The 131600-nt window shown below is 41.5% G+C and overlaps 4 protein-coding genes across 5 annotated transcripts in view; 2 read left to right on the top strand and 2 right to left on the bottom strand.

Annotated features, from left to right (window-relative positions):
- The first annotated feature begins 2756 nt into the window (after nucleotides 1-2756).
- On the top strand, nucleotides 2757-39799 carry WIPF3 (WAS/WASL interacting protein family member 3). Its single transcript, XM_050891163.1, has 8 exons — nucleotides 2757-2803; nucleotides 17895-18033; nucleotides 32348-32480; nucleotides 33129-33257; nucleotides 34843-35634; nucleotides 37223-37369; nucleotides 38033-38134; nucleotides 39030-39799. The coding sequence occupies exons 2-8, from the start codon at nucleotides 17950-17952 to the stop codon at nucleotides 39068-39070; spliced, it is 1428 nt and encodes a 475-aa protein (XP_050747120.1). The 5' UTR covers nucleotides 2757-2803; nucleotides 17895-17949; the 3' UTR covers nucleotides 39071-39799.
- A 4781-nt stretch (nucleotides 39800-44580) lies between these two features.
- On the bottom strand, nucleotides 44581-85060 carry SCRN1 (secernin 1). 2 transcript variants are annotated; one of them, XM_050891160.1, is made up of 9 exons: nucleotides 85002-85060; nucleotides 73831-73990; nucleotides 60514-60695; nucleotides 54406-54608; nucleotides 51254-51448; nucleotides 49465-49630; nucleotides 47352-47532; nucleotides 45156-45315; nucleotides 44581-44886 (listed from the first exon to the last, which is right to left on the bottom strand). In XM_050891160.1, the coding sequence occupies exons 2-8, from the start codon at nucleotides 73987-73989 to the stop codon at nucleotides 45157-45159; spliced, it is 1245 nt and encodes a 414-aa protein (XP_050747117.1). In that variant the 5' UTR covers nucleotide 73990; nucleotides 85002-85060; the 3' UTR covers nucleotides 44581-44886; nucleotide 45156. The 2 variants fall into 2 exon arrangements, with proteins under 2 accessions (XP_050747117.1, XP_050747118.1); XM_050891161.1 differs by lacking the exons at nucleotides 60514-60695; nucleotides 85002-85060 and having other exon boundaries at nucleotides 73831-73978.
- A 12012-nt stretch (nucleotides 85061-97072) lies between these two features.
- FKBP14 (FKBP prolyl isomerase 14) lies at nucleotides 97073-105023 on the bottom strand. Its single transcript, XM_050892664.1, has 4 exons — nucleotides 104679-105023; nucleotides 102678-102829; nucleotides 99798-99925; nucleotides 97073-97946 (listed from the first exon to the last, which is right to left on the bottom strand). Exons 1-4 carry the CDS (start codon nucleotides 104873-104875, stop codon nucleotides 97788-97790), a joined length of 636 nt encoding a protein of 211 aa, XP_050748621.1. The 5' UTR covers nucleotides 104876-105023; the 3' UTR covers nucleotides 97073-97787.
- A 9825-nt stretch (nucleotides 105024-114848) lies between these two features.
- The window catches only part of PLEKHA8 (pleckstrin homology domain containing A8), a 23329-nt gene continuing 6577 nt past the window's right edge, over nucleotides 114849-131600 (top strand). The window contains exons 1-13 of the mRNA XM_050890918.1: nucleotides 114849-114903; nucleotides 116592-116708; nucleotides 117379-117534; nucleotides 119512-119636; nucleotides 121086-121244; nucleotides 122185-122225; nucleotides 122931-123088; nucleotides 125677-125836; nucleotides 126244-126329; nucleotides 126972-127030; nucleotides 128346-128476; nucleotides 128971-129041; nucleotides 131291-131352. Coding sequence (XP_050746875.1) covers nucleotides 114849-114903; nucleotides 116592-116708; nucleotides 117379-117534; nucleotides 119512-119636; nucleotides 121086-121244; nucleotides 122185-122225; nucleotides 122931-123088; nucleotides 125677-125836; nucleotides 126244-126329; nucleotides 126972-127030; nucleotides 128346-128476; nucleotides 128971-129041; nucleotides 131291-131352 — 1380 coding nt within the window. The remainder of the gene's footprint in view (nucleotides 114904-116591; nucleotides 116709-117378; nucleotides 117535-119511; nucleotides 119637-121085; nucleotides 121245-122184; nucleotides 122226-122930; nucleotides 123089-125676; nucleotides 125837-126243; nucleotides 126330-126971; nucleotides 127031-128345; nucleotides 128477-128970; nucleotides 129042-131290; nucleotides 131353-131600) is intronic.

Here is a 131600-nt window from a genome sequence, read left to right as displayed (position 1 = left end):
AGGTATAGCAGCTGTCTGTGCTGGAATAAAAAGATGACAAACTGGGGCTGTTATGTTGCTCAGCACAGCCACTCAGAAAGTACTCCCCAGATTGACCCGAGAGACATGTTCCCAATCTGTGGTGAAACCCAAAATAAGCCTTGCAGTTGCTTGAAAGATGGTACCAAGGAACCGCAAAGAATGTCGCACCAGTAGCCTGAGTCTAGGACAGATGCAGAGGTTCTCCTTTTCTGGAGAAATGGATATATTGTTTGATCCATGTTAAAATCTATTTGTCAAGAGTAAAAATATAATTTCAGTATACAATGTAATTTTTTAACAGTTATGCAGATGGACTGTATGGAAAACAAACTTGTATTTATGGCTATGTTTTGTAAAACATATCAGTGTTAGCTACAAATATGTTTGAGGCAAGTTTTCTGTATTTGAAACACTTCGAATAATCTCAAATTGGTAGATAATAAAACCCAGGAAAGGCACGCCCTCTATAATAATTTTGGGTCAGTTTTGTCCCTGCTGCGTTGCCCTTTCTGTGATCTTGGATGCAGCTGTGAGGAGGAGGAGGATGAGGATTTCATGTGGGGAAACAGAAAAAAAGGGGGTTTCAGCGCACTAGCCTTCACAAAGCTCCTTGCAGTTTGTACAGAAGTCTTTGGCCTCTTCCACTACCACCGTGTGCTCCAGAAGTGCCTTCATTCCGATTCAGCATTGGAAAGGGAGCACTTCCTTCCTTTTCACCTATGCCTCTCAAAGACAAAACAGAAAAGAGGAGACTTTTATAATTCCTAGGCATGCAGCCCTGTAGGACTCTTTTAATGAAATCTAATGCACAACAGGTTTCTGTAACCAGCTACCACTAGCCAAGAGGCAAGTATTACATACTTCAGTGTATTAAATGTATGCAAACTATGTACCGCGGGTAAAGTTGATTGTTTCAGACTAGACCAGTGCATAAACTTCAGACCAGGTCAGTCCAGCTGCATAGGTGGAAATGGTCACTGTTGCACTGCACAAATTCTGCTGTCATTATGTGGACCTCGTTGGGAAGTGAAAGAAAGTAAGTGAAAGAAAAGTCATAGGAACAGGACGAAACCATTTTTTCCTGCACTCTTGCGGCTTGCTCCTCTGAAGTTCCTTTTTGATGGAAACCAAAAGGTGGACGAAGTCCATTTCAGCATTAGCAATCTAAAATCAAATCTCAGCTGAGATTAATTTGCATGAATAATGAAAGCTATTTTCAAGTGTGGCATTATATATATTTTTTAAAGTTAATGCTTACATTTTTATTTTTCTGAGGCACTACCTATGGTACTCTTGGCTTTGTTTTGTGCTTTGAAGTTCAAATTAGTGACCAGCTGGAAATGGGTTTAGAGCTCCCTGATCGCTGTGGAAGCAACTGGGGCAGATACTTAGGACGAGAATTATTTAGTCTGACAAGCAATCAGGCGGATATTTTCAGAATAACAACTCAAACTCACACCTCTGGACAGACAGGACAGACAGGACTAGAGCACGGATTTTTGTGCCCCTGCCCTGATGAGCAGAGGTGCCACAGCCCATCGGTGACTTTCCACCAGTCTCAGAGGCTGATATTGCCATCGTCTGGATCCAAGCAACATTGATTTCTCTGGACTGCTTTGCTTTATAATCAAGCAGGGCAATGAAAAACACGATTTTACATTTCTACAACGAAACAGGTTTTCCAGAGAAATCCGGAGAAGATGGGCCTGCCTCTCAGCCACCTCCAAAGCACCGTCCGAAGGCCACCAGGCAGACAAGAACCCACACTACAATTTTTAAGTTATTCAGCGGCATCCTCATTCCTGAGGCGTTCGCTGCATGACAAAACGGGGGTGCCTCATTCCTCCAGCTGGCTGGGAGGCCGCTCGGCCGCAACTCCCTCACCCTGACAGAAACAAGGAAGGCTCACTAGGGCAAGGCCGTAACGTTTCCATCTGCAAACTGCCTTGAAAACAATCCAGAAGAAAACAAGTTGGTTTTTTTTTTTTTTGGCAGATGCTTCTAGTGCACAATCTGGGGCACAAGAAACGAGGGCACCCAGCCGGCTCCAAGTGCAGGCCCTCACAAGGCTGCTGGGCAGAAGCGGTTCAGCAGGTGGACGGCTTTTGGCAGGGGGACAGGGCAGTGGCATCTTTTCTCCGTGCCATGGGGCAGCATTTTGGCTTCCACATGGGCTTTTAGAAATAACCGGCTCCGCCAAGGCACCTGCTTGTGGGAGGGTGCGCCAGGCTGCAGCTGGACGTCACCCTCACGCGAAAGCTGCCGCGCTTCAAGGGTGGGGAGGGAAAACGGGACCCACGGGTGAACGCCCGTTCAGGGCCTCCTCCCTGCGGAACAGCCCCGCGCAGGCAGGCGCCAGGCCCGGGGCCAAGGGCAGCTCTGCCGCCCGGGGCCGGTATCGGGCGGTGGCGGCACCAGCCAGCGCTGTGGGGCCGTGGCGCCAGAACCGGCCGGATCCAGCCGGCGCTCACCTGCCCCCCGCGCTGCCCCCCTTCCAGTTCGTGTCCCGCTCGGGGCGGCGTGTGTTAAATTACTACTTTAAAAAAAACCCTACATATATTTTTATTCCCCTCTGAGGACTGGGACGGGCTTTTTTCCCCTCAAGATCTTAAGATCTCTCCCCCTGCTCCTTCCCCCCGCCTCCCAGCCAACTCCCACCTCCACTGAGGGGAGGCGGGCGGCCGCCCGCCCGCCCGCCCGCCGTACCTGGCGCCCTCTGCCCGGGGAGGAGCGCGCCGCCCCGGCCCCAAAGGCACCGACACCGGCACCGGCCGCCGAGCAGGTGGGCGCGGAGGGGGCGCAGCGCGGCGGCTGCTGGGGTTGGGGGGGTGCCCGGTGCCTCCGACCCGCTTCGCCGCCCCAGTCAGCCGGAGGCGCCCGGGTAGGGGGCGAGGCGGCCGCCTGCCCTCGCCGCAGGGGCGGGGGGCCGCGGTGGGCGAGGCGGCCCGAAGGCCGGAGCTCCCACCCGCGCCGCGGGGGCCGAGACAACTCGGCGGACAAACTTGCTGCCGCGGCTCGTTAACCGGCCCCGCAGCAGCGGCCGGGCATCGCCGCGCCCCCGCCCCGCGGGGGGTTCCGCCGCCCCTCCGGGCAGGGCCGGGCCCCGGTCAGCGTCCCGCCGCCGGGCCAGGGCGGGCACGGAGGTGACGGGAATACCCAAGCCTTTGGGATGTGGTTACTCACAGCCGTGGAGGAAGCGTGGCTGCGTGTTGGGTACAGGTTTTGTGTAGTGCTGCTCTCCTGTTTTTCCAAGTAAAGGAAAACGGGCTGTTTTCAGGCGGCGGTGGATAGGAAGAACTTTTTTCCTAGTTTTTGCCCTTGAAATAGATGTGCTGGAATAGGTCAGCTGAGAAAAGGGGGGTTGAGTACTTGTAAAAGCTACAGTGTAGTAAATGTTTATGTACCTATTGCAGGGGGGATGCTGGAGAAGTGTTGGAAAGAAGCTCTTAAAGGTTTAATAATAATTAGCATGGGTAAAAATGAGACTAAAATCTTGCCACTTACGCATCAGCCTGTTTGCGCTAACACAGAGTAACAGGGAATGTGTTGGTAGAGAGTAGCAAGAGGGTTTTTTGTTACTATTCTTAGGATATGCTTGGAGTTTGCAAAGGCGTAGCAGCGGTAGGCTGTGTGAGAGACAGCCCGTGTCTCTGCCCGTGCAGGGAGGAGTGGAGGAAGGGTGTGTTTGTGTCACTTGCGAAGTTCAGGAGTTCTAAGAATAGGAAGGACACATTAGGCCAGCATGCCTTTTTTTCATTTGTTACTGAAAGTGGAATATTACTAAGGGAGATTTCTGAAAGGTAGCAAAATAAATCTGATTTAGAAGAGAAGACACTGAGATATAAGATAAAGTTTGATTTCAACACAGAACAGTCTTGGGACAGTCTGGATTTATGGGCTAAAATTTGCAAGTGCTTCTGCTGATTCAGACAGTAAAATATTGCTGAAATTGTGATGACAGCAATACCTATTATTGTGCATGCTGCATGAATAAAATTGTCGAACTGCTTCCTGATACATTCAGTATTTTCAGTTTCTCCATCCGTATATCCAGCACAAACTCCTGTTTATTTAACAATGTGTGAGCATTTGTATAGTCATTTTTAAAGTCTTCAGTTCGCATCCTTTGTATGGCAAGACAAGCCACAGGGAAGATGATCAAGGAAATGAATACAACTTTATTCCGTGGTGGCAGTCCGAGCTGGGACACTTGTTAGGTATGTGTGTGTGAGGATGGTTCCCGTTCACCGCAGGGACCTGTGACCCAAAACAGTGTCCCGGCTGGAATGTGCAGGCGGTGCAGACACTGCTGCCACCCACAGCTCGTAAGAGACGTTGCCCAACGTGAGGTGGAAAGATTGAGTCTGCTTTGCTGTCAGTTACTAGCTTCCATGTACAAGGTAACCTAGAAGCAGCTCAGTGTGGGACCCTTAAAGAGGATTGCGTAAGTGTGTTTTGTTTCACTGATAGAATGCTTCGGATGTTTTGCTGTAGGTGATGATGGCAAATTGTGGGTTAGACTCATAACCAGAAAGAAATTTTGTGGGAGTTGATTCTTTTCCTGTAGAAGATCCTGGTCAAGGAATGGGGCTTAGCAACCAACATGCAACCCCTCTTGATGTTACAGTGATGTTGTTACTAAACATTTTTAAGTGTTATCTACAACATCTTATTAAGATTGGGGCTCCAGTAGGCTAAGTGGCATACGAAATTGCACAAAAGTGCAGGTGCCTGTACCAGCTTGCAATATAAGTACGAAACTTGATTTAAAAAAAAAAATCAAGGATATACATTCTGTGAAGACAGGGTTGTATAAATAGTTTGATCAGCTTTGCATACAGACTTTGCTTGCTTAGGGGCAGATGCAAAGCTTAATTCATTAGCTGCAGTGCTCAAGTCATTGCTGGTTTGGATCTGTTCCTGAAAATGATTGAGATGCACTTGAGATTCTGATTCTGTGATTGTACTGCACTGGAAAGAGCAACATAAGACTGTATTTATCAAATCATAGAGTATAATACAAAACAACTCCCTCCTTTTTCTCTCTCTCCATCGGCACCTCCAAAAGGAAATATAAATAAAGATCCTGTAACACCTCAGTTTCTGTTACTGCAGTACATCAGGAAGGGCCATGCTAGGATTGTGTGCATAATGACTACTAAGTCTGTATTTGCAGAAAGTATTTAGATAATTTTTTTTTTTAAACAGTAAATCAAAACATAGCAGTGTCACATCTCAGTAATCACACCATAAAAGTCAGCAGTGTTTGTTGAATGTCGTAACAGAACATAGCGTAGATCCTAATAGATGCTCTTTATACTTAAAAAGAATAATTTTATTGGTTGATGAGGTCAGTATTTTGGGAAATTCATTGTCCTCTGAAAAGAAGACCTTGAACTGAAAACAATATCTTAGTCATAACAAATAGAAAAATATTTGCACATTTTGAGAGAGATATTAAAAGCTTCAAAGTTGAATAACATGATTTACTATTTTATATTATGTCTAAAATAAATATTAACTTATATTAAATATTAAATAGTTTAATATTAATATTTAAAAATATTGTAGCTCCAAAGAGAAGCAGAGCAGTGAAAGAATTGGCCTCCAATTTCTTTGTATGTTTGTCAGTCATAACTCACCTATAAGAACTACATGATTTTTCAGAAGCATCTGCTTCTGTGGAAGCTTTTCTTGTCTGTGCTCAGTGACTGGGACAAGTTCTCTTCAGTTATCAAAAGGAGGTGAGACTGGACTAGCTCAGTTCAGCTCTCTTACCTTTGACTTCCATAAGTTACTGATCCTGGATGTGTATGAGTGTCTGCTGCATTATTATGTGGGTATTTTATGCCATTCATTTTAAGGTCTAATAAATGAGATCACAGATGAAAAGTTGAAGCAGATGATTGCTTTGGGAAAATGAGACTAGGCTCTGTTGTGCCAGAATAAAGATTTCTAGCTTCTTCAGAGCATACGTAAAATTAATATCTAAATAAACATAATAATCAACTCTAATATCCAGTAAATTCTTTTATCTAAAAGTCTTCAGTACTCACCTTACACTGAGTTACTACTGACTGCTATGCAGTTTTGAGGTATAGCTTTCTGGAATGCCTTTACCGCCATTCTTATAGATCTTCCTCAATTAGTCTGTGCTCTTACACAAAGTAGTTACCCTCTTTGACAGACCAAAGCTTTCTGAAAGTTGGCTTATATTAGTGTCGTGGTTTAACCCCAGCCAGCAGCTAAGCACCATGCGGCTGCTCGCTCACTGCTCCCCCCATCCCAGCCAGATGGGGAGGAGGATCGGGGAAAAAAGGTAAAACTTGTGGGTTGAGATAAGAACGGTTTAATAACTAAAGTAAAATATAATACAATAATAATAATGAAATATTATAATAATAATTGTAATGAAAAGGAATATAACCAAAACAAGGAAAAAAAAAAGGAAAAAAAAGAAATAAAACTCAAGGAAAAAAAACCAGTGATGCACAATGGAGTTGCTCACCACACGCTGACCAATGCCTGAGCAGCGATCCGCCCCTCCTGGCCAACTCCCCCACAGTTTATATAGTGAGCATGACGTTCTATGGTATGGAATATCCCTTTGGCTAGTTCAGGTCAGCTGCCCTGGCTATGCTCCCTCCCAGCTTCTTGCACACCTGCTTGCTGGCAGAGCATGGGAAACTGAAAAATCCTTAACTTAAGATAAGCGCTACTTGGCAACAGCTAAAACATCAGTGTGTTATCAACATTATTCTCATGCTAAATCCAAAACACAGCACTGTACCAGCTACTAAGATGAAAATTAACTCTATCCCAGCTGAAACCAGGACAGGTAGCAAAACCTTAATGGGACTTCACGGTTGCTTTTTCATCTGTGGTCATTCTGCATCAGGGTTGTCGAGTGGCTTTGTAGCCAGGATGAACAGTGATGTAAACAGTGCTATATTTGCAAAGAGAAAAAAAGTCCTTGGGGCTTCCAAATTGGAGAGAAAAAGAGTGTATTTTTAGACAAAATTATATTCTTTTGAATATGCCAGCCTTAATTTGACTTCTGAGTATTGTCGAGTGGACTCATTCAGTATTACATACATGACAGCTGTAAAGCTGCCTTTGGATTGCTTTGAAAGTATGTGAAACAACTAAAGAATTTTCATGAGGTGTGAAAAGTGTGTTTTCATGCCTTGGTAATTCAAACAACAGCTGAAATGGATTTCCTTTAGACTACCAGAAATATCTCTTTCAAATAAGATCATGCATGGGGAGCCTGATTCTTCTTTGCATTGACCTTGTGTCATCTTTCACCACTGTTACACATAGATATATAACCGTCTGTGATGAGAATGGTATCATTTTGTAGCCAGCCCAGGCAGAGGAGAGCAATGTAACAGCTGTACTATAGCTACAGTATAAGTGATAATACAAAGTGAAAAGCAGAGGAAAACTGGACCAAAGGTCCCTGCAAGATAAAGTTCACTAAACATAAGAATAGAAAATTCAGCATGAAAGCACTTGCTCAATTTTGACACTGCTCTTACAAATGTCTAAGAAAACTACCTCCTGTGTCTGCTCTGCAGCTTCTATGTAATGGATATGCTATATCCTTCGTTTACACTGTTGGCAACTGCAGTGTCTGCCTTGATAAATTAAAGCGTTGGCTAGAAATTACAGTGCTTCTGCTTGATTCATAAGATAGGGGTAAAATGCTTCCTTCTAGATGAACAAAGTGAATGAACGGGTTTAGAGATAGTAACGCCTTTGTGTTGGTCCCTTTCACGAGCTATACACAGGTCTGTAAATGACTGCTGTACCATTTAACTTTTTCTAGTTGCTATATCATGTTTTACTCTCTTCATTATAAGTAACAAAAAAGGAAAAAAGAGGACAGCAGAATATGGTACTGGATAGCAAGGGAGGTCTTGGGATCTTTTGTTCCTCCTTCGTATCCACTTGTTTGAAAGGTATTATGTTATTGCTTTCCTAACTGGCATAGTTTTGTGTAGTGAAAAATGTACATGCACCAGCACTACTAACTGCATATAAAATAGTCCTGGCAGGTTTTGGGCTTTTGTTCAAGTCAGTCTGCTAAAGAAGAAAAGAAATAACACTATATCTGTACAATATCTATAGATCTGCTGTGTTAGTTGAGTAGACACATAAAGAAAATCGTGAGGCGCAGAAAAGGCAAGCCAGGCTTACATATCAGGAAAACAGAGCGGTTTTTTAGCAACTTATTTTCAGAGGGAATATTTGCTCCTCTTGGGGATGCGTGAATCACTGCAAAAATATCTGTCAAATTCTGCCTAGGATTTGAACAAAAAGTTGCTTCAGTTGATCAGTGGTGCAAGTGCAAACAGCTTAACACACGTTAGTGATGTTACTTGTGTTACTGCAGCTTGTATTTGCTTGAGTATTTTCAGAATTAAACCTTAAAGAACTGACCTCACTTCTACTGAAAACAAAGGAAAATTTAGCATAAAAATTAATAAGAGATGGATTAGTCCCTAAATTAGTAAATTGAGAGAGGGAGTGGAGACTATCTCTGTATTGTGCTGTGTGAGTGACAGATGTGGGGCCCAACAGGGCATTTAATGCAGAATGAAAGCCTTTTTTAGCCTTGAAATTACTAAGTAGCAAGGAAATTATGCAAAAGCCGATTGTACAAAATATTCTTGGATCAAGTGATCATGAGTTTACATTGACTTAACAGTAGGATAAATGATGCAGTGCCATATTGGGATACTTGAGCTTGCTCTGAAGAAGTTGTACCAGGAGCTGCAAGGGCCAGCATAGCTGCAGAATGCGTATATTGTGATTGCTTTGCTACTTTCCTCTGCTCAGACTGTTTTACCTGGTTGTTTTTCTCCAAAATTTTAGTCTTGTATCCAGTCTGTCATGTGAGGCTTTGTATGTTGGCACTAATACTTACGAGCTCTAGTCAGGATATATCTCCTGGTACCTCCTAGAATCACATTTCCTTTTTTTCAGAGCCGAATCAGCCTAGTTCTGCATTTCCTTTGTTTTGCTCAGTACTAGCAACCTGTGCTGAACCTCTAGTATCATCATGCAGAGTTATTTACTTTTGCACCATGTGCAGCGTTTCTTTCCCCAGGGCAGACAACTCTACCTTTTAAATGAATTGGCTCCGTTTGTCTTGCCTTGCGTCAGCAGCAGGCAACAGGTGAGGTGAATGGTGAAAGAGCAAAGACAAAGAAGAAAGTGGAGAGGGGGAATGGAGAGATTGGTAAACCACTAGAAAAGAAGAGAAATTTCACAGAGGGAAGTAAAGAAAGAGAAGGGCCAGATCCAGACTGGTAAAAGTGAAAGCTGGAGTCCAGAACCAGCATAAAACTTGACACCAGAGTTGGTAGAAATGAGTGAGTCCTCATCTTTCCCCTGCTTGGTCTGGTGGTAGCAGATACTGGCTGCACTGGAGGTATTCTTGGGAGCTGATTCTGGCAGCTGATTCTGATCTACTTGTTCAAAGAATGAAAATTGTAGAAAACCACTTTGCCTCTTTGTGTCTGTGATAGACACAACTTCAAAAAAATCTATTGCCAGTTAATCCCTAGAATTGCTTTCCTTCTTCAGCAGGCAGCAAAGTTAGTTGACTGTTTTTGGATTCCTAGTGTTCATTGCTTATTCCGTGTGTACGGGTAGGTGTCAGTCACATTGTCCTCTCTGAATATAATGACTTTCACGAAGAATTGCAACTGAAGTCCTTTAATAAGTCAAAGGGCTGAATCTTCAATTTAATAGAACTCAAATGGTTTCTTCTGAGAACTTTGTTTTACTAGCAATTCAGAACTAAGCCTACAAATCAAAACATCTTTTGTCAGGGATTTTTTTTTTGTTGCAGTTGAAAATGTCTTTGCGATTTGTTGTTCATTATACAAAGTGAAATCATTGTCCTGAGTAAATGGATGTAAGTTTGGGCTAGATATTTTGTCCATTGCCTTTAAAAACAGCTAACAATTTTCTGTACAAGAAAGCATATTTACACTTTCATTCACATAGGAACTTTTATAAGTATATCAGCTATGACACTTAAGGGGCAATAAGAACACTTCACGTTTTATTTTTTCAGAACAATGAATTAGTTAAAATACTAAAAATGCAATATTATGGTAGTGCAGCGAGGCTTCCTTAATAACATAAGGTTTTATATACCTTTTACTTGTAAGTATGGAAGCTTTACGCTGGTGTAAAGAACATCTAAGATGAAGTTATCAACTAAGTTATTGAAATGGAGCAGCAGTTTCAACAGGATTGACAGATAAGAGCATGAAAGTAGGAATGTATAAGTCTGTTCAGAAGCTGTAGTTTAATTTGTCAGGACATTAGGGCTAGCATTTTTACCATTGGAAATGGATTTGTAAGGGAAATTAAGTAATCACAACTTCACTGAAAACCAGGATCAAAGCTTCCTGTTCTTTCTTTGAGGTGAGGATTTCCCTGGCAACTTATTCCTGCAGGTGACCAGATCATGACATTTTACATCCCTTATGAAAGACAATTCTCCTTACAGCATACAGCGACCACAACCCGTGCTGGGGCATGATGCTGATACTGTATTGTAGGGAAGCATGGCTCATGTTGGATTGCCAGATTTATTTTCCTTGCATTGCCAGTGTTAGACTGTGTTTCTTAAGCTGGTAGATATCAGCCTGACGTGGCACGCGTACACGTTTCTATAAATTTACATTTTCAAGATGGAAAGCTGCAAAAATAGGATCTCTGATGAAACATCATGTGCTTGAAAGTGAAAATTTTAGAATTATTTGAGACATGGATTTTGAAAGTCCTGTAGTCTTCTGATACCCACGTTTGCAAATTCTTTTCACTTGACTGGCATTTGAAAACAGACATTTGTTGAGCTGTGTATAGCAAATATAAAAAAGCAAGATGCTGAATACTGCCTTGCTTGGGTTTTCTGTTTTGATGCTAGCTACTTAATTGGAAAGCAAAACTTTCTTCTGTTAGGGGAATTGATTAAACAACTTTCGGAATTTCTTTGATGGAAACCATTCTGTGTACAGGTATATTTTTCAAATAGCTCTCTTTATATTATATGAATGATAGTTAATAAATGTATGAATAACTATAAAGAAATAATTAATAATAATATATGTGAAAACATACAATTTACTTCTCTGCAGAGACTGCAAAACTTGCGTTAACTTGGAACATCAGATTGCCTCTACTAAGAGCTCGAGTGCTGTTCACACTGAAACTCTTGAGGAGTATAAAAGTAAACAGTCATTTTCAGAATGTGGCAGTGACCTTGAACTTCCACTGAGCTGCACTTTATTTAGCTTAGGCCAATGATTAACTTTGCTAATGACTGTATATCGAATTTGCCATTGCTTATATATCTGGCAGTGAAACAGGCCATGTTTGTCTTTGTGTAGATGATACAGTATATTTCAAGGAAACCCTTTGTATAAATTGTTTCCTTTGCAAAGTTACGTCTTTGGGCAAGTCCTAATTGCTTCTAATGTACCTCATTTGTCTTTGGACTCTTTAACTTCAGGTTAACACTACAGTAGGCATAATATATTTCTTCTTCTTATGTGTCGTTCTTTTCTCTTAGTCCTTATTTAAAAGAGGATGATAAATTCTCTTATTCTGCTCCCTTACAGCAATTAGTCTTCTATGGTGGATCCCCATGGAGCAGAGGAAGCTACACCCTGAAATAGTCATGTATAGGGATGTGAAGTCATCTGTGCAGCTTTGCCTCTGAAGGGAGGTTTGTCAAGACATAGCACTTTAATTTCTAACCTCAGCACTGTAGGGAACCCAGCAGAGATCTGCCCACAGTACACATGGAAGCAAGACGTCTTCAAATTCCTGTAATCTGTGCTAGGTCAGCCCTGGCCAGTTTGTTGCAGTGTTATCAGGCTCCTGACAGAATAAGAGTCATGCTGTTTTTTCAGGCAGAAAGGGGATGCAGCCCTTAGCTGTATCAAGCCTTGTGGAAATAGTCCAAGCTGAGGAGAACTTATGTTCCTTGGCTTAAATGCAGGATACTGTTATGTGCTGTGAGGCAATCCCACAGACCCTGTGTAGACGAGTGCTGCTTAAGAGTGTTTCATCAGATATTAAATGGAAGAAGAGCCCTCAAGGTTTGTACATTTCAATGGAATTGAAAAAGCCAGATTTTGCCTTTAGTTGCAGTGATGTAAATGGTGACTGAGAGCAGAAATTTCTCTCTTTAAGTTGTATACAATCCAGGTACCGTCTGTTAGGAAATGATGAAAGGCTAGAGTTTTCTTAGTCAGCTGTAGGAATGTACCTGTGAATGTCTTAAAATATATGTAGTAAGATGGGTATGTGTATGAGTGTTTGCCTTTCTTCTGTAAAAGAAGGTTGTAACAGTTTGACACTTCTGCACTGCTCTTAAATCTCTCAAATACAGCAGAGACTATCAAATTTTTTGTGGACGGGGTTATTTTTGCAGAGGAGAAAGAGACTGTGAGGATATTCAGCGGCTCTGCCTTGGTTCTTCCTTGTTCTGTTCTTTAAACACAAGAAGTCATTCACACGCTAAACAGTAGGAAGAAGTGTAGCATCTGATGCTTAAAAATTACATGGTTTGATTCTGTTATAATTAAAAACTGGTTCATTCCAAACAGAAACTTTTTCCAAGTCATTTCCAGTTGTGTGATAGTGACAGCAGAAAAACTGATCTATGTAACACACATCTACTCTTCTATGTTTTTTCTCTTCTCTGCCTCTACATGTGTTGTACTGTCTTTAAAAGATCTGTGGTGTGTTTGTAGCAGTGATTTCAGCTGTTCTTCAGTGATGTTTGACAGGAGCAAATGGGGGCACGATTAGGCTCATTGTCTGCTTTTCAGATCATGAAAGTTGAGCAGATGCTTATTGATGCTGTTTCTCCTGTGTAATTTTGAAATTCTTTTAGTTTTCTGTTAAAATACAAGGACTTAAAACTTATAACTCAGAACAGTATAGTTAATGGGGAAATCATATTTGATAATATAAAAGCTGATTAAAAGTTAAAAACACAGTTTGTGGTCTACTTTTTTCTTCAGTTTTTAATCAAGAAAATAAGACAAGTATTTTAGATAAGCTTTCCTGCACACCTTTGAAATATCTACCCCAGCCTTCACTTTGAAGAAAAAAAATCTGTAAATTTCCCCAAAGCTGAATTACCTACCTTGGAGTGCACAGTTGCAGTGATTGCAAATCTAGTAATAAGGAATCAGTTATTTTGCAGTCCTTTCTCCAAATTGATTAAAAGGGTTGCATTTTCAATTCCAATCATGTTGTTTCATATTAATGACTATACCACCGAAAGCCCTAAGGACTATAGCCATTAAAAAAAAAATGCTACTAGTTAAGAAATATTTTTGTGTATAAATACATATTATGTGCATTTAAATAATTGTGATTTTTTTCCTCTGTCTTTTCCTCTTCTGGACGTTGTTCTAAATTGAAGGTACAGCTGTTTCATGCCTTCCCTTTCCATGACGGGTGAAGGTATTTTAGCATAGCCTTTGCAGACAGACCTGTGGTGGTTCTGCTGAGTGTCAGTGTGGCAGGAGATGTGTCAGCTGCTGTCCAGAAACTGCGTTGTTTCTTAGTGTGGCTCTGTGCTCCCTGCAAGGCTTTGTCTTAGTGTGAGCCCAGCACTGTGGCAGGGCCACTTTAGAAGGAGACCTTTGGGAAGCACTTGGATCAGAGCTTGTGTACCATCTGGTAGCTGGGCAAGGTGAGACCAAATCTACATAAAAGCTTAGGCAAAGGTATTGAGTTTCTCACAGCTGAATCCAGCACAGGACTAAGAGAGCAGTCCATGAAGAAGAAAGATCTGCACCTACTCTGTCTTGTCTGATACTTCAAAATGAAAGTCTGGGTGAAGACTTTATTTGGGCCTTCAAAAATTTGGAGCTTGAGTTCTACATTGAGGACTGCACTGTGGTTCTTAAACCCAGCTGCTGTTCAAGCAAGCACTGTGAGAAGCAGCAAGGAACAATCTGTGACACCTGAAATTACCAGTTTTAGAATTACCCTTACCAAGAGAACAAAAAGAGACCAATTGTTTTGAGATCAGAGAACAGTAATAATGTTCACTGACTGATGGGATGATTTGTGAGAAGTAAAACAGCTCAAAAAGTATAACTCGTCCTTGTAAATGTACTTCTGAATTATAATTCTTCTATTTCACAAAGCCGATGCTGAGGGGTAGGAGAAACTATTTTACTTGGTACAAGGTAGAGTCATCTGCAGTGGAGTGCAAATGGGATCAAACTAAGAAAAGGAGAAATTAGGCTGTGTGTCAGGCAATCTGAACTATGAGAGTTATTTGACTGTGAAAGAGCTTCCCAAGGGAGATAATACAAGCCACATTATTTGGGACACCTAAAATTAGACTTCAGAAAGCACTAAAAAAAATGTACAACCTTGCTTTGGTAGGGAGGTGGACTAGAAAAGGCAGGGTTTGGGATTTTCCTTTTTTTGCAATAAATTCTGCAATTGTTGGGCCTGATTCTGTTCTGTGATGTGGAAGTCAAGGGAAGATTTACATTACTTTTTGCCTGAGAAAACTGAGGCTAAACACACAGGCTTCTCCCCTCCACCTATTGCCAACTTTTTAAACCGAATCTTTTTATTTCTGTCCCTCAAGGATAGTTCAGACCCCTCTCTTCCAATTATCAATATGTATATTTAGAGGAGAGGAGAAAGGACGCATGTACCTTAAGGACCCTTCGTGGCATTTCCCTCTTGTCTGGCTTTTAACGGACACTAGAACTGATCAACGTGATACTCCTTTTTTGTTTTAAACTCAGAATTTATTTAGCTTATAATGAGCAAATCCATAACCACAGCATGTTCTGAAGCTATTGTCTGAAATTGCCAGCCATATTTTAACTAGCAACTTAAGGCGGGGGGGGGGGCGGGGGGGGGGAGAGGCAAATGAAACACAGCCTTTAAGCAAGGAATAGAGGCCTCCAAATAATGTGTGTTGATATATTGAAAGTGTTGCAGTCTTCTCCATAATTTTCTTTAAATACAAAACATGTGAGATAGGTGCAATAATACCAAAGAGGTTCTCATAGCCAGTCCTACATATTAAAATGTGTAGATCGTGCAGTTATGACTAAACTTTAAGAGCCATTTTTTTTGATTGTAAGTTAGTTTGAAGATGCCTACCTTTATCTACACACAATCCTTCTTTGCTATCAGTGTCTGCTTGTGTGAATGACAGTACTTCTTCCAAAGCCCGCTTGAACAGATAGAACCCATATATGGAAAATGGTTCTTCATTGTGTAGTTATTAGATGTGATCACCTTCACGCTGTAATAGTACTGGTATAAAAAAGTATGAATTTGTGTGCACAAAAGCACACCAAGGTCAGGACATCGAGCCTCTGAATTTGTGATAAGAGTCAAAGGAAGGCACATACGCAGAATTTTCTGAAAGATAGTTCGTTTGTAGAGAATTTGAAACAGCATGGGAGGAAAGCTATAGGGCATCTCCAATATTTCATTCAAGGGTTGTCGGTTATAGCCTTCCGAAATGCATTCATCTGCTCTGTCACTGGACAAGAGGATTTAGGATAGGGGAGTGGGATACATGGTGAAGTGAACAGTTCCTCTGCACTGAATTTTGGGTTGTAGATGGCCACACAGATTCTGGTCCTGGAACTTAGGCTGCGTCACTTGGAGGAATGGGTGCTGGGGCAGGGACTGGTGAGAGAGGCAGCTGGAAAAGTCATCTGATTGCATTTCAGATTGTGACTTCTAAATACCAAGAGCCGATTCCCATTTCCTTTCTCCCACTGCTGCTCGCCTCCAGTGTGCTTTACCTCCTGCTGCCATGCACATGGTCTGCCACAAAAGCGTGGGTTGTATTTTTTTTCTAATTTGACTAAGAGCATATTTCCCAATCTAAATCCTTAATGAAGACAAAAGGCTTCTATTGCAGGGTAGGAAGATACTAACCCAAAACATATTATTAGCAGGGAAGACTCATTCTCCTTATGTCCGTGTTTTTGAATGACTTAATTGAGGAAAAGAGATATCTTCTGATGATAGCTTTTTGCATAGGGCAACAATGAGGGTGGAATGGTGGAGATGCTGCGATGCCGGCTTTCTTGGAAAGCTTCATTAAGCCATTATTAAAGTGATTGTAACCAATTCTGTTACAGATCCAGAGGGCTTTGATATGCTAGTCCTTTGCATCGCAATCTCTCAAGGGAGAAAGCAAGTGTTGCAGAGGCTCTGCATATTTAATTTTTGATTGATCTCCCATAAAGTATTTTACAAGATAGAGCAGAAGGAAAATACTCAGATATTGTCTGGATATTGTTCACATACACTGAGTAGGAAGTGGACAAGGCTGCATGTACGTTTTAACTTCATTGCCTCTTCTAATCTATCCCTCTCTAACAAAACAGCCAAGTATTCCCCTAAAGATTGCAAATTGCCTCATTTCTGTCTTGTCTTCCCTCCTGAAGTTCTCCAGATTTAACTGTCTCGTGCCTCCTGCTTACACAGGTGATTCTTAAATTACTTGACCAAAAGGTTTCAGACAGCTGGAAAAGCATAAAGTGCCTGCTTTTAAAAAAGAAGGGAGGGATGAGGGGAATAGGGCCTGGGAATTGTGGTCCTTTCAACTTAACATCAATTTCTAGGAAAACATCAAAATGAGTAAAATGTTTCTAAATGCTTGGAGGAGACAGGAAAACAAATTATCATCTTCAGAGATGTATAAGGAGCGAATGTTTCAAATCAATGTCATTTCCTGCTAAGATAAAGCCTTACAGAAAGGAAGGAAAGAGTGGATGTCATATTTTGCATTATTGTAGGGCTTTTGACACTGTTTCACATGACATTGTGAAGAGTCTCAGAACACAGTCAGGACATGATGGACATAAAACTAGATGTAAAACCATGTTCAGAGCATTTATCCAAGAGTCACTATCAAAATAAAAGAAGTTATCAAGTATGGCTTGCAGAGGGCTCTCTTTGGCACTGCCTAGTACTTTCATTTGCAATTTTACGGATGAAATACAGGGGTCACTTGTTAACTTTACAGATGACTTCATACTGAGAGGGGATGCAGTCATGCCAGGGGCTGGGTTAGAAATGAAAATCAGTGAGTGATGCGCTGTCATTCTACAGGAGATTAAAAAAAAAAAAACCAAACATATAGCTTTTGTTGTAAGATATGTATCTTTTTCATCAGTGTATTACTGAAGAATTGTGAAAAGTTAACATTTAAAAATGGCAGAAAAACCACATGTGACTAATACTTGAAATGTCTGGTCCTTATATGCTGTCATTTGGTAATAGAAGCTTTAATTTGTAAAATTATTTCTTCATTTATTATTCAGTCATATTTTTTCTTTTTTTTTTTCTTTTTTCTTTCTTTTTAACATTGGAGCAAGTCCAGTGAACCTTACAAAGTTCCTACTTTGTCCTTAGAGCAGCAAACCTCTAGCTTAACGTCAACGGAGTTTTTGTCCCAGCAGGAGTGTCTACATGTGGTTGACTGTGATTTGTTCTGTGCAGAATTGCATTTCAGGGCTATGGGCTAGATTAAGGCAAGGCGTAATAGTTAAAGCTGGACAGGCTGGCATCTATGTGTTTGGTATTCATGGCACTTGTCCAGATCTGTGAGCTTGCTCTTTAGATGAATGTTGTCATCAGATAAATATAATGAGGCTGTTCGTACTGTAGTTTTGAAAGCAGTGCAGTATAAAATTCTTCAGTCTGCTGAGAGCTAGAAATTTGGCTGATCTTCAGCTTACAGTGTATAAACACCTTCCTCTTCTTCTTTTTTTTTTTTTTTTTTTTTTATTTTTCCCACCTTTCTTTCTCCTCCCTTCCTTCCCTTCAAGGACATAGACTTTGGCTATATTTTTCATAACTGCGTGAAGCTAGAAATCTTAACGGATGCCTGTGCCACCGCCACCACCACCACCACCTCCTCCACCTCCTCCACCGCCTTCTGGAGGGCCCCCTCCACCACCGCCTCTGGTAAGATTGACTTTTCATCTCTATTAGCAAAAGCTTAGCTATAGTAGCCAGCTCAGAGCCCCCAGAATTTTGGCATGGATATTCATAGCAAATATCTGGGGCATATGCTTGTTTTGCTGGCTTTTGTTCTTCTGTTTGTTAGAGCAGTGGTCTCCAAAGTGGGGTGTGTGAGATGAATCCATTGGGGTTTGGGAAGGAAATATTAGAACTTCAGTCGTACATGTGTATAATTTATAAATAAATAAATATATGTATATTGGGGTGCATGCTCAAAAATTTTTTTACTGCTAGGGGTGTGGGATCAAAAAGTTTGGAGACAATTGCATTAGAGTGCATGTGGTGAGAATTTAGCGTTTGTGAATACTTCTCCAGCCACAGGGAACTCATTTTTGTATTGGTAATGTGTGGGTGGTAAGTGTTAATTTCTTCATCCCCTTTCTTACAGCTTCTACTAAGACTCATGGTGTTCAGCTGTAGGTGTTGCTCTTTCTAGCACATGCTGTCTTCCTAGGGATACAGCACAATATGCTTTTATACATGTGCAGGAACAATTACCGCTTGTAACAGATCGTTACTCTGTGTGTCATGAAGTAGAACATGTGCCCTGCCAGCATGTTTGCAATAAGAGGATGCTCTGAGTGGAGTTTCAGGGTATTACATTTTCATACCTTCACAATCAATTATTGTACCTATGGTAAAACATGTTTAAGTCATTCCTTGTGTTCTGCAATCATTTGTTCATAGCCTGTTTCTCCACTGAAATTCTTAGACCGTTTCTGAAATAGTGAAACCTGGCATGATTGTGTTCAAGACAAAAAATCTCTCCTGACTTTTTTTCATATATTTTTCTATCACTGCTGTACTTATTTGCAGTGTATGTTGGTCCCTGTAGCAAAACAGTATGTGGTACTTCAAATGTACTTCCAATTATTTTTTTTTTTTTTTTGGAGAACTTTATTTCTCCCTTGCATTCTCTGGCATCTCTGCCTGTTTTGCTCCCATGAAGGTCTGTTGATTTTGTTTGATAATGTTCTTATGTTATCTTCTTTCAGAAGGAAGTTTCCTTGCATGTTTCTCTCTGCTACTTTGCAGGCTGAACCATTTTGTAAAACTCTCCATGAACTGTGGAGATGAAGAGGAGGAAGATAAAGACAGCACATGAAATAAGCAGGGCTTGATTCCTTTTATCATTCTGTTTTAACTTTGGGCACCATGAGCAGTGTTTTCAATTAGCAGCTCTTCTGGGTTGGTACACAACCTATAGTTAGATACTGAAATAAGTGGGCTGAATTTTGTGAGCAACTTAATGCTCACAACTGCAATTAAAGTCAACAGAAGCTGCAAGTGTTCTTATCCTAATAAATTTAGCTCAGTTAAGTATCTAGAGACATTTTTAGACTCTTCTAACATATGCCAATTGTAAATGACTTGAGAAAGCTAAGAGGACCCCTAAGGACCAGTATGAACAAGTTTGGGTTTTTTTGTTTCCCCTCCTTTTCTGATGACTAAAACCATTACTATGATAGGATTTTGATACAAGAAGGCTTATACTGTATTTTCATATTTTAGTTATTCTATTTCAATTGTGATCTTCTGTGCGTAAGACATACAGAATTTAGGGTCAATTTTATCTTGGTGGTATGATACGAACTAAACATATTTCTAATTAATGTCTGATATTAAAGCCTTCCTTTTAATAAGTGTTGACACTAAAAAGAGCACATGAGCCAACATAAAGAATTAGTAAAATAACGTGGCAGAACATTGTTTTTTCTGTAACAGCAAAAGGATTTTTCCCAGTCAAAACTGAATTGAGAGAGGGCTAACTTTGAGAGGATCTGTAGTCTGCCTGGTGAGTTCAGCAGAAGCGCAGTGTAAAAGTCAGCTCTCCAGTTGGTGCCAAGTTGCAGAGTAAAATCTTATAACTGGAGAATCCATGAAAACTTGCTACAGACCCTGTTTTCTTTTACTAGGAAGCTATTTTCTAGAAATTGGCATCTATCTTTTACAGCTTCTAAACTGCCCAGCTGTTGTTACAGCTGCTAAATCTACAGTTGGAGAATGGAAGAAGAAAAAATTCTAACAGGCACGTAGCTTTAAAGAAAACCTTCAAAACAAATAAGTTTTATTTGGCCAATGCCTGGAAACATTCCAAAGTAAACAGCACTGTGATTTTTATTATACAGATATAATTAAACCAGAGTAACATCTACATGTTAGCAATTAAAAGTTAGGTTTTAATTTCGCTATTGATATGTGGGCGAGCCACTAGTTCAACTTACTTGATTTATGTTAAAAGGGAAACATCTGTGCATAGGTTGAGGTTTTAGAATCCTGTCGTTTTGCATGATGCCATTGCATGGGTACCATAGACTTGTCTTGCTTTTCTCATTATATGGATAATAGCTGTACTTTCCTCTTGCTTTCATTACTAAGAGATTTTTAGCAGAAGTAGTCAACACATTATCTTTTTTTCTGCGCATTTTCTTAGTGAATATTATGAGCCATGGTCCCAAATGATTTTGCAGTCCTTACTTCATTGAAATCCTAAGCACTGTTGGCACTGTCTTTTTTGTACTGTTAACTCCCTCTTAAGGCAGAAGAAAGTTAGGTTCTTTCCTACTGTTTTCAAAGATTTTGGACTTGCAGATATTCTGTAAGTACTCATACTGAATTCTGCTCACAAAAGTTATTGCAAGGCAATACTAAAGTGATTTGGAGATGGTATTTAAGACATGCTAGGAGCCAGCCACCTGTGCCCAACAGCTGAAAAGCTACTGGCTGTTAGAGCGTACTTAAAAGGAAACGAAGTGGATTTTTTGGGAGGGAATGGTAGGGTATCTGCAGTAGCAGATGTAGGTGACTGAGTCAAAATGTAAATATAGCTAATTGGATTAATTGAGCATGTCTTCAAATGCCTGCTTTCTGGGGGTCATAGATAAAGATGAGAGGGATGAGTAGGCAGAATAAAACTGTGCCCCGATATATTTTCTGGCACTGGCTTACAGAATTCAGATCTTTTCTCTTTCCCTTTTCCCCTTCACCCTAATAAAGGAAACTTAGAAAGGAGGCATTAGGATGTTTGTTCTAAAGCTCTTTCAATTTTATAGACATATGTGTGTCACGTAAGGTGTTTTTTCATAGGTTTTTGTTGTTTTTTGGGGGGAGGGTGTTATTTTTGGGGTTTTTTTAAAGCTTTCTGCTCCTGAAAAACTACTTTTTGTTCCCCCTCTATTTCTTTTACCCCTTTTGCCTTTTAGTTTGGCATATGAGGTATTCTGGTTAGTTTTGGTTTGTCATATTGCCTGGAGTAGATACCACCACGGAGACTGATTAAAAATTTTCTCTGCTTAATCTCCCAAGAGAGGATCAAGAGTGAATTTTGCTTTGATAAACCATGTTCGCTTTTTACGTGCAGTGGAGGCTGCTCACTGCTGTGCAGCCTTTGTCTGTACATTTGAATTCCTAATGTTATGATCAGTCATCACCTATTAAAATGTTAATATTGAAGTGTGGATGTGTAGCAGCCCTGCTGGGTTGTGCCTTATTCAGAGAAGATGTTTGTTTAATGATTCATATGTTTGTGGAGTTTAAGAAAATACTTCTATTCTCTTTAGAATTGTTATTATTAAAGTCTTAGCGTAGAAATTAACCCCAAAAATCACAATGGATCAGATGATGAAAGCCAGTAAAGTAGCACCAGGAGTTTATTTGCCTTATTGGCATACTGAAAACTAGGAGAGCAGGAGAAGAAAGGAATATGCTTACATATTGGTGAGAGAAATGTGAAACTTGAAATAATGCTGAATGCTAGACTGGCATGTAGATTAATCTTAATGATTACCTCACTCTTATTTAGTGAGAAAAAGAAAAAAAATAGGATTTCTGCTGTAGATAAACATATGTCAGTTTTTACCAAGTTTGTTATTCTGACCTTATTTTCTACTCTTGTAATAAAAAACTCAGAAAAGCAATTCCTCATGATATAACACTGTGATAAATGCATAATTTACAGAGGTAGAATTTCCAAGGTTAAGAAAAACATCAGCTGATAGTTTTCCTTGGGGGGATGGTTTTTTTCCATCCTTCATGCAGTTGTCAGAGTGCAAACCTTGTTGAGCTGTTTTCTTCAACCTTCCCAAGAAATTCAGAGAGCTACAGTGCTTATCTGAAGTTGTGTGGGAGTTGATTTTGCTCCTATGACATTTAGCACTACTGTTCTTTGGAAGGAGAAAAAAAAAAGTATGTAAAACAGCTTGGCTGAAGATAATGATGATTTATGGTATTTTGATTTGGTCTTACCAAATATAGCATGAGAGAATGTGCGCATGTAAGTTGTGTATGCATAAATGTGTGTGCATGCTTGCTAATTATTTATTGTAAAAATTAAGGTAATTTCTCAACTTTTCATTCAGACCCCTAGATGTGCAAGCGTAACACTGAAAGAACAGAATCATGCGTAGTGCCAATTACGAAATATGTAGGAATGTGTTTATTAAGATTTTATGCGAGCTGTGAGTAAGATGATATTTAGTACTTTGTCATGAAGTCCCTAGGTCAGGAGATACTAAATCATAATATTTATTACTGGTAGGTAAAACATACTGGAGCGAGAGAGAATGCAGGCTTGGTAATCTTGTTGATGACTGGCCATCATACAGACTGTGCTAAGGGCTGAGCAAAGTGCAGCTGAAATTTTTGAAAATGCTTTGTTCCAGCCAAAATAAAGGAAACTGATTTATAGTGTTTTAATAATGAATCACATCTCACACCAGTCTGCTTTCATAAAGAAGTGAGAGGCAATTATGTAGAAAAAATGCTGTGTCTTTGTGTGGTTTATTTGACTTAATTTTCAGATAGTGGAAAATGTGGGATTGCGTAGCTATGGTATCTCGAAGTGTTGCTACTCTTTTGTAGCCAACAAATACAGAAAGGGTAAGTGGGAGCTATGAAAGGTGGGGAAGATGTAAAGAAAACATAAATACTAGGATAAGTGGGAGCTATGAAAGGTGGGGAAGATGTAAAGAAAACATAAATACTAGGTTGGCATTGCTCCATGTATTTCATCTGGACAGGTACAGGGGCATGTACTGCATATATTCATATGTGCTAATCTTCTCGAATGCTTTACTTGAGATCTCGTAGGTCACCACTTTTAATGTATTTAGGTGGTGAGTTCTGTTTTGCAGGTTTCTTCGTAATGTCGCGTGTTGTACATGTTGTCTGAATGGAAAGGAAAGCATTTAAATATATTTTTCTTGTTCTTGCTGTCTGTTTTTCATCTGTATAATTTTCCATATAAAGGTATGGAAATTGCAGCGTGTCACAGAGGTACCAGCTGTAAATGATCAAGCCCAGGTACTAGAAGCAGCCTAGCTGCAGAGAGCTAATAGGTTAATTTACCATTCTAATCACAAGGTAATATTGCCCGGCAAAATCAGTGCCCCATCTGTAGTGTATGCAGTAGCTACATAGTAAATTCCATCTGTCAATTAATATTACACTTGTAGCCTTTTAATTAAAAGAGAACTCAGAATTATAGCAATACTTGAGTTGGACTTCTCTGCGTGGCTGGAAGGTGACATTGCAAGAAATGTTAGTTTCTCCCTATTCTCCTATCTTGGGCTGACCGTAATTTTGTATGGATGCTAAAAGGCATTTCAGAACGATCAGTAGCTTCTACACAGGTAACTGGGTAGGAGAAATGGCTTAGCGTTCTTAGAACAGAGTGAGATTAAATTGTGATACGTGTAGGTTGTCACATGTTGAATGTTTTGTTATCACTACTGATAGTAGCCCTTGTCGTTCTGGGGACCCTGCTATGGTAGACAGAGAGAAGAAACAGCAGTAGTGTCACCAGCTCCCACAGCAGTATTTTCAGCCTTGTGCTGTTTGACATTTTCATTGCAATGCCAGGGCTTCGGGTTTTCTTGTTTATGTAAGAATTTTCACTTCTGTTTTCATTGATACAGAGGAAATCTTGGAAATTTGAATCCCAAAAATTTAGAAATCAGAAGGTGAAGTTCAAAATTATTTGTTGAAGCCAGTCTCAGGATATTTTTGGTATCTGACTTGCGATCTTTCTGAACTGCTGGGAAACACTTTTAGAGTAGTTTTGATTTTATACTGCCTCCATTTTTGGTGGCTTCTGTTACTGTATATTTTCTTTCAGTGAAAGAACAGACAGAATTTATGTTTAAAATGTGGGTGTCAGAAAGTTAAATACCCACAGAAAAGCTAAATGGCTCAGCAGGTATAAATCATCATATTGATTCTGTTGCATTTTTGTATTCAGGTACAGAAATTTAGCAACCCACACTGGAAAACTTTAAGTACACCCTTGTTAATAAGCCCACTGCCCGTCTGTAGCAGGAGCAATTGAACCTTTAAGAATACAAGATTTTACATTGTCTGATGGAGTGGTGCTAACATAAAATGAAGAGGGGTTTTTTTGGGTGCAGTGGCGTTGATTACTGGTGGTGTTTGAAATGAGCACTGGAACATAGATGTAGAAGAGAGTAACTCCTGCTATGCTATTTCTTTTTTTATCTTTTGTTCATTGCCATTGTGTCTGCTGGTACACTTCAAGCAGGTAGATGCTAGCGCAGAGCAAGCACTGGGCTCTGCTAACACTGAAACGCCTCATTATTTGGGACTAATGCCAGGACTAGGCGGTGGCTAAAACGCCTGGAAGAGATCTGTACAACTTTTGCACGGTAACTTCCCTTGCTAGAAGCTGAGGAACACGGCTGGTGTAGACACAGCCTATCTAAGTACACACATTGCTCGATGACCTTTTCAACCTGGCAGGTTCAGATTGCAGAACTTTGTGCGATGGAGACTGAGATCATGGTTAATCATTATTGAGCTGGGTGTAGATGGAATCGTGAAATGCTGGTCCTGTCATTCTCTTGAAACAATGACTTCATTAGCTGCCAGGAAGCTATTTGGCAGGTCCCCTCGTGTGGGTTCCCTCAGAAAAGTTGGCTGGAGGGTGACCCCTCGCATTGGAAGCATTTGAAGCTCAGCTTGCTTAGAAGGCTGAGAGATTGCCGTGTTTACCCAGGTAGACCAAGTGCCAAGAATTAATTAGTTTCGTCCTATGCTACACGGCAGAAACACAAGAAGCGGCTCTGATCTTGCGATTGACTGTGCAGGTGGAGTCTTGCACTGTGGCGAGGTTTCCCATAATTAAAAAGCTTTAAATCAGAGGTCGGGGCTCTATTGTGAATAACTGAACCAAAACTCGCACATACCAGATCTTGCAAGCTTCTTTATAAACAAACAGTTTAAAATATTTAAAATAAAAGAAGTCATATGCTTTGTTGTTGCGACTTGTTCGCTTTTTTCTTAAGCTGGAAGGGGAGATTGTTTTGCTTATTTTATTTTGCATTTGACAGTGCATGAGTGAAACCACACCTGATGCATATTTAAAGTAAATGCAAGAAGGATGACAATGTTTTTCTCTGTTGTACTTCTGTTTGTGACTTGCTGGAAACTGGGTTTATTTTATTATTTTAATAAGCCCCTGGTTTTTGTTGCAATTGCATTTCTCGGCACATTCCTGAGGGAGACTTCAGCTGCCGGTTTGAGAATTCTTTGTAAAAGCAAAGCCTTTTCCTGCTGGGCAAACTGCTTCTGCTGCAAATATAAAATCATGAATTCTTGGCATAATTCTAATCTAGTACTAGTGGATTGATCTTGGGAAAACAGGTTCCTCTGGCGTTTCAGATTTCATGTTGGGCTACAAATGCATAGATGACTTTTATAATCCTATGCTATGTCAAGGAAGACATACCGGCTAGCTTACACTGAGATTTCTGGTCATCTTCCATATTCTACCTTGTTCCAAAGCAACCTCATTCTTTTAATAAAATGTTATGACATTGTAGTTTGTTAGAATGTTCTGGCATCTTACTGTCAATATCTTTTTTTCTGTCAGTTCTCTTTTTGAAAAGGATGCAGTCTTTTAAGAGTTGAATTAATTTAAATACACTAGTCCTGATGGTTACAGGGATCTCCTTATGGAACACGTGGTCAGCAGCTTGTGGTTAAGTGGAAGGAAGTTATGGAGTAAGTTGCTCCCAAGCAGGTCTCCCGTGTTCTTAGTCCACTCTTTTTCATCATCAGTGTTCCCAGAAGGGTATTTTAGCAGGATTTTGCCCCTTAAGGACCCTCACTCTATGTCTGTGCCCTTCAAGACTGTTGTGAGCACCAACCCTGTGCCTGGCTTTCCTCCAAAGGAGCAGAAGCTTTATGGCTGGATGGGGACCCAATCATCATCTCTCCCTCCATTCTCTCCTACTCAGAGAGCCTTGCTATGCCATATGGGTGGTGAGAACACTCATCATCCTTCCTCAGATGATTTACCAACCCCAAACAAGCTGTGTTTTCCTCTTGATATTCTTAGCCATCTCTGACGTGATGCACATACAGTGTTACACAGCTAGCTTCACCTTTATTGTCCTCTTTCCTAAACAATCCGTATTTGTCTATACCAGAATTCCAGTTATTGTTAATATAGGAATAATATTTTGGGGGGTTTTGTTATATTTCAAGTTTTTCAGGCTCTTCCTTGATGCTTTGCAGGTCCTTGAATTAAGGTTTAGATGTTTCAGTTGCCTCTCACTGTTGATGCACAGTTTCTTTGGCCAGACTTGGCACTGTCACATTACTGACTGCATTGCCTACACAGCTGGTTTTGCCATCTGCTGTTCTACATGCTGGTTTTAATTGTCCATTGCCACGTTTGTAGACTTTTTCTTTTGCATTTCTTAGTTCGGTCTCTGAATCGTGTCAGATTGGATGCCAGAGAAGGCCAGGACGGGCCCAGGAACTCTTGTTTTCAGGAATGTGTGTGTCTATGATCAAGTATCCCTTATCCTAGAGCTTTCTGTTCATCGTGCTTTGTCTTGCTGCAACATCTTTCCCTTCCTTAAAAGCCAAACCTGAGGTGTTGCATGCTGCATTGGTGAAGTTCCCTTGCCTCAGCCCATACCTGTGCAGGTTTGGCTGAGCGTGGCAGAGAAAAATAATAAGAAAGCAAGGGTTTGTTAAGGGGTGTCCTCAAACCCTTCTTTTACTAAAATATACGCTGCGTATGCCTTCTGCCAGTATCTGTGCTTGATCTCTGCATTGAATCCTTTTTCTTGTCTAGGGGGAAAAAATCGGGCATGGGAGAGAGGAAGGGTGATTGACACCAGATTCATAGAAATAAATAAAATTGTCAGCAAAAGAGAGAGCTATCTTTCTGCCCATAATAAAATACTACATGTCAAATTGATTGATTTTTTATTTTATCGTTATACATCTCACCAAACAGATAGTTAGGGATAAGCTAAACGTATTTTGACTTCTCTTTTGTTTTAGTTTTTTTATCTAGTTCAGATAAATAAATTTTCTACACAGCTGTATTTCCAATATTTCCTATAAAAAGTGACCGGGAACGGGAATCTACTGTGATGATACAATTAATCACATGTTGGGAGTATAAATACTCAATACTATAATTTCTCTGAAATAAAAGAGAAGGTAGTGCCTTTGGATGGAATCGTGCTTTATTTTATCTTACTTATGGCTCCTACCTCTTATAGAGCTGGAGTACTGGATCCTCTTTTCCCATAAGCTGATGGGTTTATTCTGAAACAGAGGTCCACGACTGCCTGGCTACTGGATTGTCCAGAAGGCTGGAGGTACATTTTTGCTGCAACTGTCGTGTTTATGAAGATTTATGCTATCCTGAAGTATTTTGCCAATTCAGTAAAGAGCATATTTAACAATCAGAGTAAATATAACCCATTTATGGGACAGCGTATGCATCCACTGTGACCTGAACTACCTGCCTGGAGTCCAGAGGATTTCCCCCTTTCTGTATGCAGGGGTGCTCTTTAAAATCTGAAAGATAATAATTAGTACTGCTATAAACTTTTTCAAATGCCTGGTGCCTTCTGCATTTACATCGTTTTAGTATCTGAGCACGTATACCTCTTAAATATTTTAAGTATCATAGGAGCCCAGAGGGTAGGTCGATGCTCCCATCTGTCTTGCAAGATGTGAAGTGACTTTCCGAAGGTGATGCAAGTATCACAGCAGTAATGTGCCCAGAAATGGAGCTCATTGCCATGGATTTCAGTCCTTTTTCCTTAAAAAAGTCTCTCAGCTGTTAATTTGTCTGATACAACCCAGTTTAGGGTGTCAAGATTGTGATTATTCAGGGCGGAACCTTGCGTGGTCCATATATACGGTGTAAACAGGGTTGTTCTCCTAAACAAAATGATTCACTGTCACAGAACTCGTAACTGGAAGAAACTGTTACAAACCACTGGCTACCTCCCCACTGCAAGGTATTGCACGTCAGCAAGTAGCTCTGTATGGGGCCCGATGACTTGTGCTTCACAAAAAGCACTTCTGCCAGAGAGGATCCGGCCTTGATCTGAAAACCAAGAAATCAATAGTCTGCTGCCGTCCGCAGCCCTTTGCTGCGGGGAATGGTCAGTCTCGCTGCTTCCATACTTGCTGCTTTCTAATTGAAGCTTGTCTGGCTGTGTCTTACATTAATTCACCAAATACCTGTGTCTGCTGCCTGAGTCCTCACCATCATTTCCTTGTAAAGCTTTGTGTGTTGTGCAGGCAGACCACCCTTCAGATAGACTTCAGGGCTGACGGACCAGACCGAGCTGCTGAAGTCTGAACTCTTTCCTCCAGCTTTTTGAATACCGCTTTGGCTCTTTCCTGTGCATCTTCAGGTTTTCAACATAATTTTAAAGATCTGGAGACCAGAACTAAACTTTTAATTCCATTTTTGCTCACATTATTTTTTTCTGAAAGGATAAAATATATCAGAGGAGTGTGCTATCCCTCCTTGCCACAGCACTGTGCTAGGAGGTCAGGCACACTCGCTCATGCAGGCTCACTGCTGGAGCCCGCTGCGAGGTTCAGGCTTGTGGCACTCTGGATGCAGGCTTTCATTTCAGAGGTATGGCCAGAACTTTTCATCCGGTCATTTTCAGTTTTACATTTGACATTCATATATTATGCACCTTCTTTTTTTTCTTTTTTTTTTTCCCTTCCTCCCCCGCGCCTCCCCCCCCCCCCCCCCCCCCAGCAGTAGGGGAGCATGTTTTGGTTTCTTGCTCTTTTCAAATGGCCTCAAGTTGCAGTGATTTGGATCTCTCTGTATAACCGTGCTGTCGTCATTAATTTCTCTGCCAGTCTAAGTTATCACCTGCAAATTTTGAAATGTTTATTTCCATCATTGATAATTTACACACTGGAACATCACTCTAAATATTGTGATTCAATGGTATTTTCCTGTTCACAGGTACTTTGGAGACCTGTCAGGTAGCCCAAACATTGATCCTATACCTTACTGAGTGGCATAGCTGAGGGTGTAATTTAGGATACTGAAGACAGAAGTACTGGAATTTGGTGAGATGAAGAGGGAATAGTTCTCTTATATTCAGGCTATTTACACGTGTGGTTTGTTCCGTTCTGTTTCCAAGTATGTATTGAATGTGCCATTCTTTGTGTCTGAAATAGTAGCAGAATAACCTAGTTGTTACTAAGGTAATGAGAACCCACCGTTCCCTTACCAATTCATGTAAATAAAGTATGGAATTTAATTTCACTCTGTGTTACCTGAGGCAGCTCTGGCATCTGATAAAACAAATGATCTTCACGTTCTTCTCCGCTTCCCTTCTGATTTTCATTGAAAGATTGAGATGTTTCTCTTTTTGTAAATAAATGAGGCTGCCCTGCAGATGGCGGGGTAGAAAGTAGCCTAAGAATTACATCTTCTGTCTTGCAGCTGTTTTTCCTCTGTGACTCAAAATATATTTGTCTTCCTGCTGAAATGCTTCTATTGCATGTGATCGGGATTGAAGATTTGACACCTATAAGAGTTCTTCTTTTTATTTTTCTCTTGATACACAACTTACACATTTAGTATCTGTTCTTGTGCTATGGATTGCAGGCATAGCATGCGTGTGAATCCCAGATTAATTTCTTAATCAAAGGAAGGAAGGTTACTTTCTGATTGTGTGTCAAAAAGCAATATGGTAAAAACACGAATTTGCAAACGCAGGACACCAGTAGATGAGCGGGTGAGATACTTACCTGGTGAAATGATTCTTGACAAGCATTGTCACCGGCCTTGGGAGTGCAGGCAGCAAACAAGAAATCCAGAGGAGCTCTGACCGCTGTGCGACCAGGCAACACTACACCCCAGACCATCTTGACTTTGTAATGGAAAAAGAGAATCCGTATCAAGCTACTCCACAGCTAAACAATCACCCGAGTCCACCAGGCTGGGCATGGAAGATTGTATCTCTTATGTACATGAGGAGGAAGAAGAAACAGCTGGGGCATGGGATGGAGTTGTGCTTGAAGTAAGGGGATCTATTGTAAGAGAAAGGCAGCTTGTTACGCTGCATTATGGGCCTGCAGAGGAGTGTTCCTCCTTTTTTATGCTACAAATTGTGAACAAATTAATATCTTAGCCATGTTAAAGTGATACCAAGTCATGGGTCACTTGCAAATGTAAGTTGCCACAAGTGGGGTATTTTAGCCTAATAGTTATTTGGATATCAAGACTTTATATTCCAATAGCCTACCTGCTCAGAGAAGTAGATCGGGGAGATGAAGTGGACAGCTGGCATAATATACGGACACTTGAACCCGGAAACAAAAAGACAGCTGCTGGATCTAATTTTAAACATAGGTCTTGATCAGATCCCTCTAGATCCTGGTTGTCCTGCTACAGCAAAGTCATTAGTGGGAGTAGAGAGGCGTGAAGTAGAAGATACTGGTAAAAAGCTTTTGTGAGAAGGGGAATCACCCTTGTTCCAGTTATGGTATTTCCATTTTTCACAGTAAGTATTGTCAGCTTATAGAAAATGTGAGTGGAAATAGTTTCTGGCTTGTGCATGGTCTAACGCTGCTTACACAGGCAGCTTTTCTGGATTGTCTTAATGGGCAGTGGGACTCGCTGTCCTGAAAGCACAAGAGCAGGCAGCGCTGTTTCAAATTAGGAAACGATGTAACAGAGTGGGTTTTTTCCTAATATTTTAAAATAATATATGGTTACAGTATCAGTCACAAGATTATAATTCTGCCTTTTTACATCAGGTGTCAGGAATGCAGCGGGCATTAGCAGCGATCTGGAGTGCCATCTAGTGGGGCTCTGCAAATCTAGCTTGCTTTTTCTTTTAGCAAGTACAAAAATCACCAGTAACGTAGTACCAGTATAATTCTTCATTTTGGATTAGCAAGTTAGACGTTTTATTAATTCAGCAGCTGGTTAAGTATTTTCAAGTTTCTGGTTTGCTTTCAGAATGCTATTACCAAGTTGTTTTTTTTGTTTTAAAGTGTGACAGTATTGTTCTTCTTTATTATTACTATGATGCTAAAATTAAAGGCTATGGAAACATTTCTGGTATTCGTTCTCTTTAGGAAGTTAGCTAACCTACGGGAATTTGCAGTAGCTGTGGATACATGCGGCACATTGCTCCTCTGACGTGAAGATTCCCCTCTGTTAGACCACTCTGTTAACCACATGATAGGTTTAGAAATAACAGCTTTTGCTGGTTTATATCTGCTTCCGGAAAGCAAAATGTCCAAACTTCTTACAGATTTTTTTTTTTCTTTTAAATAGCAGGAAACTTGATGAAATAAGAATAAAGAATAAAAATATTTTTTTGTTTTATTACAAAACTTTAAACTACAACCTGACTTTACATTTACGGACCTTGATTAGGCTAGAAAAGTTACTAAAATACAATTACATTCTTCTAAAGACAGTCTACTTAAACTGGTGTAAATCTCCAGTACAGTCTAAATTAGTTAATATGATCACATTCAAATATAAGTGCAGTATGCATTTATCCATCTTTTTTCCTAAGGCAAAGTGGATAAAACATAAAAAGATGTTTATTCTAAGGTGGCATATAAAATCTTTGTTGTAAAGCATTGTAAATAGCATGAAAAGAGCTAACGAGAGAGGCAGTCAGAGCTGGAGTTGTGGGGCAGAGACCATAAATGGCCAAGCAAGAGGTCACATTTCATTTAAGCATGCCCCCTAATTTCCTTTCAACAGTATTAGCACAACTAGTATTAGATTTGTGTTATATTTAAACTTTCAGCTTTCCTGCCTCCTATACAACTGAATGCTGTTCTTGTTGATTCGACTCAAAGGCTTTGAAATGACAGCTGCCGAGGATGGTTTATTGCAAATCTTCTATCCCATGTTTGCTTATGTGTCCTTTCTAAGCATGTATTTTTTTCTGTACCTCCCATCTAATGCTCTTATTGTCAACAGGCAAGTTCAGAGATACCAAAATTGCGAAAGGAAGACCAAAAAGCACGAAATGCGCTCTTAGCTGATATCCAGCAGGGAACTCGCTTAAGAAAAGTGACTCAAATCAATGACCGCAGTGCACCACAGATTGAAAGTAAGTACGTGCTCCTGAGTAAGGTCCCTGGGGGAGCTTTGCTGAAGCCTCGGTTGTGGAGGTCAGCTGGACAGTTTTCAAATTGAAGGGCAGGTTTGAAGTTCAGCAAAGGTCTGCATCTTCATATGGCTTTAGGGTGCGGAGAGAGGACACTTTCTAAACGTGCATCCTGCTCTAAGATTAATAGCTATTAACAGTTCATAGTAAGTCTGTAACTGGATATCACCTTAATAGGCATTCCTTGTCCAAAAAAAATCACGAATGATGAAACCCTTGAGAGTTTCTCAATAAAACAATTGTTTAAGTGGGAATTGTTGGCTCTGGCAGAAGAATCGTTCTTTACCAGATAAAAAGAACAAAAAATGCCAAAAAATTCTGGAAGCATAAATTTAATGTTGTCTAACACAACTTCTTGTTGGTGTCATTATTGATGTGAGATTCAGAAGCACCAGAGGGTGCTGTGCTCCAAGATATGGGTCAGAGAGTAATGGTAGTTTACTGTATTGGCAGTAACTTTCCTTGTTAAGCCTGCTTAAAGAGGGAAAAGTCTGGCCTTGGCTGTGTTTGTTGGTGCCAAGTCTTAGCAGTCTGAGGGCAAGGATGAAATGACTTTCTGATATACCCTGGTTTTTTGGTTCTTTTTAACAGAACCCAAAGGAACTAACAGAGATGGAGTTAATCCAGCCGTTAATAAAGGCGGCTCTCAGCAGCCTCTGGGAGGCTTATTTGCTGGTGGCTTTCCTGTTCTCAGACCAGCAGGCCAGAGGGACGTGCCAGGTAAGGGCTTCATTTGTATGAAAGAATAGCTGGGGGGAACTGTGATTTGAGATAAAAGTACTTTGGGGTTAGCTTTTGTGATTGATTTTGATTGGGTTTTTTCTGAACCCTTAGTTTGTCACGTGACCCCGGCGGGCTCAATTAATAATGTGCTTGAAATCATCTTTCTAGATCTCAGGTGCCTTATTCCTTAAAATGTAAATAATTGGCGCTCTCGCCACTGGGTAGGGAAGAGATTGAATAGATTGTACAGTTTTAATGGAAACTTTTTACATGAGTTTAATGAAAACTTTTAATTGTGCCTTGAATAGTATTGAAATCTGAGCTTGTCCACTTCAGCAGAAATGGCAAAGAAGTCGTATTTCCTTCCCTCCATTAGCATGTATTTCTGTGGTATTACAGGCTTAATGTGTGTTACTTTAAAGATTCATATTTAAGATTTTTGCCCTCCGGATTTTATAAAGTACAGCTTTGATCCAGCAAGGTAATTTATTGACCTGAAAAAGGAGGTTATTGTTGCTTCACAAAGACAGGAGGAAGGCATGTGTGGGAGGCCTGCTGCTGCTTTCAGCTCAAGGAGTGCCAGCATCAATGAGGAGTGACTTTTAGAGTCACAGCAACGACCTCTGGTGCTGTTGGGCAGCTGGTGCCTGCTCAGGCAGCACAGAGCAAAGTAGGCATTTGCAGGGAGAGACAGAACTTGGCTCTACCTGCAGGTTTGGTTTTCTTCCTGGAGGGCAAGCCCAACATGCGCGGCACTGCTTGTGACTGGGCTTCCTCACATAGCTTCAGCGGCAGTAGCTACTTTGAGTTGTCCTTAAAACTATGACCATGCCTATCAGACTATGTGAATATAGACTGAGATGTCTTTTTTTGACATCTTGCTTTGTGAAAAATCCTTGACATTTACTCAGGAAAATACATTTTGTAAGGTCAAGAGTCTTTGGGCATTTGCTGTTGAAAAGGAAACATTTGAACCCATGCCTTCTAGAAAGCCTTTGAGGCACTACTTTTAAGAACTTGGCTTTTATCCATGGGATAGAGATTTATGTTACGTTTGTGTGAATTTTTTAATCTTAAGAAAGTACTTAACTTCAAGGATGCACGCTGATGCATGTCAATCTACTTGTGTTCTTTGAGGCCTTTTCACTAGGACTCTCAATTCCTCCAAACAGATGGCTCATCCATGTCCAGCGAGCTGTACTAGGCAGACGAAGCTGGCATGAAGGACCCCAGGCCTCTGCAGAAAAGCACCTTCTCCTTAAACTGTTTCATTTTGCAGAAACTGAGGAACAGGGAGGGGAGCAGGGTCCCTCAGCAGGTCATCATATAACTAAGCAGAGTCCCTGGTGCCCACTGGAATACATCACCTCCTTAAGCAGAGTCCCTGGTGCCCACAGGAATACATCACCTCCTAAGCCCCGTTATAGCAGGGGCAGCCTGTTGGATACGAGATGTTTTGGCAGAGTTTATCACTCAGAGTAACCACTGTGGAGGGGAAGATGAAGAGCTCACTCTTTGCACTGTTTCGTCTGATGAGTGGGAACGAAATCCTGATGTGTAACGTGTGATACCTGTTTTTCAGCTGGGAGGCCTGGGCAGCTTCCTGGAGTCCGAGCCGCAGCTCCCAAGACCTCCGCCCCACCGAACAGCAGCACTGCCAAGGCGAGCAGTAACTCCTCGCATCCAGCCGAAGGCCCAAGGGCAGCTGTCCCACCAGAGCCTCCCAGCACCTCCCGAGCCGGAGCTGGAGCCGGAGCAGGAGCCGGAGCAGGCCCGGGGCGACCCAGCCTGCCCGCCCCTCCTCCACCGCCTCCTGCTTCCAGCAAACCTTCCCTCACTTTCCCTCCTCCTCCCGCTCTCCCCCCTCCAGCCGAGCGCCCTCCCAAGGGGGTGTCCCCCAGCGCTGCTCCTCCGCCCTTGCTCCCTCCTCTTCAGGCTGACAAACCCACAAAGTTTCAAGCAGGCGCTTCACACGCGCCCCCACCGCCCCCTCCTCCTCCTCCTCCTCCTCCCCCCCTGCCCCTGGTTCCCCCTTGCGGGTTTCCGGGCAGGACAACAGATGTCTCTGCTGCTGCTTCCTCCCCATCTGAAGGAAGGGATTGTCCACCTCCCACACCGCCCCCCCCACCTCCTCCTCCGCCACACACCCACTCCGTGACCTCAAACAGGCTCTCCTTGCCACCCTCCCCAGCCTTTAACAGTGCTGTCAGCAGTGCTGACGTGCCCCCTCCGCTGCCCCCCAAGTCTCCCCACCTGCTGTCGCAGTTCCATAAGCCCAGCAGTATTCAGTCGCTGCCGCTTCCTCCCACCCCCGGCCTCCCTCAGCCCGTGGCGGTGGCGGAGACCAGGAAGAAGAGACCCGGCCGAGGCGCAGGTGAGAGCGGCACGTTCGAAGGAAGGAGGCTTTTTTCTCCCTTTGCCTAGCGGGGGAAATTGCACTGGTGGCTGGAGAGCTTGGAGGGTGGGGATGAAGAGCACACGTAGCAGGAGGGTGAGGTCCATCGCGTGGGAGGAATACCTGTAGGTTGCACGGCGTGTAATGAGCATGCGAGACGTCAGGCTCTTCTTAGCACTGGGCATGCATGCCATATAGTTTAATCTGTGATTCCTGGATGCAACAGGCTGATCAGTGAAAGCAGCGTTTTAGGACCGCTGGGCTGCTTCTTGCTTTTGTGTTGGCATTGGTGGGGTCTCCAGCAGTGCAATGACTGGGCTCAGGAGTGGTCTCCTAACAGCCTCAGGTAGGGCAGTAGAGTATACACCACCGTGTCTGCCAGATCTGCAGCTGCTCAAGTGCCAGCCTACCCATGACATCCCTCTACTGCTGTACCCATGCAGTCTGGAGCGATATTGGCGATGGCTGGGAAACGTTACAGGAGAGAATAAAACAAAGATGGGGCAGCTACAGCCATAGATAAGCAAAGGCAAACATGGATGCAGCCCTCTGCTTTTCAACAAAGAGGGGCAGCCAGTGCCTCCCGTGATCAAGGTGGTAGGGCCAAAGGTTTCTCTGACTACTTGGGAAGCGGGGATATTGGCTAGTGTTCCCTTGAGCAGATGGCAGAAGGACCAAAAGTCTGATAAAATCAGACTTCTCTGATATGATGAAGATAAAAAAAATTAGCCTAGATCTGTGTGGGTTTGAGAAATGGAGACAGCTACTTAATAAGGAACATCTGAAGAGAATGTTCTGTACCCTGTATTTTAGCAGCCACATGTCGAGAGAAAGATTACTGGTTCCCTTTGACAGCCATGGGAAAGGCCGTGTAAGTACCACAGATCAGGTGCTTCGTGATGGTGATTAATGCTGCTCAGGAACTGTCGGATGAACTGTTATTTTTTTGAGATGCCTGTTTCTCATGGTGGTTCAACTTTTGAGGTTTCCATAGAATTAGCCTGCCTTTCTCTTGATTATCTAGGGGGAGAAGCAGTTTTAAGAGGCTGCTAACTTGGAGGCCTTGGGCTCCCTCCCCCTTACACCGTTCCTGTGGTAGGTCTGCCCAGATGTAAACTTTGATGGCTCTTGCAACTCCTCAGTGAAACGCACAAGAATAATGCTAATTCCACTGCATAGCTGCCAAAGTGTCAGGAAATTATTTCCTCATAGAGACACCATCCAGTGTGGTTGGTTTTTTATTTTTTTTCTTAAAGACACTGCTTGTTCTTGTGAAAGTGGACGGATAGTCTTCCCCTCCAGACTGGGACAAAACCATACTACAGTATGTCAGACCTTCCCTAGAACTAGAAATAGCAAGCCCCAGCCAACTCCACTAGTGACTTAAATTTAATACTTAATGCTATAAATCCATGGTCAGGCCTGACAAACAGCAGCTATGAAGCTGGGTAAGTTTGCCCCAACTATTGCATTCCTTCAACACTCCCTCCACTTTTGTGCAAAGCTTACTGTCGGGTTTGTTAAGTCATGATGATGTTTGTGTGCTGGTCTGCTGCTTCTTTTTAAGGAACCGGTGCTGGGAAGCTAGTCACACCTCCACAGCCACCAGCAAGATCACCAACAACTGAACTTACGAGCAAGTCTGGAGTCTCAGCCTGGGCTACAGCTCATGACCCCTACCCACCACTTAGAAATGGAAATATGCACATCATTGGTAATATCATCTAAATTAGATCTCTTCGCCTTAGTTAATCATTTTAGTACAAAAGCCTGTGTGTGTCTCAGACCTCAAAAACTCATTCGAGACTTTCTCATGGCATTAACAGAGTAGTATAACTAGACCCATTAGAAACATTTTTGTACAATGTTATACAATGAGAGAAAATTAAGGCTTTTTCACAAAGGTTTTGAATCATCCAGTAGACAAGAAAAGCATGCACTACCTGCAAAATTATTTACGATTGTGAAAAGTTGCTGTACTGTGCTTGTATTACTATTCTTAAAACCACTTCATGGACATCTAGTAGCTTCAATCCTATAGAGCAAAGACTGCTAAGAATTATTTTTGTGGTGTCTGATGAATTGGCCATTCATTCTTGCTTATAGCTAAATGGCTTGAAAACCACCTAGGAATACCTCTATTACCACAATATCATCAATGCAGAAAACTGGAACGGCAGCCAAAAGCTTAACTTCAGTTAGTAGCAGGCAGTGTTTGCAATTAAGCCAGAAAACTTGGATGGCTCACAGAAGTACTCATCAAGATTGTTTATATGGAAAACGAGTCAGCATTTTTAATTGAAATTACTTGTGGCAATTTTTTATTTTAAGTATCTCTCCAACAGTAACTAATGTTTATTTCCCTGAAACTTCCCAGATGACTTTGAATCTAAATTTACTTTTCATTCTGTGGAAGATTTCCCCCCACCTGATGAATTCAAGCCATTTCAGAAAATATATCCCAGCAAGATAGCTAGAGGTAAGTGTGTAATCATGAGAAGGTCGATAATTATCCAATAGCATTAATAACAGGGAGTGAAAATAAAGAACAGAAACCATCATTAATGTGAAGAGCTGGGCAGCTGGCATAGGCACAGAGAGGAATGGAATTTGTTACAGTGGTAACAGGGACCAAAGATATAATGAAAAGCACTTAATTAATTACTTTAAAGTCTCAGTAGCTAAAAATAAAATGATGTGGCTTGACATGCAGTCTGTGTTCTTTAGATCGTTGAATTTGCAGAGCCCTTGATGTTAAAAACAGTGGTGTCACATAAACAGACTTAGGCAGCTACTGAGTTGGGTTTTTTGTTCATGAACTTGTGAAATCACAAAAGAAAGGTGACTTGATCCATGTCTTCCATCATGTGTTTTGATTTAAATCCTATGCATGGTGTTCTACACACCTGAATAACAAAGGGACTTAGTACCTGAACCTTGCTTTTCCCCACCCCACCCTTAACTTAGAACATTGGTATCAGGTCACTGTCCTAAGAGCAGAAGTTCACTGAAAACTGATAGTTGAAGGTGCTGAAAGATCTCATGCCCATATTCTGTTTTTCATAAACCCCAGTCTTTTCTGTATTATTAGATCAACTATTTATCTCCAACTTTACTTTTTTTGTTTGTTTGTTTGTTTGCATGCCAAGGTACTTTGCATGACTTTTCATAGCAGCCTCAGTCAGTCTAAATTGTCTGCTGTATGATCTGATCAAAGACATTTTACTGAAGGGCTACAGAGCATGAGCAATATATATGTATCTGTTCAAGGGTAGGAGATAAATGCAGCATCCCTGCTGTAGAACTGCGTCCAAAATACATCTCCAAAAAATGTATCTATCTCCTCTGATTAAACCTGTCCTATCTATTTACAGATCCCTCTAAAAATCCTCCATTAAGAACACATGTGAGATGAGAAGAGTCTTCTGATGCTCTCTGGATTAGTATTAAAAAAGGAAAACATCAAGACAATATATAAAACAAAAGGGGTCCCCATTACAGTGATAGAAATTATATTTGAATTGCAAGTGCTGCAATGTTAACATTTCTATAAACTGGAAAAGCGATGTAAATGATACTTTTTGAACTGGCCTGCATACTAGAGGAATGTTAGTACAGGCTTTTAAATTATTGTATATAGGTGGATATTTTTTAAGCAAAGCAGCATAAAATTTAAATTCTTTGTAGTTTTGAAACAGTTCTCATTCTTATCATGCTGACAGATGTTACCTCGGAATACTTTTTGCATTACATGCCTGTAGTTCATTTTTCCCCTTCCATCATAATTTTTAAGTATTTGGGAAATTCTCCAGTTATTATTCAGACATTTTTCAATGAACTATCAGAAACTAACGTGCTACCTTTAGTCTCTCTGTATGTTTCTTCACTTCTTCTATTCTGCCTATCCTCAGATTGCAGCAGAATGTCACTTTCATGAACAGATGGGCCCACAATCCTTTTCTCATCAAGCATGAAGAGGAAAGAGATGACAAGGAGCTGTGGCTGCTGTTGAGCCTACCTCCTATTGATTACAGATCCTTATAGGATAGTGTCTGAAGAAGCCCAGCTGGGTAGGGTGGTCATGGACTTGACAAAGAAGACAGAACTTTTCCAAACTGGAGGAAAAGAAAGGTGTTCTACTGTAAGCAAAAAAAAAAAAAAAAAAAAAGGTGTATGTGAATACACATGCCATAAAGTATGTATGTAAGGGCACGTGTCCTATTCCTGCTGGCAAAGTGGATATTTACCATTTGTGTGACAGACTGTCTTTACCCAGCAATGAGGAGGCCTTTGGATGAGAGGTCCAACATCTACATTTTAAACAAGCAACTAGAGCTACTATTGTTCACCCATAGCAGCAGTGAGGATTCATTGTCCAAAATACACCACATGGAACAAGCAGTCCCCAAAGTGGTTGTTTCCTTGAATAGAGCTGGCTGAAAAAAGTAACAACCTAGCAGCAGACAAGACTTGAGCTTCTGCTTTTAATATGCAGCCTGGGGTAAGGTCTTTGCATCACAGATGTTCAGCTCTGGTCATAAGATGTCTATTTCCAGCAAGAATTACCCTTACTTTTGTGCATTTCATTGCATTAATAGGAGTGTTGCCAGCAGGGTGAGGGAGGTGATCCTTCCCCTCTGCTCAGCACTGGTGAGGCCACACCTGGAGTACTGTGTCCAGTTCTAGGCTCCCAGTACAAGGGAGACATGGACATACTGGAGAGAGTCCTACAAAGGTCCACTAAGATGATGAAGAGACTGGAGCATCTCTCCTGTGAGGAAAGGGTGAGAGAGCTGGGACTGTTCAGCATAGAAAAGAGAAGGCTCAGAGGGGATCTTATCAATGTGTATAAATAGCTGAAGGGAGGGTACAAAGGTGGAGCCAGGCTCTTTTCAGTGGTACCCAGTGGCAGGACCAGAGGCAATGGGCACCAACTGAAACACAGGAGGCTCTGTCTGAACGTCAAGAAACACTTTTTGACTGTGGGGGTGACTGAGCACTGGCACAGGTTGCCCAGGGATGTTGTGGAGTTTCACTCCTTAGAGGTATTAAAAAGCCATCTGGACATGGTCCTGGGCAACTGGCTTGAGGTGGCCCTGCTTGAGCAGGGGGGTTGGACCAGATGGCCTCCAGCCATCCCTTCCAACCTCAACCACTCTTTGATTCCCCTTCTTACAGCTTTCCTGGGTTCCTGCACTTGGGTCACAACCACCCCGTGCAACGCTGCAGGCTTGGGGAAGAGTGGCTGGAAAGCTGCCTGGCAGAAAAGGACCTGGGGGTGTTGGTTGACAGCCAGCTGGATATGAGCCAGGAGTGTGCCCAGGTGGCCAAGAAGGCCAATAGCATCCTGGCTTGTATCAGAAATAGTGTGGCCAGCAGGACTAGGGAAGTGATCGTCCCCCTGTACTCAGCACCAGTGAGACTGCACCTCGAATAACGTGTTCAGTTGTGGGCCCCTCACTACAAGAAAGAGATTGCGGTGCTGGAGTGTGTCCAAAGGGCAACGAAGCTGGTGAAGGGTCTAGAGAACAAGTCCCATGAGGAGCGGCTGAGGGAACTGGGGTTGTTTAGCCTGGAGAAAAGGAGGCTGAGGGGAGACCTTGCCACTCTCTACAACTACCTGTAAGGAGGTTGTAGCGAGGTGGGTGTTGGTCTCTTTTCCCAAGTAACAAGCGATAGGACAAGAGGAAACGGCCTCAAATTGCACCAGGGGAGGTTTAGATTGGATATTGGGAAAAATTTCTTCACCGAAAGGGTTGTCAAGCATTGGCACAGGCTGCTCAGGGAAGTGGCTGAGTCACCATGCCTGAAGGTATTTAAAAGATGTGTAGACATGGCACTTAGGGACATGGTTTAGTGGCGGACTTGGCTGTGTTAGGTTTACGGTTGGACTCAATGATCTTAAAGGTCTTTCCCAACCTAAATGATTCTATGATTCACCAGCTTGAAAAAAGGCACTGCTGTTCCAGGGTGAGCCTGGTGCTAACAGCCAGGCTATTTACAGTTATGGCATTAATTTATATAATTGCCAGAAATTCCCCTCAGCTGCAGCTGTAATAACATTATAGATCACAGGTGAAGATCGTTCCCCATGGCCATGCCTTTGAGCAAAACTAACTGGAAAAGACAGGTAACTGCATCTTTACCCATCTCTGCTTTTCTCTTAGTTCTTGCAACAGCTCAGTTACACTGTAACTCCTGCTCCCACATGCATGCTCATGGTGTGGAGATGGTGTAAGGGTAAGAAGCTCTTCACCTGTAGGACTCCAAGAAAGCATCATTAGTCTTTTTCTAGCCTAATATGATACCTTGCTGTACGTCATGTGAGAATAACAAAAATTAGCGATGCTTTGACCAATACTTACTGTCACTGTCATTATTATAGTTACTTGATAAATATGCATGAATATAGTAATAAGCAGGGGTCAGCATACACATTGCTTTTCAAACAACTGGAAAAGTTTAATACTGCTTTGAATAATATTTTGTTACAGTACTATTAAAGGTGACTTATTGTTGGTTCTCATTTGTTCTGGAACTTGTGTACTGCTCTGTAATAAGTACCTTCATAAGGATTTTAAAACTACTTAATGCTAGACTACCTACCAGAAGGTATCTAAAAGAGAAAAAAATTTACTCCTGTTTTTATTATGATTAGGGGTATTTTAGAAGGAAACAACATCTTTTGGGGATTAAACTGGAAAGCCTGTGCATATCTGCAAGCGTTGGTGAAGTGTTATTTCCATATATACTGGATTGTTGTTCCAAGATCCGTTGAAGCTTTTGAAGTTGCTATTACCTGGAGACACAGAGAGTCACACTGGCTGTCACCCAGTGGCAGTTGGTCTCACTGGTCCCATTGTGTCCTTCCACTGAGCCACAGCTGTGCTCAAGACCACTGGAAGTTTTAAGGCCATGGGGGTGCTCTGGTTTCTCAAACTTGTAGGGCTAGTGACTGCACTCAAGCATGTTGCTGCAGCACTGTATTATTTTTTTTAAATGCACTACACAGCTGAAGCAAAAGCAACATACTATTAGAAAATTACTACCTGGATCACTGTGCTCAAAACAATTTATTAGTTCTGTCATATAAGCAGTTCCAAATAAGGACATAAATTCCCACAAGATAATTGCAAATGTTGGTTTCTTCTTTCTTAAGAAACAGGCAAATAAGATATATTATGTTTTTAGCAGGAACACCCTCTTCTTTCATCTTGCCTCCCTCCCAACGGTTAGAGATCTGAGTTGTACAAAAGAGCTGTGTGAAGTGGTATATCCTAATTTTGACCCTCTGGATGGGGCAATCATTTTATCCCTGTTCCCCCCTGTTCACAAATATCCAGCTACTCCTATCAGTATGCAAAGTACACACAAGCAACAGCTTATAGAAGCAGCTTTAAAGTTCAACATGGTATGTGTTAAGTGTATTCTGATTAGGAGTATTTTCATTCGAAGTACCCTTTCATTCCAAAAGTGGATTTCATGGGAAATCCATTTACTTCACTTGTGGGCAGTTGACAAAAGCACACTGCTCTTTCAGCTGGCTTCATCCAGCACAATACCCTCTGAAATGAAGCGTGCTCCTTGCAGTCCCTATTCTGGCTAGGTACACAGAAGCTAAGTTTTAGGGTTTAGTCGCTTATTTTCCCCTTCCCTTGTCTCCATTTGCAGAATACCTAGGCACAGGAGCCGTTCCTGTAATAGAGAACATGGGAGGAGTATATTGTGAATGGGAAGATTATTAGGTAGGCCATAAGAGAAAATACCTTCATGCTTGTTTTCTCCAAGTAAAAAGGCCCAGTGTTTTCTTGTCCAATTGCCAGTTGTCATATAAGGCAACACCAAAGTAATGAGTCCGAATGGAACAATTTCATAAAAAAAATTCTGAGAATGCAGTGTGCCAATATGGCAATGACTATTTCCCTAATGCACAACTCGTACAGTTTCAAGTTGAGGTGTTGCTGCCTTCTAAGGCGCTTTTACTTCCTCAATACAAAAGTCTGTGGTTCTTCACCATCCCCTTCCCTGAACAGTGAAGGATTTTAACTCCATATGCTAATTTCCACTTGTTAAAGACATGGACTTCTTGTCTGAACCTCCTGTTAAAAAAAAACCCCAACCATCTTTGCATGACACAGGAAGCAGTATTTACTGGTTTAATTCTTAAAGTGTTTGCCCTATCTCACTTCTACAAGAAGAAAATACATGAAAAGCAGGTCCGTCTGTAAGACTGTCAAGGAAGGGAAGCATGCTGCAGAACTGCACTTAATATAAGGAAGCATAAGACAGCCATTTCTAAGCCTAACCAGTTGGATTGCCACACCCACCAGTAACTCACTGGTACTTAATGGATTCATCAGCCATGTATGCTCACCACAGAGATTACTAGGAACTGTTCAGCAGTACAAAGGCAGAAAGATGGAGAATAGTCAGGTATTGATCAATGTCCAGCATCTATTCCCTCAAAAAATTCCAAATTTGTAGCTTGTATATAAATACGACACCATATTAATTGCATCTTAAGAGCCAACAGGTTATGTATAGATGTCTTAGGCATCCAGGCTGGCTCTGCGCTTTAGTACTCAGTACTAGAGCGGCAGCCAGGTGCATTACAAACACAAGCTTCCCTAAGTTGGGTGCAGGTGAAGGCAAAACTTAACCTGGGGGACCTAATTCTGATAATTTGTAGAGGCATAATGTCAGATGCTGCGTTACTGTAACCAGATATGGCCATATGAGGCCAGTACAGCAAGGTCCAGAACCAGGACTTACCTTCCTGCCCCCTCAAAACTGGGATTTCAACTCTACCATTCTTTGTATGAATTAGCAAGAAGAGAAAAACGCAAGTCAGCTTTGCTGCAAGCCTAGTCCTGAGCAATAGAGGAAAAAAGATTGCTTTCAGTGACGATATGATAGGTAGCCTGATGAAGTTAATCTTTGCTTTAATTGGTTGCCCAACATACATATTTAAACATTCTGTACTAAATTAGCCAGCATGCACACAGTAATTGGACCAGTCAGTGACTTTCTCCTTTCACTATATACATATACAAACAGGAACACCACAAGATTGGACAAAGGAAAGCAATTTGTTAACCAGAGACAGCTAGCAAGTAACATTTTTTCCTCTAGAAATGTTTTTCCCGCAAATTCACAAGTGTGAAGACTTTCTTTCAAGGCTTGAAGAACTTTGCAGTCTTCCAGTGAAAAGGCTAACAATAGCCACCGTAGCTGAAATGAGATAAAATTTGTTTAAAATCCATTCCAAGCAAGAGTGAAATTGAAAAAAAATTGCCTGCAATGTAGCATAGGGAGAAGGGACTTGGGAGACAATCCGAGCAGATGCACTGAGGTACAAAGGTGGCTTTCGACCCGATTCTGAACACCCTTAGCTTACTGTAAAAGAGAAGGAGGAGGATCAGAATCGGATCCAACATTTCACATTCACTGATACCTGGTACCAGAAAGTCAGTATCTAAAGAACTGAAGTGTTTGCTTACTTTATTTGAAGAACTTTAGTTCTGTGTCAACACAGTCATAGAAAAGATCCACTACTTCAGCAGGATCCAGAACCTCTGTACGAGTGAGGATATCTTCCATTGCTTCTAAGCCTTGTTTTTCAAGGTCTAACATAATCCTCATCAGTTTCTGGCCTTTATCCTAAAGGCATGAAACAACCAAACTCAATTAGCCAGCAAACAGGCTCATTAAAGCATTTTACTGTTCTCTTCTGTTACGGAGATCTTTTCAAGTATTTTTAAAAATGAGAAAGCTTTTTTAAGTACAAACTATTTTTGTTAATAGTTTTTTGGCTGGTCAAAGGCTAAAAGGAACAGTGCTGGACACTTTATGCATTAAGAAAAACAGCCAAGAAGGAGTTGCTAAGTTTAAAGCCGAGAAGGAAGATGGAGTGAAAGATGGGTAGAGGAAAACAGTATAAGGCTTGTACACCTGATAAAGAGGTAAAGCAACTTCTTAAGCCTGTAAACCCACAAACAGAACTCTATGAGAAGACTAGAAGCCCCAAGGATTGTACAGATCATGGTATGTACATGTGTATCCCTCAGATCATCACCTGCAAGATGATGATTAGATCTGAAGTGATGTGTAGTGTAGCAGCATTAAGACTCCAGATCCCAGGAAAGGCTTTGTGTGCCGTTCTGACTTACTGCTTTTCATGTTTCTGAGCAGGAAATTCACTCCTGAAGGTGTCGTTTGGTTTTATCCAGATGTTAAAGTCTAATTTTTATTTATTTTTTTTTAAATGGAGAAGTGCTGTTTGTTTTGCTTGCAGCTTTCAAAATTGAATTCCAGAAAAAAGGTATTTAGAATGAGTGATGGTTCTGAGCTTTCCAGGATTTATACCAGCATTTGTGCAGAAAGAGTAGAGCACCTAAGCTAAGGTTTAGGCTCTCAGGCGGGCAGTTTTCATAGCATGAAGCCTGACTAAAAGCTACCTTTCCTTTTCTACCACAACTTCTGGTGTCACACTGTGGGACTTTAATAGGGAAGAGTTCACAAGATGCTAACATGCCTCTTCTAGGTCTTCCCTAAACCAGCATCTCACATAATGCTATGGGAGCCAGCTGCACACTGAATCAACGTTACCACAGAGGCCACAGATTTTAAATTGAGCCATTCCAAGAGATTAAAACCCACATCTAGCCAGAACTGCATTTAAATAAAGTTTGTACTAGCAAAGGTTACCGTGTTTTCCTCAATCACTAATAGATAAGTCTGATTGCTGTTATGATCTTAGCAAGACTGTGACCTACGCAAATACGGACAGAGGAAAATTGCAGAAAAGCAAGTCCTCTGTGGAAGTTCAACATGACTATGTGGGTCTTCCACAAATTCCCCGAAATACCGATACCAGCATGACTGGCATACTCTGGTGATCTCTCCCTCTGTTTTACTTCCTTATAACCAGTTATCCAGTTTACTGCTGTAGTTGTAATTGCAAATGTCAAAGAACAGTTGTTGAACTACTTGCACTATGACAGCAAAAGTTGTATCTCAACTAAAAAAAGTTGTATCTCAATATCAGTTGGAAAAGCTGTACAGAATAATCCCCCTCCTGCCTTTATTTATTCCAAAATTTATTCCCGTAAGTGATCTTCAACACTTTAGGTTTTTACACTGGAAGGTCTTCATCCCTCGGGTACCTGTTGCCTGGCATTTGGAAGTGTCCTTTCTTCTCACATGGCACTTCCAGTTAATTCTTACAAATTAACAGAAATGCATTAAATTGAGACTTGCAAAACTGTGACATGCAAATTATTCCTTCAAGGAAAAAAAAAAACCCTCAAACTATGTAGTTCTTAATCCAACGTATAATTTAAATTACAACATCCCTGCCATCATCCTATCATATAATTCTGATACCATGTTGCACTAGCATCCAGTCTTCAATAATCACTTAAAAAGACTATATACACAATGGGGACTGAAGAAGCTAATCAGCTTGGCAGTTTGACTTTTCACTTTGTGAAAGTAATGGAGCAGAGCAACTCTCTCAGGATAACCAAAAAACCTACGCAGAATAGTTTGTCCTTCAGAGGGTGTCATTATTCAGGCTAAACTTGCAAGGATTCTAAGAATATTCAGAGAATCTTTTTCAGTGAGTGACTTTGAAATAAATTATGGAGTTAGGAATCTACATTTACTTCTTTAATTCCAGGTCCCACAGCTCTTACCTGATCATTCTCAAGGAGAGATCGGGCCCATTCATGTGCCTTGTACAATTCATGCCTGCGATCAGGTTTCTCCTGGAATCGAGGTATCTTTTTAGCAGGATCATCATTGCCAAAAGAAGGAGACTGTACTTTTGGTACTAATTTTACATCATCAACAAAAATAAAGGGTTTAAATACGGACCTGAAAGAAATAAGAATTACTGCTTGCAGTAATAAGAGAGATTTTATATATGTTATTGAAATGTTCACCAGGCTATTTTAAAACAACAGATACAGAACAGCATAGGTAATTCATCTACACTAGGCACAGACTAGGTTAGAGAGTTGGTACTGGTCACAAGCAAAATAAATCTATGTGCTTTAAAAGAATTGGGTTTGCCAACTACTGTAAAACTTTATTACCCCTTTTTACCTATAAGCTTCTTTGGTCTCCTTCATGCCAGTTCTGCCACTGCTTTAGAAAAGTAACACTGTATTTTCCTCTCCAAGTTTTTTTTAACAAATCTCAGCATTCGGCCTCGCATCAGTTGTTCTCCTCTGTTCACACTGCCATCTCTCCTCCTCCTCCCAGATTTAATTTCCATTAAAATCACAAATACACTCTTGTGTGGAGCAGGGAAGATTACATACCTTGCTCAATATCAGAGGATTTGGCATATAACCAGCAGCACTTTAGAATTTTATGTCAAGGTGGGGAAAAAAAAAGACACAGCTACCAATATTGTGACACTTCTCAAACAACTTCAACACTGAGTTTGGACCTAAACTCCAGAGAGAGAGAGAGACAGACAACAAAACCCCAGCAATCCAGGATCTTAATTCCTGAGAATCTGAGAGTAGGTATTGACAAGTGCATGGAGAAACTGCCTTCCTTCCCTTTAGATACACAACAAAAAACCACCCTGCATTCTGCAGTAAAGAAGCTGCCAGAAGTGCAAGACTTCTGCAAAACGTGATTAATAACCACTGCCTGCATACAGTCAGCAGGTTCATTGCTGCTACCCCTTCCATCACTGTCATGAAGTCTTGCTAAGAGTTTATGTGACTCACTAGCTGCACTTAAAGTAATGTTTTTTTAATGCATTAGAGTGTAAAATAAAGCAAGAAAGGCCTCTAAACAAGGTTTTTTACAGCTAGACTCTCCGCCTTTAAAAAGGACAGAAATCCCACCAAAACAATTTGAAGCCTTGCTCCTTTTTATTTCAAAGGATTTGCATCAAGTCAAAGAACAGTTTTGCTAAGGAAGCTCAAACTTCATACTTAACCCTGGAAGTCTGAGTTGCATAATGCAAGCTGAGTGGAAAGGCCCTCTGGCATGGATGACTTCTGTAGCCCCTGGTCAAACCTAATGTTTACTACCACTCTTCTTATAGGAACGACTGTCAGCTGTTCAAGGGCACCATTTTCTTCTCCCCATAACCTCTTTACCTCAATGCAAGTGGCAGATCTGCTGAATAACTGCAAGTGGTTTAGTTTAATTTCTGTGAATCCCAGGTGGATTCTGTTTAAAACACAAGATAATTCATTAGTTCTTTGGTGATCTGGCCCATGAGTTCCCTTATCTCCTCTGCTGCTTTCAACTAGAGAAGACATCATTTAAACCAACTGGAAATTGTCCCTCCAATAAAAAACATACTTGGGATACCTGGGAGTTGCAGATGTTTTGCTCTATTAACATTTTGATGTCATACAAAGCTACCTATAGTACATGCCCCCTCTTTGCTATGTAGACACTTTGTTTCAGGTTTACACCCGCCTGTGCAAAAGAAGTGACTAAAATGGTCCACAACCTCATAATCTCAACAACAACCCACTGGAAAGCAACTATGCTGGAGTAGTAGTTCCTGGGTCCTCCCTAAACTGCATTTACTCTAGAAGCTCTGAATTTAGGCAAAGTTCCAGATCTGGCCTTTCAGCCCAGTGGTGTCCACTTAGAACTGCAGCAAGATGCAGTTCAGTAACACAGGACTGTCAGATTGCACACCAACAACTACTGATTGCATTTCCGGTTAGAACACACTCTTGAAGCATGTTCCAATTCAGGTAGCAGGGTTCAATATCTTTCAACCCATCATCTGCTCTGCACCTAGGGAACCCCAATGCTGCAGCTTACCTTGAAGGGTCTGGCGTGCCAGTGAAGTAATGAACACAGGGAAAACTAGGGTCCTGAGGCAGAACAGACACTATGCTAGCTGTAGTAAGGAAGGATTCAGAGTCCACACAGACACCACTATCCTTGTCACGCAGGACATCAATCATAGCTTGTGCAGAAACGTCACCTATATGAAGGGGGGAAAAAATTCCTGAGTGTTCAATGGCTTGGACCCCAGGTAAGGATTTTAGCTTGAACAGGCTTTGGCCTAATATGACCAGTGACGCTCGACATAGGCATGTCACAAATCCCAGTTAATAGTTTCTATTTAAACAATGTAAACCCAGAATGAACTTCCCTAGCTAGTAAAAGAGAAGAGTAACAAGTAACTAAGTTAGGCATTACAATCGCTAGGTAGTGAGAAATGTCATTTAAAAGGTATTTTTCAGGAAGAAGGCCATCATGTCTGTAATATTGCTTTAGCAATCACTACGAACAGACTACTTAAATAAAACACCCATTTTCCTCTAAGAAGCTACTTCTACCCAAGCCTGGGCAGAATGGGAGTGCCCTGATCTCCCACTTCTCATCTATTTCCATTAGCTCTCCGTCAAAATTTTGAAACACCATCTTGCATTCATGGGGTGTTACAGCAACAGACCTAGATATTGAGATTTTTCTCCAAACCACTATCTGCAATTCCAGCTTTCTCCCCACGGCACCTCCGTATTTTCTTGCATTACCCCTTTGGCAAGTAGGGCTCCTTCCCCAGCAACTTCTCAAACCCTGCACTGATTCACCCTTCCATGCACAGGTACCTCAGTACACCAGGAGACATGGAATGACCCAGCAGTCGGCAAGATTTGCAGCCATAGCCATCTGTCTGTAGGGGCCCTGAGGCTTGTTAGTGCTATAATCCAGGTTTATTAAGATGTTTCACCTATGGTCCTTCACAATTACTGTATCTGCCTCTCAGATACAAACCACGCTCCATGTAATTCTATACCCTTAGCAGGAACTCTGAATTGCAATAAATATTTCACCACTACACTCTTCTTGGCATTTGCCAACATGTGAGAACGCTAACAATCTAGTAAATTCACATCTGTAGTAAAGGGCTTTTTATAAAAAGGTAATTTGTACCATTTTTCACACATGAAAGAGCAGATACATGTCAGCCATGCGCTGCTGCAGGCTGGTCATTTCAGAGCTATTTTGGCCAGCTGCAGTGAACTTAGGTCATTAATAAATTTTGGTCTAGAAATAAACCCTTGCCTTGACTGAAGGCAACTGCCGCATTGTCTGTTCTGGTAACTTTGTTCTGCTCGACAATGAAAAAGGGACTTCAGTTTGCAACTGACTAGCATTGCTCTTCCTTAAACCATGATCTTCATTCCTTCCCAAAAGCCTAAGCAAACCTCCCAAAATGTAGAATCCATTGAGCTCAAACTTTCATACGTGAGGCCTTTTTTTTTTCTTTTAATACTATAATTTTAGTATTAGGTAGGGCCACTATAATTACACTAAAGCGCAAATGTAGTGGCACATCATGCACATCAGAACAACAGTGAAGAAAGTTATATTATAACTGCAATCCTATTTTAAAACCTTAAACTTGAGGGGGACATTAAGGGCTTCATCCTAAATTGTAGCAAGTTTAGCGACAGTCCAGTTCTGGTCTTCCTTTCCACATGGTTTACATGTGGAGGTATTCTCCTCAGTCACATGGAGTTCTGGACAGAATGCCTGAAAGGAGGCAGTAGCGACTAAAAATTCTGCTGCACACACAGAAAAATGGTTCAACACTTACCACCTTGTTTTTCTAGGCTCTCCCTGCCAGAACAGCAGGCTAAATGGTCATCAGCAAGAGAGAACACTTCAGAAAAATTGAAGTCTGAGTCTCCATTCCACCAGCCTTGACTTCTCACGTAATTCCTTAGTTCAGGATGCTCAGCATCAATTTTTGTAGTTAATGAAAGCTGATTGCAAATGCATTTCACCCCCTCTGTAGAAAGAGCCACATATTAAGAGAGCACATTAATACAGTTTTTCTGGGAGAAGCTGGAAGGACAATGTAATTTCAATTAGGAAACAAATTAAACCATTGGTTAGAATGTACATTTGGCAAGACTGCGTAACTACACGTACACAGAATTACCAGTCACTGCAGGTTGCAGAGCTCAATTCTCTGTGCCCTACTTAGGTATTTACACTGCCTTGTGATTAATAGTGCTATTTAGTCAGAATACCAGTTTCGCAGTCCATACCTCATACATTCTGACCATGAAGTAACAGTGGTCTCCAAATGCCAAAGGCACCTGCCTAATCTTTTCTCCAATGGTGTATTCCACTGCCACAACAAGGCTTGAGGTCTGACTTGATTTCAAAATATATTTCAGCAAAGCTACATTTAGTTTAATGACCCTTCTTTACCCCTCAAAACTGAAAATTTAATTTGGAAAATGTTTTTAAAAGCTTACCAATTGCTTTAAGCTTCCCCGTTGAAAAACAATTTTATTATAAGCAGCAAGATAGGCTTAAATTAAACTTCATTTTTAATCTTAAATTTTAAAATGGCATGAAGGAAAAAGAAAGCATTAAGTAACCTTCAAAGAATATTAAAGGGGTTTTTAATTTGCTTTTCTCAAAAATACCGCAGTGCTTATATCCACAGATCTACAGCATGACTAACAGTGGCTGCTGCAGATACTCCTCAGAGAGAATAAAGCAAATGCATTGGAAGCCCAGGAAAGAGCTGATAAAGTAAATCTGTAAACTAAAATAAAACCAGATTCTGGAATTTGGCACAAACTTTTTCTTAAACAGAAACCAAAGCAGTATTTGTGAAAGTTATTAATATTGCCTTCCACAAAAGTAAGCTTGCTTTTGTAATGCCTTATGCATGCAATTTAAATGAGTAAGAACTTATGGTAGGAAGTTCTGTGCATCAGTCTGCAAAAAAGTCACTGTCATTCAGTTCTGACTTATACCAAGTTACTGACAGTTTATTCTGATTCACACTTTCAAACAGCATACCTTTCAGGGAATTTTCTTGACGTGAGTGATAGGAGTATTTATGTTCGTATCAAGCTAGGCAAGCCACTCCTTAAGAGCTCTTTAAATATTACATTTAGTAACTTGTGTAAAATAGTATTTCATGATTTTGATCCCCCTCAAAAAAATGAAAATTTATCAAGAAAATAGTTTTTTCCAAGCAGACTGAAGAACAGTAATAGGAAGGATTTTAAAGCGTTTATCCTTAAATTACTGTCAAAGAGTTGCTTGATAAACATTCACTATAAGCTTTACAGAACTGCAGCAGTAATATTAGAAACAGAACAATTCTGAGGACAGAGTCAGAAAAAAAAATGCCTTCACACTGGGGAATGACACATTTTCCCTGTTTTAGCAGCATTTGTGCATTCATTTGAAAGCTTAAGAGGCACGCTTACGGTTGCAAAAAAGAACCCCCTGAACAAAGTATGAAATATAGAGTTCTTACATAGCCAGCAGCCTTTCCTCCTGGCAGCCTCGGCAGGCTGCAGGAGATGGAAACTACTCTATCTGCAGCTCACAGGGACCTCCTGAAGAGAAATGCGCTGGTAAAAATCAGAAGAGAGCTGCAGTATCATTTCAAAAAGCTGCAAGCAGCAGATGAAGGCAATGGTTTATTTGCTGGGAAGAAGGACGTGAAGGTTATGCATTGCTGATGCAGCTAAAAAGGCTAAGTAAAAAACACTGTTCTTCAAATATATGCCAGGTAGGTCAACAGAAGACGGCAGGCTGTCACTGCATAATCCTAGGAACCTCAGGAGCCAGCGGCTTTCCAGAATTTGGATTTTATCAGGAGAGCATTATCAGTCTTCCCTCCTCTATGTTTGGTATCTGTTTGTGCTAGAAGACTTCCTCCATCTTGTAGGTATCCTTAAAATGCAAGCTTTGCTTGGGAAAACACCATCCCTGCTAAGGTAAGCTGATTCATATTTGATGGCATGAACTGACAATAGGCCATCACACAACATTACACAGCCTGGCGTTATTTCTTTGCTTTGGTATTTTCAACAAAGTCAAACCTCCCTCCTCCCTGTATCTGCTATCTCCTACCTTTCAGTGAAGGGGAAATGAAAAGATAATTGAATGGATCTGTCACAGCTCAAAGCATGGATGATAAAAATCCTCTTAAATTATCTGAATTTTTAATTCATTCAAATATGAGTAAAAAGCATTACTCTTATGAAAATAAAAACCCCTTCAGAACTAAAAACAGCAACTGAGAATAAATTAAATATACACCTTAGACAATCGTATTATATTAAGGCAGCACATATTTGCCAGCAAAGTTTTAAATAAGTTCAGCCACCAGCCAGTGAAATCTAGAAGTTAGTTTCGCAGCTTTGGCTTCAGACATACAGAAAAAGAAGCCACCTACAAGAGCAGAAAAGTATTGTTTTGCAGTATCAGATAAGAAATGGGGATATGAAGGGACTATATCTATTGCAGTAAAGCAACCAGCAGCAGCCCGTTCAACTTACCACCTAACACAAGCCCTTTTCTCAAAGCTATCAATGCTTATCCTTCCCTCTTAATATTTTAGATTCGTAAGTAACAATTTGGGCATTAATTCCATCGAAAAGACACTTGACACATTCCAAATAGTAAATAAATCTGGGAAAATACAACACTTACCAAAGATAAAAATTTAAGCATGATGATTATTACATAGCTCACGTATACAGGTAACAAACTCCAGCTTCACAGAAAATGCTAAGTTACATCATCCAATGCAAACCAACATTTAAAAAAAGAGTAGTACAAATATAGAAGAACGTTAAAATCAATGATTTAATCACACACTTGCATAAATTAGTCACTTAAACTCAGTGACTTTAAGACCAATTCTTCCAAGACAATTCCTTACAGCTATTTATAACCAGAGAGGTTTGCTCTGAGTGATAAACTCACCTGTGATTTTTTCTGCTGCCCAGTACTTTCCAGAAGTCTCCAGTATCCAGGCTTCATTTCTGTCCACAATCAAAAATGCACTTTGGAAAGTATGGCATGAACTCCCGTCTTCATAGTAATTTCCACCTTGTCCGTGCTCTTCCAACAGAGCAACTATTACATCCAATGCTTCTTTAGCTGTTGCACCTCTTTCTAGGCCAAGTCTGTAAGAAAATGGTAAAACAGAGATTCAGACAGACATGTAACAGAGAGGTCTCCGTAAGTTATTCATTTTAAACATCAGCACTGATTTGGTTATAAAATACAAGTGTCAGGTATGCCTAGTGTAAGAATTCTTGCTTTAATGAGTTACTAGAATTACAGGATGAGATATTAAATTCATTTGTTTCAAGTCTTTATTTTCTACACTGGTTCTTTATTCTCAAGCCTATCATAGCTGGTTTTTAGTTTTTAAAAAAAGAGTCCAATTACCAACCAATGGTCTCAACTGTACTGTAAACATGCAATGCTCTATTCATCCTCCCCTCAGGCAGAGTAAATGTGAAGGACAATTTGCAAAGGTCTTTTTAAAGTAACAGCTGTGTGCAAGTTTACTTTTCTGTACGGAAGAGTGGGAAATTGCACATTAATATTACCAGAGATCAAAAAAGGGAAGGAGTATTCAGTATTACAATCTCTCTACAACCTCTCTTTCCCAATGCTCCAATATTTAATTTGCCATGGAAGCTAGATTTATGTTATCCTTTGATGCATATTGTACGCTGTAGACAGAAGCACTGGTGCACAGTCATGCTTCAGTGTTCCTGCAGAGGCTTCCCCAAAAAAACGTTTAACAATTAAACACCAGATACAGCTTTTGTCTGAACTAAGAGTAACCATATGTCTAAAAGAACATCATTTTAAAAGAAAGTTTGAGCAAAGCAAGGGTATTTTAGGGAAAAGTAAACTGAGGCACGAGAATAGGTTTTACAAAGCTATAGGGAATGACTGTATCCTGCCTTCAATAAATGGGATGAAATAATCCCTTGAGATAATTTACAGCCCTAAGTCAACAATGAAAGCAGTAACCAGAAGAGTCCAAATCAGACCTGCAAACGATTCCACTGGTTCCAAAATGCAATTACTGGTAATGAGGAAATGCAATATTTCAAACAACAGCATATCCATGCCTCCCTCCTTTGGAGGGGTTACCTAGATCAGTCCAAAATTTCTCTCTGTTGGTTATGTCACCTTAATATTTTCCTCTGTGTTTATCTTTCTCTAATAGCTCTATGGACAAAGTAATTTTGACTGATGGGTAGTTCCAAGAAATTAATCTTTTTAAATTTAAGTACTACACTAGCCCTTTCCATTTCCCTGCAAATCACATGACAAGAAAACACTACTCTGTTTCTTTCCTAAAAACTACAGTACACAAATCAGGTCCTGATAACTTGAATACAAATACTTTTCAACCTGATCTCTGCGCTGGGCCTGCTTTGTTAAGTAGTTGGCCACTATTAGCCTTGGTTTAGGTTGAATTATTGAAAGCAGTGTTTTCATCTCTCTCAGCAGCATCTATTTATCACTTAGTGAGAAAGGAGAGCCAACTAGAATTTTAGGTCCTAACTTACAGTGACAATTTCTCCCCCGTCATCTTCTTACTTTGCATTTATAGAGTCTTTCCCTCTCGCCATGTTTCTCTTATTAGCTGAAACTTGTTTTGTATTGTTGTCTCCATGTTTAGTCCCTATGCATTTATGTTATTCCTTCATTCTTTTCATCACTGGTGCAATCGCTTTTTCAGAGCAATACAAAGATGCCAGTCTTGGCACATACCATAGACATCATTTAAAAGCCAGTCCAAAAGCATGTCTTATTTATTCCCTAAGAACAAATCCAAGAGCTGTCACTGCCACAGGTAAATGAATGGGCTGACAACTACCCTGGTGACCATATAGTCACTAGATTCAGTGATAATCGGCTCCCTTCTCCCCAGTTTATGACCAAAAGCATTAGGTTATAATTAGATCAAAACCTATCAAGAGACATAACATCACACTAAAACTTTTAATAATGTCTCCCTGAAATTTTCCTTCTGAGATTGTTATAGTCTAGCTTTCTCTGTCAAAACTACAGCAGAGATGCAGGCTGAAGAAATATCTTTTAGATCATTTTTTTTCAAACGGCTCCAATGTTACATTTACTTCCATTTAACAAAGGCCTAGGCTCTGCTTTTGTTTGGGTGCTCCTATCTGTCAGTCACAAGGGACAGCAAAACCCAAAGAAAACAAAAAAACCCCCACCCTACACAACAACCACACAGCTCATCTCCACGAAACTGTAGGTCTTGCCAGTTATCTCAGCATCGGTGTCCTGGGTAACTGCAGCATAACCCTCCCACTACCACATTTCACAGTACCCTTCAAGGCGAGCTGGATGAAAAGTTTTAAGTAATTTCACCCCCAGATGAGAGCTTGAATTAAGAAAATTTCAGTGACTTCATACAATCCACTGCCTCAGTGCCTCTAATATGCTATCACAGCATATTATAACCTTGTCAAAACAACATTATCTTAAGCTTTTCAACTTGACATATCAGTTACAGATGCAGACTTTCCAAATGAAGTAACTAACACACATGATGATGACATTCGACTTTATTCAGTTTCGATGTCTCTAAGGAAAGAAATTGGTAAACAAATTAATACCATTTTGAAGAGCATTCTTGACCCCCTGCCAAGATTGGCATCTCTGTGTGGCTCTGAAAAAGTGATTGCACCAGTGACGAAACGAACGAAGAAATAATACACACACACAGGGATTAAAAATTAAAACAATGCAAAAATAATGGTGTATTTCACAGGTTTCTTCATATATACCTTTTGTATGATAATGTTGTACTAACTGTATCAGCATAAGCAGAACAGTACACCATCTCTTCATATGAATGTACCTCTCTAAGTAAATAGGTGCTTTATAGAGGCAACTGTGCCTCAAAAAAACCCAAAACTGCAGCCACATAAGGAAGAGCATCTGAAGAAAATCCTGATAAGCTAACCAATGCAGCAATACTGGTGCAGCTTTCCAAGACCAGCTTTTGAATAAATCCCTAGAACAGAAAAGAAGCATTTCCTAGGAATTTGTGCTGGAACCTGTTTTCTCTCAATTCTTCTGTCTGTTGTGCCTAGGTTCATGTTCTCCATTTAGATAAACTGGGTTGGGGACAAGCCTGCATGGAGTAGGACCAACTTCTACCCCTCAAGTCAATCACACAAACTTCATTCATTTCTTAAGAATTATTCATATGTTCTGACATGCTGTGATACACTATCAAGCTACAAATCTGTAGAAGTCTGTCTTAATCCTCAGATACAGCAGTATACTAGGTAACACACTGTTTTCAGTCATTAAGCCAGCAGCCACTTACTAAACAAGCTAAAAGCTTTGTGAAATACATCTTTACTGATGTCCATTGTGATCTTTATTGAAAAAAATGCTTTGTCAATGAGGTTGCAGGATGAATTTTCAATTTCCTATTTCAACAACAAAACATGCTGACTTCAGAATTATACTACCCTGCTGAAAGATGCCTCTGGCCTGTTTAACGCCATGTGCTCTCACAACATCCACCTACAGCCTCTGCCCATGTTGGCTGAATTTTAAATCCTAACTGAAAAGTGACAATTCCAGATGAGTTCAAAGAGAGAGGAAGTCTCCCCTACGGAAAAAGAATAATCACTTTAAGAGAATGTAGAAGTAAACTCTTAGGGGAGCCTGAGCATTCAAGCAAAACTTGATTCTACTCCCTGGATGACACTCCTGGGTTGACAATTCTTACGCCTGCTCTGAGGAACATGCTTCAGAGTATAAAGCTTTTAGTTTCTTTTGCAAGCAGCTAGTCATACATGCACACACAGAGTGTCAGTCTTCATCCTTCAGCTAAGATCTGACACAGATAGAGAGGTCCAACATATACGTAGGTGTGAGAAAAATTTGACCAGCAGAGAGGTGCATTTCTTAATTAGGCTTAAAATGCCTCAGTTTATTTTTATTCCAATAAATCCTGAGCAATAGCATTAGTCTGTTCTGCAGATGGGTAAAAAGAGGCAGAGCTGGTGCCAGCTGCTTCACTGCAGCCTGTATGATTGATTTTGTACTTGATGGCTCTCTGTTCTATGAGGTGATCCAAAACAGTTAAGCTTAATGCAACTGGCCAAGTCTTCACAATAAGAGAAAGAATCACTTTGGCTAAAACACATCTCTAGTTCTCCTTGCCTGAAGCACTCTCTGCGCTCGAGCTACGGACAATTTCTTCTGCAGATAAGAAGGAAGAGAGGGAGGGTAATATCTACAGGTTATGATCACTCATAGTTTATGACCAGTTTCTCCTTATTTTGATATCTCCTGATTTGCTAGTGTGGGTAAATTTAGAGCTGTTGGATGACATATATATTTGAATGTTAAACAGTATTTTGAGACTGCAATAACTGTGACCAAAATAAGCGGAACTCTCCATCTAAACCAATGGTTTTTTAAAGTTTCAAAAGGATGGCAGTAGGAGGGAAAAAATAAAGGTGGAGCTTGGAAAGTCACCTAACATATCCCTTTTCTTGACAAAAGCTTGTCCTGCATTTTCTTAAAAGAGTCCCTGAGTCTATTCAGTCTCCCTTGATGCAATTAAACTCACTAGTCCTCCTAGGTACAGCTTATCCACAGATTCCTTCAGCAATACAGAGTTTAGAGAAAATACCAAAGAGAAACATAACCCCAATTCCCTCATGATTTTCTCATTGGTCAGATTCTATAGATCTCTGATCGTATTTCTCATTTCCACTGCATTCTCTCCAACTGGCTCATACTCCTCTTGATTTATGGCAGCTGGAACCAAATACTGTATTTCTGCAGAGACATCATTAGAGAACATTTACAATTACAGTTTCAGGCAGCTATACACCTAACAACAATTTCGTCTAACTCCTGCTTCCCAGCTTGCTTATGAGAATACCTTCTGAGGTCTTAATGCCCTCTTGAAAGTCAAGGTATCTATTTCCTATCCTCTATCCATAAATTTGTCAGCTCACTACAGGAGTAAAGTAGAATGGTTTGACAGGATTTTTCTTGACTAACAGTTATTATTGCACATTTATCAACTCCTTGATTTTTAAGTGGGTTTTTTCCCCTTCAGGAACTGAGGTTAAGCTGGTCTATAACCACAAATCTTTTTAACTCTATTAAGTATAGCCACAACATTTAACCTTTTCCAGTCATCCAGAACCTCTCCCATCTTTCACTAGTTCTCAAGGAAAATGAGAATTCACCTGAAATTGGTTCAGCCCGCTCATTAAGTATCCTAGGGCAAATTCCAGCAGGACCACTGGGTCTAACATTGATTTGCTTAAATAAGCAGTTGTTGTCCTGTTTCATCCTTAACTAAATTGAGTTCACTTGATCCCTTCCTCTTTGTAATAAGTTTGCACCATTTTCTCTTGTTCTTTTATTTTCAGCTTTCTTCCTCCACCCAACTCTCCTTTAAATTCTCTTCACTACAAGATCAGCATGCAGGCTGAGACTTACAGTGCAGCACAAGCCTTTTAGGCAGACAGCCTTCAATGAACAGACTTACAGGAGTTTGTTTGCCAGCATTTAAATAAGGGCAATGGTTTGCATTGGAATGCATGGGCTGAAGTGAGACATAGTAGTGTGTTTATGTCTACAGTTGGCTATAAGCCCAGGATAAGCTTTTTAGGTCAGAGTAGGCTGTTGTAAAGTGGGGGAGAATGAAGGGCACACCAGCAATCTGATGTTACAAATTAGTTAGCAGTTCCTTACTAACAATGTAATCATTTCTCTTATCCTGTCAGAACAGCCACTGCTAGACTGCAGGGTAGGTAGGCAAGGTAGGTTTAGTGAACCCACATTAAACTGGTCCATACTTGGTAGCCAAATTCAGATTCCAAGTGTTTTAAGTGTTAACTCAGCTGTGTCTGGAGCTCTGCCGAGACAGGTCTCCTGCTTATATTGTTTTAAAATCTCCTAATGCCAACACTACAAAGCTATTACCTGGTATCATCACTGCCTAAACCTTTGGTGTTTGAAAGGCTGGTCACAGCTTGGCAAGCTACCCACCTGACAAGATCCATTCCAAGCAAGGCTTCAGATTCAGAAGCTGGTTCTCTGGTCACAACGGCTTCATTAGCTACACAGACTCCATGCTCGTTAGCTCCCATTTCTGCCCCCCAAAGCCAGGAGGGCCTGCTCAGCACAACAGCATGAGTCTTCGGCACCTGCTCAATCTCAATATATGTGCACTGCAGAGAGAGCAGGAAAAGAAAAAGCAAAACAATTGCAAGCACTTTATCTAATGCTGTGACTGAAGGAACACAAGACTTCAACGTACAGACAGGACACACGTTATTTAAAAAAAAGTCCATGTCTTGTGTATGAGTGGGGAATTTTTTTAAACAACATTTAACTGTCATGTTTGAACCTTTACATCCTTATATTGCAAAAGTCTGGGAAAATACATCTCTCTTGATAGTTGCAGGCTTCAAAGAGTCAAGCAGAACCCAAGTGCTAGAATCAGTGGAAAGCAGCAGTAGACAGACTGCACTGTTACAGTAAAGAAACACAGATCATATTTGTACATAGTAACAACATCGAACCATTCTACCATCTCACGTAAGCACAATTTCCAGAACTTTATTAAGTACATAGTGTAACAATGGTAACTAGACAAAGTACATTAGAAGCCTTCCCCCTTTCCCTTGCTGCCTCCCCTGCAGCTGCGCCCAGGACTGAGACTGCTGGTAGAAAGCGGGGGGAATCAAGACTTGAAAAGATTCAGTGGAATGCTTTGATAAACAGTCACAGGAAATAAAACATAGGCATTGTTTTTGATTAAAACTGATGTTTCTGCTATTTTAAATGGTCTGCTGTAATCAGATGTCTGTGGATGTACTCTGACAAGTCAAAAATACAGAGGAAGGGTGCAGAGAAGTCACTGAAACTGCAGGGAAGACATTATATTTTATCTTTCAAATATACTTACTTTTCCCTTGCTCTAGGACTTAAAAACAAGTAGTGTTTTCCCAGACAGCATGGAAGAGAGCTTGATCCATCATTAGGTCACTGGCTTGTACAAGCCAAAGGAATAGGCTTTACATTTTACTACTGAGGTCACATTAAGTTCTTCAAGGACCAAACTCCACAGAATTTTCTTTTTAGGAAACTGAAACTGTCTGTGGTATTTATGAGACAGCTCTTAGTGTCCAGCATTCCTGTCGTAACATCTTCCTTGCAGGAAGTAATCTCCAATATTTTTCTGGAGGAATATTTGGTCAGACGTATCAAAGAGAGCAGGATGAGCAGAATGGACTTGTGGATTGAAAGTTGTTTGCCATGAAAATAAATGCTGCGTCTACATTAAAAGCTAAAGCCCAAGGAATCAGTCCAAGATTATGAGCAGTGAGAAGCTATTTTTTTTTTCTAACCTGTCTTTCCCCCTCTAAGAATTACAAAGCATGATCATCTTCAGCCTCCAGTCTTGAGCAATGATTTTTACAGTAACAGTTAGTCTAGCATGCAATTAAAATGTATAACAGATCATCTTTGATCAGAAATGGCATTTTTAGAGTCCTTCACTATGACCATGCAAGGAGGACACAAGAAATGAACTTGCCACCTTCATTAGAAATTGTGTGCAAACATGTCAAACTGTCATCTTTCTACAAAACCAAGCAAATTATAGATGAAATAAGAGGATGATTTCTCACTGAGGACATATGATAAAAAAAAGGGAAGGGCGGGGAACTCTTTCATTCTAAGGAATTAAAAACAAAGTAGGGACATGCTTCCCTTTTCCTTTCTGCTGTTTGCTTAATTTTGATTTTTGGCTTAGGCAATAAGACCCCGGCAGGGACTTATCTGCTGTATTTGTTGGAGACAATCCCTAATATTTGATGAAGCTGTTTGACCAAATTGCTCATATAGTAATACACTATGATTTTGCAGAGGCAGATTCCTCATCTATTGAGGTGCAACAACATCTGGCACTGGCCAGGAGCTAAGATTCAACTAATAAAAACACTTTATACAGTTCACCCTTTCTTTCGTTTTCTAACCAAGCCACATGTCCTGGTTTCGGCTAGGACAGAGTTAATTTTCTTCCTAGTAGCTGGTATAGTGCTGTGTTTTGGATTTAGTAGGAAAAGAATGTTGATAACACACTGATGTTTTTAGTTGTTGCTAAGTAGTGTTTATACTAAGTCAAGGATTTTTCAGCTTCTCGTGCCCAGCCAGCAAGAAGGCTGGAGGGGCACAAGAAGCTGGGAGGGGACACCGCCAGGACAGCTGACCCAAACTGGCCAAAGAGCTATTCCATACCATATGACATCATGCCCAGTATATAAACTGGGGGGAGTTAACTGGGAGGGGGGATCGCAGCTCAGGAACTAACTGGGCATCGGTCAACGAGTGGTGAGCAATTGCATTGTGCACCACTTGCTTTGTATAGTTTAATTCTTTTAGTATTGCTATTGTCATATTATTATTGTTATCATCATTGTTTTTCATTCCTTTCTGTCCTATTAAACTGTCTTTATCTCAACTCACGAGGTTTTTTTTTCCTGATTCTCTCCCCCATCCCAGGGGTGGGGGGCAGTGAGCGAGCGGCTGCGTGGTGCTTAGCTGCCGGCTGGGGTTAAACCACGACACCACGCCAGAGCAGACATTTCTTATCAAGACTCCCCCTTCTCCATTTGAGCTGTCAGCAAGCAAATCTCATTTTTGACATTCCGTGCAAATTTTTTTCAGAGCTTTAGGTCAGTGCTGTTTGGATAAGCACTTAATGCACGTGTGTGACTGAACAGAGAATAACTGTATTTCCTGGATGTTCAAAGGAGGAGCTGCAGCAGCAGGAAAAGGGGTTGGGCCAACCACCTTCCCACATTACATGCGAAGACATGACTGGAGCAGCTATCAGGAGACAGGTCTGCAGCCAGGCAGACACCAATCCCTGCACAGCACAAGTCTTGGCTCCCTACATCTCACAGGTGGTCAGCTAGCTGGAGCCATCCTGCAGAGCCATCCAGGACATGAACCTTCTCAACTCCACAGCAGAAAGCAAAAGCCTAGATGCAGTGTGGAGGAGACTTCAGTACTCCATAAACCCCCACTTGCATAGCATTCTCTGGCTGAATAGCCCTATTATACAAGCTTGCTTACACTGACGCTTGATTTTCTAGAAGGAAAAATGATGAAAACACTCTGAAAAGTGATAGTTAGGCTAAAAAAATGCTGAATGCCTTTTCTCTGCAAAACATATTCTGGCTATCCTTGCTACCAAACACTTATTACTTGGGGCCTTATTCCAAAACCAAGCATTTCCAAAGCTGCTATTCATTATAAAGATTTTATTGTCAATGGTAGCAATCGAGAAATGGGAAAGAGGAAATTGTTTGCTCCTGCTTGAAGGATCCAGAGCATTCTGAAAAAAAGTGCTTTTGCTTTGTAACTATGTCATCAGAGGCCAGAAAATGCCCAGAGGCCTCTCTATGCACCTCAGAATACAGCTGTCACCTTCCATATTGCTTCTTTACGTTCCCCAACCTAACAACAAGCGAACATGGACCATATTTTCACGTTATTTTCAGCTTCCATACAATAACTCATGTACATAGACAATGTTCAATCCTTATTATATAAATTGCCTCAGGAGACCTAAATAACAGAAAACCATTCCTATCTGATAGTAGCTGACAGGCCTTGTAAAACTACCATTGACTTAATTCTTGTTCAACAATCCTTTGCCATGGTTATTGACAATGATGAAAAAGCCTTGATGAGATTTTACCTTCCCATTAAAACTATTTACTCCAGTAAGCAAAAAGTAGGCACTCAATAGGACTGACATATTAAGGCAGGCATTAGATTCATATTTGTTAACAATAGGTATGAGCTTCTCAAAAAAACCAGGGTCCAGATGTGACAATAGATTATTAATTTTAAACGCAAACCTCTCACTCTTCATAACTCCACCACTCCCCCTTAAAATAACATCAGAAAACACTTTTCCAGATAAAAGAATATCTTCATGGAGGAAACAGAGGAACTGGGCTATCCACCTGTAGCCAAGGCACATCAATTATAACGGTATGGCAACTAAAGCCAGTCACTGGATTTGCAGCGCAGCAAACCATTGCTACCTATTCCACAGAAATCAGAACATATGCTTATAACAGCTCAGACACGGAAGGAAATAGTGGGGGAAAGACAACATTATCCACCAAAAAACCTCACTGGCCACTAGATCTCTAGAGACGGGAGCTCAGATAATGACAAGATTTCAAAAGCAAGCAGAAACCACAACCTTCCTGTCCCCTCTCCTGCACCCCACCGATCTGGCAAATCCCTCCAGCACAACAGCATAGCAACCTGCTCTACCGAGAGCTGTGCCAAACGAGGCAATGACAAATAAAATAGACATAAGGTACTGCTGTGATTCTGCTTGCTACCAACTCTGTCTTTAAAATTCCTGAAGCATCCAGCCTCAGCGTTTCCTAACACTAACATTTTTCTTTGAGTATGAATGCTAAAAACAGAAGAACACTGATACATTTGGTGGCAAAGGCTGTGAGTGAGTGGTGTCAGGCTCCACTGATTTGCTAGAACTCCAGCCCTGAAAGCAGCATAACTGGCATCATGCCCTGTGACAGTAAATTCCTATGGGGAAATATAAAAGAAAAGAACAGAGACTTCACATACAAGAGATGCAGCCAACAACTTTAAAGAGAACTGAGCAGGCTGGAAACTAATGACGTTTCTTTTATTTCACTTACAGTATCAAGAAAAGAATCTTATCAAGGCAATTCTAAGTATAGTACAAGGCACAAATGTACCTCCCACCCTAGCTAGGGCATGCAGATATGTTGGAGGTATTCCAAAAACAGACACGACAGTCATAAGCACAAGAGATTTCTTCTTTCATTAATGAAAAGAAACTATTGTGCAGCTTCTACTGTACTCAGGCTGCAGAAGCCTGATTCCTAGCACTGTCAGTCAGGTCATTATGAAATATCCATGAAATCACATAGGCTTCAGCCCTGGATAACAAAGGCAATAGTCAGGGAATGCTTTAGAAAGAAACGATCTTTGAAGAAGGGCCGTAAAATTCTAGATTACAGAAGAGATTCCCCCACACCACCCCCTCATCAGATCCAGGCTCTAACTTGGCATTAACTCTTTGCTTAACTACTTCAAGCACTGCCATTCCATAGCACGTACTTGAAAACAGGCAAAATATCTGTACTATTGCAGTAACTCGAGAAGTTGCACCATGGCTGCTTTTAACCCCTTCCAAAATAGGGATGCCAAAAAATATGATGAGGCAGTCTCGTAGCCTGCTGCCTCTGTGGCCATCAAGACATCGAGACTGGCAGCCTGGTTGGAACTGTCTAGAGAGGCGATTCCACAGGTGACACGGGCCACCTGGGCCCTCCCATCATGGTGAAGTGGAGGACTGGAAAGCTAGAACATGGTTGTTCAAGAAAGCCCCTCAGACCATCTCCTGTGGATGTGCCTGATAGAATGTGTTTTACAGATAATTCTTCTGCTGCTTATTTACAGGAACAAATGTAATAGAGCTCAAAGCAAAGGAGTGGGAATAACCGTTCTCTGAAAAGAGAAATATGCAAGCAGTAGCACACAATACCGAAGATGGGGCTAGCTGATGCTGTTACCACTGCTTGCTTATGCACTAAGCAGCATTAAGTATACAGTGGAAGACACCTGGATGACTTTACAACACCCATTAAGCACAGCCATGACATCTACTAGCAGCAAAACTGTTGTGCCCCAGTGGAGCAGACAGCCGTACACCAGGATAAATCTAGCCTGGGTACATCTCAAGTAGTCAGCCCTAGTCCTCAAGTAGTCAGCAGTCACATAGTCAAACCAGAACGGTGAGCAAAAGTCTCTCCAGTGGCAGGACAAATCCTCAGGTAGCTAGCTTTCAAAAACACACGCTATGCTAGTACTTGTATCCTCATGTTGTAGCCAGATATAAACAACAGCAGCATTTACTAAGTGTACAAATACAAAACAAAACCAATTTCTGCCAGAGTGCCTCTTACTATTTCATATTAAGAACAGTTTTTCCCTTTTTATGAAGACCCTAGTACACTTTACATAAGCTTCTGTATTTGTATATTATCCCTAGCTGTTTCTGTTCATTGCAACCAATAACTGTAAAATTTGAATCTGTATGCCTCTGATCTCTAGCAGTGTCATTTATCTTGAAGACTAAGGAGGACAGATTTTATTCTAGAAAAGAATTAGAGAAGCTAGAAAAAAACCAAATAGTTCCCCTGTCAAAAAGCAGAACTACACACCCTCTGACCTACTCTAACCTACTCTATCAAGTCACCAAGGAGCCTCAGGCATGTGAGCCACAGTATGGAAATGTGCTCAAGAAAACGAAATATAAAAATCTTTAAACAAATAAAATACCACAAAGTGCAGCAATGCACCCAAGGCTGAGAACGCCCTCTGGAGACACTATATGTCAGAGTTGATTTAGCAGTCAAGAATTCACCTCTTATTTTTTAAGTTACAAATCTAGCAGTCTCCTGGGTGATGAGCAAAAGTAGAACTGAAATAGGGATGATGCTTATTAATTTAATTTTTTAAAACGGTACAAAAGAGATTTCAAAGCAGCCACAAAAAGCCCATCACAGAGATATCCTTGGAACTCTCAGATACCCTAGGACTGATTTCTTTGCTTGGCCACCTTCAAACGCCTGCTCACACATCTGTTTTAAGTGCCACAAGTAAACAGTTTGGGTCAAGACAGGATAGTTGGTGGTTTTTTGCCCCACACAATTCCAGCACTCTCCCTCCTCTTCCTCTCTGTTCCAATTAAAAAAAAACCAAAAACCCAAAACATTAAAGAGATTAAGAAAAAAAATAGTTCAAGCTAACCAGTTTTGCTTTGTAGCAGAAGGGAGCAAAGCAGCAGCACTTCTACAGTAAAAACAGAGGCTTTGAAAGGGCAGAAACATCCAAGAGATTATGCCTTCCACCTCTGAACTGCTGCTGGCTTGTGCATTGTGTTACAAAGCAAAGTCAAACACATTAGTTTAAAGGCCAGTAGCCTGCAATGGAGCAGAACAGAGAAAAAGCTCACATTAGCCAAGCAATAGACTCTGCTGAAGGCAGCAACCACTTTCTCTTTTTTATTAGTTGCTGTCTGCCTGCATAGTGCCTCTCCTCTATCTCTGTGTGAAGTCTAAAGGTTAGCTTAAACAAGGTGGCTTGAGGTAAGCCATCTGACTGCATGTGTCATGAGATAGGCTGCTTACACAGCCAGTTATCAGGTCTCAGCTGAGAGGCAAGAAAAAGCAGCTTCCTAAACTACCCCTGAATTGTAAGCCTTTAAAGTACAACCTTTTTTATCTACATAGAGTAAATGAAAAGTTTCATCATGGGCACAAACACTGCTGTGTTTCATCAAAGTTTCCTGCCAGTCAGCACTTACCCATGGAGGTATCATAGCGGGGGTGCCCAGGTTCAAGTCCACAGCTGCAGTAACATGACTGTAAGTGTGGCAGTGTCAATCTAATCTGGAGGCTTCCCAAAGAGCAAATTCTCAGTAGATTCAGCTGCTGCTTGGCTTCTGTTACCAGGTTCTGAACATCTTACCCCCAGATATAATGCAGATAACACAAACAGCTGGCATAAGAGGGAATCAAAGTATACCAGAACTAAACTGCGGCACTGGCATGATGCCTGGTGATTACGTTACAAATACCAGAATGAAGATACCTCCAGGTAATACAAAGCCAACTTTAATACAGTCAAAGTCTACTTTCCAAGCTTTAGATCTATCTTGCAACACCAAACAGGGACCCCTCAGTTAGCTTCAAGTGAGTTTTTATGTCTGCAGTGCTCAGACCAATGCACAGCAAAAAATCGTACTGCTCCTCTGAAAACTCAGAGCAAGGGGAGGTAGGATGGTATCCTTTAAAAAAAATATATTAAAAAAGAGAAAACAAAAAAACAACTAGGGCATAACTGTGATGAAGTTTTAGAGAACACAAAATTCCTCCTACCCCACAGAGGGCTGGCTTTAAGCCCAGAAGAGTGTTTAACAGCAACATATTAGAAAAATTTTGCATATTCCACAATTTGACAGACTTTGTTGTAGACCATCCTTTCTATTTTCCCCCTTCCACTCCTCCATAAGAAGCTGCATGCTATTAAGATAAAAGAGCTTTTACAGCTCTATACTGAAGCAAGCAACCATGACTATTTTCAAATCATGGATAAAAGGTCAAATTAGAAGAAAGGGAGGTTGATCCAAAAGAAAAAAAAAAAAACAAACACCTGGAAAATTCAGCTAAGAAAAAGTCATCCACCCAGGACTTCTTCAGGAGAAAGAAAACCACAGCAAGTAGCAGATTACTAGAGAACAAGAGAAATCTAGTCAGTAAAATCTACCTTAAAAATAAGACAGAGGGGCTTGCACCTTAAAAGTCATACAACATGAATTCTCACTAACACATGAAAAATTCTTAAAAACCACATCTGTGGAAAAAAGAACACACTTACTTTTAGTAAGGAATTTTAGTAGAGGAATTCAAAAAAGGACCCTAATTATGCTTAAGGGAGCAATATTTCACCTGCACACACAAGTTTACTAGACTGACCACTACAACAAGGAAGAGTGCTGACCAGCATCTGCCACTGCAAAATTACAATGGAAGACAAGAACAAACTTCTAAGAAAGTTGTCACACACACACAGAGAACAGACCTTTATGAAAAGCCCCATTGTTCAGGGTCTTGGGAACCTGCTGACATGGAGGGAAGGAATTATGTTGATGAGTTAGCTGCAGGGTTACTTGTCTGGTAGATCGAGCCACAAAGATCAAGCTTAAAATGACTTGCAGTATTCACTGAATTCCCTTGTTTAAGGCCCTGCCACGAACTAGCTGACAGCTATACAGCATAGCCTGCCTGATTCCTTTATGGCAATAATCTAGCTGAACTACTGTGCCATTTTTGGTTACATTGTGCATTATGACATTTGCAAACGTGAGCAGCACAGAACATAAATAGGATACAGACTTCCTGAGAGAGTCTTATAAAACAACCTATGTTGTCAGTGTGTTGAAAACCACCTCTTAACAGAAGTTCAGCATGTGAGTGACAGTCACAGAGAAGTAATCAAAATTTGATACACAGTGGATTACATCACCTGCGAAGAACAGAATATAATGAAAAGCAAGTCCACCATCATTGCCCAGTGAAGGTAAAGGATCATGTATCTAACATAAGAAACCAATGCAAATGTACAACATGGAATGGAGAGAAAAACTGTTCATTTTGGGGGGAAAAAAAAAACCACTGGGATGGATGAGAGGGAAAATGTAGTCAGAGGCACAAAGGATTACTGACTTAGAAAAACAGTAGCATGAAATTGGTCAATCACATTTTCCATTTGCAAAATACCACACATTTAATTTCCTCAGACCTGTTTACTTAGTTTTATAAAATGCAAGGGAAGGACAGCTGTAGCAAAAAAACCCCCACCCAACAATAACTGAACTGTTGGTAGTTTTCACGGGTTTTAAAGAAGAAAGTAATAATTCTGCATATGTCAAAGGCTACATCTAGAAGCTTTGACATTTCTTTCCACTCCCCCTATTAGCTAATTACCTCTGACTACTCAGTAAGTTTGCTTAAAAGGTGGGTATAGTGTTGCATGCCTGCTACTTAAAAAACGTGAAGCAGCTGAATTCAAGCCCCTCCTTAAAGCTTCTCAACTTTTAGAGGTACCACTAACAGCACACAAGGAATCAACAGGCTTTGCAGAAGCTCTGCCTATAGGTAAGTATGCATTTGTCATAAGACAAGAGTAGTCTTAGATACATCCGTATAATAGGAGAAATACATACATTTCAGCTAATTGCCAAAAACTGAAGACCTTACTTCTGTTCTGCTATCACAAAGAGTTAGTATGTTTGAAATTGCAACCTTCTTATTCACTAGGGTCCTTAAGTTCATAAAACAGCAAAATCTAGAAGCAAATCTAGCAGCCTAAAACTTGGGTTGTAGAGCTTTTATTGATTCAGTCAATCTTCCACAATTCCTACAGCGAAGGGGATTATTATGATTAAAGACCTTAGAAGTGGCCAGTTTTAAAGGAAAATTAAAAAAAAGGCTTATTTCTAAAGAGAATTACTCTACAACATTGATATTTGCTAGACTTGTTTGATTGAACACACTCTGTCTCTCTCTGAAGGTGGAAAAAAAATCTTGAACTTTAAAGAAAAACTAACAACTAAATCTATGCTTAGGTCTGTCCAAAGGAAAACAGTTAAAGGACTGTGCAAAGCTACCAAACAGCTTTTAGATTCAATAATCAATTAAAATCAGTATCTTGTTTTGACCAGCTTACTCTACTCAAAATACCCATGAGTTTAAAAAAAAAAAAGACATTAACAATACTTAGTGCTGAGTGTGACGAAGATGCAGTGATAAGCGATTGCTTGTACTATTCCCAGAGCAACTGAAGATGTTTTTATTCTGTGCTGGGAGGAAACGGGAAGAATTTCGGTAAACATCTGGAGCCTGTTTCCATACACCACTGTACTTGCAAAACCTCAGGCTAGCTAACGAAGAATTATGCAGTAGCATAGACTAGCAGAGGCCATTTAATTAGGACTTAAGCCCCTACTTTAAAAAAAAAAAAAAAGGTATATTAGCTCATTCCAGTCCCTTGTCTAAAAGCTCATCTTCACCACATTGCAACAAACTTTACCTTCATTTAAAAAAAAAAAAAAAAAGATTCAACATTTAAGGGGAAGGCTTGCAGATACTGGTTAGCAGAATAAATCTACCAACTGCGGTGTGCTAGGCAAAGGGATTGTGCTCCCCGCTGCCAAAAGTACTGGCAAAAGAGTCCAGTTTATGACTGAATTCTATAAAAGGCATTAAACTGGTTAATCATGGGGTGGAAGAGGGATCATAATAGATTATATATGGCTTAATTACACCCTTCAGCAAATTATGACAAATCTCATCAAAGAGTAAGATATGGGACAAACAGACCAAAAGAACCAAGTACTCTAACATTAAGGTCTTACAAAGTATTCTTCTTTAGGGGTACAAACAGTCCAGAGCAGCTTTTGGAAGTTCTTCTTCCACAATAACAGAACTTTTTTGACATATCCAGTTCTATGAAGAGAAGCTTTAAAAAAACTGCTCTGAAGTTTTCTTCTTGTCTTATTGTCACACCTGTGTTCTGTATACTAGCACAGGTCTACAACAGTGCTACCAATACACCACTGCAATTAACAGCAGTTAGTGCTTTCAGACAGGGGGAGGGGATTTCTTTATATTCAAGATTAAACCATTTAATAACGCATGAGTTGTACTAGATGTTGGTAGCAACAGGAATCAAGAGAACATTAACTGTTAGAAAGAACAGCACCAAATCTTTTTTTTTTTTTTTTTTTTTTTTGAATGGTTTGGGTTGGAAGCGACCTTAAAGATCATCTAGTTCCAACCCCCCTGCCATGGGCAGGGACACCTTCCACTAAACCAGGTTGCTCAAAGCCCCATCCAACCTGGCCTCGAACACTTCCAGGGATGGGGCATCCACAGCCTCTCTGGGCAACCTGTTCCAGTGCCTCACCACCCTCATAAGGAAGAAGTTCTTCCTTATATCTCATCTAAATCTACCCTCTTTCAGTTTAAAGTCATTACCCCTCGTCCTATCACTACATGCCCTTGTAAAAAGTCCCTCTCCAGCTTTCTTGTAGGCCCCCTTTAGGTACTGCAAGGCTGCAATCAGGTCTCCCCGGAGTCTTCTCTTCTCCAGGCTGAACAACCCCAACTCTCTCAGCCTGTCTTCATAGGAGAGGTGCTCCAGCCCTCTGATCATCTTCATGGCCCTCCTCTGGACTCACTCCAACAGGTCCATGTCCTTCTTATGTTGGGAGCCCCAAAGCTGAACACAGTACTCCAGGTGGAGTCTCACAAGAGCGGAGTAGAGGGGGAGAATCACCTCCCTCGACCTGCTGGTCAGACTTCTTTTGATGCAGCCCAGGACACAGTTGGCTTTCTGGGCTGCAAGCACACATCGCCAAGTCATGTTGAGCTTCTTGTCAACCAACATCCCCAAGTCCTTCTCCTCAGGGCTGCTCTCAAATCCATTCTCCACCCAGCTTGTGTTAGTGCTTGGGATTGCCCCGACCCATGTGCAGGTCTGAAATCCTCTGAAATTTGGAAGTCGTCCCACTTGAAAGACAGAATTAAAACTGGCACTGGCCTTAGGATCTCTTCCGGGGAAGCAACAATTATATCCGTAAAGGACCTGTAGGGATGAGAGACACCAGCCTGGTGCAGAACACCTAGTGTCCTCAGCCTTCTGCACAGTCACAGGGACAGGAGGAAGCTGAATGCAGGGAACCTCACAGCTCCTGCTTTCCCAGTTGTCAGCCAGAGCAAGGACCTGTGGACTCTAAAAGCTGCTGACAGTGCAGATCAGGCTCTGTGTCCTCTGCTAAAATGGCTACCCCCACCAATCCTTGTCTTTCCTTCTTGCTGCCTCAGTCTCTTCATTCCATCTTCACTGCACACCTTCCCCTCTCCCTGTGTTCTTGTTTCATTTGTCCCCTTGCTTCATCCCTCCACATCTGCTTATCCTTTCATTTATCCTGTCATTAAAGTGAGGCTGCAGTAACAGACTATAATTAAAATTACTTCCAGCAGGGTCCCTTTCAACCTGCATCCATGGCATCAGCATCCAGCTTCAGGACTCCACATCCAGCCTGGATTCAGAGAGAAGCCACAGCACTGAAAATTGACCATGCTGCAGGTGCCTCAGCTGTAGAACATGTCATCAAAGACAACCGTATGTACAAGAGTTGTGTTTGATTTACAAAGCTTATGCTCTTGTTTTTCTCCTCTCACTTTCCCTTATTAGAGCACAAGTTCTTTGAGACAGAGATTTCTGGCTACCTGTTTTGCAACTTGCCTAGCGTAGTCAGGCCCCATTACAACAGTCAAACAACAACCATGAATGAGAACAATTCATATGGCAAGTGACAAACTTTGAAAATTTGCTTCTAGTTCCAGTTAGCAAAGATATTTTTCCCTTAAAAGGAGAAGGCAAGCGATAGGCTACACAGTGCAGGAATCTGAGATGTGAACAATTCAGCCTGCTGGAGAAAGTACAGATCATGGATTTTTTCTCAATTAAACAAAAAAGTTACATTCTGAGTTTCACTTTCAGGACTTTCAAAAATGTTGTCTCTTGTCTACTCGAGAGGTTTGACTGAAGGGAACAAGGACTCCACAATCTGACAAGAAAACAAGACAGCATTCATTTCTCCCAATAATAGTAATTTCTCACAGTTTGAATGTAACAATTGACCCTTACCTCAACTTTGCTTCCTGGGTCATGAGCTGCGGCAGCAAAGTAGACCACCTCCTGTACTTCATCCCTAGGCCGTGCAGAGTTCTTTCCAAACACCACCAGCCCATCTTTAGAACATGGGGGAAAGGCTACAAAACAGTAACTTGGGGGAGCTGCAGCCATCCTGAAAAGGCAAGGAAGAGTAAAAAAACAAAACTAGTGTTTGCTGAATTCATAATTGCATGCATTAGAGAATCATTCAGTCTACTGCTACTTGTGGTAGCTAAGAGACAATGCATTCCCTCTATCTGTCAATTGGTTGTCCAATGATAATGGCAGAACAGGTCAGCTCAGAGGAAACTTATCTGGATTTAATAAAAAGAATTATAGTAATGTTCAGACATTTTTCACTCAAGCCTTGTGAAGGCATAAAGAAGAGGAAAAAAGGCAAGATAACTGTACCTTCATGAGTCTACTTAGTCCCCACAGAAAGAAGATATTCTGCACCAGAGCTGTTCGAGAACACGACCTAGATGTATTCTGCTGACTCAGACAAGTGCAGAGACACAGAATAATTTTAAATAATTTACCCTCTCTGCTCCCATGCAGCTTAATATTTTAAAAAAGGAAAGATAAAACATGTTTGAGGGATTCCTGAGGGAGGACAATGGTGTAACTGGAAACAGAACAAAGATATAGCACAATTATATCAAAAACTGTCTGTCAATTTGTCTACTCAGATCAGAGAGAGAGACTGACGCACTAATTGCACTTTATTTTCTCTGTGGTTTGTCTGCATTGCTGCTCTTACCTAAAGTTAATTGATTGCAGTTTATTTGTTTATGCAGGCTAATGTGAATATTCTTTAAAATGCTTATAGGATAGCACAAATATTTTAAGATTTTAAGTGTTTGCAATGACAATATATTAATAAAAATCATGAACTGTTTCAGGACTATGATACTACTGTAGCTAGTCTTGTGTACATTGCCACATCTGACATTTTTTCCACCATTCAGGGAAACTTCTGGCCCATACGCCTACAAAAGAAAAAGGTGGGGTGTTTATTGCTTGTTAAAATAGCACTCAACACAGATGCCTGAGATTTCTTCATAGATCTTATCATTGCATCAGAAATTCCAGCCCCAAAGTGAACAAGTTTGTTCCTTTTCTCTCTTCATGATATCCTGAACAAGTAAAAATATCTGCACACATTTGGACTCCTTAGAAACAACCAATACAATTAAAAGCTTCCCCCCAAAAGCTGCTAATTTACTTGAAAGACAACACTGGGGATGGGGGTGTGTGCAAAGCTGGTTTTGATCATTAACTTGGACATCTTTCGAACCATTCAAATTTGACCTTTTTTTCTTTTTTTAAAGCAGTACCATTTGAGCACGCACTTCTCACAGAATAGCAGGCTTCCAATATTAAACCAAAGAAAGAATGCGTTTTGGATAAAGGCCATAATCCATAAAGTGGTAATTGTTTGTGAAGAAAACACTTAAGAGTTTGCCTATAGACTATGAACAGGTCACACAGATGCTCAACCTTGCAAAAAAACTTCAAGAGAAGATGTGTGTTAAAGGTGTCCTCCACCAACACAATGTGGGGTGATGAATTGTCTAGGAAACTCACACAACCTTTTAATTTAGGTGAGATTACATACAAGAATAATCAGCCAGTTGAGTTGAAAATGCATTAGGAAACAAACACAACCCTTTTTACAAGCAGAGTTTTGACCAGTGGGAAAGGACAAGCTACTATAAACTGGAATGACTTCAGCTGACAAAATACTTCTGGCAGAGGACACCTACCTGCAGACTTGCATATTGTGCCACTAAGTCTCAGTACATTATTGGTTCTAGATGAGTGTCTTGAAGACAGACGTGAAGACAAAGCCCCACTTTAATTGCCACTCTTACCACTTGCAAGTCGTCAGAGCATTTGTGATTAAACTGAAATGCAACATGTAGAGCGTTGCCCAAGCTTCATCACTAATGAAACCATTTAGTATTTTGCTGTGAATTATTCCAAGTACGTACATTTATTTTGCTGTGTTGGTGATATCAACATAACTGCTTTCCAGCACCCTAAGAGTGCACATCTACCTTCAGGTAAGTCATCATTTAGTGCTCTAAATTTGTCTTTTGATGCCTTGCCAGACCAGCCAAAATCTTTAATAACTTGCAGGCTTACTGTGGATCTCAGTATTCAAAAGAAGTATTTTCGTTATTCTAAACAGGAACTAAGTGGATTTATTTGAAACACATAAGGCAGCTGAAAGACATTAGACATCCAACAGCCTAGAAAGAAAGGTTAAAGTGATACACAGTACTAATTTTTATTACATGAAGTTCTTCAACTTACGTACCAAACATATTGCCAGGTAGGCTTAAAAAGACGGGAAGGAATGCTTCAGCACTGTGTTACTGAACGAACTGGAAGGTATGCAAGGCAGACTTTTACATACCTACAGACTCAGTAGGCAGGGAAAAAAAATTAAAAGCCTGTAGGTATCTAATGTTCTACAGATTCCTGAAGTCCTCCTTGGAATAAAGCAGGCTCAATAGTAGTTGTGAGGTTTTTGATTTTTTCCCTTAAATATACCAACGGTTACTGAACCAAAAACAAATTGCCATTTTGGTAACGCTTTTTAAGTATGAAAGTATGAGTAAGCTACTCTATAACTAGAGTTCACTTCAACACACAGTATGTTTCATACAGGGGGGTATATAACAGTTAAACACTGCAAGCTGAATGTTACAACCTTATACTGAAAACGTGATTGTCGTAAGAGTTGGCACTGGGATCTTAAATTACGTTTCTAGAGAAGGAAGCTAGCTAGCAGTCTACTACAGTTTAAATCTACTCAGTTTGCTAGGTAGCAGTTTTTCCTAGAACCTCATTCGGTTCATTTTAAATATGACAAGGATGGCAGTTTCTCAGATACACCCACAACCTATGTTTGTTCAGAACGCTACTGAACTTCATCTTCCTCCATCATGTAACTAAAGCAGTCTGTTAGCAGCTACCTATCTAAGCAGGACCTTTCTACTTGCCTACTTCACTTTCCTTTTTTCTTAGTTCAACTTCAGGTTGTCCTCATTCTCATTTTCACGCATTTGCCACCTCTTTGCCCTCTCACAAGGTACCATTCTGACTCAATACCAAACAAGCATCTTTCATCTACAGGAGGAACAGAATACTCCTCCTTCACAGTACCTCTGATAAATCAGGCTAACTTACAAAACCACCTACTGTTAATCCCTGCTCTTTTTTCACAGATTATTTGCTCCTCCAATGAAAGGCAACCCTGAAAACCTTAGAAAACGCTGGGAATTACTGCAAATAGATCTCAAAGAACACCTTGTTGCCCATTCACACAGTTCTTTACCACAGAGCACGTTAGCATACTAGTCCAAGAAAAGACAAGTGATGCACAATGCAATTGCTCACCACCCACTGACTGATGCCCAAGCAGTGATCCACACACACACACACACACCCCGCCAGTCAACTGCCCCCTGTTTATATACTAAGCATGACGTTCCATGGTATGGAATATCCCTTTGGCGAGTTCGGGTCAGCTGCCCCGGCTATGCTCCCTCCCAGCTTCTTGCACACCTGCTTGCTGGCAGAGCATGGGAAACTGAAAAATCCTTTACTTAGGATAAGCGCTACTTAGCAACAACTAAAACATCAGAGTGTTATCAACAGTATTCTCACACTAAATCCAAAATACAGCACTGTACCAGCTACTAAGAAGAGAATTAGCTCTATCGCAGCCGAAACCAGGACACATACAGGCCTCATTTTCTCAACAGATCATACCTCAGAGCTACATTTTGGTGTAGACAGAGGTAAACCTACACTGTATGTCAAGAGGCCCTAGATTTGATTGCAGACCATTACACTCATGGATGGGCCACTGTAAGTTAAGAGAAACAGGGACCATACAGTCTATTATAGGCTATATCCATTCTGCATATGAAAGCACTAGAAATAGACAAAGAGCTGTACATTATCCTAAGCCACTACATAGTAACTGCTGCAGTTTCAGGTAGTTAACAGGCATCACACTTGGTTGACCTAGAATCACGGTGGGCACAAAGGTTGGAAAACCAGTTCTGAGCGACCGCCACAAGGTAATATACTCTACTTGCTATCTTTTTATTTGATAAAAACATACTACAGCAGGGATGCAATATTGCACGTGGTCATATTTTTTCCAGAGTCTCCTGGTCACTATGGCACTTAGCTTAGTTTGTGTTCTGACACTAAGAAGAAGTTTTGTTTAACAAGTTCCTTTATTAAGATCTTCTCTCACTGTGATAAATCTCATTTAGAGACTGCCAAGCCAAATTAATTCTATGAACAAATTACCATTACTGTCAACGGTAAAACATATGAGCTCATAAGTAGTTTGATGCAGAAAGAAGGAGTAACATCCACCAGGCAATATCTGGCTCCAAACATCACAAGGTGAAACAACAGGTACAACAATTATCAGAGCTTTATAAACATGTCTGAACATCACTATACTCCTGAAATAGGGTGAACATGGAAATGCTACTGCCTAGCACCACCTCAAGAAAACTAACCCATAAATCTTGACAGACATAAAATACTAATCTTCAGGTTGAAAATATCAAGATCTGGAACATTTCACTCCAGAGTATTTTCCTTTTCACAGTATGAGGATCTTACAAATGCTAACGCGTATTAAAAAGGGTCACAAATTCTAATTAGAACAACTTGCACTATTAGTGTCAAAATTTGTCCACAATCAGACTTTTAGAGTGGTCAACAAGGAATAAAATTGTTGTTCTTCAAGTCTGTACATAAAGGCTGTGACATAATCTAATGAAAGCTTCATTTAGATGTCATTTTTCATTTATAAAAAAGGGAACAGACAAATAATGCTGTTATAGCAACAGACACAGAGGACAGATTGCAGTATCCCATCCTCCCCTCATGAACACATGACTGTCAGAGACTGAAGCCACACTCCTAGGAGAATAGGGACGGGCATAAATTATTCAGTGTGTTTTGGAGCCTTTCCCCCCGACCCAGGGAAACTGAAATAGCTATATATCCACAACAAAGCACTCTGAGCTTAGCAAGTCAGAGTCCAAACAGGAGAAAGGAAGATTTTCATACTAACTTGCTCAAGACTTTTTGGGGTTTTTTTTCCCAGAATAACACTGTGTACTGCTTCTCTGAAAGCTGCAATTTGGTACTGAAATAATCTTTTATAAAGTTCAAGAATTTGACTGCTACAATAAAATTACTTCTCAAAAATAACTTTATCCTCCCATATCAAACAGATACCAACTCTTTTCAAGCCAACTAATTTTCCCTGTTTGCCAAAACACCCTGAAGGCATTAAGCACGAAGTAATTACTAGTTTTACAAAGTTACAAATTATGTGAAAACTGGCTTGCCAACAGTAGCTTTCATAGTTGCTATATCTTATTTATTAAAAAAAATTACCAAAAATAAAAATTCAACATTATGAACTATTAGGTTTTGAAGCTTTTCTAATAACCTATTGTTCAAGCAATTCCAAAGCTTATTTCTAAAACAGTAAAACTGCTTTTGCCAACAGCAAGTTCTTTTCTCTGTCTTTTCTTCCAATTGGAAAACAAAACAATAGGCTAATAATGGAAGTGCAGCACTCACTGGGAAGCAGTGGGCAATAAAAAGGATTAGTGTGAGAAAACAGGGTCAAAAAAAGGGCCTGTCTTGAAATTTAACTCATGCTTATTGAACTGAACCAATATTTGCTCTTCATGCTTTTTTAATTGCTGCTAACTTAATGCCCCGCAACTTTATCTCAAGAAAAGCTAAAGAAGCCCCTAAAGTCACATATAAAAATCCTTTGGTTTTAATACAAGTCAGGTTAGCTGGGGTTTCTGAAATGTTAATTAAGATTTACACCAAATGAAAAAATTCTGAAGTAGCTATTCTGATGTGTAGAGCTAGTCCTTTCCTGACAAGGCACCATCTAGGACATGTTAAGTGATGCACATGTACAAACAGTTCTGCCCTTAATAGACTATGCAAAATTTTTGTTTTCTACACCACTATATTCTCTTACCTAAAAATTTAATAATACCCAGTCACCATCATGTAGAGCAATACCAGACCAGTAAAAGATATCACACGAGAATTCAGCTAACATCGTTACAGCTCCTCTTCACAAGAAATCGAATATCTACTTGAGCGTTGTTTAAGTAAGAGAAGGTCAGTGAGATCCAGCAGTCAACACTGACAACAGAAAAGCATTCACCTCATGTTACTATGAGTAGAATTTAACTGTAAAATTTGCCTTGTATTGACATATTTGACTCACAAGCTGGCAAAACTTCAGCTTGATCAAGCCAAACCTTCACCTAGGAGCATAACTGCTGCATTTATTACTCAGCACAGCTATGCTAGCAAGTCTTCCAGCATGGATGGAACCATGAACTTTGCTTTCATTCAGCTTAGTGAGGTTGCATAGATATATCACACAAACTTGTCTTTCAAACATTTTCTAAGTTTGTCCTCAAGGATTTTGTTGGAATAACTGCCGAGCTTTCTGAAGCACAGACATAACCAAAGTGTTGTACAGGGTGAAGTCTAAATCTTTCCTAACCCCCAGTTTATCAAGCACACCTGTGATTGTCCTAGATAACCCATTGTTAATGCTGGTGATCATCAACATCATGTTTTCAAGACAGTGCAGGTGTCCACAAAAACAAGGGTGGGAGGGTTAACACTGGGGTTTCATCTCAGACCTCCACAGCAGTTTGGTCAGAACATCAGTTTTACTGTTCATATAGCCTAATTTTTCCACCCTCACTTCTATAGTTTCTTCTAATTAAAGCTGGTCTGGAACAGGTACTTTAGATACCAGAAATACAGAGGCGGCTAAACTCCTTGTTTCTAAGTGCTGAGTTCATTCTGGTGATGACAGCATTTTCTTTAACGTTTATATTGCAAAAGAGATTTGAGCTGCTTTTAAAGTCCAGAGAGCACATTAAACATTTCACGAAGATATACAACTTGTTTCTGTGTACTAAAGGATGACTTTTCCTCACTATATTTCGGGCTTTTATAAAACAGAAACCCTGCTGTGCTACTACTTCTGAACTATTTCAGTAACGTTTAAAGATTTCAATAAATCTGTTTTCATGGCTACCAGAAAGGGTAAGTGACTTAACCTGCAAGAAACTTTTACAATGAAAAACTGAGAGGCAGCATCTGAACAAGGGTCCTCAGATTTGGATCAAGGCTGCCTCATTAGGAAGGTAGGAATATATCAAATAGGCCACATATTATTTATTCTCAACTCTTCTGTATTTTTAACAGGGTGGCAGGAGAAAGGTCAGTTACAATTGTGAAAACTTTGTTCGGGGTTTAGTTGTTGGTTTTGAACCTCTATTTTAACTTTCAAATTAAGATGTTTCCTGTGTCTGAGACAAGCTTGTATTTCCCTTTACAAATCAAGCCTAGTGTCTTATGCACAGAGACATGTGATCTCTGCATCCTGCAGAAAACCAATGTTTCCAAAAACAGAAATGAAAAGCAAAATTCATTCAGCTGCAGGCACAGAACAAAGACAGCAAACTGAAAGGCACAATAATAATATTGTTCCCATCTTAGGAAACACTGAAAGGTTATTTTTTTAATTGACAATTTGGACAGTTTTAATGCATGACTTATCAGGAGAGAGGAAGGTTGCATTTATTAAGAAATTAGAAAGCAGAGACTGTTCCTCAATATAAAGCACAAAACCATGCCAGATCTCTGTGTCCCTATGGTTCGGACATTTCATTATTAGACCTTAGTCAAACTGTTTGACTCTTTCCTTACCACCAATGGATGACGATACCAATTTACCACTTGAAGGTGCCACACTCAACTTTGATTGTCTCTATCCCTCTAAGCTGTGTCTGAGAAGATACCTAAGAGGAGTTATCAGCAGCTGAAACTTAGCAAGCCATGCTCAAATTTTCTTTTTTTTTCTTTTTTTTTTTTTTGTACATTAACTACATGCTGAAAATTTCTCAAGAATATGCTCAAAATGAGCAACGTCTCAAACTTCTAGTCAGAGACTTGGGATGGCCATTTTCTCCAGTAAGGTTACTTTTATTTTTGAATTACAAGAAGTAGCAATTCCCTACACAGGCATAAAATCAAGTTGCACTTCAAAGCCTTCCTAAGCAGTACGCCCCCCTTGGTCATTTAACTGAGCAAATGCATAATAGGCCTGGAAGGAACTGAAAATATTTCTCTTGCTGTATGTGGGAAAATTTGGAATATTCCTGGCAACAGTTGCCAGATTTCTTAAGACTGTCTAACAAATTAGATATTGGCCATCAAATGAGCATGGTAAAACTCTTCAGCATTTAAAGTCCTAAAAATGGTAAGATTTCAGCTGTTACAAAAGTTTACAGTCCCTTGACCAACCAGTTCTATTTTAATTGTCTAATACACCCTCGTCCAACCTTTCAAAGCAGGCACCTTTCAAAAGAAGATAGGATCTTGTTTTTGCCTCAAGTAATCTGAATTATGTTAATGAAAACGTAGTTCTATTTAAAAACAAATCAGGGTCAGTCATCCAGAAGACAACAGATTTCAGTCTCATTTCCATCACAGGCTGTGCATACAGGGAAAATTCATTATTTATACAGACTTTTCACTGAGTGGATGTCAATGCACTTAATTAAGTCTCCAAGCAGTCACAGAACTCTATTCCTTTTGTAGCTGCTATTCCAGCCTGCAGTCTAAGGTCATATTTGTAATACTCTCCATTTCGTAGAGAAGCACCTGTTTTCTTGCTTCTGTCACTGGGGCAGAGACCCTTGTTAGGAGCTGCTGGCATCTAAACCATCTTTGTACAACACACAACTTCATAATGAGAAGTCGCTAACTGCTGCATATTACTTAGCCTTGTAGCTTTCCCTCTTTGTAAGGGGCCAGCACAACCCAGTTTTGTGGTTCAGTTACGTCCTCACCACTGCACAGGAGAGACTATCCACCTCCACACACAGCTGGCTAATGCACACTGACTGGTAGTCATTTCAAATTAGCAACATCGTTATGTTAACAAGGGGTAAAATAAAAAGCATCAAAGTACCTTGCTGGAAGTCTCAGTTTAGTTTAAAATATAACCTAAAACAACAGCAAATGTTGCAATATTAGCAACAGAGTTTGCAAATGTTAGGATTTAGGATGTGGCAGAAACCAGCCATTTCGGTGCCTTACAGGGAGGCAGGTATAGATAGCAATTCTGTGCAATTTCTCAATCTGCTCAATTTACAGAAAGAGAAGGCCAATACACTACAGGCACAGTGTCCAGCTTCATAACTCTTCTAGTCCATAATAAATAAATTCTTAATGGAAGCTTCTAGCATAAACTAGCACACTTTCCCACATGCAAGCTGCGTAAAGCATCCATGGTTGATGATTTTTGAAGGGGAGGGTGGAGAGCCAAATTCAGTACCCTTTACCAAAAATACCAAACTCAGCAAGAGTAAATAAATGGAGTTTAAGCCTTGCCCTACTTTACCAGGAAAAAAAAGTTACAAATGTCTTCCAAAAAAGGAAGTTACCATAACAATCTCAAACTTTAAGCATCAGAAATACTTCTCTGGGGAGGACAAAACCTACTCATATCAATAAAAGATTTCCATCCACCACATTTACCTCAATATAACACCTGTCTTTTTAGACTGTGTAAGCTCTAGGATCTAAACTGCTTGGAAAAGTTCACAGCACTATGAATGGTTTAAGTTAACTCCAGCCTTGATTCATCTCAAATCAGTGGAAGACCTGTGCTCACAGAGATCAGCTTCCTAAATATATAAGATTGAGGGGTTTTCTTTGAGATTTCTTTTTGTTTGGCTGGAGGGTTTGGGGTGCATGTTACGAACAAACCAGCGTGCTTAGAGATGCTTTAAATCCCTAATTCTAAAATAGCTTTTAGACCAATAGTTGAAACAGTAATAGTCTATAACCAAATGAGTCAGTCACTCCACTTCCCACAAGTTCATGTATTTATTATCTTCTAAACTACTGAGTAAATTTAGCACACACAGATAGTTTGTATCACAGAATTTACCAAGTGTACTGCAGCACAACCACTTCTCTCGGATTATTAAAGTTTCATATCTTACAGGTATGGATGGCTTTACTCAGTTGTAAGGACATTTTTCATAGGGACAGATTTATACATATGCACACTTGTAGGATCAGGGCCCTAACAAAGCTGTCTTCTGTTTGAGAGGCTGGTTTAATAGGATTTATTTTTTTCCTCTAATTATCAATACTGGAGAAAATGTCTTTTTTTTTAAGGCAGGTTAATCATAGCCTCTAGTATTATTATAGTAGCACAAATAGAGATCTCAGTTTTGTAGACTCTTGCAGGAAGGTATGTCTGCTCATCAGCCTGCTCAAGTGAATGAAACCATCGCATACCTACCTGAGCATAACAGTATGCCTAGAAATGCACATGAAGGCATCTAGATTTCAAGGTGACTATATGAAAAGGCACCCTCAAAAAAAAAGATGGGGGGACACAACCCACACCGGGTCCTTAAAGAGCAGAAGGGAAAGCAGCAGCTAGTAAAGAGGGCAGCCAGGGAAGACAGAGACCGGAGAGCCTTGCTTCAAACTGGAAGGCAAGGGACAGCCGGGGACGGCGTTTGCGGATGCCAGCGCCAAACAACAAGTCCTCCCCTCGCCCCGGACCCCCCACCCGCACCACCGCGGCCCAGCCCCCGCCGGGCCCGCCGCCCCCGCGGGCCGGGGGAGGCCTGCGGGGCAGCCATGTTACGCGGTGCCCGCAGCCCCCGCCCAGGGCGGCGCGGTGCCTCCCGCCGCCGCCGCGGGAGGAGGTGCGCGGAGGCGCCGAAGGACATCGTCGCCGGGGGACGGCGCCCGCACCGACTCCGGGAAACCGGCTCTGCGCCATCCTCCCGCGCCACCCTCCCCCGCCATCCCCGGCGGCGGCGGCGGCCGCCTCCCTCCCCACCGCCCAGCGCTGACGGGGCGAGCCCCGCTGGGCAGGTAGCTGCCCGCGGACCCCGCACCCTCCCCCTGCGTCGAGCAGTAAGGCACCGGCTCGGCCCCGCCACTCAGAGGAGGAAGGGGACGGGGAGATGCCGCCCTGCCCCGCAGCGTTACCGGCACCGTTACCGTACCTCAGCGCGCCTCACACTCCGCTCCGCTCCCCTCAGCCTGGCGGCGGCGGCCCCTGCCGGTGGGAGCAGGCGCGGCGCGCGGCCCCCTCCCCCCCTGCGCGCGCAGCCGCCGCCGAACCGCTCCGCGCGGCGAGTCCCGGCCAGGGTGGCGGCGGTGGCGGGCGCGGTGGTGCTGCGGCTCCTCCGCGCGTGGGTCAGCGCCGGTGGGGCGCGCTCACCGCGCCCTCCTCCGGCGTCGCCTGGGCGGGGGTGCCCCGCGCTCACCACGGGCCTCGGGGGCCGCCCGTTTCGGGCGTTTCACCCCGGAGCTGGCCGGCTGCCCTGTTGGCACCAAGCCTTCCCTCAGAGCCGTTCCTGCTCGTGCCCGGGGTCTTCCCGACGCCCCCCGTGAGAGAGAGCGCCGGTCGTGGCTCCTGGCGGCCGCCTGCTACCCTCAGGGCGAGAGGTGGTGGCCGCCGGTGCCTCGCGTGGGTGGGTGTACCGTCAAACGCCGCACCGAGGCAGCGGCTGCCGAAGCGCGAGGACACGAAAAGCGCCAAGAAGAGGCATCCACGTTTCGCATGCGTGGGTGGGGAGTGGTGCATGCATCATCCCTCAGCCATCTCGGGGACCAAGAGGAGACACAAATGCTCCCTTCACATTAGATGTTGGAAGAGAAGGGGCTCGTTTATTCAGTTCTAGTCATGCAATTGGATGGGTAACTTGTGTTCCTCTGTCTCACACACAGCGTAAGTCTAGAAAGTAAAGCAGGTAATTTAAAATGTGGCTGCTACCTCATTAACCAGTCAAACCGGCAGATAAGGAGTCCACCAAACTTTGCAAAGCTGAGGGGATGACCTTGCAATTGGGGACTTCCCTGCTGGCCATGTGTGAAGCGTCACAGCGGGCTCCTGCCCCTCCAGCGGCTGAACCCCTGGGGACCTCTCAGCTTTTTGGGTGCCAGAGCACCAGCACCACCAGGCCCAGAGCAAGACAGCACTGACCGTCCTGAGGCCCCACGCAGAGCACAGCATGCCTTGGCCATGGCGCATGGAGCAGGTGGCCTGCTCTGTTTGCCAAACCCACCCAAATGGGGCTGCCCCGTGTGCTCCGTCCTCAGCACACAACCTGTGCCTCCATACAGAGGTGAAAATAGTTTCACTGCTAGGTGTAATCATGCAGGTCCATGGCTACCCAGTTAAATGGCTTAGGAAAAGAAGCATGGTTTGCTGGTGTGAGGCAGCACCTTTATGTTTCTATCTCTGTCTTCTAGGACAGGAATCTTGCTGCATGCTCCATGCTCCACCAATGGCTGCCCCAGACCAGACACTTAGTGGGGAGAAGGGACTGCCAAGTATGTTTGATGGGAAGGTTAAAAGGAAGCTGGGGAGGAGGTCAGAAAGGCAAGGATGAGCCAGTAGGCAGAACAAAGCATTAAAAACTAGTGTTTTAGAGTAAGAGCAGGGAGAAGCAAGTATGTTAGGTTGGTGCAGCAGTGTGGAACCTGGGGAAGGCACAGAAAATACAGAAATCTATAAAAGAACTTTGTGCCTAAGTCCAAGAGGTTTATTCTCAGCTATTGCCTCATTTCACAGGTTTTAATGCTTTTTGCCAGCAGAACTAATTACCTGAAAGTACCCTGTCCAGCATGACAGGGTACCTCCATAGTGCTGCACAACTTGGCGGTCGGCGTTCCTCAGGATATTTGCTTTTCTTTCTATTTCTCTTCAGGAGCCTAACTTATTAACATGGGCCAAGCCAGCCTAACGTGTGCAGAATCAGTTGCCACAAAAAGCACAGGACTGATAGTCCAAATTTCAGTTAGTACTACACATTGTGCACTCCCACAATGTAGGAATCAAGACGCTTAAATATGACACTGCTTATTAGATCAGTAGATCTAGTTTAGTAATCTGGCAAAAGAAAAGCAAAAAGCCAGACAGAATCTGCATATGGGACCCTACATGAAAAGAAAATTTAGAGTGAAAAATCCTGGAACCATATGCGGCAAAAAGAATTTCCTCTCATCACCACAAGCAGCAGAAGGATCCATGGGTCTGCGTGTGTTCAGAAATTATGGATAAGCTTTGGACACTGTTGCTGTCAAACTTAATTGCAGACCAGAAGTTGCAACTTCACTATATAACCAAAAGAGAAAATAATTTGCTGTTCCCAGTCTAAATCTCAGTCAATGTGAAATATTGTGGCATCTGCACCTTTTGGGGGTGTATTAGTAACCTGAATAGGGACTAATTTAGAAGTCATTACTTAGGCTCAATGCTTTTGATTAAAAAGCAGGGCTGATGATTAGCAACATAGAGCCTTTCATACTCTAAGATCTTCCATTATGTATTTTAAGCAAGACCTTTGTTTTCCTCTGCTATCAGTTTGCTGTCATCAGAATTACAGTTCAATGTGTTTTGCAATAGAAAAAAGGCTGCATATCTCCTGCTTAAAATATCTAACTGAAAGGTGATTTGAATCGCTGAAAAGCTGGGGAGTTTATACCAATTTAATTGTAACAACTTCAGTTGAACATAACAACCCAAATTCCTTGCTCTGGAGTTACATCAAGGGTGAACTGCGTCACAGGCAGCTTGCTTCTTAGAATCAGAAAGATAGCTGATGAAAAGAGCAGGTGCAATTTAAAAGGGGGTTTAAATTATATCCTATAACACACCACTTACATTACCCATATTATGCTCACTTAGATGACTAAGTCTATTCTCTAATTACACTGGAGATAATTATGGCTGAGTATAATCTACCTAAGAATTATTAGACTGTCTACAGAATGATTACATACCAGCGACACAGAAATTTTGATGCTTCCTTTCTGTGTAAGCTGTCATGAACTGTGTAAAGCAGCAAGGATGAGTGGTTAGAGCATGGTCCTGGGAATCAAGAGAGCCTGGGGTGTATGTCGTTCTGCCATAAGCTTGCTGCTTGGCTTTGGATAAATCTTGTAACCTCACGGCAATTAAATTACCTCATACATGAAATGGGGAGAGCATTTACTCACAGCTGCATCTTCGAAATCTTTGAATGGAGATTGCTGCGTAAACAGAAAATACAAAATTATAATAATTAGGACAAAGTCACAATGCTTATCTATTGATTATTTGCTCTTTGTCTTTAATAACATAACAGCAGAATTTATGGATATTAAAAAAACTTTTTTTTCTCCTGTAAAAGATGAGTTTCCAACGGGATGCAACATCAAAGAAGGGGAGCAGGAAGGACACATCTTTAGAAAAGAGAATTTCAAAGAACCTTTGTTCCATGTTTTATCTGTGAAAGGAAGAGACCGAAAGGCAAACACAGCAACATACAGCTTAAGTTACAGTTTATTTTTGTTCTTCTTTAAACACCTCCTTAGTTGGAGATCAAAGCCTATTCAGCAGAACCAGTACCCAGAAATCCTCAAGACACTGCAGCACTAATCTTTGATTCATCATTTCCAAAATACTTTCCTCTGCAAGTTCAAGACAGCAGCCATGCAGGCATACAACTGATGGAACTAGTTTTCTCAGCAAACAGTATTTAGGAGAGAAGTTGGCTTAATGCAGATGGTAAAAAAGACCATCTAAGTGTTGAAATTACGTAAAAAGAGGTACTGTGACAGATTTTGGTGAAAGGGTAGTGCAGCCAAGAAAGCCCTTTTGTTAGGATTCATTTTTGTTATTTCAAGCCACCGTCTTAGTCTTGTTCTCTCTGGTGGAGCACTGATTTGGAGTGCCTAAAAATCAGATGAACTGGGGTCGTACAGAACAAATGTACCTGGTTGCTGCTAAGTCAGAATTCTAAGCCTATACCCATAAAGGCATCCCACTAAACTTAAATAATTCCTCTTAGAGTGAGTTATAGGAACGAAAAAAACTCGTACATACAGAGTTAGTAACATTGAAAAACCCTGCGAGACCCTAAGATAATAGTTACACCATAGGCCAGTAAATTCAACTGATGTCACAGAACAAATCTAAAGAGCAAAAAGTATCAATGGTACTCAGGTGTTTTGAGTTTTTTATATAGTCAGGAGACTGGAGCAGAGAGTACTTCTCCCACACTAAAGGTGGCTTTGCCCATAACAAAGAAAGAGGGTGGCAGGTGCAATATTCTGAGGTGAAGTAAAGATGTCACCTGCTGGGCTCAGTGAACGTTCAAAATTAAAAAGATAGGAGAAATCCTGGCTGCAGCCCCTTTATCCGATTATACCATTGAAGATTAATCTATGGAAATGGCTGCAGCTGTACATAAGATGTCATTGTAGGCACAATGGCAGGCTTAGATGCCGAGCTCTTACTCATGCACCACAGAAGGTGATTAATTTCTCCATTGCACAAGTGACATAACAGAACACAACTGCTTAGCCTGTGTCACAGGGACAGAAGACAGCATGCTACAAGGACTCTGGGCATGCTGCAGTTACCCTCAATGTCTAGAAACCTGTCAGGCACAGCACTGGACCACACAACTGAGCTGCTCCATTGCCCATTCAAAAAGGTTGCCTTCTTCTGGAGTAATGATTTATCAAAAAAGCATCAGTCTCTTGCTTTGTTTTCATAAATTTTGTAATTTTCCTTGTTTTAATTTACAGTAACCTGTGACAGCATACTTATTTTCATAACTCTAAAAGGTATCACAAGACATTTATTATTATTGGCTTATAAAGTCCGTGAGCCTGGAGTTTTTTTAGTGTGTTAGAACAGCACCTGTGACAATGAGGCTAAAACACTTGACAACAGCTTAAGACTCATAATAATAAATAGTCAAGGCGGGTGGAAGAAGGAAATCTGTCATCCTGAGACGATAAGCCAGTAATGACAACAAAGAAGCAGAAAATACAGAGACAACAGCATCACTTTCTTACGCAATGATCCCGTTTAATCTTCATGTATGCCTCCATTGTTATGATGCTGCCTGTACAGAAATGCTTGTAGCAGACCGATGAACTGGAAAAGGCATCTCACTTCCCTCTGCAAGAAATGTGCTATAGTCTTGCAAAAAATGTGCTATAGTAACTATGTACTAGATAGTTACCCTAATTAAAATTATACTAAAATTCAAGCATAGTTTTTCTCAGCTTAGCATTATTCATAAAATTGCAACAGCTTGAACATCAATACATAAGACAAAAAAAAAGTTCTGGTGTTACGCAGGTGATACAGAAGTTCATTAAAGTGACTGCATACCTGAAGCAGCTTTATATTTTATATTAGTGTGTTATGTCTGAATAATCTACGTGTAAATTGCTGCAAATTAAATCACAGCACTTAAAGATCGGACAGTAATACAAGGGACAGAAAATGCCACTATGTGATTTATCAGCCATCTGGTGCAGTGCAAATAGCACTCATTCAGGGGAGGTTACAGTCTTCTGATTAGTTACCACAGCAACAGGTCTGCTGAGTACGCTTAAAAAGTTGCGCATGTGTCAGCAACCTTTTTTCTCCTCCCATATACATCATACACTGGGAGCTGTGAGCAGTGGCATGTCCTTCCTAAGCTACGGATGTTTTTGCTGCAGCATTTTCCATTATTCCACTTTTCAGGAGACTTAAAACATGGGCAGTCTTTTTTTTTTTTTTTTTTAAGACTTTAAGGAGTCCTGACTCCAAAAAACCCCCTTGATGATTAAGTCATTTTCCGTATTCATGGAAGTGGTAGATAGCTGCAGGTGGGAAGGGACCTCTGATAACAGGAATACTTCAAACTAAAATAAAACAAAGAAGTCCCTTTGGCTCCTGTACTTCCAAAAGGATAGGAAAAATATATTTTTTAAAATGTCCACAACTGAGTATCTCTGTCATAAAAGAGCCCACATTTACATAAATGGCCTTGTCCACAACGTACAACTGGAAAACAGTAGTTAATAGGAGATGGGAAAAATAACAAAGCTCAAACTGTATTGTATGTTTCATGCTGGTTGCATGTTATTCCTTATGTACATATTTTAATAAAGAAATGTCAACAATAAATTACCCAGGAGTTTTTAAACTTCCTTATATTGGCTGTGGATATCAGCCAAGAAAAACTGGATGGTACGGAGAGCTATTCCCCTGCCTATTTTCTCTGCTGTTCACCCCCAGTGCAAGGGCCCCTGGTGTTTTCTCCAAGCCTGCCCTTAGCTTTACCCCCAGGCAGTGGTGTGACAGCACGAGCCTGGCTGGTGCCGCTCCAGTCTGTCCAGAGGCATCGACACATCCCTGTGCTGCCCTCCCGCAGCGGCCTGCTCGAGAAGCAAGGTGTGAAGGTGCAAAGCCAGCAGAGGTCTGGCAGGGCATATTAATCAGTGTCCTAGAACCCACCTCACCAGCCTGCCTTCACACAGCCCCACCACTGTGTGAATGGCTGGTTGTGGCTGTTTCGAAAGGGTGCCATGGTAAGCTGGACTTCACTCAGGTTAGCAACAACAGGATCTGGTACCAAATGAATAGGAGCGTTGGCCATTTCTGCTCCATACGTGCTCCCATTGCAGTTTGTGCTCATTTGTCAGCTGCAAGATGAGCATCACGTGTCTGGGAGCTTTGCTTCAGAGTGAGTTTTGCAGAGGCAGAGCGTTGAATTATTTCAGAGTGCAAGTCTACATCACGATGTTCGTGTAACCATGTTAAGCCCAGGTTTTAACCCAACTAATAATAGTGACAATAGCAATGAGGACACGATGGCACATAAGGGCTGAAATACTGGATGCAAATGTAAATCTTACCTTCTGTTAAAAGTAAGGAACATCGCCAGTCTTACCTCTCTAAGTATTGTGGTCAGCATTGCTAAGAGTAAAATCCAGCAGGTCATAATTTTCTTTAAGCTACGATTAGTCCGTCAGCTATAGCCCTATAGATTCCATACCCAGAGATGGACACAGGGTCACCAAAAACATTTGGCATTGTATTTATGGAATGAAAACCTGTTCTCTAAAGACATATCCCAGCAGATTAGAGAGACCAGAGCTAAGCTGTGCTATTTACTCCCAGAGAGACAGCAGGCCAAGCACGCAAAAGAAATAGGTATTACCTAGTTCACTATGCAGGGAAAGAGGCAGAAGAGGAAACATCAGCTGCTTTAAAGAAATTTCAATGGCAATAAAATGTAAGAGGACAGGATTGATTTAATGCTTTCAGTCTGACTCCCAGATGAGGAATCAATTATCCTGCGTCATTTAATCTCCTTAAGCAGGTCATGACACAAACCAGAAATTAGAAGCATTGTATCTAGTATGAAGAGCAGCTCTTAATGGTAGTTAGCATCAGCCTCAGATTTTTGAGACGAAAACGTAACTGGGATTTGGGGAGCTCTGAAGAGTTGGCTCCACCAGATTTCCGCAGTCAGATCCTAATATCTTAAAAGTGGGTTTGTTCATTGTTTACCTAATGGAGATGCAGAGCAGTTACAAGCAGAAAAAGAAACTAAAAAAACCCCACCTATCCCTGTGGACAAACTCCAGCCCTCCATGAGGAACATGGCCTTCAGAAACCTTGCACAAAATCAGTTACCTGACACGTTTCAAACTATCCTCTATCTTCACGGCAAATTTCTCAGCTAAACCAAGCTCCTACTTTTTTTACATCATTCAAGAGAACAGAAATACCACATGGCTCCTAACCGGGTGCAACCCCTAGCTAAACCAGCCTGCTTTTAGAACAGAACCTCCTAGAAGGAAGAAATGTGATGCAGGAGGAGGCTCCATCTGAATCCCCTCCAGGCTGGGAGAGCTGATAATGAAGGTCCTTGTCCCTGTATATACAGATATATAGCTTCCTACTGAGCTTTTCAATTACATTTCTTGTGTGAAACTGTTGACATAATCAAGCACAAGTATGAAAACAGAAGCAGGTTAGCTAAAGAAAGATCCTTATTTTGTCAGTGTTGTTTTTCCTATGTACCAGGAAGAAAGTAGGGCACAGAATATAAGCATTACGATTAACTTTCAAGAGGCTAAAATTATCCAGGATTATACAAATATAAGCAGTTTTTGTTTGTTTTATTTCCTGTTACCAAAACCAATTCAGCGTTGAAGACAAATGAAGGGTTTTGGGGTCGCAGGTTTTGGTTTTTTGGTGGGGTTTTTTTTTCAAAAGCTCTATGATGAGGCTGATGTATTTTTAAGCAAACTCAGCATACCTATTCTGAATATTCTTTAACGGACCTTAGAAGTATGAATTTAAACTTTGTCATAAGAGTAAAAATCCATATAGAAACTAGCTGAAGCAGTGATTTTTAATCAAAGTCAGATCAGGAACCAGCCTTATTATTTGCAGTACCTACATCAGTGGCCGCCAGTGTTCTTTCTTCCAAGCAAGCAGATGCCAGAGGATCTAGGAAACAAAATCTTTTGCATTTCTCACATCGCTGTGTGTACTTCCACTCTCTCTCAACACATTTTCCCTAGCTTTGCTCCTTTTCCCGGAATGCCCCAAAGCAATGAGCTTCCCCCATCCTGCTGATACTCACCTGCCATCTGAAACTGGGATTTCTGGATCAAGGGATAGACCACCTCGTATCCAACAGCAGAAACAGTGGGGTGTGGGGAGCATGTATGACAAAGACAATTGTAATTTAAAGGCTGACCTGTACCACCTATTTTTACACTGAAGTACTCAGGAAACATGCCACAGATCATTTTCGTTCTAAATTTCATGAAGAAGAAACTATGGTAGCAGTTTGTTCAGTATGTACTTAACACTGCAATTCTATGACTCTGTCACATATAGTACTCACCAAAACACCTCTGTACTGGGGATGTTGCTGGCAGCACGAGGACATAAGGTACTGAAAACAAAGATTTAAGACCTTATAAAGTGATTCGTTCATTTTCAACAGTTTGCCTTGTCAGTTGATCTCAAAGAAGAAAGCTTTAAAAAATATTTCAGACTATAAGCACCATTCCTGAAGCTTTGCCAAAAGCTTTCTTGTGTCATTGCATTGCGTATCAAGAATTTTCAAATAAAGTGAGCTCTGAAGGCTGCTTCTGTACCTACAGAAGGCAGCAACTCCCACTGTAATTGCTAGGTAGTGGCTCTGAATGACAGGCTGCAGTTCTAAAAACCATGACTACATATTTTCCTATATAACCACAAAACAACAAGAAACGTGTGAAGAAGGCTATAAGCTGCAGGAGGAAAGTGCTCTGTTTTGAGCCCTCTCCACTTTTTCAAGTGCTGCATTTTACAGACACGCAATGAGGGTTTGTTTCTTCAGGGGAAATACACCTTGCACTTCGCACGCAAGCCAGCCAAAATGTTGCTGAGTGCCACTGAAGTTCCAATATTCCTCCTCCTCTTGGGGGACAGGCAGCTGCCTGCCTCTGCTCTCCTGCAGGTAGCTAGCTGGCTCCTGCTGGCACTGCAGCAGTATGCCCTGTGGAAGAACAAGCAGATGCAGTTGAGGTTAACACAGGCAGTGCTATTTCTACCCAAGAAATCCCTTCGTCTTCACAGAAGGACTTTAACAGTAGCAAACAGTAATAAAGTTGAAGTGGCTTCTCAAATCTGCTGCTGCTTCTGCACTTTTGAATTTTTTTTTTCAGTTCAATTTCAGAAATTTAACACAGCTACCAAGAAAAGCACTAAGAACAAAAACCATCCACTCATCTGGCATAAACCTACACACACCACCAAATAAAGCATCTTGGTCCTGCAGCTTTAATACTCTGCTGGCATTAACAAGTTAACTACATGTTCACTGAAAGTTATTTTTTTGAAGTGCTTCAAAAATCCAAGCAGAGGATAATGCATATGTACATTTCACAGCATTCACTGACTCCGAACTCCTATTATGTAATACAAACGAAACAACAGTTGGCCCTTACTGAAGGCACATACCGGCACCCCATTACTTAAGCTTAATTTTTTATATATTTGGTCAGTAATCTGGGCCAAGTTTTATTTCATGCTTTTATGCTTTCATTCCCCAGCCAGATGTCCGGAGAACATGCTAAACACTGCAAACAATCATCTAAAACCCCGACAGACCCAATGCAAGTCTCAGTTCTGCTCTTCCCAGCAGCGCACGCACACAGAGAATTTCCCCTTTGGTTGGTTGAGTACCTGCCAGTTCCCACATCCCAGGCAAGATTGCCTTACGGGTCAACTTCATATCTTATTAGCCCTCCTTGGCCTAGGCTATGCTAATTGCCTAGGCTCCCCATGTAGTCAATGGAGAAAGACAGGAAACTCTTATTTGATAAGGCATCTATCCCAACACAACATGAACAATATACATGTAATGAGTTGCCCCCAGGTGCCTAGCGCTCTGGTGACTGTAGGGGCAATCAAGACACCCAGCACAGAACAGGCAAGCAACCTTGGGAGAGCTGTAGTTGGGCAAGCTTAATTTTCGTAAGTGATGAGAAAAAAATATCAATATGCAAAATCACAGTAAGAAGAGCTAAATAGGTAATGATTATTCATTATTTCCTCACACTACAAGAATCAGGACACGCAAGAAGCCTAAAAACAAAAGGAAATATTTTCCTACACTATTCTACTGTGACACTCACTGCTATAGAACATTATGGAAGCAAAAGTATAAATGGGTTCAAGAAAACTAAATGGCATCATTGAAGAAAAAGACCTAAAGGTTACTGAAAACGAAGTATGTGGCCACAATTCTGTATCACGTAGGCCATCAGCCACAAAATGCCAGATGCTGGAACAAAAATAAACCAAAACAAAACCCCCACCACTGCATACCTCCACTTACACTTTTTTCCCCAAAACAGTCACTATTGACAGCAATCTGTAATGTCCATATGCAGCTGAACTCAACAAAGTAGTCTTCTAATACTTACTTGCAACACTAGGTGGCAGGGAAAACATCTAGCTCATCTACAGCATGGAGAACCTTAAATGTAGAGTCTCACTTGGCAGTAGTTAAGGATTAGTGCAGTGCAGCAATCTCGATTTCATACAACTGGATTTGCTCTGTGTCCCTACATAGCCTTGAGCAACATTTTTCAAGTAAAATACTGTGTACAGGGACCCATATGTTAGTGGTGCCAGAATACAGGCTAATTCCTTCCCTGAGATACTTTGCCCTCTCCTTTAAGAAACCATGGACAACTGCAAAATGTTTCTTCCTCTCCAGAAACAGTGCAAACAAACACAAAATGGAGTCGAAATCCTCATGGTCTCCACCTCTGTAAAGACACAGCACAGTAATTTACCTCATGCCTCTATTTTTCTAAAAAGTCACTTTATTATTTAAAATTCACATCACTCGTGTGCTACTTGTGAAAATACTGCAAAGGGGCAATGATGAAAGAAGTTCTGCAACTCAGGCAGTTGCAAAGCAGGCAAACCAATTGTACTGGTTTTGGCTGGGATAGAGTTAATTTTCTTCATAGTAGCTAGCATGGGGCTGTGTTTTGGATTTGTGCTGAAAACAGTGTTGATAATACAGGGATGTTTTAGTTACTGCTGAGCAGTGCTTACACAGTCAGGGCCCTTTCTCCTTCTCACCCCACCCCACCAGCGAGTAGGCTGGGGGTGCACAAGAAGCTGGGAGGGAACACAGCTGGCACAGCTGACCCCAACTGACCAAGGGGATATTCCATACCATGTGATGTCATGCTCAGCATATAAAGCTGGGGGAAGAAGAAGGAAGGGGGGGATGTTCAGAGTGATGGTGTTTGTCTTCCCAAGTAACCATTACACATGACGGAGCACTGCTTTCCTGGAGATGGCTGAATGGCAAGCGGTGAATGAATTCCTTGTTTTGCTTCGCTTGTGTTGTGTGGCTTTTGCTTTACCTATTAAACTGCCTTTATCTCAACCCACAAGTTTTCTCACTTTTACCTTTCTGCTTCTCTCCCTCATCCCACCAGGGGAGAATGAGCAAGCAGCTGTGTGGTGCTTAGTTGCTGACTGGGGCTAAACCATAACATCAATGCACATTGTTCTTCAGGCCATACTGATCCTCCTGTCAGTATGCTCTTCCCCTTCTGCAAATGGGAAAAACTTCAGACTTGTAACATTTTGCTCAAGATCTCCCTCAAAACTTGAGAGGAAAAAGGTATGATCTTTCTTCATGAATGCAAACTCTGAGTTTCAAAACAAATGTGTGTGTACATGTAAAGGACACCACCTCTGCACTGCAGCATAACTTGCTATTTTATAAATTACAGACATTTCGTAGAATGTTGCTGACATTAGAAGCGAATGCCTGACATTTAACTCCTACTTTGTTCACGTAATTTATAGAAAAATGCAGACAATTATTGGCACAGTTGGTAACACTCTCCGTTTAGAAGAGCAAAATCAGCATGGGATAGTCATTCTTCTCATTCAGCTTTGTATCAGTTTCTCAGCTGTATGAAGAGGTGCTGACGCCTTCTAGTACATCTTTTAAAAATCTGCAGAAAAAGCTGCAAGGCCAGCACCCTGCTTTTTAAGCACTGACACACAAGAAGGAAGGTCAAGTAATTAAGCCACAGATTAGAAGCTATACATAAAGGAGTCACTGAAAGTGATCTTAACACACAAACAAATCACAGAAAGGCAATGAACTGGATTTTGATTTTTCACAATGTTTGATAACTGGAAGGTTCGTTTCATTTCTGAAAAATAAGTTAATACAAAATTTAAAAAACACTGATGTGCAAGTCTTTGCTGCATAAAAGGAGGTACATTTTCATACTTTAAGATCGTTTAAAACATTTGTACATAATGAACAGAAATTCTTTTATATAAACAGAGTGTTTCTTTGCCAACAGCAGCTGTCAACTCCAAAACACAGCATTAAGACTACACGGGAACCAGACAGTCTAAGTCACTGCCATTTGTGTCAAAAAAATTATGCCACCCTTTTCTACAGCTCATCATGCTTGTATGTAAATTCCCTTGCAGATATAAACCCATCACTGTCTTCATCTTCTTTATCAAATATATCTTCAACCAAAGCATCATGCTGGGTGTCATTTACCACTGCTCCATGCTTTTCAAATTCTTTCTTCAAGTAAATTTTCACCTATTAGACAAAAAGGTGAGAGTTAATGTTTTTAAGCTTATGAAAGAATTGATTACTGTAGCATAAGAGAGGGCCACTATGTTCAGGATGGTAGTATTAGACAATAGATACCTTCCTTCCTATACCACTGCCAGAATACTACTTGTCTGACCGATTCTGCAGCCCCGTTCAGTGATGGAAGACTCTTTAGTAATACAAGCGACAGTAAAACTAGCAAATCAGTTGCCATACCTTTATGGTATCTGACTGAAAAAATGAGCCAGGAAAACCTGTCATCTGATGTCTATACAGTAAAGTATAAATAGCTAGGCAGAAGTTATTAGCTACCAATTGGTCAGAGACCCAAACAGCTTTTTCACATCATAGCACTTTGACAAACCAGTAGATGTAAACAGCCACCCCAAATATAAACAGAAATCTGTCCACAATCTCAGTGTTTGCTGCTCTAATGGGAGCTACACTAATAAAGACTTATTTCTAGACATCTCAAAATTTTGAAGAACAAAGATTCAAGGTAGCTTTTAAACAGACTAGTGGAACAGTTATTTACACTACGCTAGCTAATGGTGAGCAGTGTTTTGAACATCAGATTATTTTTACTGAGTTTAAGGCTTACCTATTGAGATCCCAAGTGTTCTGAATTGCAAGGCCTTCTACAAGAACATCAATACCAACATACCCACCTGTTAAACAGATACCACTTGTACAACAAGAACTGTTAACAGTGGACTGTTAACAGCAAGATAAATGGGCCATGTTTCAGGTCTGTTTTGTTCACTTCACATTGTGGTATTTGTTAGGGTCATTGCTTACATTTCTAATACGCAGACACTAGACACACTGACACTGTCTGTCTGATGCACAGTACAAAAGATTAGTCTTTTGGGTCTAGCAAACTGTACCAGCCTCAAATCAAAAAGAACTCAGTGGTTTATCCTAACTTCTCATAGATGACTTTTGCACATCGGAAAAGCAAAAGACTGAAAATAAGAGGCAAACAGAAGGTGAATAATACTGAATACATGTCCTTCAGACAGTGAATGATATGAAACAGGACTGCCCTACAGCAGAAGAATTTCTAATTCCAGTTTATTAGTAAATCAGCAACTAACTCCAAAAAGCCCTGAAGTCTGGTTTTATTTCTAAGATGTTTTACTTCATCCAAGTCTCCCGTAAGCGTGGGGCACACATGAGTTACATGCCTATGCCTCAGCTTACCGAGGCTGCTTTTGACCCCCAGTCCAGCAGTTCTGCTGGGATCCAAGGCTCAGCATGATGCAGCACAGATATGCATCCTTGGCTTAGTTTTACTGGAAAAAAAAAAAAAAATCTATTGTTAAGGTCTAAGAAATTATGTGAGCTGAAGCCATGTAAGAAAGGCAAAGCACAGACAGGAGCTTAATTGTTGAGCCAGGAATAGTAGTTCAAGAGCATTCAGCAGGAAATATACCAACACAAAAAGGCATAAAACACCAAAGGCAAGAGAACTGGAAAGCAGCAACATTGAAAGTCATCTCCAGGGGAGAACAGAGACTCACCCTTCGCCACATGACTGGTGATCACCTGGCCAGCAATGACTTTTTGGGTGTCTCACCATTAATGATGAGCATATCAGTTCAGTAGTTATGCTAACAACTCGTTAGTCCTAGTTACCCATACTATGCATCACCCAATAAATAATTGCCTTAAGCACTCTTAAGTATTCTGCTTGTGGAGTTGCTCTGTGCACAGTAGTAGCTAAGATCTAACTTGTGTTTAGATACTTCCCTAACAGGATCAAGTTAAGCTTATCTTTCCGTTTCCACTATCCCATCCTGTTAGGTTTGCTCACAAGAATGGTAACCCACTCACCTCTTGCTTGGACAGTTTCCAGTCATCATTAAGATCCATCTCTTGGAATGACTCATGAGACCTTGGTCCATTCCTAATTTCTAGAAGGTCAATGTTGAAAATCAGTGTGCTCTCAGGTGGAATTTTTCCTGCCCAAAATGGTAAACATGGAGAAAAGTTAAAAACAACTACATATTCAGTGCCATACAAAAGCTGTATGCGTCAGAGCAATGTTCTGGTAAACCACTACTTTCAAAACATCCTGCAATTTGAACTAACAAGGGTAAGTATCTGTGACAGTGATAACTGTAACTATTTCAGACTGTAGCCTGGACCCTGAGCAGCCCTTACAGCACACGTGCAACTTTAGATGCAATAGTTTTCTTGGAGACTAGTACATGTTGATGTGAGCTTATATTCAGCAATCATCATCACAGGTTTATCAGACAACATTCTTGAATCTCTTTCATGGCCAGAGCCAGATAAAGTGGAAAACAGTGAAGGAGACTGTACAGCCAGCCAGGTGGCCACTACTGCAACATACAGCCAAGACTGATTGACAGGGTAGCAAGAAGGGAGAGTTCAGTCCTCCTGATACACCATAACCCTGCCAGTCTCCAAATTCCTCTCCACTGCCAACTGACACCTTGTACCTGCTATTCTACCACTGGAAAAACTCTTCCTGCAGAGAAAGACAGAAGGGCAGCAATGCTGTCAGTATCCCATAGCTGTCTCTGGACTGCCGCACAAAGCACTGAGCTACTTCCAAACACACAGCAGAAAGTAGGTATATAAACCTTCTCAAAAGACATGTGTTGGCACCATGCCATTTTCAATGCAGGTGAACAGACTGGTAATTTCCTAATAGTGCCCAAAACTACCCTGGCAATGCCACCGCCCCTCAAGGATTTCAGTTTATCAAGCATTGGCTTTTATAGTGATGTGATATGCCTTCATGCTGATGGGTGAAGCTACTGTCAAAGACCTTTTAGCACACCACTTTGCTCCTTATATAGAGAGAGGCTGAACAGGACCAAATATATTTCTATATTGGATGGCAGCACCCCAAAAAAATATTCCTGTGCCTTGAGAAGATAGGGAAAAAACAAAGCCATGTCTACTATTTTGAAGCTATGGTGTTAAATACACCCTGAGCTGCAGCAACAAACAGGCTTGTAGATTTCTGGGATGAATAAGTGTGCAGAAACTTCTGGAAATATAGGGCACAGTGGCCTGCTTAGAGTTTGGAACACAGGTAATTCTTCTGAGTGTTACAGAAAAAGGCATCTGACTCATCATTCAAGTCAGACAGCAAGCAAGGTGGGAGGCTAGTGAAATTATGTGCATTCAGAGGAAAGCATGAAGAAAATGGAATAATTCTGTCTTCAAGGGCATAATTTGAAAATAGCAACATAATTATGTTCAAATACTTCAAAGTTTTCCTAAAGCAAGTAATTTCTTACAGCAGTTAGCAGTGTTTACTTGTTCAGCTTTCTTGCACTAAACAAAGAGGTGAGGCTTGCAAGTCTTTGAAGAACAACCGTAGTGCTTTACATATTAATCGAGGCAATTAGGCCTGTGATGACTATAGGAGCACTGCAGCATTTAATATCTTTTTGTGGAAAAGTTTACAGTTGTGCCCTGCATACAGCAACTAACTGACCACCACAAGCCTCCTGTTCTCTACTAGAAACACGATTACCTCTAATGCTCTCTCTTGAATCTCAAACCGAGGCTTCTAGAAAAATATGTTTTAAAAGGATACTTTCAAGAAAGGAGGGTATGAAGTATGCTGTATGTATGGAGTACTACTTAGCCTATGTTCAGCCCTATGTGCCAGAAGATACAGACATGCAAACACTCCTCATTCCTAAAACAGTCTCAGATTAATGGGAGAGGACAGTAGCAGGAAGGATTATATGTTCCAAGACATTTATCCTTTCTGCTTTGAAACCTTGCATTACCTTAGGTCATTTAAGATAACTGTTGCCATGACAAAATATTCCTAATAATTGCTCAAAAAAAGTTAACTAAAACAAACCCCATAAAGCAGAAAAAGTAACCTTCCTGCATCATTCAAGTTGTCACTCATTTAACTGCAAATTCCAGATCTGGCCCTCCCATTAAAATAGGAATCTGGAAAAGTTTGAAAGGAAAATCCCCAAACACCATCAGTAGTAGACAGGTTGAGAAAACACTACAAACAATGCTTTTATCTGTCTGTACACCATTCAATACATCTCCAGCAGATGCCAACATGACTGCCCATGTACCTGCATATCTTACTGTGGATAACAGGGACCACCGCTCAAACTGAAAATAGCTAAAAGAGGGAAAGAATTAAATATCCCTATATGGAGAAATAAATGGTGACTTTTCACTGTATCAGCTACGAACTGGTTGGGCAGCAGTACAGGGAGTTTCTTAGGGTTCTAAAAGAAACCTGCAAGCAAGAATGAGGCTTGCACATGCACATTCATGAAGTATTACCACAGACACAGACACAGATGCAACAGCCAAAGTGCCAACTGTTACCTAAGCAACCACTTGCAGCTTTACTGTAAAGGGGGGGGGGGGGGGGGGGGGGGGGGGGGGGGGGGGGGGGGGGGGGGGGAGAAAAAAAGTAGAGCACTGTTGAGCACAGCACTAAAAGAAAAGACACTCAGAACATACAGCACAGCAGCTACCATCAATTCCTGTTTTTTTCCTGCGTTCACCATGTAACCACTTAATGGTCATTTCTGCAGAAAAAAATTTGTGAGAAAGAGCACCTGACTACATCAATTTTTCTTATTTAATAGAATCAGCCTGGAAAGCTTGCTAACCTCTCAGGCCAAGAATAACAGTAAAATACAGAGATTAAAACCAACTAAAGTAAGGGAAGGACTTCAGGTGTTTTACCTTTCCCTTCTTTTCCATAAGCAAGGGCTGGTGGAATAGTTAGCTTCCGCTTCTCTCCCACACACATGTCCTTCAAACCTTTGTCCCAGCCTTTGATAGCTTCCCTTATGCCAAGTGTAAACCACATAGGTTGACCATTGTTATGCTTGTGACTGGAAAAGAATGGAATAAAACACTTAGTCTTTAGACAGCAAGTTCCATAAAAGGCACGTGGAACAGATGGAATATGCTCACAGCATAGATATATAATTAAAACCACACCACTATTTGGCATCTTGGCATTTCCTAAATGAAAGACCTAGACTTTTAAAGTCTTTAAAAACTTATGCCTTGCACGACAAGGTTCCTTAAGAAGTGGAAAGAAATAGAACAACATCTACATGGTGTGTTTATGAAAACACGGAGCAACCTGGATCCCCACCTTCACTTCCCTGATCACCTATTTCTACTTTGAAACTGATCAGACTAGAAAGGCATTTCTACTTAAAAATCTACATTCAAGGCTATGCATATTCTTTGGTATATTGCAAATCAAAAACCAGCTTGGTCATGATTACAATATACCTTATAACATGCTTAGAAGAATCATCCACATCTCTTCAAAAAAAGCCATTAGGAAAAAAACAACTATACAACAGATAGTCTAGAAAAACAGAAACAAATGCATGCAAAACATTCAAGTTTAAAATAGGCAGACAAGTCCCTTTTCCAATTTAACCAGGTGGCACACCAGGACTACTTTCACTCTACTGACAGACACAGAATTTTAAAAGTTCGATTTACTAGTCATGCAGGAAAGGTGCTTAACAAGAAAACAGAGCACTTACAGAAGTTAGTCAGCAGCAAAGACTTAAGAGTGTCACTAGAACTCCTTTTAGAGAGGCAGGTAAACTACAAGAGAAAATTAGTGAGATTTTAGTTTAAATCGTCTGCAAGAGCATAAACATGCAAAACATTGTCCTTTTTTTTTTTAAAACGTTCCACAAAAGTAGACTTCAGACATAGCCTACAGATACTTGAGCATTTTGCTGTCTCCCACTATTAACGCTTCTTTGATGTTTTACAAGAAAGGCAACATTAGCAAGTCGTTGCAGGCTCTTAGCAGACTCCCTCGAATTTCTGGCTCTTCCTCCTACTTACATTACTGTGGCTCTGGTATGTTGATTTGTCTGGTCGGGGGCAGGTGAAGAATATACCGTTTCAGTAATGAAAAGCTGTCATTGTGCTGCCAGTAGTGGACGGATATATATAAAACTTTTTTTTTTTTTAGTTAGAGGCAGACTTCTCCCCTAGAAGTTTGCTTTAGAAACTAGACAGAAATTCGTGCATAGCAGAAGACTTATTAAACCGCTGCTATCATATACCAAAACCTGTGTCGAAGTACCAGAAGAGGATGCGTAACATCCCTATCTTTTAACAAATGCCACATGGCTCTACTTTCTACAGACTAACCAGAAAACAAAAGCTAAATAAGATTTATTTTATATCCTCGGTCTTGCAAAGGGAAAGGAAACAAGCTTCACTGTTGGTGTTCATCTTAAACAGCACTGAGTCAGTGCTTCCTGAACTGTCAAAGTATAAAGGCAAACCAAACTTTCTGAAAATAGGTGGCGGTGGAAAGGGTCCCACTGACAAGTTTGTGCGGCGTTATTTAAGCTATTTTAATTTAATAACAAATACAATCTAGGGCATGCTATGAACACGCATGCATTGCTTTTGTTCCCTTGCACACAGGTAAATGGAAGTTTTGGGCGTTTTGGGAGGGAGGGGTAATTGTAAAAATAAAATAAAAACCCACCCCCCCTCACCAAAACACTCCTCACAGAGCTACTTCGCAGATGGATTGCGGGCCACTGTGAGGTGTCCAGATTCAGGAAAGCACTGCCAGAAGAGATCACCTACATTAAAATACATACAAATATATATATATATATATATTTCGCCGCGCAAGCTCACCCACTAGCCCGCTCGAAGGCGAGCCGCTCGGGGCGAGCTACTTACGTGGAGTGGAACATGGAGCCATCCCTCTCCAAGTAGCCCTCGTAGTGAACCAGCATCATGTCCCCCCACTTAGTCTTCCTGTGGCAGAGGAACGGCTTCTGCAGCACCTCCACCTTCACGTCAGCCGCGGGGATCAGCGCCGCGGCCGCGCAGCCCAGCGCCGCGCCCAGAAGGGCGGCCCGCACCGCCGCCGCCATCGCCGCCCCACAGCCAGGGCCCCGCGGCGCCCACCTCACCGCCGCCGGGCCGCCATCCCGCACCCCTCGCCTACAAGCCTAGCGGCGCGGCTCCCCGCAGCAGCGGGCAGGGCAGAGCAGAGCAGAGCAGGGCCGGGCCCGGTGCGCGACCCCTCTCGCCCGCCCAGCAGACGTGGCAACGGCCCTCACAGCTAGCAGCCCCCGGCTTCCGACGGTCCGCGACGGGGGGCGCGCCCTCTGATTGGCTCGGCTCAGAGCGAGCCCAGAAGGAGCAGTCGTCCATTGGGATAGGCCCCTGTCCGTCCCTCCGCTTGTCCAATCGGCAGCAAAGTTCCGTGGGAGGGGCGCTGAGTGAAGGCGGTGGGCGGGCCTCGGAGCTCCAGGAAGCGAACGTTAGCGAGAGGGGGAGACCTGCGGAGCGCTCACACAATAGAGCCGGCTCCTGCCGGCCGCCGATTGGGCGGCGCTCTCACGGAAGGCGCATTTCGATTGGCTGCGGAAGGCCACCTGCTTTGGGCTTTCTGCGCCTGCCCCCTTCCCCCTCCCTCCCCCCGCCGGTCACGTGGGTTGCGATTCCTAGAACTGTTTGCGCTTCCGTAGCGCTGCGGGGCCGTTCTTTGGGTGCGCGGCAGCGGCGCGTTCTGCGCTAGGAGCGTGGCGGCCGTGGGCAGGCTCGGCGGTGGGGGCCGGGCCGGGCAGGGCGGGCGGCGCCCCGCTATGGCCCTGGGTGCCGGCGGCGCGGCGGGGCGCGGGGGGCGGTGGTGGCGGCGGCGGCGGCGGACGGCGTGACTCCGCCGGGGGGCGGCCGCGCTGCATGGGGGCGGGGGCCGGCCGCCATGGAGGGGGTGCTGTACAAGTGGACCAACTACCTGAGTGGTGAGTTGCTGCCAGTCCTCAGCCTCTGCGCGGAGCGGGCTTCCCTAGCGGGAAGGGTGCCGTCATCTTCTTATATATATATATATATTTATACAAGTATATATATATCTATTTGCTGAATCTGGATCAGCGCTGCCCCCTGACCCCACTGTGCAGGGGACCAGCTCTGGCTCATCCTGGTTTTCCAGCTGCGCTGTCACATTGTCACCGTCTAGGGCTGGAGGAGGCGTTTAACCCGCTTGTGGGTGCCAGCTCTCGTCTGGGGCGTCCCTTGCCCTCCCTGGGGTTGTGGGTTGGGATTTGGGGTTATTTTGGATGCGTTAGGTCATACTCGCCAGCAAACTTCCCCATTCTGTATGCCCCTTATGAAACTTTCATTGAGTCGCTTTGGGGAGTTGGGGGAATCCCAGACCTGGGAGGAAAAGGTGTCGGCATTAAATCACACTTGGGGGATTTGGATGAAAATGCATGCAAAAAAAAAAAGAAAGGAAAAAAAAAAAAGGGACTGTCCTGCTAGCGCTAGGCCCAGAGTTTAATTTTTGGGGTGTTCCTGTGCCATGGGAGGCTTGACTTTCATAGCAGACTCAAAGCAGCTGTGTGTGGCCAGGGTTTGCTCAGTGGAGGTTAAAGGTGGTGGGGTCAGAAACACTGCAGAAGTGGGGAAGGTCCGGTGCCACCCGTGTTCCTGTGGGGTATCCACCGCCGATGCGTTGCAGTTGGGGGTGGCTTGTAATTTGGGGTGCGTGGATGTGGTCTTGGCTGGTGTAAACCTCTCTGTGGTTTGTTGAAACAGTTTGGAAACTTGATGGTCAGAGAAAAATAACCACGACCTTGACATTGCCAGGTGCAAGTTTTGCTCAGGAGTGTAGGCAGGAGGGCTGCCTTCCTGCTTGAATTTTTTTCAGAGAGGCTGGAACAGCTGCACCTCTCTGGTTAGTTGGGAAAGTGTAGGAGATCAAAATTAAACAAAGAAAAAGCTGAAGCACAAGCAAGTGATGAATTCATGTGGCAGGGGGATGGGAGGAGTGGTGCATGAGGCTGGATTTATTGGTGTGCTGGAAGATTGCTGCGGCTTTTCCCCTTTAGGCAATAGGTGTTCTGAGAGGGGAATAAAAAATTGTCAGGTCTCAGTGAATAGGCATGGATTTATTTTAATTGTTTTTTAAGTATTTGAGAATGCTCTTGAATTATGGATTGTGTGGCAGTAGGAGCAGCCATGCTTGGCTTCTCCATTTGGATTGCAGAACTTGGGCAGTGTTACTAGTCCTTTCCCCATAATAAAAACATCCATGGTTCAGTCGATCTGAAGTTTTATGTGTTTGTTTTTCTTTGCATTGCTTAGATGCTGGGTTGTATTTGGAAGCCTTGTGCTTGCTTTCGTGCCATGGGATCTGGGGAGTGAGTGTCTGTGGGAACCATTGCGTGTGTAGATGACTGACTGGTATTTGGCATCGTAGCATTTGTGCCTGAGTGCGCATGTGGTAGGATCAGCTGGACTTTTCTTCTCTTTTGATGGTAAGATGAAGACTAAGAACCAGAAATAGTCCAGTTCCATCAAATTAATTTTTTTTTGCTAGCCACATTGATATGCACTTTCAACCAAATGACCCTTCGTGAAGAAGGATGACACTTTGCAAACCTCAATTGAAGTGAATGCAGACTGAAGGAATCTCTTTTCCTTGGATGCGTGAGGTTTGCCCCAGCTGAAAACTAGATGAGTTTTTGTTCTCAATAGAGAGAAAATCAGTGATGGAGGATTGAAGCATCTTTCTGATTTCTTTGCTGAAACTTGACTCTGCTAGTAAATGTGGTGGTCAAGGTCACTCCATGCCTTTTCTTAGGTTGTAGAAGGCCTGTCTGGTGTGTGTTTGAGAACAGTAAATATGCTGTTCTGCAAGCTAACTAGGCTTACATGTGCTTTCTTTTGGCGTAAAATTAAGACTTCCTGCCCTGAAGCCATTAAGTTATAAATTTATGTGATGATGGAAAAAAAAAAAGATTGTGCTGGAATGTGGCATTTATTGTAGCAGCAGCACAGAGCTGGGGAGTGAGAGACAGGAAAGCCTCCTTTTGGGGATTAATGGAAGCAAGAGAGTTCAACAGGTCATCCAGAACAGTATTTCTGTCAGTATTCTGCCACCAATATGCTTTTCTTCTTTCTCAAGGTTAACTACTCCGGTGCTGCATAGTGTAAATGATGTATGCAAAAAGTAAGGAAAATATATGTAATCTCTGTGTGTTGGTGTATGGCTATGTTACTAATACAATGCTGACGCAAACATACACAGCAGGTATCTTACGCCCTTTCCTCCTCATAATGAGGAACTCACCTTTGTTTCACACAGTCAGAGAAGAGATAAGACATTCACCAAAGAACAAGCTTAAAACTGTAGAAAAGAACAACTGCTTTGCCTTCCTGCTGTGAGATAGGAGCTGATGGAGTTTGTTGGTAACTGAGTCTTTTCTGGGAATTTTGGTTTTATCACGTCTTCTGTCATTGCCATCATGAGAGGTAAAGTTCACATCAACCTATTTCCCCCTGGCTGTTGGGCAGGGAGCTAGATCTGTGTTGCAAATTACATGGTTATTGACAGCAAGAACATTTCGGAAGTAGGAAACAAGTTTGGCTGTCTGCAGGCAAAGGTCAGAAAGCACAGCATGATTGCCAACAACTGAAAGACAGATTAGCTTGCCTTACTGCTCAAACAAGTTATCTTGTTTTATAATAAATGGACTTGTTTGCTTTGTATAGATTAGGATGAATACAATTAGTGTTACTTGGTTTCTGTTTGGAGATAGGGTTTTTCCTCTGGTGTTGATCCTGTGCTCATGTGGTTTCTATATGCAGGGTTTCCAGTGCTGCCTCTGAAATCTCTGAGTTTAGAGAACTGCGATTTTAGAGTTTTTCTCTCCCCTAATGCAATGGCCACCAGGTAGTGATTTCTCAATGTGATGTTTTTGTTTAAGTTCAAGCGAAGTGTGCCAACTTTGGATCAGATATGTATGCACACAGGTCTAGTCTATGAAAATCCACTTGGGATCTTGTGTTTGCAAAAAGTGTGTCCTGAGATTGCTCTTGTCTATGCTTCCCCCACTAAATTGGTTAAAAGCTTAAGGGAGCAGGGAACTTTGCAAGCAGAATTGTCACTGACGTATAAAGTGTGATAGCACTTTTTCACTTGGGCAAATATATGATGCCTCTGCAAACTTCAAATCATTAATCCTCAAAACCCAGAGCTGGGTGACTTAAATCACGCAGACGTGTAAGTTGGCCTCAGCTGAGCCTACAGTCAAAGCGTGTAACTTGATCTTAAAAAATTCCTAGATTTCATCCTTTGCCAAAACTCTCTATCTAATGTTAGCATTGCTTAGTAAGGGCTGTGGAGGCTAGGGGTGGGCTTATAACATGGATAAAGGGAGTATAACTCTTATTTCAGTACTGCTTATTGTAGTAAGCAGTTGGGGTGATAAAAGCGTCACCCTATACCTTCCCTATAGCTCCTTGGTCTGTTGTGCTGCCGCTGCCTGTGGTCCTGGCTGAGCATAAAGCATTCTGGTGTGGACAGCATCAAAGCCGGATCCTGGCTGCAGTGTTGTAGCAGGACTGATCTCAAACCAGGGGATGCTGCTTGCAGGGTAGAGAAAGGAGAGCGCGGCGGTGAACTGCGCGTGAAGGCTGCTCTTTGCTGTTTGGAAACTGTCTCCCACAGGACTCTCCGACTGAACTCAAGCTGCAATTCACGCTCTTTGTTAAGCATACCTTCTGATTAGTAAAAGAAATTTCTTTAGTCTTTGGAGATTGCCTTGTAAAAATCATCTGTGATTTTGATTTCTCACCAGGTTTATGGAATGAGTAAGCTATTGCTTACCCACAGGGAAACAGAGCATGGAGTTGGGGAATACCTTCCTTCAGTGATGTGTGTAAGAGCTTGGCGCTTTCAAGTTTATTTTTTTTTTTTCTGCTGAAATTCAGTTCAGATCTTCAGCGTAGGCATGCCTTACCTGAGATCACTGGCCACAGGCAGGATTGCCGCTAACTCTGGAAGAGGTGGTATGTATCAGCACTTGGCTTGGGGATCAAAGGCAGCTTCGTCATTGGAAAGAAAAATGCCTACTGCCTCCACTGACTTGCCTGGTATTCGTTATATGCTCCGTGAAATGGCTTTGATCGCTTTTCTTCACAAAACTAAGCTTTTCCTGGTATTTAAATATTCACTTCCTTAATTGTGCTGAGTAACTCTAACCCTAACTAATTCATCTTCCTCGAGGCATGACACCCTCGCATTCATGCCATCACTAGTGACGCTGCATCATACCACATACCGTAGTTAGCTCTCCCCATCTTCCTATATGTAATCATCCACTCTCATTTTATTGTTGTGCTCTGAATTCTTTTCAATTTATCCTGAGAACCCAAGAGCCAGCATCAAGCAGTAAATTTCAGCTTTCACATAAAAGTTTAAGTTACTCTTGTGTCTAATGATTCAGAGTTCCTTGACAAACTTGGGGGGAGAGCTCAAGAAAATGTGAAAGAGCATTAGTTTTTATAGCTTGAATCCGGATGCATATAATACTGCTTAGAGTGAGTCTTTGTTTTGGGAGTTTAATTTAAGAAATCTGACCTTTTAGGATGGGAGACACGTACTGTTGCGGTTGATATCAAGCTCTGGAAATAAGGTCCTCTGTTTCCAGAGATGGAGGAAGTAATTTAAAACTTCACACTTAGATAAATATTTGGTTCTAAAAAGCTTTTGTTTGTAATTTTTCCCCTTCTTTTTAGCCTCTGGGTATAGTCCAAGTTCTGATTGTATAAAATTAGAAGTCTGGCTCTTGTGGAGGTGGACCTAGACAGCTGAGGTTTCTGTTGCCTTCAGGGCAATGGTCTGCCCAGTATTACTGACCGTAGCTGCTCTCAGAGAGCAGGTGTTGGTTTAGATGGATGACCGAATCTCACCCAGTTCTGGCTACACTTTTCACCCAGGATGCTTCAGGGACTAGTTAGTTCATTCTCTTTGGATTTTGCATAATTATGTTTGTGTAGTTTGACCTTCTTTCTGATGTGTCTCTTCCCCCCCTTTTTTTCTTCATGCAGCAATATTGCTTTTGTCATACCTTTTTGGAATTGAGTAATGTGCTCACAGCAGAAAAGTTTGATGAGGCTGCAGGAATGGAAATTGGTGTCCCTTCTCTCCTCCGTAGGTGTTAGAGCGATGCTGCAGAGCCTACATGGTGCAGTGTTCCCTGCCAGGTATGCTGCAGTACCGGTGCCTCTGCACTGAAATAAATAAGTGATCACAGGGAATGGCTGGGTAGGACAGAAGTGAAAGGCATGGCAGAATGATGGTGAAGTTACCACCATGTGGTATCTGTATGTGTTTACATAAATTCATTGCATTGGCCCAGTCTGGCCTGATAACCACCTGAGGGGTCAGAGAAAGGAGCTGCTAGTTTGATGGGGCTGGGAAGTATAAACAGAGGAGGGAAACTCCCAGGAGCTTTGAATGATTTGAATTAGTGTGTCTGAGCAGTGGCCTGGATTATTGAACTTTTGCCTCCATCACTCACCACGATCCCCTCTCTGCCCTTCATCCTTTCATTGTGTCCCCTTCCAAAATGCATGACTGCTCGTACATTGTACTCGCCGTGCCTTGGCTGGTCACTGGCATAAAATTGTTTGCAAACAAACCCAGTTGTCCTGTGATGGCAGGATGCTTTTTCAATGCTGCTAGCACTGCCCTAACAGTTGTGATTGAAATGAGGGTGGATTTTATGGGAGTCTTGCAAGAAAAATCATTAGGGAGAGGGTCACTGTGTTAAAGCCAGTTCCAGCTGTTGCCTGCTTCACTTGAACCTCTGGTGTCCCTCAAATGAGTGCTTTAAAAAGTGATACCATTGTTGAAGTGCTAAATTTGTTAACTTCATTACCTTTAGGGGCTTTTGCTATTGATTCCTGCTGTTAATATGCACATAATCAGAGTAAAATTGCAATATGAGCATTTCTAGAACCTGTGCTCTAGGTGAGAGTGTAATAGCTCAGAGGAGAGGCATGAATTGTCACACACTCTTGTCTGCCTTTATGCTGTCCCTCATGGATACAGACTGGATTTTTATCTTGTCAAATGGTTTCGCTACAGAATTAAGGCTGCAAAATATGTTCCAGTGCCTGGGAGTGCCCTTCCCAAAATACTGGGTAGCCTTAGGAGGCTGTATGGAAAAAGCAGGCAGCAGTTTTGGGTGCAAATTGCTTCTGTCAAGGTAACCCTTTAACTGTATTACTTCTGTTCGTTGTATGAGAAAAAAGGGGGAAAGTTTCAGGTTTGGTCTGTGTAAGATACTCTTTTGCTAAATGCTTTTCCTGACTAGAAACCTGGTGGTGACTGACAGCATGAAACACGCGGCTGCGTGAACTGAACTTAGTCGTGCAATCAGCTGTTAAGAACTGGATTGTAAGATTTAGTGTGGGTGCCCAATAGTTGAGATTGCAGGCACTCTGGGATCTTGAAAACGAGCGTTTCCTCCATTTGTGACATGGAGATTTCCATAGCCTTAATTCCCCAGGGAAGTCCTCATCTGTTGGACGTTAGTGCATTAAGACCAGCAGTGGTGCTTCTGGGCCAGTATGAAATGTTTGTGTTGTATAGGTGAGGAGACGCAGGGAGCTCAATGCAGAAGACAGGATTTTTTTCAGCACGGTCCATGGCAGCTCAGCAGTCTTCTTTCTAAGCTGGAAATAAGATCTCTTGACTTGGTCCTATGTTTTGGCTGTTAGATGCATCCAGTAACTGGAAGATATGACTTCCCTTGTAACTGGAAGGCAGGTGTTTTGTGGTCACAGTTGCACGAGGGGAAGGTGCTATCTTCTGGCCAACAGCAGCTATGTGAACAACCGGGAGCAGGCTGGGTTTTAGCAAAGGTGCAAACCTGATGGCATTCATAGACTTACATCAGCACTGGCAACTGGGGAAGGACATATATTGGATTTTCTCTTGCTTTTTGCAAGACACCAGCACTGTCTTGGTCCTATTTGAGCTGAGTTTTCAGCAGCTCTTGTCCAGCTATCAGTCGTTGACACAACACTGGGCCGAAGCTGTGGTTCTTCTGCCCTTGGGTGCTGGGAGATAAAGCGGTAGGTGGTGGTACGGTGAACACACAGCACAGCTTACTTTGCTCAGGGTGGGGTGAAAAGATGGATATTGCTTGTTCTTGCTGTAAGACGTCTCTGACTGTCAGAGCAGCCACTCTGGGACTCTTTTGCAACCCTGCACAGAAGAGCAGGGATCTGCCCCTGCTTTGCCACTGGGCTGTGGACTGCAGCCAAGTCTTGGGTCTTGCCCATGATATTAGCAGTAGGGATGTGATAAAGGCTTTAATTCCTCCTATTAGTCGGATGTTGCCATAACGTGGAAATTTCAGAATTATCTCCTGTCTGCACTTAAAATCTGAATTAAGGTCAAGGAAGTCCAAGAACTGTCTATTGCATAAGTTTTTATAAAGACTTATGTTGAAGCTCAAGAAATTAATAAGCATAAAGTATTACATAATTCTAGTGGAAAGCAAGCTATAATAAAAACCTGGGTGTCTGGCCTTTGTGCCTTTTAGAAATGCAGCTGGAACTGGCATCTCTTAATTGCAGCTTGTTTTCCAGGTCATCAGTTTGACTTCTTGAGTATGTAATTCTCCCAGATGGTTTGGCTTTGTGGATGTCTGACATGATCTACCTGTCTTCAAATTTTTTTTTTTTCTTCAGGCTTGGCACTTTGGAATGAATGCTGTCTGGATTCAGAGTTGTGTAACATTAAAGTTTGAATTATGTCCAAATTTCAACTGTGTTATCAAGAAATGTCAAGTTTGCTCAGTGATAGCTGCATCTAGACTTCCTGAAGTGTAATGGTGGAAGTAGGCAGATCTTTCAGGCTGTGGAAACTTCTGGAGAAATACTGGATCCTTAGCAGGCACAGACTCCTTAAATATCTGTTTCTGTAGTGGACAATATCAGATCTTCCAGGTACTGAAGGTACTAACTTTAAGTTTCATACAGGAGTGCAATATGTATTAGGACCTTAACCAGTGTCTGTGAAGTTGTCTGGAATCTCTTCACTTTCTTCTATGGCTGAGACCTTAAGCTACTACTCACTTTTATTGCGCTTTGCATTTTATTATTTTTTTTTATATATATATATATATATTTCCCCAGCAAGGTCAATTTTTACTGTTAATGGCTCTGTGCCTCTAAAATGAGCTGTGGAAGTATGAGCTGTATTTTGTCCTGCCTGTGCACCACCAGTATAAATGGCCTTAGTAAATTCTTCTTCAGAGTTTTGTTAGTGCTGGCACCAGTAAGACCTCGAAAGGTTCAGCTTTAATTTTCTATATCAGGTGAAGTCTGAATGCTCAGTTCCAAAAATTGCAATATTCCTAGGACAGTTTATGGGGAGAGAATAAAACTGAATAAACCCAAGACTTGTGTTCATGGAATTGTCTAAGTGTCTTTTTGCTGCTTTGTTTTTTGTTGTGGTTTTTTTCCTCTACTCTTTGCTTGTATGCAAATGTGAAGCTTCTGTAATTGAAGATTGTATCCCTGTTGCACTGCCCATGATTTGTCAGCCACTTGCTATTTTTAGCTGGTTGTTTAGGATAACCTTCCCATGGCTGCTGACTCGGTGTCAGTGAGTACCAGGTGGTTAGTGCATCTTCTGACAGAACCTTGCTGTGATTTTTATTTTTTTTTAAATTGGTTTCCTTTCACAAAAATGTATTTTTATTAGTATAACAATTCTGTTCTGAAAATATATGCTGTCCTAGTTAACAACTGCCTATCATAGTCTTTTTAATACATATGTAATAAAGAAGGGTTAGGTTCTGCAAAGGAAGACAGGTAATTGCTGCTTCTCCCTCAAAAAAAAAAAAAAGACCCAGAACCAAAAAACACAACCAAACAAAAACCTCAACAAAATATATTGACTCATAACATATTTTTAACCAGCCTCCATAGTGATGGAGGCAGAGTGCTTTGTATGTTGGCTAATTGATTGCACAGCCTTTGATTGATGGGATGCAATTTGGTTGAGCATCAGCTGCAATTGTAAGCCATAGGACCATGGCTGAAATGATTCATGTGCAGCAGCAGGATCTCCAGACTGAATTAGAGGTTTGTATTGACTGTGGTGCTGTGCATTATTTAAAGGATTGGTTCTGTGCCGTTGAGTGTCTGAAGCAATTAACTGCTTCTCTCTGCTGAACAATCACCTCCTTTTTTTGTGAGTTCCTCCATATCAATAGTGACTTTTAGGATAGTTTCTTTGTTTTGGTGGTAAGACAAATAAAAATCAGTCTTGCTGTTTTCTTTTTTTTTATTCTCATTCTTGTGATTTTTTCCCTTCATATAAAATAAACAAGTATTGAGAATACTTTGGCATTTATAATGTTTTTATATTCTTCTAGGAAATAATGGAAGAGCTCTGGAAGAGTGGGAAAAAGGATTTATGTTTAATTTGTTTTCCAGGCACCCCGAAGGTTCAGTAACCTATAGACCAGATTGGCCCGGATGCCACGGTATTGCTTGTTTAAAAAAAACAACCAAACAAAAAAACCCAAACCATACTCCTACTATTAGCCTGTGGCTTTAGGGCTTTCTAACCTTAAACTGAGTTGGGCTTGGCTTCAGCAGTAGCCTAAGGAATCGGTCCCTAGCTGGTAAGGAGCAGTCACTCCTCCAACACGGTATCGGTCCAAGCCCAGGCTGGGCTCCTGCAGCGCCGTGCTGGTTGGCAGAGCCCCAGTGCAGGGGACAGCAGAAGTGAGGCCACTCTGCAAAAATGCGTAGGAACCACGTGGCCCACGTGGTCTTGTCAAAGTGTTTTATCCAGATATGGTTTGCTGGCACAGTGTGGGAGCTTCGGTATCTCGCTCCATTGGTCCTGGCCAAAGAAGCTTGTTGCAGCTCAGTAATGAAAGCTGCTTTCCTCCAGTGACGTTGCTGCCTCGTTTCTTCTTAAGTTAATGAGCTTGTAGTTTTTAATTAGACATAAATGACAGCTGTGGTGTGGTTTGACCCCACCAGGACAGGCTGTCATGTCTTGTTTGTTTATATCTTTTCATACTGCTGTAGTACTCCCAAAAGAAGAAAACAAAAGGGATAATTTACTTCTGAAGTCAGGCAGCAGGGTGGGCAAAAGTGTACCCAGAACTATTGGTTTTGGTCTAGCCTGGTGTTTTGGTTATTCTCTGGGAAGGTATCCAGAAGTGCAAGTCATTAATTCAAGATTACTTTTTATGTGGGCAGCACGAGAATTTCAAGAGCTATTGAGAACTGCTTCGTTGAAAGATGGTGTTCAGAAATCAACACATCCGCCTCTGTCCCCTCCTTCCCTTGATTTTTAGGAGTTTCTTGCCCATTGCTTTTCAAGACAGTTTGGCTAGCCCTTCCCACAAGGGAGGAAGACATGTAAGGCCAGACAGCTGGGGTGGCTTTTGGAAAGAGTGGAGAGGTGAGTTGAGGCGTGATGGAAGGAATTGAGGGGTGGTGGACTGAAAAGGTGGTTTTGGAAGAGAGAGTGAGTCAGTGATGCCATGTTAGCAAAACTACTGAAAATGACATATGACATATCAGGAACATACCGCTGAGGTCCAGCTGCCTGCAGAAAGGACATGTAGCTGCCAGCCAGCAGGGGTTGTGGTGTACAGCATCCAGGCCTGTCCACAAATCGTACTGCTTCAAAGGGTTTAATTTTCCTGGGGGAACTGAGAATCTTTGGGGCCTTACTTGCAGTGAGTGCCGAATGAGAGAGGTGGTGGAATTGCACGGAGAGGAGTAACTGAGAAATGCATTTTTGTTTTTCAGGCTGGCAGCCTCGATGGTTTCTTCTCTGTGGTGGCATCCTGTCCTATTATGACTCTCAGGAAGATGCCTGGAAGGGTTGTAAGGGAAGCATCCAAATGGCCGTGTGTGAAATTCAAGGTAACTAAGATACAGTAACACTCAGCTGCACGAAGTTTGTCCGGTAATGTTGCATTCAAGATGAGAGTTCAGGTCACAAAAGCTATTTGGCAGCTTGATTTCTTTGGTATGTATTTGTAGTAACTCAGTCACTTGATCTATATGCCAGTTTTTGTTCTATAGTATTTTGAAAATGTTAAGAGAGCTCTCTAATATAATGGGTATTCTACAGGCAGGTGAGTCACTGTTTTTCATGAGCCATGGTGGAACATCACACAGCTTCAAATGACTCTTCATAAGCACAAAGCTGAACCTAGAAATATGAATAATAAGCTTCAGTACTAGGTCTGCTCGCTCGTATTGGATTACTTGCCACATCTTTGAGGTTCAGGGCTGGAAACCTGAAAGAGAGGCTTGCCAGAAGAGGGTGCCCTTTCCATAAAGACTCCCAGATGATACTGTACTGATCACAAAACTGCCTTTCATAGCCTTTTGTCCCGCAGCTGTACATGTGTGTGTCCTGTCTATTCCCTAACTCAGAAGAGAAGTCATAAAATGGCAACAGGGGAAGTTTGGGGCTGTAGATTCCTCCTTTCATTACTGTTTGACCTGCCACCTAACATATCTCTTGGGATATTCAGTTGGGCTGGGAAGGGCTGAGGGACTGGTCTGAAATCTATGTTGCTTCCAGTTCATCCTGCAGATAACACACGAATGGACCTGATCATCCCAGGGGAACAATACTTCTATCTGAAGGCAAGAAACGCAGTTGAAAGGCAAAAGTGGCTGGTTGCGCTAGGAACTGCCAAAGCCTGTCTGACTGATGGCAGGACACAGAAGGAAAAAGGCAAGAACACCCTTTTGCTGGCACATATTGTTTGCTTTTTATTTCCCCATCCTTGCCCTAGCAGATGTACACACAAAGATGACAAAATCCATACTTTGTGTCCAACCTGTGCTTCAGGTCTTTGGTGCCGCTAAAAGCCAAGCCATGTGGGGACTCTAGGTAGAAATCTCAGGTGTTTCAAATCCCTCTCAGTGCAGGGATTTGAAAACTTTGGCTTTTCCTTAAAATATACTATGTATAAATCATTTGAAAACCGTGTGCTGATGGGTTCTGTAAGTACAAGGAGTGAGCAGCTCCTGGCTGCGCGTCACTGGCCTGCAGACTGTGCATGAAGGTAAGACTTGTGCAACTGTCTTAGTATGATGACCCAGCCTCTCATGCCAGCGTCTCTTGAGCTTTGGAGTTCCTCAGACCCTTTCCTTCCATGTTCTAACTGGTCTGTCTTGTGCTCTTCAAGAAGCCCTTGGCAATTAAAATAAAGGTTTGCAATAGGTTTTAAATGTGCACACTGGTATTTGGAAACTGAAATCCGATCATGGTCAGGCTATGAAAATTAATTCACTTACCTCTTTGGTTTCACCAACAATCTCACTTTCACCTCAGTGAAAACCCCTCTTGCTTACAAGTGTGGTGTTATTCATGAGTCAGTGTGAGACCTCATGCCTTAACGTTTCGTAACCTCAGCACAATGACTATGCAGAAGATGAGAAAACAGCAAATTATTGTTAATATATCAGTGATCCTGAGCAAATGCAGGGGCGGCGGGCACTTTCGTTTCCTGAGGTGAGGAATCGCTTCTCCTCTTAGCCTTATGTGCATCTTCACCAGGCTTTGCATCTACTGGTTCAAATTGAGTCAGAACTGAGCAGAAGATGCTACTGTAGGGTCCTACACAAAGTGGGGATCTGATGCACAGTGCCTAGAAGCAGAACAAAGTTATATCTATAAACTGACATACAGCAGTAGCACAGGGTGAAAAGCTACTGATGTATTTGCAGAACTAAACCATGTTAGTCTTATTAACAGACAGATGAATTTATTTTGTAATTCTGGGACTCTAATGTCAAAAAAGTACTTCTGAAAAATCTCAGATTGACTGCTAGTCATATCTGGATTAGTCTGCTCAGTTCTGCACTCTCCAGTACAAGAAACATATGGACATACTGGAGTGAGTCCAGCAAAGGGCCACTAAGATGGTTAAAGGGAACATCTGATGAGAGAGCATAAAAAAGATGTAGCCAGACGCTCCTCAGTGAATAGACAAGAGGAAATGGGCATAAAGTTAAATACAAGCAACTCCATTGAGGCATAAGCAAAAATGTTTATACTGAGAGGATGAGGGAGCGCTGAAACAGGTTGCATAGAAAGGTTGTGGAGTCTCCATCCTTGGCAATGTTCAAAACCTGACTAGACATGGCCCTGAGCAATGTGCTGTGGCTGATCCTGCTTTGAACAGGGGCGTAGGACTAGCTGGTCTCCAGAGGTCCATTCCAACCTCAACCATTCTATGATTCACGGATATATATTAAATTAATTATATTAATTTACATTAATTCCTTTCTGTTGGACAGGATGCATCTTTTTGTGTTTTCTGCCCAGAACCGTGATCTTTTAATTCACAGTGTAATTGTTTGCACCTTAAACTACTTAGTGAAAACAAAAATATGATATGTAGGGGTTTCATCCTACTTAAAAGGCCCGTTAAGGTCAAGTGTTGTGTACTTGCTTTTTCTCTGTGTCCTAAGTCTAGGAACATGCTGTTCCTGTCTGTGATGGCAAATAATGAAACAGTATTTTACCTGTCAGGAGCATAATTTATGGCCAATCCAGCTTATCTTTTTGACTTGATAGAAAATGTTTTGAAATACGGAAGTATTGATTGAATTAGATTGGATAATACTATTTCAGCAACTCTCCAAAATCATGTACTGCAAGATGGATACGATAAATTCAGCTCTTCTTTTGTTTCACTTTTAGAGTTCACTGAAAACACAGAAGCCTTGAAGACTAAAATGTCTGAACTTAGACTGTACTGTAACCTCCTTGTTCAGCAAGTGCATAAAACGAAGGAAGCCAGCATTTCTGGTGTATCAGAACCAGAGGTACAGCTCTATTTTTGGTGTAGACCACGTCTGTAAAGTCTTGAGCATTGTGAACTCTTCTGGTTAGCCAATGTAGTATTCGCTCACAGTTACTTAATATTGCACCCTCTTTCTGCAGAGAACCGATGGGAAATAATGTGCCCACACAACAGTTCTTGTTTAAATGGAGTAATACTGTATTGTTGCAAATAACTTTCCCTGTGTTGAGGTAGCAAGTAGTGAGATGAGATATAATATCTGTGATCTAGATAATAACATCTCTGTAGGTGATCATATGTATATAGTGGATCAAAAAAGCCAAAGATTTTTTTATAAAAAGATAACTTGCAAGAAGCGCCCATTTGTCTGCCCCGGAGTCATTAATATCCTGCTCAGCAAAACACTTCTGTTCTCAGCCAAAACCCTTAAAAGGTCACGAGACCATGCAGACCACAAAAAAGCAAAATTGCTAGAAAGAACTGCCTGATCAGCCTCACTTAAGTTAAACTTTCAAACCTTGCAAATCTTCTTGACCAAAGAAGCCTCATTTAAGAGGAGTCTCCTAATGACAGTGATCTGCCCCTTGCTTTGAGAGAGAAATGTGTGAAGAGGGATGCACATCGCTTGCTAGAGAAGCTGGTGTGGAGTTCCAGGATGCCTCCCACTGAAGAGATGGGTCCTCAGGTGCAGGACAGGCAGGCAAAACACCTGAAGATTAATCATTTGTATGTCCAAGCCATCTCTGTAAAGATACCTGATAAACTGTTTATGGTGAATTAACAGACAGTACAGAAGCATGATGTAGTGTATAAATGACTAAAAGGCACTGTTAGAACTTGCAGCTCACACGTGCTGACAACAAAGAAGTAATGTGTTTATCCAGCTCATAGTTCACGCTTCTGGGGGAAAACTCACTTTCCCTGATCTTACTGGTATTTAACTGGAAAGATTTATTGCTAAAAGCATTTCAGCATCAATAACTGCACTTTGCAGAGATGAAGAGTATTGTGGCTATGTGATACTTCATTCTGCCTGTGTTTCAGTTGCAATAATTTTTTATTCATGGGATTTTTGAAATTATTATCTGCAGATCATTCTGTATCTATTTAATTTGTTTACTTTTCATTTCTCCTGTCAGTGGAGTCTTCTGGAGTGCCATTGTTGAATACATCAAGGCTTAGTATTTAATATACATTTAACACCAGAGATAAGTAACTAAGAGGCATTGCTTTTCAAAACGCAAGCATACTGAGCTTGTTGTAGTGAGAGGCTGACAAGAGTGGTAATGCTGTGAGGGGGCATAGTCCCAGTAATATGTGATGCCAGTTCTCTGAGCAGCTGACACATTGCATTTTAATTCATGTTAAACAGAAATCATGACTGTAGCAGTTGTGGGCTTTGTAGACGTTAGTTGCTCCAAATTGATCGTCTGTGGTGAGTCCATTTCTTCCAATTGGTTTCTTCCCACAGAGCGAGATTGATATGGGAGCTCTGTTAAAATCAACCTGTGACACCTTCCTGAAAACTCTTGAAGAATGTATGCAGATTGCAAATACTGCCTTCACTTCTGAATTATTGCATCAGACCCCACCTGGATCCCCACATTTAGCAGTTCTCAGAACGAACAAGGTAATGGCCAGTATCCTCTACTCCCAGTCTTGGCGTGGATCCTAAGGCGCCCTTTTGTAAAGTAGCATTTGTAGAAGTAGGGAATGCATTTTTACCCGTATTATAGCTAGTAGTCCTCCACTGGACATACTCTGCTATTTCTTGTGGTTTGCAAGGGAGGTAGGGCCATTTTTTAATATGCAGTGACCAATCTCTTAACTTTTAGTGGTAGGTGAAAGTTACTAAGCATTAACTTTCAAGGCCTGCTCCAGCCTGCAGACCATGGTGTTTCAAAATACGTTGGCTGTATGGCAAGTTGGTCCATTGTGGGAGCTCACAGCAATTATTACTCTTCCAAGCTACTGCAGCATTGGATCTGAGGCAATACGCCAACAGGAGCTGATGAGCTTATCTTTTTAATGACAAGGGCATTTTCTTGAATCCTGGATCCACAACTACATATGCCAAACTGGAGCATCTCTGCCAAACAGCAGATAAAGGTGTATGTAGGAAGGTAGATGCGTCACTGCATCTGGGAAGAGAGATTACTTCACCATATCTGGTATCTGGCCTCACGTTTCTTCTGTTTTTCCATAGTTTTTTTCTTAAGTAAAGAAAACATAATTGCAAAGAAAACTCACTGTCTTGTTTCTTTTCCACATGCTGTATGGTGTCTCATTTGGCACTTGCTAGCTAGCTTCTGAAAGAAGTCTCCTGGTTTTCTTTTTTTTTTCTTTTCCTTTTTTTTTTTTTGTTTTCAATATTTTAATAGTGTAATAATGTAGCACCTTTTTCACGTTTGTCTGTATACTGCCTCCAGGTCAGAGAATTAGTGAGCGTATGCTTAGCTTTTCAGCTTTTTTGCTGACTCCATCTTGTGTTTAATAAAATGTGAAGTTTGAGAAGCATGATACAGTCTTCTTCCTTTAAAGAATATTCTCCCTCCTCACTTATCTTACAGGTAAAGCACTCTGTCTTGTCCAGTCACACCTCAATGGAAAGGTATAATGAAAGTCTTTACTGTCAATCTCTTTCTAATCTGTTTTTGGTAGTGTCTATTCTTTCCATATTTTTACTCTAATATTACTAGTACTGGATGGAGGCAGAATTGTATTGCTCTGAGCTGCGTACTTCGAAGCAGACACAACAAAAGGGAGCTGGCTCACCCCACTTCATGCCTCTTCTTTATCAGCCCTTTCCCTTTTATTTTTCTCAGCCATCTACTTGGTGACTTACTGGTCAATCACCAGCCAGCTCTCTCCCAGTTCAGTGCTCTTTCCTGCATCTTAGGTTCCACTCCATAAGCTCATAAAATAGTTGCTGGAGAGCAGGCTGATTTGAGGAGTAGATGGCAAGGGTATATATTTTAAAGTACTAATGAGGGGATATTATTTTAGCTACAATACCTGTCTGTGATTTTCTGTTTTATAATCAATTGTATTAGTTTGATTATGTCTCTTTTTAATAAAGGCCATTGTAAATATATTCAGACTCCGTAAACTGAGGTTGAATCGTTAATCCTACTTGCTACAAAGAACTGCCTGGTTCCTTTTATTATTTTAGACAAGTTCTTTTGCTCAGAGCAGCCTGTGACAGCCTATAATTTCTGTCAACTATTTTTCTGTTATTGCTATTGTGTGTTTTCAGAGGAAGAAGCTTACCAAGCAATGTTTTATACACCAACCATTATTCTTTCCCTTTCTTCAGGCAGATGGAATTGAATCCCTGTGAAAATGGCTCTGTAAAAGCAGAAATTAACCATCAAGAGCAAACTCTTATTAAAAGTCTGGAATGTTTAAACCTGGAAACAAATGAGGGGAGCAGTGATGTTTCTGTTGAAGATCACATAGCAGAGGATTTGGCAGGTAAATATATGCACCATCTCTTATCCAGAATGGTTACTCTTTAAGTGTAAATGGAGGGAGGTGTAGGCTGCCTGTGAGACTGCTGATACCTTGCTTCCCAGGAGAGGGAATGTCAGTGTATTTTAGTCTGGTATCTGCCCATTGTCAAGTCTTCCCAGCATAGCTCCTGCCCTGTTGATAGCTAACTTCGGACTGAATGGGGAAGGAAATTAAAAATTCTTTTTTGAACAAGTGGAGGCTCCTCTAGATGCTGATTGACATGTGTAACAATACAGCCTGGCAGAGTTTGGGCTCTTCTTGCACTGTGGACAGACATGTTATTCCCAGAGGCCCTCTGCTGGGAATGCCGGCATCTCTACTGGTATGTAGGGCTGCAGTGTCAGAAGGGGGACATTGAAGCTTTGTGTGCCTGTCTGGGAGGCGTTGACCTTGTAGTCGCTCTTGATTGCTCTGACAAATCTTTACGGAAAATTAACCCTTTTTCTGCAACTAAGAGTATGCTAGAAAGCACCTTATTTCTTCCATTACCTTAGCAATAGCATGAAACTTAGATTTGTGCGTGACTTCAATAAAACACTGTTGAACTAGTTCAGTATAAAATTTCTTCCAATGTAGCTATATTGTTAAGGGCTGTTGAACTTAATTTTGGTAAGTCTATACAAGTAACCTATGACTTCTGCTCGTCCTGTTGAATGGACTGTATTGCTCTTGAATAGTAGCTTTCTCTGCCTGGCCATTATTCCAAAACATACGTATGCATGCAGTGAATCAGCTGAAGTTTTTAAGCCCAAGGTAATGAACATGGTGATTTTGCTCTTACGTGGGTTCTCTTTGGAGTTTTTCCCATTTCTGTGGCTGGTGTTGTGTAGCGTGGTAAGTCCCTGCAGAATAACAGGCATGTGTCACCATTTAGCATAATACCTCAAGAATACAGTCCTAAAGCAAGGAGATCAAACTAATTCAAGTCAGGTTGTTGGTATCATTTAGCTACTGAGGTTGTTCCTGTGCAAAAGAGAAAAGCCTACCCCCTCTTGGGTACGCACATTTGAGCTGCAGAGTTTTGCTGGCAGTACGGGGTGGAGTAGGATGTGCAGTGCCATCCGCATGGGGTGGGCTGACCCAGCCAGCCTGGGGCTCTGTCTCACCAGCGGCTGTATTTGGGTGCTCCCTGTGAGGCCAGGAGCTCTGCCCTGTCTCAGATACTCTTCCTTCCCTCTCCCCTTTATTAAGAGCCGTCCATCTTTAAAAACACGCAAGCACTTAAGAAGTCCCATAAGAAATTTCTGTTTGTCATTTAGGGCTTACAGTGTTCGAGTTTGAAATTTCAGAGGACCCCAGGCTTTATGCATAGCGCTCCTGTGGAATCACTGCAGACTTGAGCTGTTTTTCTACTCACCAGCCTGTGTGTCTTGGTGAAGGACAGATCAGTGACATCCCTCAAACTCTAGTTCCTTAGCAGAGTCACTTTGCTTGTGAATGAGGCACGGTCAGTGATGGCTGAGGCCATTTTTTTCTGCCCTGAGGAGAATGGCTGAAGTTTCATTGCTGTTACTGGGTGCGAGTGGTTCTCTTTTCAGCCAGCACCAGGCTTATTCAGTGGTTCTGCAAGTAATAGGGACTGCTGCAAGCTTGCTTTCAGACTTCAGTTGGAGGAAGAGAGTTCATTGCAGCTTGATCCCTTCAGCCAGAAGCTCAGTTCCACTTCAGGTCTATAATCCTCACTGGCACTTGAAAGTATTCCTTTCCTGGAGAGACAGGTTCCCTGGGAAATCTTGGATGCTAGTTTGACAGTCTGGCAGCAAGATCTGCTGTAGCCATGGCTTGTACACTGCAGATGCTGTGAATATATAATTTTTGCTTCTTGACTTGTTCTCTGCAGTTCTCCGTGAGGTCAGAAGGTCTTACCATGCATGGGATGTATAAGACTTCCTTCAGAGGTGCTCATATAGTGCTCTGTTTATTTGAAACAGATGTGCTTGACCCCAAAGAAGAAATAAAATAGACCACAGTGGGGAAGAGGCACCTGGATCTTTTTCTGGGAAACTTTAAAGATATTCATACAAATTGGGGAGAACATAGCAGCCTTTGATATCGTAGCAGTCTCCGTCTAAGCAGCCAGTTTACTTACTTATCTGAAGGAGCAAACAAGTCGCTATTATTCTTTTGCTTTTGAAACTGCACTGTGCCACTTTATCAGCACTGGGGAAGTTACAGCCATGTGAGAAGTAATCTTTCTTTCAAGGAGATAAGTCTGCTCCCTGCTGCACCCAGTTGCTTCTTCAACACTGTTCTCTTGTAAGGCTGTCCTTGCTGAGGATGTGTGGGCTCACTTGCATTGGAGCCTGGTGCTTGGTCTGTCTGATTAAAAGAAATGGGGAGGGGACTGGTTGAAATGTGGTCTGAGCACCTGACAGACCTGTGGTGAGAGTCATGGTGCTGGCAGGGAAAGCATTTAAACTTGCATGATCCAGATATCCAAGTGCCTTCCTTCAAATAGAAAGCATCTTGATGAACAGGAATAACAGTATGGGTATGTGGCTGTTTTCTTTTTCTATTTTTGTTTTTCTTCTGTTTCCTATAAATGTAAGACATTAAAGAAGATGGAGAGAACAAGCTGCAAGCTGTAGAAAGCTGTGGTGCCCATAAGTTGCTGCAGTCGGAAACTAATTCTTTAAGTGGATTGACTCTGTGTGAGGAAGACAGAAATGAAAATGATTCTCCTACCTTCTTCAGTGTCATGAGCAATAGGTAGTACAGATTTCAATTAAAAGGATTATTGAAACTTTGTTAAGCCTTTAATTGACTCATTTTTAAGACTCTTCTGTCTGTAAAGCTGTATTTGCTGGGATTATTTAACAAGACCGCAAACAGCACAGTAATTGAAGAAGATATTCTTTGTAGAATTAGCTGTACAGAGTGGAGTGGGAGGTTTTTTCCTTGTTTGTAATTGCAGGCCTTGCTTGCACACCACCAAATGTGTATTTTCTGCAGTCATTTACTTTAACCTAGTGAAACAAAAGCCATGTTGGTGGTTCCGTGTCTATAAATTTTACCTCTATGCAAATGAAGTGGGCATGAAATGTAATTTTGCCTTTGGAAGTTGCACAAAAGGAGTTGTTAAGGTAATAATCTTTTCTGCTTGTCCTGGACACCAGGTTCAGTGATATTGAACTTCGGGAGGAGGAGGGCATACCAACAGAAGAGTTTCTGGAGTCATGTTATGCAATTGTGCCAGTTCTGGGTAAGCAGCTCCTTCTTTTCTTCTGACTCCTTTTGACTGCTGCCAGCTGCAAGAGAAGGTGGAGCAGTTGTTTTGGAGAATTTGTTTCTTCGCTGAAGTGATGTGGTAGAAACAGTTCCTATCAGCAGAGTCAATTTCACTGGTACCAGAAGATGTTTCTTACTCCTTCGCTTTATAGAGGATCCACTCTCATTTAGATGGGACCCATGTGTAAGCTGTCTGGAAATCTATGAGTCTGTCTGGAATAGCAATTTCTTCCCCTCAGAAGAGCAGCCTTACATGTCCAGTACAGCTGACAGCACACCATCAGCTGTACTATCTATTTGATTGTGCCAAAGGCTTCTATCTCCAGCTGGTGTAGCCCCTGACCTGCTTGGCCCCTGCATCTAACAGTGGATGTGAGGTCCCTGTGAGCACGCACCCTTTTGAAGACTTCCAAGTTGTAGGTCGGTGTATTTTAACACTTGTACCAACTGGGGTGGATTGGTTCTACACCAAAGAAAGACTTTGGTTTATGTCCTTCATTTAGTATTCTCCTGCCATTTAGAAGGATTGTTAAGAGAGTAAATTAAATGAATTGTTACTAAGACGTGAGGACTGGAAAAAGACACAATTTTAAAATATGGCCTTTTTTTTTTCTAGACAAGCTGGGACCAACTGTTTTTGCTCCTGTTAAAATGGATTTTGTAGGTAACATCAAGGTAACAGCTTATTTCTAGCACTGTGGGGTTTTTTTGTTTGTTTTGTTTTTTAAACAAAATATCTATTTTAGGCACTAAAGCTCAAGAATCTTTGTTGTAGGAGTCAATACTGGAAGGCTATTTAATATTTGATAATGTTACTATCTGTCAGATCAGAATGCTGAAATACCCCTAATTCTGTTCTTACAGTACATGCTGTGTTTAATAAATCCAGTTGTTGTGCGCAAACTTACAAAATATTTGATTGACTGCCAAGTAAAACATCTGTTACACCTAATGAATATGACTGAATCTGAGCTGAATAAGTTGTAAGCCATGATGTGATGGTAGCAATATTGACTTTAGACTGTAAAACAAATGGGGGGGGGACACGACCCCTTTCCTTGACCAAATAGGAGGAAGTTAGTGCCTTAAGCAGCAGCTTCTCAGGAGGTCGGCGCAGACCCTGCAGCCTCAGTTCTTGTTCTGGAAGTTTTTCCAGCTCCAAGTCTGAAAAGGTTTGAAGTGCTGCTTGTGAGACAAGATGTATTCATAGCGAGACTTCTCATAGCTTTTCTTTCAAGAAAAAAAAAAAGCAAAACGTATCTTCTGAGTGTATGATAAGGAACATTGCATACATTCAGATTTGTTTGGTGCAAAGGAAGACAGATATTCGCTTATCTTACTGAAGGTAGCCACTGAAAGACTGAAAATAGCAAGAGAGAAGAATGCTATTTAAAAAACTAAAACCTTGTATGTTTATTGTCAAGTGATAGGCAGCTAATCCTTTAATGTAGAAGAAGGATCTGTTTATCTGCTCCTTAGATATTTTCTCTCTTGTTTTTGTGAGGAGTTGTGTATAACAAACTTGGGAATAAATTAAAAAGCTTAAGCATGCCGATGACTGCTAAGTGTAATTGAGAATTTGCAGCTTAGCAGTTGTCAGAAGGTAATCTTGCTTGTACTTGAAGCTCGGGGCAAGTGGGACTTCGCTTGGAGAGCAGGTTGAGTTAACTCCTTTCCACCAGGGTGGAGGATGCCATGTGAACCGAAAGCATTTTGTCAGACAGAAATGGTAGGTTCCACGTAAATCTTTGACTGAGATGCTTTTTTTTGGTTGTGTTAGCCAGATGGCTAGCCAGATGTGTCTGGGGTGGTGTCCCGGGAAGGCATGCCCAGCATGGCAGGGCAGCCGTGCCGTGGGCAGTGTGTGACGTGGTTGGGGATCTGTGGTATCCCTTTGCAGGGAAGAGTCCTGGTAAATAGGTGATATTTATAGGACAGGCCACTGTTTGGTCTTAAAAGCCTAAAGCTTTACCTCTTGTTTTTTCTTCAGAAAATAAACCAGAAATTTATAACCAACAAAGAAGAGTTTGATACTCTTCAGAAGATAGTGCTCCATGAAGTGAGTGCCGGCGTAGCCCAAGTTAGAAACTCTGCTACGGAGGCTCTCCTATGGCTGAAGAGGTAACGGCCTCGTATCTACTTACACTATGAACCACTAAGGTGGAATGAGGGGCCTTTCACCAGTGCAAGCTTAGGTACATAGAGCAAACTGGTTACTTTCCACAGGCTCCATCAATCCAAACTGGTTAGGTTCAAGATTAATGTGTTGTCTGTAGTTGTATCACTGCAACTTTGCCAAAAGGCCTGAAAAAGTGATCGCAGGCCACCTTTTTTCACGTAAAAGTGAAGTTACAGTGAGTGACTGATCCTGCCGGGCCAGACATGAGGCAGGTGATTTCAGGCTGCAGCAATGTTTTAGCAAAGTATGTTTCCTTGGGCTAGGAGGGAGGCTGGAGGAGGTGGCTGCGTTTTTTTAATTCAGATTGAAAATGGCACCTTAATTCTGAGTTTTATTGCACTTCTGAGTTGTATTGCAACTTTGGGGGCTTTGTTATACTTTGGGTTACTTTGTTATTAACATGGTTTCTTTTTATTTCATGGGTTCATCCTGACAGAGGCTTAAAGTTCTTGAAAGGGTTTTTGACAGAAGTGAAGAATGGGGAAAAGAATATCCAAACAGCTCTGAGTAAGTGCCAGCTGCTTTATTCTTCATGTGCTTCTGAATTTACATACTTGGCTATTTTCCTCCTTGTTTAGAACCTGTGTTTTCTTTTCTTCAGTGACTAATGATGCAAGTAGTCTCCAAGAAATAATTTTTTTGAAAATCACAGTTTTTGAAAATGGCCATCTTCAGGCAGATTACTAGATAACTGGTCTATGTTGATTTAATAGCAGATAAAGATTCCTTTAACTGGAATCCTTTTGGTAGGGGAGACAGTCATATCTCAGGGAAAAAAGTGCTTTGTTTCATTCCATTTTCTCTACTGGTTTGCAGTGAGAGCCCTCCCAAATTTATAGTTGCTGTTGTGTTATTTTTTTAGTTCCTTGTGAGATTGGCCATCACTCTTTGAAATCACCTCTTTGCCAGTATGGCTGTGAATTGCCTGTATCAGTTAGAAGGGAGTTTGTAATGGAAAAGAAGGAATTTTTTTCCAAGTACACAATTTCTGACGCTTCTCTGAGTCAGGCTAGTGCCCACAGCAAATATAAAACAAAATACAAACCCCTCTTAGTCTTGACTTGGTTATTACTGAGTAAGACCCTCTCTATATGCATGCAGTTTAATGTTATGATAATCCTTTAAAACAGCTTTTTTTAAAGCTTTTTTTTTTTAGCTTCTTTTAAACAGCTAAGCAGTCGTCCTGTAGGATTAGTAAGAAGAACTACTACACCAAAGTATGTAAGCAGCTCTTGAAAGTGGAACTGTAAATACACTGCTACCAGATGTGGATGTTAAACACCACGGAAAGTCCAGGCACTTACTTGACCTTCTGAGTCTGAAGGCTTCAGCACTGAATTACTTCTTGAATTGCTCTGTGTCCACAGCAGAGGCATGCTGCTGTTTTTTTCTCACTTTTTCCTTCCCTTGCTCCCTCTGAAAAGCTCTTCCATATCTGTATCACCAGTGCAGCTTTGGTTTACTGTTACAGTTTCTTATTTAGGAGTTACTGTGCTATTTGAATCTCAAGTAAAGATGGCGTATAAGTTCTCTTTCTACAACCTCAAATATCAAGCTAATGAAATGAAAATAAAAAATGGAATATCCACCAGTTCTTATGATCTTCTGAGTAACAAACAGCTTTCTAAAGGGATTTCTCTATACTTGGGATTTCAATCTAAGCAAACTTTTCAACTTCTGGTGTTTTTAATGTCCCCTATATTTGCTGATAAGGCAGAGAATAGACTTGTCAGACCTGTTTGCTACACAATACTCTTTTTCTCCTTATTTCATTGCTCTTATTACTGTATGCTTTTCTCATAGATTCTCACTCCTACTGTAAAGATAGAAAAGCCACATTCCCCAATCATTAGACTGATAGATGAGGAGTACTTAATATTACAGCAAAACTTGTGGCTGTGTTTTACTGACTTTTTACACTTTTCCAATAATAACTGTCTGCAGTCTTTTAAGCAAATATCCTAAAGCAGCAAAATGTAGAGGTTCTCTTTCTTCAAGGTAGAACAGCTCAGGGAAAGTATAATACAATGTCAGATACTTAAAAATTCAACTGAGGGACAAGGATATGAAATGACGACAGTGACAAACTAAGACTGGGAAAATATGGCTCAAAGATGTTTGGCTTTGTATATAGAAAGCTTTGTATATGAAAGTGGAGCTGTCTAGGAACATAAGAAGGGCCTTCATCAAAGACTACACTCAAGGGCACTCACAATAGAGATCCTGAGGATTATTTTAATAAGGGCCCGGTCCTTTCTGTTCCCATGACCCTCGAAACTTGACCCTCAGATGTAAAGAGAGAGTTCTTGGTTAATGCCTGAGCTAACCACCTTGACTGAGGCTGACTAACCATCAGGTTGCAGCATTGTTTTGCCCTGTATATTATTTTCTCAGACTTGCACTGAACTGAGAACTAGATAGTAGAAGAAGTGTTAGTTGTGAAGCACAGCTAGTCAAATAAAAACTACATTTGCCTTCCTGTCTGTTAGAACACTTACTTGCCATGGATGAGTTGAAGGAGATTTGACAGCAGTGCTGAGACCCCAGTGCAGAAATCCCAAATCTGTCATCTCCTTTCAGTCATAACTTTGGTGCTCAGAAACAGCCATTATTTGCATCTAGTGGCAAGAATATATCCTTAAATAGTCATTTATAACCTCTAAGTTCTCTTTGTGATGCAAACTTAAAACTGCCATACATCTATCTCTTGATTGATTTTTTTTTTTTTTTTTTTCCCCTCCCCCCCTTCCTTTAAGACAATGCTTATGGAAAGACATTACGGCAGCACCATGGTTGGGTTGTCCGCGGGGTCTTTGCGGTAAGTATTTATCTTGGTTGCTGATAGAGCTGGGGGTCTTGTTAATGTGATCTTTTGTTGTGTGTAACTAATAAACCATGTTAAAATTATATGCGTTAAAATGAATAGATTCCCTTGTCAGACCTTATTTTCCAGGTGAGGACTGTGGCTATCACTATGTTCAGTATTGGGCTTTCAGGGTGGAACCTGCTTTCTGGAGCCAAAAGAGACGGATCACGCTTGCGTGCACATTTTTTTCATTATGTGTT

Source organism: Gymnogyps californianus, chromosome 2 (assembly GCF_018139145.2).
Source record: "Gymnogyps californianus isolate 813 chromosome 2, ASM1813914v2, whole genome shotgun sequence".
Taxonomy (NCBI): Eukaryota; Metazoa; Chordata; class Aves; order Accipitriformes; family Cathartidae; genus Gymnogyps; species Gymnogyps californianus.
Note: the sequence above shows the minus strand (reverse complement) of the source record. Positions and strands in the feature narration are given on the sequence as shown.

Excerpts from the sequence above, each read along its gene's own strand:
- WIPF3 (XM_050891163.1), top strand. The coding sequence starts at position 17,950 with ATGCCTGTGCCACCGCCACCACCACCACCACCTCCTCCACCTCCTCCA. Across the intron at positions 35,635-37,222 it reads GAGACCCGGCCGAGGCGCAG|GAACCGGTGCTGGGAAGCTA; the intron begins GTGAGAGCGGCA and ends CTTCTTTTTAAG. Across the intron at positions 38,135-39,029 it reads TCCCAGCAAGATAGCTAGAG|ATCCCTCTAAAAATCCTCCA; the intron begins GTAAGTGTGTAA and ends ATCTATTTACAG.
- SCRN1 (XM_050891160.1), bottom strand. The coding sequence starts at position 73,989 with ATGGCTGCAGCTCCCCCAAGTTACTGTTTTGTAGCCTTTCCCCCATGT. Across the intron at positions 60,696-73,830 it reads ACCCAGGAAGCAAAGTTGAG|TGCACATATATTGAGATTGA; the intron begins GTAAGGGTCAAT and ends CTCTCTCTGCAG. Across the intron at positions 51,449-54,405 it reads GGCAGCAGAAAAAATCACAG|AGGGGGTGAAATGCATTTGC; the intron begins GTGAGTTTATCA and ends CTCTTTCTACAG.
- FKBP14 (XM_050892664.1), bottom strand. The coding sequence starts at position 104,875 with ATGGCGGCGGCGGTGCGGGCCGCCCTTCTGGGCGCGGCGCTGGGCTGC. Across the intron at positions 102,830-104,678 it reads GGCTCCATGTTCCACTCCAC|TCACAAGCATAACAATGGTC; the intron begins GTAAGTAGCTCG and ends ATTCTTTTCCAG. Across the intron at positions 97,947-99,797 it reads GGAAACTGTCCAAGCAAGAG|GTGAAAATTTACTTGAAGAA; the intron begins GTGAGTGGGTTA and ends TTTGTCTAATAG.